At 31.4% G+C, this 144,179-nt stretch overlaps 4 protein-coding genes and 1 long non-coding RNA gene across 13 annotated transcripts; 2 read left to right on the forward strand and 3 right to left on the reverse strand.

The window, feature by feature from the left end:
• The first annotated feature begins 8,141 nt into the window (after window positions 1-8,141).
• LOC139515973 (uncharacterized) lies at window positions 8,142-15,985 on the forward strand. 2 transcript variants are annotated; one of them, XM_071305770.1, is made up of 2 exons: window positions 8,142-8,257; window positions 14,604-15,985. In XM_071305770.1, exons 1-2 carry the CDS (start codon window positions 8,250-8,252, stop codon window positions 15,310-15,312), a joined length of 717 nt encoding a protein of 238 aa, XP_071161871.1. In that variant the 5' UTR covers window positions 8,142-8,249; the 3' UTR covers window positions 15,313-15,985. The 2 variants fall into 2 exon arrangements, with proteins under 2 accessions (XP_071161871.1, XP_071161870.1); XM_071305769.1 differs by lacking the exon at window positions 8,142-8,257 and adding an exon at window positions 13,104-13,313.
• Window positions 15,986-17,484: 1,499 nt separating this feature from the next.
• On the reverse strand, window positions 17,485-19,063 carry LOC139515086 (uncharacterized). The gene is made up of 2 exons (XM_071304647.1): window positions 19,002-19,063; window positions 17,485-18,388 (listed from the first exon to the last, which is right to left on the reverse strand). The coding sequence occupies exons 1-2, from the start codon at window positions 19,061-19,063 to the stop codon at window positions 17,485-17,487; spliced, it is 966 nt and encodes a 321-aa protein (XP_071160748.1).
• Window positions 19,064-19,851: 788 nt separating this feature from the next.
• Window positions 19,852-57,745, forward strand: LOC139515971 (mirror-image polydactyly gene 1 protein-like). Of its 8 annotated transcripts, XR_011662881.1 has the most exons (15): window positions 19,862-20,060; window positions 27,039-27,281; window positions 37,221-37,282; window positions 38,497-39,083; window positions 39,603-39,711; window positions 42,371-42,500; window positions 42,807-42,867; window positions 45,663-45,827; window positions 46,695-46,775; window positions 50,119-50,171; window positions 52,836-52,930; window positions 53,409-53,600; window positions 55,303-56,228; window positions 56,506-56,872; window positions 57,330-57,745. XR_011662881.1 is itself a non-coding variant. In XM_071305766.1 (12 exons), exons 2-12 carry the CDS (start codon window positions 27,250-27,252, stop codon window positions 55,373-55,375), a joined length of 1,587 nt encoding a protein of 528 aa, XP_071161867.1. In that variant the 5' UTR covers window positions 19,857-20,060; window positions 27,039-27,249; the 3' UTR covers window positions 55,376-57,745. The 8 variants fall into 8 exon arrangements, 2 of the variants coding, with proteins under 2 accessions (XP_071161867.1, XP_071161866.1); XR_011662879.1 differs by lacking the exon at window positions 50,119-50,171 and having other exon boundaries at window positions 19,852-20,060; XR_011662877.1 differs by lacking the exons at window positions 19,862-20,060; window positions 50,119-50,171 and adding an exon at window positions 21,817-22,043.
• A 25,991-nt stretch (window positions 57,746-83,736) lies between these two features.
• Window positions 83,737-98,656, reverse strand: LOC139514806 (uncharacterized). Its single transcript, XR_011662712.1, has 4 exons — window positions 98,315-98,656; window positions 89,473-89,542; window positions 89,006-89,083; window positions 83,737-84,144 (listed from the first exon to the last, which is right to left on the reverse strand). It is a non-coding gene; the product is annotated as an uncharacterized lncRNA (long non-coding RNA).
• A 7,438-nt stretch (window positions 98,657-106,094) lies between these two features.
• On the reverse strand, window positions 106,095-107,739 carry LOC139515967 (hepatocyte nuclear factor 3-beta-like). Its single transcript, XM_071305757.1, has one exon. The coding sequence runs from the start codon at window positions 107,688-107,690 to the stop codon at window positions 106,461-106,463; it is 1,230 nt and encodes a 409-aa protein (XP_071161858.1). The 5' UTR covers window positions 107,691-107,739; the 3' UTR covers window positions 106,095-106,460.
• Between the last annotated feature and the right edge of the window lie 36,440 nt (window positions 107,740-144,179).

The following is a 144,179-nucleotide window of genomic DNA, read 5'->3' on the forward strand; positions in this document are numbered from 1 at the left end:
AGGTGCCTAGTTATGCTGTCAGTGATCATTATCCTGTTTGCGTAACAAGAAAACTTTACCCCAAAATATAAAAAAATGGAGCATTTGTCCATAGAATATAGATCATTTAAACAATTTGATAAAAATAAATTTATTGAAAATTTAACAAATACTCCTTTTTATCTCATTGAATCGATTGGAGATGTTGATGAAGCAGCTAATTATTGGTATAATGGTATAATTCATTTCTGAGCACCCTAGACAAACATGCTCCTAAGAAAATTAAAAGGGTGAAAAATACCCAACAACCAGAGTGGTGGACTTCTGATATAAATAGCGCTAGACACCAAAGAGATTATTTTCAAAGAATTGGTGATATATATAATTATAAAATTTGGCGGAATAAGGTTACATTTTTAGTAGAACAGGCAAAGAAAAAATATTTCCAAAATGCTATTTCAAATTGTAAAGATAGTAAAACTATTTGGAAGTTTGTCAAAAGTCTAAATCCTAAAAAAGTACATAATAATATCACGCATTTAGAATATAAAAATAGTGTAATTCAAAATGATGTTGAAGCATCAAAAGTGGTAAATTTCCAAGTATTTTTAAAACTGCAAGAATTTGCCCAATTTTTAAAAGTGGCGATGCCTGTAATCCTGATAATTATAAACCAATAGCAGTTTTGCCTTGTCTCTCAAAAATCATAGAACGACATATAGCTAATAGTTTGTATATATTTTTAAATAGTAATGACCTTCTTAATACTACACAGTCAGGTTTCAGACCTAAACATTCGTGTACTACTGCACTTACTAAATTAGTAGATGAATGGTTACACAGTGTGGGAACGGAACTGTACGGTTTTCTAGTATTTTGGTCATTCGGGAGACTGTCAAGCGGGGCTCCGACATTCGAAAAATAACAAGTCGCTTGATGGAAACTTTGATGAACGCTAATGTTACTGTATAACGTTTCTGCTGCAAGTTGTGATAATCAAAACTTTCTGTATGTAAATATAAACCAATACAACAATAAAAACGACATATGCATCCAAACGTTTTCTTTAGAATAGTTGTGCTCCGAGTAAATCGATTAAAACTGTCACGGAGCAGCGATCAAAAATGTTAAATAAACATCGAAAACCCCATCGTTACTACCAGAATTTTCACATGTACCTTTTCTGATTTATAGTCTTACCTGTCTGAAAGTTTAAAAGTCATTGTCCCAGTAGAAACCAAATTATATTCATTCTCTCAATGTCGTATATTTTAATTGACTGTACAATCGCTTGCAAGTTTACTGTACAATCGCTCGGAGCTGTCCTGTACAATCACTTGGAGCTTTCCTAAGCCCAATTCATTAAATATATTACAAATGCGTTTCATTGGTTGTTCCTTGTCTGTTCTCATGATTGTATTTGAAATGAAAATAACACGGATTCAGTCATTTTGCCGATTAATAAAGATGGTTAACAATCTATCCCGGACACATATATCAGAGAGAAAATCAACATTCGAATAATAAGCATACAAGACAAATTAAAAGGACAGTACAAATGTCAAGAAATCAATAAAAAAAAATAGTGCTCGTAAAAAATGAATAATCAAAAAGATGATTGGGTGCTCCGTAAGGGTAATAATATTTTGAAGTTTACTTTATTTATCCCAATAGTTTAAATATATATATGTATATTAATAATACAACAAAGGATGTTTCAGCAGAGCTTTCCTGGTCAACTTAAATGCAAAATAATAATCTATATAAAAATTTGCTAAGCACTGATTTTTTTCGGATGCAGTTTAAATTAATGACACAAATGTCATTAAAATTATTTTGTATCATCATATTTTCGTTATATATAGCTTGTAGTTAAAACATATTGTATTTGAAATATATGGAACAGAAATTACGATTGCAGTAACACAGTGTAGATACTATTCTGTACGCTATCCGGAAGTCGCGATTTTCGAAGCGATGATTTCCAACCGGCTAACAGGACAGTTTTGCCTACGGTAACTTTTCTCATCATTTGTTTACTCCTATATCTACAAAGTGCTTTGAACATCTTCAAGGTATATATAGCATCATAAATATGAATTACTGTAACAAAAACATGCATTAGAATATAAAATATACGTGTGCATCACATCAACTTGGTAGAAAAAAGTGAAATCGATGGACAATTTTGCTCTCGTAGTACAAAGCAAATAATCTTTTATTGCAAATATTTGCATCAGTTTACAGTTAAATATATACTGTTTCAATATTCTTTTCGTATTTAAGTAGAATATTCGTATTTCCCATAAAAAAATATGTTTTCCTTGAGGATCCCAAAATAAATTACTGTACGATCAGTCTAGAACTGACTGTATTCTAGAAGCGATTTCAGATTTTTTGACTGTATGACCAGTCGTGATTTTGAAGAAAAAACAACAGCAATTTGAAGGTATATACATTATGAACTATCCAGGGAACTATAACGTGTAATTACCTTCATCAGACAATACAAATATATTTCTGATGAATTTTTTAGATGGCAAAATAATTGTATTTTTGTTCCATCAGTCTTATTTAAAATCAAATGCCTAAAATGTAATACATGATTCGCTTGTGGACTTTGTAATAGTGTATCGTTACAGTTATCTGTTTATAGCTATTACATTTTTAAAGATTATTTACACCGTCCTCCGTTGACCAATTGATGATAACATAAATCAAGCTTGTCGCTTTTAAAATAACAAAAAATGGATAAAGACAGCTTTGCATAGGGGGTTAATTCATGTGATATAATTTTGGTAAGTTTACAGAAATAGAAGGTCCATAATGCATTAATAGAGTACAAATGGAGCAATTTCAGAAAACTTTAATGATTGGTTTAGGAGGTGTTGGAAATACCTGATGGGTGCCCCCATATAATGCAATGTTCAAGTCCGTATCTTATATAAAGTAACCCCATAAAAGATTTTTACTAAAATTCGAAATAGACGGTGTACAATACAGTCATTATCATTTATGATAAGGAATCCGAATGAGATTAATTAATAGTTATCTCAGTGACGAAATAAAAAAAGGGGATCCGGCAGTTTGAAACTCTTTTTTAACTATCAATGCATTTGTATGGGAACATATATTTGAAATCCCCTTTTCTCCTGGATTGGACCCCCTCTCCATTTAAAAATGGCAGGAACCCCCAATGTATATAAAGTGGTTTATGAGGAGATGCGCTTACAAAACCGGCGAAACATATTGTACCGGTCGAACGGACGAACGGAAAGACGGACTTCTTCATCACTTTAACCCTTCGCTTGACAAAGTGGTGTACAATTGATTGTCAAAGAGACAGCTCTACATCTTAAACAAAGTGAAGGAACTGAACATTATCAATTATAGGCTACAGTACGGCCTCGAATGTGTGTAAATACATGCATTTTTATATAACAACTTAATCTGTGTGTTTGTACAATTTTAAGTATAACGGAGGGCATTTCTGAAACTTATATACTAGTATACATCAAACCTTCCTCTTATTTTAGCAACATTTAAACATCCTTATACTTAATGTAGTAAGTCGAGTACACCCTATTAATCTAAAATATGTTTCAGGATGTGAATGTATTGAAAAATATTTGTGTTATTTAGAAAAAGGCCACCTTCTAATGTATCGTAAATAACTTTGAAATCACCACTAGAATACAGTGACATAAAGACTGATCATACAGTTTTAAAATATACAAGCGAGACTGATCGTACAGTGAGAAATTCAAACAAGTGTAATTTTCTTATTTCTGGCTTCAAAGATCTGGTTGAAACTTTTACCACCACTTGAAATATACTTCATTTAGTTAATTAAGTCTGGATTTTACGTTAATTTGAACACTGAGAGGGTAAAAAGATTGTTTTTAGCTTCGCCGACTGATTTTTCTTAGTGATGCACTTGAAAATCTCTTGATTAAGGCAAATATACAAAAATGAATGTGCGGAATTTAATTCTAAACCATTTGAGAATATCGATGTCGGCTGAATAAATCATTAAGCAATGTACAGATGATCAACTTACCGTTTAATTCAGTATACCCATCAAATTTAAAATGTGATCCAAAAAGTTCTCGCTTCGAAAATCGCGACTTCCGGATAGCGTACAGAATAGTATCTACACTGTGAGTAATACACAAAGGGATTCAGAATAATGTTGTTGTCATATCAATGTCATTTGTTAAAAGAGAAAAAGAAATGACTGTTTTTAAATGGTTAAACCATGTCATTATGATATGTGTTCCAATGGTGTTCCAAATCGGAGATAAAGATGCATTATTGGCCAGAAAGCGAATTGATATTTTAATGGAACATAAAAATTTCTAGTTTGATTTTAAACACGAGTCCCAGTTTTTCGGAGGACTGAGCGCTCACAAACATATTTAACCCCGCCACTATCTTTATGTGTCTATCCCAAGTCAGGAGCCTGTTGTTCAGTGGTTGCCGTTTGTGTTCATATCTGTCATATATGTTTTTCCGCAAGTATTTTGTTATGAATAAGGCCGTCAGTTTTTGAAATTTAATTATTTAATATTTTTAATGTCGGTACCTTTTATACCCGACTATAACTGCTTACATCCACTTCATTTAAACTTTGTGGATAATTGTCTCATTGGTAATTATACCACATCTCCTTATTTTCATATTGAAATAGAAATATTTTTATTTTTATCCATCTGATGAGATAAGCCTTTTTCAACTGATTTGTATAGTTCGTTCTTATATTGTACTGATACACCACTGTCCCAGGTTAGGGGGGATCCCGCTAACATGTTTAAACCCGCCACATTATGTATGTATGTGCTTGTCCAAAGTCAGGAGCCTATAATTCAGTGGTTGTCGTTTGTTTATGTGTTACATATTTGTTTTTCTTTCATTTTTGTACATAAATTAGGTAGTTAGTTTTCTTGTTTGAATTGTTTTACATTGTCATTTCGGGGCCTTGTATAGCTGAATGTGCGGTATGGACTTTCCTCGTTGTTGAAGGCCGTACGGTGACCTTTAGTTGTTAATATCTGTGTCATTTGGTCTCTTGTGGACAGTTGTGTCATTGGCAACCATACCACATCTCCTTTTTTTATATTTGATAAAATGTTGTTCGAACTCAAATTAACTGTGTGATACTGCTTTTTATTATGAGGAAATTCATAAAATATAAGGATTTTGTGTTTTCTTTGTCATTTAAATAAAAACTCACACCCTTATCATTGATACATCATGTGGAGCAGGATCTGCTAACCCTTCCTTTTCATTTTTAGCCATGGCGTTGTCAGTTTATTTTCGATTTACGAGTTTGACTGTCCCTCTGGTATTTTCGTCCCTCTTTTATAATTAAGAGAGCTTTGTACCTCCAGTAGAAAAGCTAGGTTTAATTCACTTTTTTCTACATAGAAAAATTCCTGTATCAAGTCGGGAACATGACAGGTGTTGTCAGGCAATTATACCACATCTTCTTATTCTAATATCATGTTTATTGACTTGTACGTGTACACTGTATTTTTTTTGTTTGGCGAATAGCACCATTTCACATCAGAATTCCTTTATCGAGTTAGAATATCCCGATCCTCTGTTGAAACATTCTTTGTTGCATTGTTAATATACGTATTTATCATTTTTTAAAACTGTTGGGATACATAAATTAAGTAAACTTCAAAATATTATTACCCTTCCGGAGCACCTAGTCATCTTTTTGATTATTAATTTTTCTACGAGCACTCTTTTTTTAAGTGATTTTATTATTTGTTTTGTCCTTTTATTTTGTCTTGTATGCTTATTATTCGAATGTTGATTTTCTCTCTGATATACACACCTTCAGAAATGTGTCCGTGATAGATTGTTAACTATCTTTATTAATCGGCAAAATGACTGAATCCGTGTTATTTTCATTTCAAATACAATAGAACAGACAAGGAACAACCAATGAAACGCATATGTAATGTATTTAATGAATTGGGCTTAGGAAAGCTCCAAGTGATTGTACAGGACAGCTCCGAGCGATTGTACAGTAAACTTGCAAGCGATTGTACAGTCAATTAAAATATACGACATTGAGAGAATGAATATATTTTGGTTTCTACTGGGACAATGACTTTTAAACTTTCAGACAGGTAAGACTATAAATCAGAAAAGGTACATGTGAAAATTCTGGTAGTAACGATGGGGTTTTCGATGTTTATTTAACATTTTTGATCGCTGCTCCGTGACAGTTTTGATCGATTTACTCGGAGCCCCACTATTCCAAAGAAAACGTTTGGATGCATATGTTGTTTTTATTGTTGTATTGGTTTATATTTACATATAGAAAGTTTTGATTACCACAACTTGCAGCAGAAACGTTATAAAGTAACATTAGAATTCATCAAAGTTTCCATCGAGCGACTTGTTATTTTTCGAATGTCGGAGCCCCGCTTGACAGTCTCCCGAATGACCAAAATACTAGAAAACCGTACAGTTCCGTTCCCACACTGTGGGTTAGCAAATATAGATAATGGAGAGATAAACGGAGTTATATTTTTAGATTTAAAGAAAGCTTTTGATCTGGTTAATCATATAATTTTATTGAAAAACTTCAATATTATAATGTTTCAAATTGTACACTAGACTGGTTTAAGTCATACTTGTTCGAACGAAGCCAACAAGTTAAGGTCAATAACGTCATGTCTAATACTAAATGCATAAAAACTGGTGTACCACAAGGTTCTATCTTGGGCCCTCTGTTATTTATTTTATATACCAATGATTTACCACTTAATATAGAACATTAATTAATAGATTTATATGCAGATGATTCTACATTACATTGTTAAGGTAATAATTTACATCAGTTAACTTCTAACCTTCAAAATGATATTCATGTAATTGAAAACTGGTGTTCGCAAAATTGTATGAAATTAAATGCCAAAAAGTGTAAATCAATGATTATTGGTTCAAAACAAAGGCTTTGTTCAACTGGAAACAGTTTAGATATCAATATTTCAAATGAACAAATAGAAAATGTAGATTGTGAAAAACTTCTTGGTTTATATATTGACAAAAACCTAAATTGGAATCAGCAGATAGATAAAATGTCATGTACTATATCAAACAGAATCAATTTATTACAAAAGATAAGAAAATATTTACCTATGCATATACGTATTATCTATTTTAATGCTTATATTCTGCCATTATTTGATTATTGTTGCAATATATGGGGAAGCTGTTGTGAAAGTGGAATAAATAAACTTAATAAGTTATTAAAGAAATCTGCTAGGGTTATAGTAGAAGCTGACATAATGACATCATCCAGTTTATTGTTTAATAGTTTACACTGGTTAAATGTGGAAAAACGCATTCAATACCAAAAGGCAATACTTGTATTTAAATCATTTTAACAATGGTATGGTTCCTAACTATTTACAAGAAAATTTTCATTTTACTGATAATCAAAATTATAACTTACGTTCAGCTGATGAAAAACTATTAAATCTTCCAAAACCAAAAACAATTTTTTTAAAGAAAACATTTACATATTCAGGTTTCAAATATGGAACAGTTTACCAAATGAAATAAAAATGAGTAATACACTTGTATCTTTTAAAACAAAATGTTACAAATTTTTCATCAATTGTGCAAATTAATATGCTTTTTCATTATTATTTAAATACAATTGTATATTGTGTATAATATTTATAACTTTATAATACTCTATGTACTTATAAATATGTTATTATTATTTTGAGGACTCTCAGGAAGATTAGTTTTAACTAATGGGATCATCCTCTTGAAATAAAGATTATTTATTTATTTATTTATTTATTTTTAACAAATAATAAGGTATAATTAATAAGAAAATAACTGTAATTGGAATTAGCCACCAAAACAATAGTTTAAGTACAATTAAGACTTAAGCCTTAATATTTACGCTTATTCCATTGTATTTCAAACACACGTTCTTATCTTGTTTCAATTTATAAAACTGAAGAAAACAAATTTTACTTTTTTATCCGAATTTGTGCGTTTTTGCATGGCGTCAATTACTACATTTACCAAAACGTCAAAAAAATCTATTGTCCTTCCAAAATTTAAACTTGATGTGAACGTATAAAATTTATCAGAGCACTATTGCATTTCATTCAGTCAAATAAATTCATCTAGCTTAAAACTCTACAGTGACGTAACATGTAAGAACTTGACAACGAACAACGTTCCAACACAGCCCGTGAACGAGATACGATGTCATACTCTCCACCACGATGTCAAGGTAAGAATTCACGTTCTCCTCTTCTCATTTACAAGCAGTTTAAATACACCATTGGAATTATTCTAAAAACAATACAAAAAGATGTTATAAGAAGCACAAGTTGGAAGTAAACAGTTGTGTTTTTAATTAGTTTGCAGCTTTTAGTTTTGTAACATGTTTGAGGAGGGGTGTTAAGATTTTTAAAGTTTTGTATTTTATTTTTCATATCCAATTCTCTAACTCTGGCTACCACCGATAATTTGGAAACAGGGCCCGAATATCTGATCCTACATATTTTACTTTGTAGGAACTAAAACTAGCCAATGTATTCATATAATAGTTTTCAATCATTTATAAAAGTGATATTATACTTTGCGCTAAGCAGCCAGTTTGTTTACATTTTGTCAAAATACGCTTAAAAAACATCGCTGATAAATTATTAATTTGCAAACAAATGATTCGACCTCATCGAATCCGTATGCGTGTGACCTTTTATTTAACACTTAATACACCTAATCGCTATTTATTCCATTCCGAATAAGTTCAAAAATTACACAACCTTTTCATCCAGTTGAAGCTATCTGGGAACAGTCACCATGCATGATACTTTTTTAAAGAGACATGTTTAAACTACCGTAAATTCTTCAAACAAAATATTTTTTGAATTCAATTTTAATTTCGAAAAAGTGGATCATACTCTATTAAAGTTTCTTGATGATCGCTTTCTAAAGTTTTTCCTCCCTCAGCTCACTACTGATGACCTCTATTTTCGGCGTCCTGACCCAAACGGGAAGTTGTATAAATAACTGTTTTTCCTGATTGTACTAAATCGCGATAAGGTGTATAACGAGGGGTTACGCATACACTTGTCGTGTTCGGCAATTAAAAGGAAAGTTATATAAACGTTTGGTTATATTCATTAAATTTCATTCTTATACAGTTAAAAACGATGGTTAACATATTTGTTTAACCTTTTATATTAAATCAAACAGACCTAGAAAAATCTAATTGCACGTGTTCTCTATCTATTTGTATCTACATTTGTGTTTATATCCGGCTATTTGACCTTCGACAATCTTCAGAGGTCAACTCGATAACCGATAAGATGATGTCTAAACAGTAATACACATGAAATGCTGATACATATTATCGAGTGTATGCATCGTAAATTATTTATTTCATAACCTTATAGAATTTGGATATACGTTGATATATTATAAATAAAACATGAGAATTTGAGTAAAATCCGGGTGAAAATAAATATGACAGCTAATAAAAATGTCCTTTTAACAAAAGATGAAAGCATGTAAAGCTGGTACAATTTCAAATACATAACAAGGTTTAATATAATGTCATACTTACTTTAGAAATTAAACAAAAGGTTTAGATGCATCAATATGTAAGACAAAATAATGTCATTTATTCTCTATGTTAAGTATACAGTGGCGGATCCAGCCATTTTAAAAGGGGGGGGGGGTCCCAACACAGAGTAAAGGAGGAGTTCCAACTATATGCTCCCATTCAAATGCATTGATCGGCCAACCCCCGGACCCCCCCCCCCCCCTGGATCCGCCACTGAGTATAAAATAAAAGTATATAAAACCAAGGATCATGCTTACTATACATATCCTTGGTAGAACCACAGAGCTCTTCAGAAAAAAACTATAATAATACATCTACAAATAAACAAAGAAAAAAAACTTTAGTATGGATCATAAATAAAAGTATAGGAGAAACGAAATAGATGCAATTTGGGTACCCTCAAGTTACAAAATTATAAGTCTGTTACCTTTGTTACTATTAAAATCAGAGAGTCAGGCCCCTTTAGGATATCATTCTCTAAGCTGCATGAAAGACTACAAGGCAACCACAATATAGAACACGGGTTAAATTCATTATGAACGATGCAAGCCAGCATTCATAAATCTATAATTTATTTTCTAATTTAATAACGGTGAAGCGGTACAAAATAGTTTAATACGACATTACACTATGGCTTACTTTCTTTAAATTAATTATAGTGAAAGTAAAAAGTCAAACGGATATGGGAAGTTAATACTCCGTGGTATAGCGTAGTTATACAACACACGCAGACACTATAGAAATTAATAAATGAAGTCCCTATGCAGTATATAAAGACATTTTACATACTGACGACTTCAAATGAAATAATAAATTACTTGACATGGTGATCCCCAAGATGATGATTATTTTTCTACCAATAGGTCTTTATTATTTTTCAACCGATTTTGTAAGAAACTTATTATAATACCTTATTATTTAAGAGTATGTGTATTTAACTGAAATAACAAAAACATCGTTAAATAGATGATAAATTCTTGATAAAACATCTATAATAGAGTCCATTTATACAGGTGAGTTTATAAAAGAAAACTTAACGTTTGAAGTGGTAAGTTTCAATCATATATTTTTCTCTCTCTTCTCTTCTGCGTTTCCTGTTACTTTCACGCCATGATTTGCATTTTTATGTTTCTGAAAAAGTTCATTGAACTTTTAATTCAATTTTGTATCTGAAAATCACGAAACTAATGTTTCATCCTAGGGTTCATTCCAATGGTCTCTTTTACGTACGTCTTTTCATTATTTTATTTTGTAAATTTATTTTTTACTAGAATATTTTAATAATTGAACCAATTTTAATCGATTCTTGTATATTCAGTACAGAACTAAGCTAAAATCGAATAGGATCCTGTATCTTATAATTTAGATAGACTTTTGTCGGTGTTTCTCCTTGTGTGATTTTAGATGGATCCGTTTTAAGAGTCTGGGGATGGCGATACATTTTTAACTGACTAATATCAAGGATTTGCCTTACCGTAAACAAATGCTTGCTAATATCAATTTCATCCTGTTTACGTTCAGTATGGACAGTGGAAGATTTATAAAATGAAAGTAACGATCACCAAATAAGTAGAATTCGAAAGTAATAATAACTGGAGATAAAACTTCATTGAACTTTATATTCGGTCGTCAGTTTTTCCAAAAGCTTCAACAGAAATATGGGTATTATCTAAGTTTTTTCCAGTGTAATTTTAGGATGTAATTTGGTTGTGCAGAATATTACGTCATGTCCTTTTGTGAACGTTAAATCCGATAAGTTGTAGTATAAAAAGTGACTGCAATGCTCTTTGTACGTGAAAGAATCTTTGCAACAACTCATTTGTGGGGTCCGTAAATGTGGTCTATCGGCCAACATTCTTAGTATCCTATCTTTACCAACGACCATCATTTCGAGTCAAGTCAGTTTGCCGAACTTGCTTATTAGATCTATCATTGATTAGTTCTCGCCCTTAATATACATGAAATATTTCACACTGAACGTTATGCCCAAATCGATTTAATCAAACTGAAAATAGAATGAGAATAGTACGACTTATTTGTCATCTTCGTTAATTCGAGTCATTTACTCTAATAGAAAAACAAAGATATCCTTCAATGTTACAAAATATAAGCACAGCAGAATCTTATAAGCTAGTTATATTTGTGGTGTTCCGGGGGTTGGAACCTCTCGTTTTCTACAGTAGATGAACCTACACGTGCTGTATAAGGTTACCCATGCATGTATTCTGTTGATTTCTGATTTTTAATTGTTGTAAACCTTTTCCACCAAACTGGCCTCTTTTAATCAAAATATTAAATCTGATATTTTGCTATGCCAGATTTTAAAAAATCTATTGACAATCTCTGATTATGAATGATCATGAATAAATGAAAGATTAAATAGGCCTATAGGAACAAAGGTCATCGTTTTTAATTGAAACTTGAAGACTTAAAAAGTACTCTTTCCGTCATAACTGACCTATCAAACATTCAAATCTGAAATAATACTCTTATAGATTTTACGGACGCCAGATCACACGGTTTGTTTGGCCGTTATGGAATATCTGATTCAAAGATGATATCGGATATATAATCCTAATGTCATAACTAAAATCCTGTCCCCCTTTCACGAATGTGACCGGCGACCGAATTGGACTATTTACCGGGTTTGTAATCACATTATCAACACGAAGGGTGCAACATGTGGAGCAGAATCTGCTTACCCATCCGGGGCACTTGCTAACCCCCCCCCCCCCCCCCCGGATTTTGGTGGGTTTCGTGTTGCTTAGTCTTATTTTTTTCTGTGTTGTGTTTTGTGTACTATTGTTTCTTTTTCTTTTTAAACCATGGCGTTGTCAGTTTATTTTTGATCTATGAATTTGAATGTCCCTCTGGTATTTTTCGCCCCTCTTTTATAAGTCACGAACATTTCAATATAATAACTTTCGACTAATTAGATCTACTTTTGTTTCACTTTGTAAATTTTGTAAATAAAGACAGGCAGCTTAAGTTTTAAAATTATGTTTTTGTTCTTTAAGGAAAATGTGAGTTCACAGAACATTCAACGCATATCAATTATAAATAAGCATTTAGTATACATCAATTTAAGGTTTGACAAGTGCATTCTATATACAGTGTGTAACGGTCTGGACTCAGCATTACAAGTAATCTATGTAACTTAAGATCACAGATCTATAAAGCAAAGATCAAATAAATATATATATGTTGACGACCATGCAGAAGCAAACTTATTCAAACCTTTAGACTATCAGGGTATGGGTATGATTAAATGAAAGATTACATAATGCGTAGGAATGACAAACCCCAGTCACCATTAATCAACAACAAAGCACATCGGTTGTTGTTTTGTAAACAGATCTTTATCTTGATTTTGCTGCAAACATATTAGATAAGATTATTTTTGGAATGGTTGCCTTTACATAATAAGATCAAAGTCCGTCACGTGGGGTTGTAAACAATACAAACAAAATAATATTATATCTTTTCTTTCACAGTCCAATACACATCTTTAACGTCAGGGTTTTACACTATGTAAACATTCATAATAACTAATTATTTTATGTAAACAAAGTGACAATCAATCTAATTTTTTAATTGTTGTTAATGTATGTAACTGTCACACTCGAACAAAAACATATATATTATATATACATACATTCATTACTCGATCAACTATACGAACTGAAATGAATTCCAGGGGTAAACTGCAATATGAGTAAGTCATTTTGATATTATATTTTATCCTGTTTTACAATCCATACATGTTAACGATATACTTCCATTCAACCTTATTCTTGTCGCAAGTTATATTACTCATTTAATTTATACAGCCTCTTAACTTTTATACCATTATGAAAATGTAATGAAAATAACAATTTTTAAATTTGTCGCATCCCAAATGCTTTTTTGGATAAGCCTTCATTGTGTTCACTCAAACCAAACGCTTGAAAGCTAAGGATATATGAGTTATTGAAAGCGTGAGAATTTTTTTTTTGGACCAATAGGCCCTTAATGGAATAGGCAAATTCATCTATGATCAACTTTACCTGATGGAGTTTAAAAAAAAAAACAGCTCCTCAAGAAGATACAATATTGACCATTTAGCAAATTTAAATGTGTTTGAAAGTACACATGTAGTTTATTCTTGTTCAAATAGCAAAGAGGAAGTCACAGTCTGATCACAAAAAGATACGGGGCATATGTTGACAAGACAGGAACACAAAGTCTAAAATTAAAAAAAAACACAAAAAAAAAAAAAAAACCAACATAAAAACGACACGCCGGGTTTTTATCAATTGACCATGTCTATATGCAATATATCTGAATCAACGTCCGAAATTTTTGACAGATAAAAATGAATATGGAAATGGGGAATGTGTCAAAGAGACAACATCCCGACCATAGAACAGACAACAGCAGAAGGTCACCAACAGGTCTTCAATGCAGCGAGAAATTCCCGCACCCGGAGACTATTAAAAAGTCTGCAATCTACACTAATAACTCAAAGATTTTTTTTAAAACAGCCCCCTTTTAAAATATTGAAAAACAAAACTGTTAAAATATAGTAGAACGTGCAAGTTAGAAATAAACCACTTACTTCTGACATACCTGTAAAAGAACATACTATGTATATGGAAATTAACATTCATTGATAGTGTATACAACCAAAAATCTATACAATGTCAATGTTTATTCCCAAAAAATACAAGACACTATGATTGCTAAATGCAGTATATAAATTAAAACCTTTTCAACAAGTCCATAGATTTAAATGACAACTTCTGCACCTGCATGTTTGCTTTATAAACATTTTTGTCGTACAAAGCTGGTCGTTTAAATTTTACATCATGACCGTTTAATAAAAGAATGCTTCTTCGTCACGTCGTCTTTGTTTAATCAGGGATATATTTTTTTTATTTCCCCTTATAGTTCAACACAAACTTTTTTCAATTTTCGACAACAATCTTAGTTCCTTCATTATTTTCACTTGTCTTATTTTTTTCAGCTCCCCACCTAGTACAGCTGTTTCCTCTGTCTCCATTGCCTCTGGGGACATGGAAATATCTAAACAGAGACGGAGGCATGAGGCCATCATGAAAGCCAGGAAAAGAAACATGGTAGCAAAAAGTTTACTGCAAGATAAAATTCATCGTATTCATCAAAACCAAAAACTACAATTCAAACAGTTAACAAAAGAGAAGAGGTTACTCGAAGAAGAGCTGGATAAAACTGAAGCCAAAAATACAGCGGTGTCCTATTTACCGTCTATTTTTCCTGGTTCATCTTTAGCGTCGACTGTTTCTACAGCATCAATCAACACCGTGGAACCATGCTCAAGTTGTATGTTCGGAACAACTAAAACAATGAGATGCCAAAACTTTCCATGTTGTCTTCCACACACATATCACACCATTGGAGGACAAAATCTGACAAGATCTTACTCTAAACTAAGCAACTACCGAGAATTACAGAGAAGGAGCAGTGATATTCGGCCTCCGACGTCACATCGGCGTAGGGTTCATACAACGGAAAATAACGAAGATATCCGATCTCCAAGAAAATCTGTTGACGATAAAATACGTGGTTTGAACTATCTTATCCGTGAGTTGAGGGAACAACATGAGAAAAATAAACCTATAAACTGGTCTACAAATTATGGTGAACCCTTTCCAAAACGACTTTTGTTAAGACCGTCTATTCCATTATCTTTGTAACAATCAATCAATTATTGACTATTGACACCGTATTAAGGTGGCATGGGAGTCTAAAATAAAAATGATAGACTTTGTAATGTTCATACTTTGCCAAAACGTAGTATCTATTGATACATGTTCAAAAATATAATAAAAATAATAGGTCAAAGCGCATTTTCTCAATCTACAGGTTGTGACAAAATGACACATGTTGTATGGATTATACAGGAAAAAATTTTGTGATTAAAACCTAAACAAAATGATAGAATTGTAAAATAAATTAGGAAAAAATAGCTTTCAGACAATGCTTTGAGAATACCAAAAGAAAAGATAGGGTCACAGTACATTTTTTCCAGCTAAAATACAAAATAGGAAAATTTCATGTAGAATCCTTAGAAAATGCACTGTATAAGAGTTACCTCCCCTTAAAATGCAAATTCAAAAACATTTAAAAACAACCAAAAAAAATCAACACTTGTAAAAATATTAATATATTTATAAGTTATGTTCTTATAGATTGGATCTTTCAAATGAAAATTTACCTTAAATAACTGCATTCCTGCATCAAATTTTGCTAACTTCATAGAAAATATGGACCTTAGATTCTCTGTTTTTTTACAATCCAAGATGGAGGAAGACACCCATACCACCTTAAAGAAATATAACAGCATTTAATAAAAAAAAATAACTGTTATTTACTAGTGTGAATTTTTAATTTTGTCTTCTGTTTCTTGTCAATTATGATGTTGGTCTACTAAATTCTCTTGTTATCTCCGTACATAGCAGTTTTTACCGTGCATGCCTAGTGTCCTTTGAAAGGATAAAAAATCACTTCAGCAAACACCAAACATAATTTGTTTTTATGTCATGTTACGTTAGAGATGTTACACAAAGGGAAAAACACCTACATATATCTTTATATAAAGGCATACCGATATAGGTCACAGTAAAACAAAACTATGATAGACTGCTGCCTGTGACTTTTCTACGACAATATACATGACCACAAGAGACCATGTTATTTTACCTGAAAGGCTAAGATTATTTTTTCATTCCCTGCCCGCCATATTCATTGGAACTTACATCGATAGATTAAATTTACTATTCTTAACGTCTAGTGGCAAATATAAAATCAATATTCCGGCTTCATCGAATTATGACTAATGTAGCGGTCCACAGGAAGACATGTTCTCCTACTCGTACATATCAAGTTATTCTGACATGGAGCCAATGATTTTCTTTTATTTCGTAATGCAAGAGAAGTAGCAAAAGCAATTTTCAAGTCTCTGATTTCTCCCAGCTTTGGATCGAACCCATGACCTCCAGATGAGCACTCTATAACGACTCCTTAGAGGTTGTGCTTCATTTATATATATACATTGCGCGGTAATTTGTCATAACATTTTCGTGTACTTTTTCTCAAAGACGATACCACTGAAGCGTTGCTTCTTTCAAGTACACATTTAATTTCGACGTTTTTCAACGTTACTCTTCTTACTTTGTCATTTTTCTGTAAATGGAGAGAAATACGTATAATCATAGTAATATAGCTACATAGAACATATAACTTTACTATTAGTCTATGGTACCTATGAAAATAAATTGTGAGTGCAACTTTTCAGTATCTAAGGTCTTGTTTTAGTTACAAGTCAATCTCTTTGAGGCTAGGATTTCGCATAAACCGGCGAATTTGGAGTGAACGAAATTTGAGCTTTTGTTTCATTGTGATTTGGCAATTGGGAAAAGTAATGAATATAAAAAAGAAGATGTGGTATGATTGCCAATGAGAAAACTGTCCACAAGTGACCAAAAATGACACAGATATTAACAACTATATGTCACCGTACGGCCTTCAACAATGAGCAAAGTCCATACCGCATAGTCAGCTATAAAAGGCCGAAATATGACAATGGAAAACAATTCAAACGAGAAAACTAACGGCATTATTTATATAAAAAAATGAACGAAAAACAAATATGTAACACATAAACAAACCACAACCACTGAATTACAGGCTCAATCAAATAATTCGTTTCTCCTAAATTTAACACTTTTTAGATACTCACAATATTTTTTCTCTTCATTCGAACTTTGTTTTAAGGAAAAACCCATATCCCACATCTCCCCTCTTTGAAGTTTGAAATTATCTTTCCCTTAGTGGTATCATTCACTACTTGTACTCCATCAGTGGTATCATTCACTACTTGTACTCCTGTCTCCATCAGCGGTATCATTCACTACTTGTACTCCATCAGCGGTATCATTCACTACTTGTACTCCATCAGCGGTATCATTCACTACTTGTACTCCATCAGCGGTATCATTCACTACTTGTACTCCATCAGTGGTATCATTCACTACTTGTACTCCATCAGCGGTATCATTCACTACTTGTACTCCATCAGCGGTATCATTCACTACTTGTACTCCATCAGCGGTATCATTCACTACTTGTACTCCATCAGCGGTATCATTCACTACTTGTACTCCATCAGCGGTATCATTCACTACTTGTACTCCATCAGCGGTATCATTCACTACTTGTACTCCATCAGCGGTATCATTCACTACTTGTACTCCATCAGCGGTATCATTCACTTCCTGTACTCCATCAGTGGTATCATTCACTACTTGTACTCCATCAGCGGTATCATTCACTACTTGTACTCCATCAGCGGTATCATTCACTTCCTGTACTCCATCAGCGGTATCATTCACTACTTGTACTCCATCAGTGGTATCATTCACTACTTGTACTCCATCAGCGGTATCATTCACTACTTGTACTCCATCAGCGGTATCATTCACTACTTGTACTCCATCAGCGGTATCATTCACTACTTGTACTCCATCAGCGGTATCATTCACTACTTGTACTCCATCAGCGGTATCATTCACTACTTGTACTCCATCAGTGGTATCATTCACTACTTGTACTCCATCAGCGGTATCATTCACTACTTGTACTCCATCAGCGGTATCATTCACTACTTGTACTCCATCAGCGGTATCATTCACTACTTGTACTCCATCAGTGGTATCATTCACTACTTGTACTCCATCAGCGGTATCATTCACTACTTGTACTCCATCAGGTCTAATACATTATCTACAATGTATATATCTGTTATGATAAAATTGCAGGTGCTTGATATTTTTATTTATAGATGATGCTATATAGTATATGTTAAGACGTGAAGGTAAGTTAAGATAATGATACAAATGTATTTGTTAAAATAATGTGCTATTGTTTCAAAAATAGATGATATTATAAATATTTTTTTCTACTCATTCGCTGCTTAATGTTGTCGTATTTTTCATGATACCCACAGACGGTATTCCGGAACATATACCCCATGAAGTACTATATAACTTACAATATTACGAAACAATTGAAGGATTGAACAAAGCAGTGTGATTTTACATCAGTCTATCAAGCGACTCTCCCACTATCCCGTGATCGCAAACTAAGATAATAAGCAGCAAAAGCAAAAAAAAACAGCAAAAGAAAAGAAGAAAAAATAAATATATCATCCTAAAATTTGTCAACAAAAGTGTTCTGTAGAATATCTAGAAAAACAAAAGTTTGCAACATGAACATGAAATGGATATCAAAAAGTTCTGATAAGATTGTACTTATTCTTATGTGAACATGTGACTTACGAGGAGAATACGTGAATATATGGGCCCATGAAAAACTCATATATTACGGCTTAGGAGGGTCCTCGCGTACTACTTTTATAAAGAACGCAATATATCTCTGAACACCCATGTTAGTTACGATTATTACTAATATTAAACACAAAGGACAGTGGAATGTCCTTTTCGGTATTATAGGTTCATGAACTATTTCTAAAGTAAAATATATTCCCATTCAAATTCTGTGTTAATTGGACTGTTAAATATCCAAATCTGTTGCATGTGCCACTACTTGTGTATACTAGAACAAAAAAGCATAAGACTAACAGCAATGCACAAAACGCACCATAGACAACTAAAGACTGAGTAACACAAACCCCATAAAAAAGTGCTCCGGAAGGATACACGGATCCTGCTCCACACATGGCACACGGATATGTAACACAAAGGACAAATCGATCCAGATATCTTATATAGGTAAAACACAAGTCAGAGACATATTTCCTAATTTTTTAATGATAGCAGCTTAGAAAGAAAAGTACACAAGATACTCAGTTTGGAAAGTACACCGGATAGCATGTCTGAAAAAAAGTATTAAAATTTTTTAACTAGTCAGTGAAAAAGTAAACGCAATAGCTATTTTAAAAAAGTACATATGATAGCCATTTGGAAAGAGTTGCCATCATGACCGAAATAGCTTTAAAGTTAATAAAAATAATCCCTTTCATTTCGTAAAATGCACAGGTGCATATCGCTTTCAATCATCGAGCTAATAACATGCATTCTTAACAAACAAGGGTGTAATATATCATTAAAAAATGAATTAAAACATTTAAATGTCTTTTTAAACTCTTAAGAAACTTAAACAAAACGGCGTTAAAAAGGCAGCGGTAAACCTATTGTACAAATCCTATATACTTTTCTTTAGACGTTTGTTTAGCACAATAATGGTTGCCAAAATCGGCGGAAAACAATCACTTTATTCCAGATGATTAAGCATGAATTAGAAAGTAAAAAAGTGAGACATAAGCTTGTGTTGGTCATGCATGTACACTGTTTACCAATAATAGAAACAATATAGCATATAAAGACACGTTCGAAGTTTGAAAGGAATGAAGTGACTTGTCAAGGTAGGGTATATTTTATATAACTACATGTAAATTGAAGCTGTCAGCATTTGTAATATAAAATGGTAAAAATTTAAAGGACAGTTGGCGGAACTATATAATAAGAAATAAGTAAAGTTGAATTTAAAAGACGGGTTCTTTTATATATTTACTTTCTTTTGATTTTTTATTAGTTTGCAACTCCTTCAATTTACATCCTAACTCAGGCTTGGTTTCGATATATATATGACGGAAATTGTATCACAATGACGAAACGACTATGGGCCCCGGCATCAATACTATACAACCAATAAGGTAATAGTTTATGTCCATTGTGATTTGTATTTACTGACAATTGGCACTAACATACAGCCTTGTCAATGAAAACATAAGAGTAAAAGTAGTAAATAGAGACTTAATTGGATATACAGAAGGTTTAGAAAAATGAGTCACGTGTCTAAAGAGCGAGACTTCCAAATATGATTTCTTTAGCTTGCAATCTATCATTTTCTCAATACAATTATATATAACCAACGCTATTATTTCAGTCTTTCTACGCCAATCAACTTCCATTTTTAGTACTTAGTAACAAAACATCTTGAGACATTCATGTATAGTCTGTCATTGATATATGTCCAGAGTTATATAATTTTGTCGTGTTACCGGTCTCAAATGATATGTTGGGTCCAATGAGCTAACGAACTACATACATTAGTCTCACGTACTAGTATAATCTCGGTCTAAAAACATTGAATAATGGATATACTTATAGACACTTAATTAAAGCATCTAAGTGACACGGATAAAAAAAGCTTTGTATTTAAGCTACTAATTTAATTTCAAAGTTAAATCCCAGGCCATTAATTCTCCATTTAAACATTTGCTGTATTCAAATATACTAATATAGTTGCACAGGTCAGACCACGCAGTCAATCTTTTAGATATTATTTGCATACTAATTTTGCTGTATACTAGTAGTGCAGATATATGTCCAATAGCAAATAGTTAGCTCCGGCTCACTGTAAATATAACTGAGTTAATAAAATGATCATATCAACTTTAGCTCACATATCACATGAGCTGGTTCTCATCTGACTTTGTGAAAGTCCTTGCTACGCCGGATATTATAGTATTCAACGGGGATTTAATATAACCCTTTATACACAGCGGCACTTGTCTTTAAAAAGTCTCACAGACATGTACCTCATTATTAATTTGTAAAAGACATGTTTTGTCAGTTCTTATATATAATGTCGTAATATATCTATTAGAATTCTTGTCCACAGACATTAACTATCTATCAGTAGTCGGTAATAAACTAAATAAAACTGGTTTGATCACAGTCACATTTTATGTCAAGTTATCTGCATAAGGTAGTGTTCGGTGGTATTTGCCTTCGTACGTACGTCTGTTCTTTCCCTGGGACTATTATAAAAGTAGTAAGTATAATAGTCCAAGTCTTTTCTTAGAAGTCGACAGTGATGTGCTCTGAGGATGTGCTCTGTCTAAGTAGTATAGACATCCCTGTATAAGTAATGTTCCGTATCTTTTGGTGATTCCTTATGTATTACACATAAATAGACTTATTGACATTTTTTAATATGTAATGAATAGTCATTACCATTTTTTTCATTGTATTTTTAAAACGATCATGTAATTCTTAAAATCTCCCCGACCCAGTCTTGTAAAGATTTTAATGCAGTTTGAGTTACCTTTCTTTGATAAGGTTTCTTAAAAATAAAAATTCCGGAAACTAATTTCAGTGTTTGGTTCAAAATTTAGTTTATGAGTTTCCTGTACCCAAAATGCACCATTAGTTTACATGTAGGCAAGTATGACTGAAAATGAGTGTACCGTTATCCAATATCACAGGAGAAACGATAGAACGCCAGAGAAAGATTTCGATAGGAGAGAAGAGACAAATAAAAAATTGACTAGTGAAGTGCGGCGAGCGGTAGAGCGCGCTCGAAGCAAAATCACAGACTTGCAGGATGATGTTGATGAAAGGTGCAGACTCTTTTTTGGTTTATTTACTTTATTTAGATCAGTATCTCACACACCATTTTACTGTTCCTAATATTCACGGTTTACTTAAACGTTCAATTAAAAAAAGGTATATTGCGGTAAAGTATTGCCCCAACTGTGTTTTGGTACATGCTTATGCAATGCTACATTTTGTAGTCCAAAAAATAATGATATCTTGAAACTCAATGAAATGCTACTTTATTTTTTCCTTTGACGACTTACAGCGATGTGTCTCATCGAAGCAAAATAAAGTAGCTTCTCAAGATGTCATAATTATTTAAAACAGTGCATGGACATGATCATATACTATGTTAGGAGTTGAGCTTAGGAGGTGTCACAAAATGGTTCCATAGATTTGAGACCTGGTACATATATAGCTTTAGACTAGTCCGAGATAACTCTGACGTCCAACAGCTGTTTTGTAAGACAAGCTGGGGCCATGGGAGGTCAGAGCTGGTCCCATATCAAAAAGTGGATATTTGCCTGTCCAAAATAGATGCTCTGCTTCCTTGCATCTGCTGCCAACTAAAGGCCTTGGAATTATGTAAATCGTGTATCAATTTTGTTCATTTTTCATTTATCTCTTCATTTATGTAAGCTTCATTTACCTGCCACCTTTTGTTTGTCCATATTTAAACAGTTTTCACAGCTACCCATCGATTTCTGCATTTTGACTTTCATTATCAAAGATTATCATGTGACCACGAAAAAAAAAGTGATGATTGACCATAATCTAACACCTCTTTCATTTACGATGCAAGTAATATAAATGTCTGAAATCTTCCGACTGTTATCGTGGTTGGCTCTAAATGCTTAATACCTATCTCCTTTAAAGGAGGTAAAAAATAGTGGTTGGCTACTAAATACTGAGCTCCTATCAAGGAGGTAAAAAAAGCATAAATATTTGCATATTTGCGTCTCAAGATCGTGAAGTCTCTCGCAACATGACCTCCATTTGAAAATAATATGAGGCAGGCATTACCTGTAAATGGGGACGAAGTCTGTATTATTATTTTTTTAATTCAAACATGTTGATAAAAGAAACGGTAATATCGTAACGTTTCCGATATTGGTTCTGTTGTTAGGGATTTAGTTGTGACGTTATTTAAGTTATGACGTCATATTCAATGTAAACAAAGCAACGCTATTATCAGGTAACGTTTTTTTTCATATAAAACAATTATTAAAAAATATTGGGTGTTGAATTCCTTCCTATAGGCTATATTTGTTGATATGTTGATAAATATACATTTCATTCAAAGTCTCATGCAAACAAGACCTGAACAGGAAGTAGATCTGAAAAAAAAAGTTAACGAAGTAGAATGTAAAAATTCAGGAATTTTTCCCGAAATTTTTGATTTTTTTTTTATTGATTTTTCTACTGTAATTGGGGACTTCATCCCCATAAAAGTAAAAATGTCTGAAACGATGGGTCACTGTGAAAACTGTCTGAATATAAGCAAATGAAGGGTGGCAGGTAGGTGAAACTTACATAAATTAACAGATAAATGAAAAATGAACAAATTGATACCCGATTTACAAAATTCCAAGGCCTTAGTAAACATCTATTTTGGACGGGCAAATGTCTAATTTTTGTGGGACAGCTCTGACGTCCCACGACCCCAGCTTGTCTGGCAAAACAGCCTTTGGACGTAAGAGTAATCTCGGACTAATATAGTTTGATTTTCATTGTAAATGCCATATAGGCGATAGGAAGAAAGTGTTTATTCAATACAGTTTGATCATGGTCTTTGGGTTATATAAATACAATTCTCAGATATAAGTAAAAAAGCTGATCTCCATGCTATCTTCTTGCCACTGTAATGTGTTACAATCCTAAATAAAGCAGATGAGTAAAGGAATTGTTAAACTAAAAAAGATGTTTTTATATGAGGGTCAGATATCATCAAAATATTCTTTTTTTTGGTAATCGTTAGCATCAAATGAGCCTTACTTTTTATTGTCATTCTTGTACCTCCTGTATGCTTCAAAATCAAATAGAGTAAAATGTTTATCGTAAAGGTTATTTTAACAAATATTTTACTGTCATTTGTCATGTTACATGTAGGTACGTACCCTATTCCAATCCTTTTATATAGCCTAGCTGATCAAGGGGGCTAGGGGGCTACAGGGTTCTCGCTAAGGAATTTTGAAGGCGAGTCCAGGGACTCGTCATTTTTAGCCATGATGAGTCCAACAGCAAAGAGAAAATATTTTATAGGCTGTATAGCATTATGTCAAAAAAGAAAGGGTTCCAATCCTGCTGAGGGAAGAAACATTTTTGCAAATGAAAATCTGCATACATCTAACATTGTTTAGCTTTAATAGAGCTGATGTGCATGTACACATGATGTATATACATCTATTATATATTCATTGACATTGACTCATCTGTTATATATTAAAGAGTTACATGTAATATTAAGAATCTCAACAAAAACTGGAGATAAGCTCATGCATAGGCCTGTGTGGCAGAGTTGTCAAAGTAGTCCTACTGTATCACTAGCCAATCAACACATTTCAAACCTTGCACATGGCAAGTGTCAGAGCCTTGCACCAATCAAAGTAGTCCTACTGTATCACTAGCCAGTCAACACATTTCAAACCTTGCACATGGCAAGTGTCAGAGCCTTGCACCAATCAAAGTAGTCCTACTGTATCACTAGCCAGTCAACACATTTCAACCTTGCACATGGCAAGTGTCAGAGCCTTGCACCAATCAAAGTAGTCCTAGTGTATCACTAGCCAGTCAACACATTTCAAACCTTGCACATGGCAAGTGTCAGAGCCTTGCACCAATCTTAGAGCGCATTTGTTTCTAACCTAAACGATGTAAACGATACGCGCGTAGTCGTTTAATCCGTTTGTTTCTTACATTTTTTGGTCAACGTTGACATCGTTCACATAAACGATGTACGAGCAAAATAGTCGCGTAGTCGTTGATCGTTTATCGTTGGGACGTGTAAACGATAAATTTGTTTCTGCATCTGTCGTTTAAATAATTACCAGCACGTGTTGTTTTCGCAAAGTCCTGGTTATTTATTTCCCGCACTTTTACCTGTTTGTTTACAGTGCGTGAGTGTAATCTATTTCTGTCTGACTACGTGGGGTCGATAAAGTTTATTAAACGATGCATTTGTTTCTAGCAGCTTAACGTTTACTAAACGATAGTCATCGATGACAAAATTTCGGGTTTGAAACAAATGCACTCTTAATTAGCTTAGATTGGCTGTTTTCTGGTCAAAGGTTTCTGGTTTGTGGTTTTCTCTGGCTTACTTCACACTGAAAAATGACTGCCATGAAATAGTCATTTACTGTCAATAATGCTGAAGTTGGCGTTAAACTCCAATCAATCAATGTAAATGAAAGCAACCTGTTGCATGAATGCTGTTAAAATTTATACTTAATATGTATTTTGTACTACATGTACAAACGTGTATGCATAACATGTTCTACTTTATTTTAAAATATGCAGTTTATATTAGAAACCTGAAACTTTTTCACAGCATTTACTATTAATTACTGTATAACATAAATATTCTTTTCATTATGCAGTAAGAGATATAAACTGCATTTAATAATTAGGCCTTCTTATCTTGACAGTAAAAACCAAATCTACAATAGCAAGAGAATAATAACAATATAAATGGAAAATGATGTCATTTTGTGTAATAAATAAATGTATTGATTATTGAAATGTATATCGATGACTCAGGATGATGAGCCAAGCTGTTTCGCCCTTCACATAATCTTTTTTAAATAATATTGATTAATCTTACTTTATCATTGGTAATTAAATCTTTGATAACTTATAACGAACAAAAATCAATTATCTTAATTTATTATTCTTTCTTTTATCCATTTGTCTTTTTAGGGGTATGTACAATGTATGATATGGTTAAAATGGTCTTAGTTATTAATTGTCGTAGATATTAATTATAAGAAGGGTTGAGGTGATAAAACGCTCTTGGAAGTGGTATTGTTATTTTATATGAGTTACGAAAAATATTTAGTTTTGGTATTGTCTAATTGAAAATAAATGAATAAAATTTAATGTTGAAAAAAACCTGTTGGTGACCTTCTGCTGTTGTCTGCTCTATGGTTGGGTTGTTGTCTCTTTGACACATTCCCCATTTCCATTCTCAATTTTATTTCAAACTGTTATGGAGATATACAAAAGAAATTGTGCAGATGCCAGTTAAACTATAAATTTGTATTTGTATGAGGGTTGGAATTAACATCTTTTGTAAACTGGAATAGGTGCTAAGGTGTTGATCTTTGGTTTAGGGATTGACTAACCTTCTTTTTCTTGGATTGGTTGACTTTATCATGTTTATAACAAATTGAGAAGCAAGAATTATTCAAAATAATTTGATAGGTTCATTGAATTTTCTTCTTGTATTGCCTATCACAGTGGCAATCTGAATTATTATTATTATTATAATACTATGACAGATAAAAAATAAACAGCATACAGTTTACTTGTCAAATATAATTTGTGTTTTACCAATAAATGGGAAGGTTGAAGACTGAAAGCAGACAAGAATATTTAGTGATGTGGGATGAACGGTTTGAACAAAAATGTTTCTGTATAAATGATGAAATTATTGGACAATATCTGTGAAGTTTTATTTTAATTTTATTCCATAGTCTATGAAACAGGCTCTACTTTGTTGAAAATGTCAAACTGCATACACTTAATACTTATAATTCACAAAGCTAAACTTTTGAATTCCTTAGCTTTTATTTTTTTGGGGGGGTTTGAGAATGCTTGATGAAAGTAAATCCAGGAAAGGTCTTTGAACCCAGAAAATTTAAAAAAAGGGGCCTTTTCATTTTCAGTTCCTGTTTATACTCAGGTACATTTATAGACATATAAATGAATTAAAATTTAAATTATATAAACATGATAAATGTCGTTGCAAAAAAAATCTGATCCATACAGAAACTTAAATAATATAGAATTGTGTATTGCAGGGATGTTGTTGTAGAAACTGAAAGAACTCTGAGAATAGCTGCTGAAAACAGACTTCAGGAACATTTAGTGGATCCATATAAAAGTCCAGAGGTAAACCATGAACTGAGACAGAGGCTTCCAAGATCTAAAAAAGATGATCCAAAACTGTCAAGATCAGATCAAGATCAAGAAGATGATTTAATAGAAAATCCAGGGGAGATAATCGAAGATATGGAATCACAGCAAGTTACCAAAACAGACAGGTAAATTTGCATGTTAACGTGATCAGTTTCTGATAACTATGATCATTCTGACTCTAACTTGTCACTGTGGTAACTGGTTGCACTATTCTTAGCAGATTTCACTAGTTTCTCTCAAGCTACAAATTTAAAGCTGATTGAAAAGAGACCCCTATGTGAATTTTATAGCACATGCAGTTAGTAATAAACACTAAAATTAAGTAAAATATGCACTTTATGTCTTGTGGTTTATAGATCAGAAGTCATTTTGTTATGAACTGTTATTTTATGAACTTTAATGCTCCTAAATGATCGAAAAGGGAGGATGTGTAAAAGATAAAAATCATTGTTTAATTTACAAATATGACAAAAAATTCTCAAAGAATACAAGCACAAGTGAAAAAAGCATATATATATATATTTGTTGTCGATCCTTTTTATCACTCAATATTTATACATGTATATATATATTTCACAGAGTGATATTAAGGCTTGAAAAAACCCAAGTATGTACTTTTGTATCAAATAGCAAAAGTTTGGTATACCTTTACAAAGCGAGAGTACTATAAGACCGCTTGACCTCATATGAGATACTTTTACATATTTATACTAAAATACTGCAACTTCTGAAATTGTCAATTATGATAGCAGTAACAAATTAAAGAAGATATTTTACATTGTCAGTGATATTGTTTACCTCAAATTACACCCGAAATTCGGCCTTTTCCCCTAGAGAAAATTCCCAATTACTAAAAAAAATGGCTTAAAATTCCTCCCAAAAAGTTTTACATTTTCCCAAAACAGTGATGGTATTGGTAGTAATGTTTGTAAATTTAGTATTCATGTTATGATTTTGATATTAGAAAGCACTTTTGAGATCCAGTTTTCTGATCAGAATCATCATGGTGTTTGTAACACATGTGGTTTTCAATGCATTAAGTACCATCATTGTTTTGATTTCTTTCCCCCTCTGAAAAGTACCTTTCAGGTTGAAAATGTCTGACAACCAAAATATACATGAAAAACAGTGCAAAAAAGACAGCAAAGGTCAGCAAAAAATCGGCGATGTGTTAAGAATAAAAAATACAAAGGAGTAGGTCCGGTAAGGACCGATTTTGGCCTCAAATATCAGGTTCATCTGACGAAAGATTTTGACCACTTTTTAAACACTTAAGTGTCTATTTTATCTGAATTAATTAGTTTATGTGAAAGATTTTAACAGATTTAGTCATTAAAAACGATCCGATTCAATCTCAAATTTGAAAAATCTACCAAATATGCCGAAAAATGTCACTTTTCAGATGGTTTTTGGTAAAAATGAAAGTGGCCGCATCCGTGTTCATCCTCAACCTTTATATATATTTTGTATTATCATCAAATACAACTTACATTTCAATATTAAGGATGAACACGAATGCGGCCACTTTCGTTTTACATGAAAACCGTCTAAAATTTAACTAAAATGCTAGAATTATGAATTTTTCAGTAATTTAGCATGACTTAATGGTGCAAGTACCGGATATATGTGCATTGTATTGTCAAAAACAGCCCATATATATGTAGCAGAGGCATTCTACTGTCCAATAAATAACTAAAAGTTCACATTTTAACAATTTTGTAAAACTGCTATATTTTGGGGCCAAAAAGGGGTCTTACTGAACCTACTCCTTTCCCAATTTCAATAAAAAATATGCATTTTTCCCAATAAAAAACGGTAGAGGTAGTTTTGAAAAAAGACAAGAATATCACTGATTGTTTCTTATCTATTCTATACGGTGACCTATAGTTGTTAATGTCTGTGTCATTTTGGTCTTTTGTGGATAGTTGTCTCATTGGCAATCATACCACATCTTCTTTTTTATATTATAATATTTATTTGAGACATTAACATGTAAATTATTTATATGGTCCTTTTTTAGTTATCATTGCTCTAAAAACTTTGTCAATTCACTAATGAGAAAAATAACAGTCATCAAAATATTAAAACAAGCCTGATTTACATGTAGTTCACTTTGTTGCTTTTAATTGCATTAAAATATTATTTTATTATATATATCTGGCATTGTCAAGAATACTTTTGTTTAGGATCCATATTATTAAAATTATAAACATTCGATATAAGTTTTTCTGATTTTATGTACATTTATATATTGGACCCTATGTGGGTTCTTCTGCACCACTTAACTAGTCTTCACGCTGAGTGGCAGCCTAGGCTTGTAAAATTGCTCTCGGGCCTGTAAAAATCTACAGGCCAACAGAATCTAACAAAAAATTTCAAAAATTGAGCTCCAGGCCTGTTGATTTAAAAGTTCACTTAACACAATAAAAAACTCTAAAAGAAAGACCATTGATGAATACATGATCTCTTTTTTTTTTTTACTGCTTTCCATTAAATTAAAGTAAGAGTTAGGATATTATCAATTAATTTCCAATAGTTTCACAGAAGTTACTTCCCTTTTGTCAGGTTCAAGCTGAAAACATTGGCAGATATTTTTAAATTAACAACTCTATTTCAGTTTCAAATCATTATTTTTAATATGATATTAAAAGGTTCTTTTTAATAGAATGTATAAAAAATTGTTCTGATATTAAGTAGTTTTATAATTTGTACTTATAGCCCTCAGTTAAAATTTAAATTGTATCATTTCGATTTTTTGGTTATAATAATAACAATATTTTATAATGTCCTGTTTTATTCTTGAAGAATTTAAAGAAACGTATTTCAGCAGAGATAACGAGTTTGCAGAAAAAAGAACTATCACTCTTAAGGAAGTGACTGTAAAAATATTATGTTTGGGGTGTCGATCAAAACAACAATTGTTGTCTAGGTTTAAATAGGGTCAGACAAGAAGATCGAGTAATTATTAGAAATAATCATTAAGAAAAGTGCATTTTGAATGCTTAAATTTTTTGCAATTCCAACGGGATGAATAGCACACTGACTTACAATCAATACCCCTTCTGTGTAAACAAATAGTTTTAAAGGTTTTATTATTTAGTTTTATATTGTAGAGAGCAGTGGCGTTATAAAAAATTGTTGAAAAAACTTACGTACAATGAGGTGATATCGCGTTTTCATTTTAAATACTTAACAGGACTTTGGTATTAAATACTGTTCAATATTGATGATTGGGAGGTTTTGTGCCTAATATAATAGTTTGCAGCGTGATATTGTCGGTATAACATTCTATAAGTACCGTGGGACATAATCGTTTGCTTCGCAGAAGGTGGAGATTTTCGTTCATTATATTCTCAAAATGCATTTAATTTTACATGTGTAATTTGAAGTCTTATGTCAAAAACATCAAAGTCTTAAATAAAAATATAGAGTTTTAAAACTTCAAAGATCATGAAGCAGTTATTGGATTTAATAGAAACATAAAATATTTCACACTTTATGTCAGATGATCGTAGTTTGATGTATAGAAGAGTGTGAAGCGTACTGAATTTTTAATCATTTCTATCAGTCAGAAACCTAAATCAATGATTTGACCAAAGTCTTTTCAAAACTTTTTTCTATTAACATTCAGTCCTTTTGATTTTCTTCTGTATTAAACAGTAAGAAGAAAAAATATTTTAGAAATGAAATTAAAAGTGCCGAAACTAGACCTGATAAAAATAAATCTGATGCTTAAAATTTTCATGTTCACAATATTTTTTTTTCTGGAATAAACTTTACCAGGTATGTCTGCCTGCAAATATTAAAGCCTAAATAGGATACCTGATAAATTATTGAAGCAAATGAATTGTTTATTAGGTTAATTTAAAAAAAAAAATTATTTCTATTTTTCTATTTTTCAACTTTGTTTTTTTATATTTATTTTTTTCTGAGCAACAGAAAACTCACAGTATCACTCTATTTAGCTATAAATCATGTATATGCAAAAAAAAAAAAGATTTATAATTGAATGAACTGTTTGGAATAACATATACAGCATCAGCTTTTATAAACGAATGGTAGAAAACCATGATGATTTCCTTGAAATTAACATCATATATGACATCGTTTCAGCGTTTTTAATTCATAGACAATAGGTAAACAGATGTGTTTGTGTATTTTGTCAACACATTAACTTATTTTCATTAAATTCTTTAGTAATCCTTCAGAAACGAATGCAGTGTTTATAGCCGAATAATTGTAATTAAACTCTGTTTAAACATAATAAACTGAAGTAATACTTTTGTTGCTGGGTGATTGCGAGGTTTGTAATTTGTTGTGTGGTGTGATGATGTATTTTGCTGATATAATAAAATTGTTTTTTCCCCGTCAGCGCTGTTGGGAGAGGTACCATTATAATTTATATTATGTCACATTTTATTTCTTCACGGCAGTAAATTGTGGCCACACTTTATATTGTTTAGACCATAATTTATACACGTCTAATTTTATTTCCTCACGACAATAAATTGTGACCACATATTGAATGTTATCGGTAATAATTCAACGATAATTATTTAGGATTCGGTGTTTGTTGCTGTATGACAAAGTTCAAAATTTAATTTTCAATTTTCACATCTTTGAAAATGAACATTGAACATGGCAATCATACCACATCTTCTTTTTTTATATATTGTATGTGTTTGCTGTTTTGCTTATTTGATGAGTTGAAAATCAATCTAATATGGTCAGAAGACTTTCATGATCGAAGTCTTAGCGTACCCGTTTCTCTTGGATTTTTTGTGATATACAAATATAAGATATAAATATAAACATGTGTTTATTATAGTTAAAAGGTTGCTGATGTTATTAAAATTGTGTTACCTTTGATAAATCAATAAATTGTAATATTTGTTTTTGAAGAATATGGCGAAGCCAATTTTAATTCCTAAGTCTTCTTTTCAAACCCTATAAATTCTGCTGTGATTATTTTTAATCTTAAATACTGCTTCATTGCTGATCTTTAATTCAAAATGTTTTTTATTTTTTTTTCTACCAAATTAAGTAATTTAAATGAATACCTTATTGCTTTCTCTAAATAAATTCCTTTAAATGATTTAAATTATCATCTTTCGAAAATTTATCACTTTTTCTGCAACTCTCTCGAACACAAAATAAAAGGAAAATGGGAAATAATATGATTGTTGTTTGTTTATAAATTGAAAAAAGGATATGGTTTGTTTTCTCCCTTATTTTTGAATAGAAAATATAATCTGAATATAATGTTGCCTGTTTTATATGCTCCTGGGTATGTTTTCAATAGTCCAATATAACTCATTATGAAAGAGTTTAAAAAAAAAAAATGAAATATAAAAAGGGATGCCTAATATTTCCATGTGAAAAAAAAATAAATAGACATTTGTGGAAATAATTACAGTAATGCACCATCTGAATAAACATATTAAATAAAACTCGTTATTTTCAAATTTTAATTAAAATGTTTCTACCATTTACTGTTTACTTTTGTTTAATTAATTGGTTTTGTGCCGATTTTGCATATTTCTCTTAAAGAAAAATCATGGCAAGTCGAATAGAAAAAAAGCAGATGAACAAATTGTTATTTTTCTGATAAAAGCATTGTAATTATATTTTACATTAGAGTAATAATTCTATCTTACAAGTTTTAATTGATGTCGTCCAATCTATACTCTTATGATATTCCCGTCGGTTTTTGATTAATAGTGAAATATTTGATGGAAGTAATTGTCGAGAAATTTTTTAATAGAGTACAGTACTACAGAGACCTGACAATGAATATATGCTCGCTGATGATCCTCTTTTTGAGTCTGATTGTATATTGATCTCTTTATTTCATCCTGAAAGGTAAACGATGGACAGAAATGGAAAATACAACAGTTTAAAAAATCTTTTCATGCATAGATTATTGAACAAGTCACGACGGAATAATAGGAGCTAGGACCCGGAGAATTACCCATAGTGCACAATGAATGGATTGTTAAACATTTGAATGATGCTGAATGCGATTTGTTTACACATCTTCTTCAGACCTAGAGATGTGATCATATTTCTTCGATTCTTCTCCTTCAATCAGCTGATCACAGCATTTCAAAGCGATTATTATTGAGGGTAAAAAAATTTGACAATTTGAGATCTTTTTTATACGTTAGTGATTGATTTACTCATTAACTCGATTCTCTCGGGACAATAGATTATTTTAATTGCAAACTGAAAAAAAGAAGTTTTTTTCTCGGTAGATTGTAATTTATGCTGCCGAGCTAGTAAGTAAACATTGAGAGAAGTGCTATGGAAGCATGAAGCGATTAGAATTGATTGTCTGGTTGGCTGTAATTCCCTCTAGGTTTAGATCGGTAGGGTAGCAATGAAACCAGGGGAAATGATCTAGTAGCGTTTGTTTGATCTGTCAGGGGTGTCGGAGAAAACAAACACAAACTTATTCAATTATGTTTGATGAAATTTGTGCAATTTTTACAATGTAAATACACTCTAATTCAGTTTTGTTTGAAGAGGTAAATTTGGTCCCATACTTTAATTAACCTCCACATAGAAGATTTCTTTGACTTTAGACAAAATAATTCATTGACAGGGGTCAAATGTGATGGGATATTAGCCGTGTATTCTATCAGTGCTGTCTAAATGTTTATGATCAAGGATTGATAGGTTGTTTATTAAGATTTGAATATTAGCGGCACAATTACGGATTCATAGTCTCCAAATTGTTTAATGAATATTTTAAGAGGAAGTTTTTAAGCTAAAAATCTTTGCTATTAAAATAGATAACTATTAGTTTCTTGTTAGATTTTAAAACATGTGCAATTCCTTGTGTAATAAATATGGTTTTAGTCAAATTAAATTATGATAATTTTATAATATGGTTCATCCAAAAGGGCACATATTATTTACACTTATCTTGAAGAAAACTCAGTAATAATTTCAACTTATACAAAATTTGAAAACCAAATCCACCCCAAAATATAATCAACAAAATTTATCACAGAAAAAAACTTTCTCAAATAAAGACCATCAGTGGAATTTTTAACATCTTTTAAAACATGTTCATTTCATTCATATTTATTACATATTTAATAAATATATACATTTTAGTGTAATGGTATTTTTCTTTTCATTAAATCATTAAATGGAAACATCGGTTTCAATGAATGGTCTCAACAAATTATTCGAAGAATTCAGATTCATATGACATTACTGGCAGAGAGAAAAAAAAAAGGATGATATACTCCAAAAATGAAGGGCTCTACTGACACGTTCTGAGGATCTTGATGGGATTTTAAATTAAAGAATAATATACAAAATGTGAATAAAATAAAGAAAAACAAATTGTGGAGAATACTGAGGTGCTTAAATATAAATATAAAGAAAAAGAAAATAATCGAAAAAAATGATTGCTTTGATAGCCCTGAAATATTTAAAAAAAAAAAAAAAAAAAAAAAAACCCCACCTTTATAACCCTCGCTGTAATACATTTAAGTTTTTGTACTGTCTTTCAGTCAATGTACCAACATCTTTGGAGTGATTGTATGGTAAAGAATATAATGACTTAATAAGTATGAGAATGTATGGTAAACTATGAGATGTTTAGTTTATGTTCTATTTTTTTGGAAGGAGAGGGGGTGGGGGAGAATAGTAAGTTTATTTTGCCTCTTTTGGTTAATAGTATGAATGTGTATTGCCATGTTATATGAACATGTAGTATGAATGACTTTTCTTATGCAAATTTTATAGAATAAATAATAATAACAACAACTTATGCATCTTTATTGACAATATATACAGTATAAAAAAATATGTGAACTTGTGATACACGCAGGGACGTAGACAAAAGAAATGAGCAGAGCCTTCTATCATAAAAAAGTGCCCTGCCCTCCACTGGCACCCTGCCCCTTTTGAATTCTAGCTGGAGCACTGCTTATGATGGTTAAAATATATGGTTATGTGCAACAATATATGTGTAAAGATACAAGGCCATAATAATGATTTCAAATAATCCAAGATATTATATTTTATTTTTTCCATAATGTGCAAAAACCTCATAGATAATAAAGTAGAGGAAATGAAAGGTTTTTTTTTTGCTTAAAAAACTTCTCAGATGAGAATCTAGGAATTTTTGTACAATTTCATGTTGTACTATGAATCTATCACAACATGAAATAGATTTACACAAATACATATCTTCTTTTATTAGATGTCCTCAGTAAACACTATCTGTTTGTGATTTGACCAAAGTTAATCCTGGATGTTGCAACACTTACATGTACAGTCACCTTTGCATAGTGTCATCAAACACTGTTTTTATGTGACATGATGGTCACATCAGATTTTGATTATTTGTGATGGCATGTAAAATATGATATTGTAGAAAAATTATTTTTGAAAATTATTGTTTTTCCTTTATTTTTGAACTTGCAATTTAAAAACAAATTCAGTGAAGAAAAATATTCTTGCAATATTTTCACTGAGATTACTTGTTAGTCATCACAGATTATTAAAATCACTGAATGTTTTTATTTTATTTACTCTTTTCCAAATTATTATCCCCATGTTCATTTTTGAATGGTTCAGCACCAGACACAAAACACATTCTAATATTTGGATTCCATCCATGCATGAAAAATCTCAAATTGATTTGTAAGTGATTATATTCAAGATATTTATCTCTTATACATTTAATATCTTGTTTTGAATACAAATGGGTTAGCTCCCCTTAGTATTTACACAAAAACAATATTGTAATGATTATAAGCACTTCAGAGTGTTTGTTATGTAAGCAATAGAAAGATCATCTCACTGATTATTTTCCCCAAACAAATATTTCTACTAATACAATTTTTATATGTGCAAATGTTGTTATATAAACATTGACAAAATCTCGTCCAAATAGACACAGTGGTAACAAGATGACAAAATGATTGTTTAATCCCGTCACTTTACACTATATTATCATCATTGACTTTAGGTTTTATGCATACAGAGAATTGTTGAAATTTCTAATCAAGCAGTAGTTGATAGATAAACGATTTTAAACACTGATAACCCTAAATACACAATTTGATAGTTTGCTGTGCAAATGATTTCTGTTTATTTTCCGATAGTAATGTATGACTTCTCATCTTCTCTTGTAAATATGCATTTCATTTTCAAACATTCTTAGCCCCGTCGCAAGTAAACATGTCCGTCATTAATAAATCTTACGTGTAAATATGCACTTCATTTATAAAACATATAAATTCTATTTACAAATCTGTTATTTTGTATTAAATAGATAAATATTATATTTGGTAACTGTTATACAGACGCGTGTTATTCTGCTTACGAGTAAATAGTCAAATATTGAAACAGTAACCATCTTGTTGTCTCGTCAGCTTGTATATGAATTTATTACAAATGTAAATAGAATTCGATTAAAATAAATAAATTAATGTTATTTATATAGAAATTAAAATAAACACTTGTAATTTCATGTACATAATGTATATTAATTAGCTTTAGCATGTTTAGTTTTTTTTTTTTAATTTTCAGATACGAAAGTGGGATACAAATATACTATATTATAGCACAAGGAAAATATTTTATGTGCTAATTAAAATTTGTAATAAATAATTATTGATTTTGTTTTGTTCTTTTTAAATTTTAACCAAGAATTTGTAATTTTTTTAGAGTAATTTTTGAATGGATTTCAGTACATGTAATTACGATGAAATAAATATTTTTAAGAATTGACAACCATATAATCTTAGTACATGTTGTAAGGCTGTATTTTTATTAACGATTTCCACGGAACATTTGAACATTTGTACCATAAGGTGTATTCAAACAAATTTTTAAATAAAGAACCAAATTTTAATACTTGTACAAATAAATTCGATATAATGAATGTAATTTTGAAAGAATCGTAAATTATGTTTTCTGTGCTAAGGACTTTGATATTATTATATGGTTATTTAGCTTGACCACATTTTAAAAATCTTTAACAATCCATTTTATTTGAATTGATTGTGATTTAAATAAATATTGATTTACACTTTCAGACCACCCAGTCCTGACCAAGTAGGACACACCAAATCAGCAAGCCAAGTAAAAAGAGCTTTGGGTAGGTTGCATTTCACACCATAAACAAGATAAGAAAATACGGAAATGTGGTATGATTGCCAATAAGACAAATATCAAACAAGTGGATGTAATAAGCATTTATAGGCAACCAGACAGCCTTCAACAATGAGAAAAATCCTTACAGTTGTAGTTGGCTATAAAAGGCCCAGACATGAAAAATATAAAACAATTCAATTGAGAAACTAACAGCCTCATTTATAATAGAACAGTTTATAAAAAAAAAAAAAAAAAACATGAACCAACAACAACCACTGAATTACAGGCTCCTGACTTGGGACAAGCGCACAAAGAATGGCAGGGTAATGTTTGTGAGCTCTTAACCCTCAAAGATAGCTTATTTATACATGGTATAGAAGAAAACATGGTAAAGGACAAGGTACATTAAGGCCCATTTTATCAATTTTGTTTTTGAAAGCTACTTATCACATTAAAATATTCCCTTAGGTTTGAAGTTTGTTTGAATGAACTTCAAAACCATTAATTTCAGAAAATGGGTGAAGTTAGGGGCTTAAAAGGGCATCAAAATTGTCAAAAGAGGAAAAATAACGATATTTGGCTATTTTTCTTAATATTAAATAGCGTGCGCCTACGTGACCCAGAAAAAAAATATGGTGGTTTAGACAGCAAAAACAGTTCTCAAAACATTGGAATAAAAATTCCTGGGTCACGTTGGCACAGGAACTTAAAAAAAATAACAATATGTGGAAAAATTAATTGCAAAATGAATAATAATTACAATATTTGAATAAAAACAGAAAGTTAACCCCCCTCACTTCACCCAGTTTCGAAAATTAGTGGTTTTGAAGTTCATCCAAACACACTTCAACCCTTAGGGAAGTTTTAACATAAAAGTAGCTTTCCAAAACAGAATTTGAAAATGATAAAAATGGGGGGCCAAAACAGGCCTTATCGTACCTTGTTCTTCATTGAAATTGGCTTTAATGAAATTTTCAAAACCATTTAAAATCGGGGAATGTATTTGTGTCATTGAATGATCCCTATATGGATTTGGTTATTCCTCCTCCTGGTTCTATCAACGTTTTATACAATATTCCAGTAGATTTGGATTAGACAATTTACACATTTGTTCCTCTATACACATTTGTATCGAAAAATACACTCAATGATTTGTGGATTTTCAGAATATCTTGCAGAAAAATAAGTTATATTCATTTATTTTGTCTTTATTTGCAGATTTTAAGGGCGCTGAAAGGCCAAGAAATGATAACAGTGACTCTAGCAAATCGTTTATCAATAAAAACATCATTCCTCTTACTCATTCTAATATAGTGGGATTTCCACAATATGTCAGCATGCCACAGACCCCTGTGTTATACAGACCTGGTCTGACCTCGTCCTTTAGTCCCGCTGGTGCTTACTCTTACAATCTGACCTCTCCACGGAATCCATTACGTACCCCTACTGGTGCACCGAAGGTACAAAATAACGACCAACAGGATGATCAGTCAGAAAAAATGGACACGTCATTAAGTGTTAGTGAATTACACACTGAAGAACTACCTCCTCAAGAAACAACACGATCACAACAACCTCAGCCTCAGCAATCGTTCTTTAGACTGCCTTCACATACAATGAATGGTTACCCATCGCCCATCAGGTCCTCGTCATTCTTACCAAACCATTCGCCTATGTATCAACCAACATCAATTACAGAATCAGTGCTTCCATCATATTCCAGTCATCTTAGTCCGTCTGACCAAAATAGACAGGTGGCGCTACTGTTGTCAGAATTAGATGCTGCAAAATCTCAAAACAAAAAGGTAATATTGCATTCATTATTTTGTTGGTAATCTCTGAAGAAAAAGTACTTTTATGAGTAAAATTGGATTTAAATTATCAAATGTACCTGTATTCGAATATGCATAATACGTACATATCACTCCTTCGTTGCTTAGGTTTAATCTTTGTTTAATAATATTGTTATCAACAGTTTGCATAGAACAATTTGGGAAAAAAATGAACTGCATGCATAAAAGCCTAATGTTTATTTGTATTGTTTAAGCAAATGTCATAAATAATAATGTATGGATTTCATAAATTTTTCATATTAAAAAATATCTGATTTATTTTTATACTCACAGGCATTTTTAGATTGAGTAGACTGAAAATCTTTCCAATAAGGAACTAAATTATAATGTAGTTATGGTGATGTCATGTTTGAGTCTTGCAGATTTATAATTACCAATTATTGAAAACAACTGTTAATTATTTATGGCTGCAAGTCAGTAGAAATTTATAAAAAGCATTGATACATATTTGAATATCATCTTTTTTTTTAGTTAATGGAGAAAATGATAAATATAGAACTAGATTTGGAGACAGAGAGGTTGAAGGCCAAAGTTCGAGAGGCAGATGAAAAAGGTCATACAGATGCTTCTGTGGCAGCAGGTATAATTAGAAACAATCAGTACTTTAATTGTAAGAATTGAAGAGTTGAAGAATGTCAGATATTTGAATATATATTTGTTCATTACATGTTACTAGTAATTCTTTTGGAAAATAAAGGAATTTTACAGAAGTTCTGAGATCAGATACATTGTGTCAGAGATGAGGAAAAACTTTCAGGTCAGAAACATTGTGTTTAAGATTAGGAGATCTTTGAAATCAGATACCTTGTGAAAGATGAAGAAACTCTCTCTGATAGATACCAATGGTTAAAGATGAGTAAAGTCTCTGAGATCAGATAACTTGGGCAAAAGATGAGGAAACTCTTTCAGATCAGATACCTTGGTTCATAGATTAGGAACTATCTTAGATCAGATACCTTGGATTAAAGATTTATCTAAAAAATTCTCTGAAATGAGAATCATGGGTTAAAAATAAGTAAAACTCTTTGATCAGTAATCTTGGGTTAAAGATAAGAAAATTCTCTGAAATCAGAATCTTGGGTTAAAGGGTAGGAACAGTCTGAAATCAGAATCTTGGGTTAAAGGGTAGAAACAGTCTGAAATCAGAATCTTGGGTTAAAGGGTAGGAACAGTCTGAAATCAGAATCTTGGGTTAAAGGGTAGAAACAGTCTGAAATCAGAATCTTGGGTTAAAGGGTAGGAACAGTCTGAAATCAGAATCTTGGGTTAAAGGGTAGAAACAGTCTGAAATCAGAATCTTGGGTTAAAGGGTAGGAACAGTCTGAAATCAATGTCTAAAGGTTAAAGATCAGTACACTTTCAGAGTTCAGAATCATGGTTTAAAAAATGAAGAAACTCAATCAGGTGAAATTAAAACTTTTGTTAAAGATAAAGAAATTCACTGAGATCAGTGGTACTTTTCTCAAAAAATCTTACAACTAAAATTGATTTTAAGCTATACTGAAATATTCAAGACTCTTACAGTTTTTTTTCTCATAAGATATTTTGTGAAATGAGTGCAGAATCTTGGATTAAAGGTTAAGAAATTCTCTGAGATTTGATTATTGGGTTAAAGATGAAGTTTTGAAATAGACTAGTTTTCTGAGTTTTATGCAAATTATAGCAAAAACTTCAATTTGATTTCAGACAATTAATTAGAATTTCTGACATTTCATGAGAATTATTGTTTTAGTGCCTAATGCATGTTTTAGTCAACTGTAAAGAATAATTTTGTAAAAGGATATTTCAGATGAATTTATTTCTAATTATGTTCAATTTAAATAAAATAACTTTTCTAATTTTATTTCCCCTGACCAGGTAACATTACAATACAATTCAGGTAATCTATCAACGATCTAATGTTCCCATTAAGGCTACTGTAGGTAGGGAATTCGGATATCGATCATACAATCACGATTTATTCCGTTTCATTTTTCCTTTTAGTTATTTTGATTGATCTGTGAGAATTAATTGCCTTGCAACAGTTCCTATTAAAGGAGACTGTAATTTACGGAGATGCGACTCAATCGTGATCAACTCGTCGTAATGAGTTTGGCACATCGCTCAAATAAAACACGGTATCTCATTTCCTTTTTATCTTTTTATTTTAATCTTTATTACAACAAATTGATAATAATATAGAATGTTTACACCATATTAATGGTAAAATAGGAAAGCCCAAATGAATTAACACGGAGCGACAGTAATGGTTTGGGTCATATATAATTGGACAATTATTAGTGTCAAACGGAAGATCAAATTATTCGGTAAAATAATCCATCCCATTCTCTGCAGGTATTTGGAATAATGAAATTTTTGCATCAAAAAGAGATGTAAATGTATAAATGGGATCCTTTCATTAGTTGGTAGAAAATGTAGAAATGCATTTGTCAAATTTTGTTAAATTATTATCAATTTTTATACTACTACTAAACGAAACTTGAGAAAAAAACTTATGATTTTGTAATACGTACATGTATTTCTTTCACATTTAAAAGATTTTTGATGTCTTCTTTTCACAGTTGAAATTATGTATGTGTAAACCATCTTTTTGGCAAGTGATAAGTTTTGGTCTTATTTTTATGAAGAGTTCTTTAAACTAAATATCAGATTGTAATCATACAGCTCTGGTGAAAATCACAGAAAATCTAAGGTGCAGTCACCTGACTTAAAAAGTTTCACCTAGGTGGCATGGATTTCAATGCTTAACATATGGTTAAATTGCTTCAGGTAAATTTCAAATTCACAACGTACCAATTGCATGAAAATAAATTACCACTTGCATGCGTTTGGATTTAAACAGATAAATAGAAAAAACATGTAGGAACATTTCTGTGCTATTTCAAAAAATGAAAATAATTGAATAATTTATCATGGAGCTTTAATAAATGCAATTCTGTTGATAAATTAAGATTTCTGATTCAATAAGAAGTATCGTTTGGTTCCTCTTTTTACTGGTCCACTTATTCTAACATGTAGGGGAATTTTCTGGTCTTAAGTTGTTTCAATATCTAAGATTATGATTTTTTACAAGACGCCTTACGTCATAACTTTAATATATCAGTTAATTAGTACAAAATGTGTGCACCTGTTTAGGATTCATCTAATAATCCTGCCATTGAATGATTTCAGTTAATTGGTGCAAACCGTGTAAACCTGTATAGGATTCATCTAAATACCATGCCATTGAATGATTTTAGGTATGGTTCAAGAAGTCCATAAATCACAGAGGAGAAAAGAGGAGGCCATGATGGGTAGAATTAAAGTAGCCAATCAGGAGAGAGATGAGTCCATGTTCCGTCTGTCTGAAATGGAAAGACGATATGAAGAGTGTGTTTCCTTACTTGAAAATTTATTAAACAAAACTTACTAAAGTCTGTTAGTCAACAACAAATTTTTACAATTACTGAAAAAAGAAAAGAATCAAGTAAACTGTTTTTAAAAAATGCGATAATTTTAAATTAAAAAAAGATTAGTAAACAACCTCTTTGCAGGAAAGTTTTTAGAAAATGTGACATTTTTGTGATCCCAAATCCTCCTCACTACATTCCATTAAAATGAAAAAAAGTCTTCATGATGAGCTAAAGGCTATTGGTTATTATTTTTTGGTTTAAACAGATTTTTTTTTCATTTCAGAAGTTTCAGCAGAGACAGATCTGATAGTGGGGACATGGAGGATGAATTAGATTTGGAGGAGGTGAGTAATCACCCCAACTTCCTCTTAACCTCAATAATATTCACACTTGCCACTCTATTCAAGATTAACATTCCACCACCTCAACAATATGTGGTGCCTCAGTGGCCAAGTGGTCTAAGTAGTTACTAATGTTATCACTAGCCAATCAACACAGAGATTGGGAGTTTGAATCCCAGTCGTGTGGGTGCACTTGACTCCAATCTTAGTTGAAAAAGGTTGTCAGTTTCCCTATCAAAGGTCTGTGGTTTTCTCCATGCACTCTGGCTTCCTCCTCCAAAAGTGGAGCTTAAAAGTGGCGCTAAAACACCAACAATTAATCAATCAATCAATCAATATTCACACTTGCTGCTCCAACCCCAGGAGTTTTTTATTAGAGTTATTTACCTTTGCCAAAGAAATGGTCTTTTTGCTAATTTGCATCACTCAGACTGGAGAAGTCCACCCCAAAAATATGCAAATTCCCAATAGCTTATATCAAACAGTTTAGTGGTAGGATTACTAAGTTGCTATATTATCGTCTTGGTATAAATATTACTTATTTTAATCAAGAAGTCTTTCCAATTTGTGGTTCATAGTAATTTTGTTATCTTTTTCTAATATTAGATAGAATTTTTAATGAAGTTAAAAAACATTTCTATCATCCTCTCTAAGTAAAAATGTGAACTATGAGATAGCTTAAGGGCATACGATACAGTTTTGATCCTGTATTTACAGTTTGATGAAAATTTCCATATAGGCTATTTTTTGCCTGATTAAATCAAATATGTAATAAAAAATATACCTCCATGTGCTACTTTTTTAGTTAAATGAGGTCGAAATTTGGTATATTAGCTCAAAATTCGGATTTGTGGCCGTATTTTTCTTTTCGAAAGAAAGACATAACTTTTTTGTTTTAAAAGATAAACACAAATTGTTTTTTGTTAAATAATTTGTAATTTCTGTATTTTATAAGTATCATAAAAATTTATGCATTTTTTATTAAAAAATAATTCATATTTATCAAATGGTCATGAATTGAGAGAAAAACGTCTTTTTTTGCTGTAAGTTTATCAAAATTAAAAAAATTGCACTATTTACAGTTTTATAAAATTTGGTCCACATAATCTCCCTGGAAAATAAAACAAAATGTCGTTTTAAAAAATAAGGGTCCATGCACTCGTTTTAAAATTAAATCAGTTTGAATGATAAAAATCAGTCGAAAAATGCATCTTTTCCCGATATGTCATAGTTTGACGTCGCGAAAATAACATTTTACGTTAGCAACGTCATTACCTCCCCTGTAACTGTATCGTATGCCCTTAAGACATTTTTATAGAAGTAGATTTTTACCTTATCTGGACTACTCCATGTAGATGTAACAATTTTTTCTGTTAAAGTCAAAATTGACCTCCCTCCTAGCAAACAATTTAGTAACTGACTTATGTTCTAATATTTACAGATAATTTATCTATTGTTTGAAAAATATGGTTTAAAATATTAAATTTTTAAGATACTTATATCATGATCTACCAGAAAACGTAATCAGTCTGTTATTTTTAAGGATATTATATTGATCTTCAAAATTCCAACTGATTTAAGCAGGATCGGAGAAATATGATGTTCCTTGACCGTGGATTGTATGTGATTAAGACGAAGTTCTGCCGATGTAATTTGCTGAGTTCCCACTCGACCCCACAGTAAAATAATGATTGATCTTTATTATTTCACCTTATATCTTCATTCCGACGATTGCTTGTCAGATCCACTGACTTATTTCATGTTATTTAAAGTTGAGGAGAAATTTCATCCTTTGCAGAACTAATTACTCTTGCTTGGAATGTCTTTAAACTGCTCAATATCCATGACAAAGATTTATAAGGTACATCCCTGTTATAGATTAAAATCGGCAAAATATGAGCGCTACTCAAGAACAATTTATGAAATGTATTGATTTGCCGTTGCTTTTTAATTCAAGATGAGAATGAAATATGGCGTTGAAATGAGAAAATTGAAGACAAAGATCACAGACCAATGATATTTACGATTTATCCCAGATGCCTTTGATATGGAAGATTGTTACGTTTTTATTTGTCAGTCGTATTTCACATAAAAGGAAATTGTGACAATTCGCAGTGTAATAAGCTCTTCAGAAATCTATAAACAAATGTTTTATCTTCAGCCAAGCTGTTAAATTCTCCCAAGGTTTTTTAATCTCTGTTATAGAAATCTACCTCATACAAGCTCGTCTCGGGAGAAAGTCGACTTTAAAGCATTCATATGTTCTAGATCTTACTTGCTTTCTTGCAAAACATTTTTTGAATTTTTAGTTGCTGTGGTTAATTGTGTCAGATTTTTTAGTCCCTAATTTTGTTTGGGCGAAAGGAGAAATTTATTATTTTTAAAGTTGTCAGTTCTTTTAAAACATTCCTCTTAATCTAGCGTGTACCAAGGTCATGAAGAGCTTTTGACCTGCATTATTTATGAGGCCAAAATAAATGTCTCCTAATAATGTAAATTCATAAACATGATGACTTTTAGATAAATTGCTATGTTTGGTAAAACAAAATTAGAATTATATAATAGGCTCTGACATCATATTTGTGTATATTTTATACATCATATTTGATTTATACTTTTTCCTAAAGTTTGTTTATTTCTTCATCAAATTGTGGTCTCGGCTCTTATTTTTCTTTGCCTTTTACTGGTTTGGTCATATTGATGGATTTACTTCTCATTTCTTTTAACATCATTTCGCAGACCTTTGGTTAAAGCAGTAAAACATTTTCTGTTATAAAAAAATCGTGTACTTTTTTCAGAATTTTGACCATTTAATGTCCAGAGTTGGTCAGTATGATTTCCCAAATGTACATGAATACAACTCCTTAGCACAGAAATTAGAACAGATGAAACAGAGACAGAGAGAGATTGCTTCAGATGAGATGCAGGCCATATTAGAGCAAAGAGATCTGGCACTGGCTAAGGTATCAAACATTTATATATGAAAAATTAAAAAAAAAAAATGTTGGAATCAAAAGTGCTCAAGGGGGTAGACCTTGGTTCATGGAGATAACTCTTTAAATCAGTTAAGCGTTTGTAAAAGTCAAGTTCATCAATGTATTATAAGCATTTACCTGAAACAGATTGAAAATAATCTATGTAACCTAGAAGCTTGGAATATATTTTTGAAAATGGTTGACACAAACGTACTGATGAATTTAAGAGTTATTTCCCTTAACCTAGATCTACCTCCTTAAATCTTTTTGAGATTCAATAACCAGTTTCACAAAACATCTTAAGACTAAAGTGGATCATTTGTTGTGGACAATTCAGTACACTAACTATCAACTTATAGACCTTAGATTTTTTGTAAATCTGACCATAGCTGTTTAAAAGTATCAAAATTTTTCACTTGAGTCATTATTAAGGTACAAAAGAAGGGGATTATTCTTTTAAATTTATTTTAAAAGCAAGGTTTTATGAAAATCTTACAAACAGCCCTTTAAACAAAACATGTTTGAAACATTTTTTTTTACCCAACAGAGGTGTTTCTGTCTATAGGAAGCTGATACAATGAAGACAAAAAAAGTGAACAATTGAATGTCTTCTGTTGTAAGATTCAGGTGTCAGTTTAAAAAAAAAAACTTAAGACTTAGATTAATCGTAAGTCATGAACAATTCAGTGTATTTACGACCAATCTTAGTGGTAAGTTTTTTTGTGAAACTGACTCCAGCTCTTTGGTTAACATTCTGTCTGAAAATTTATTAATCAAAAAGAAAAGGTAATCCTAAAACTTTTTTACTTTCTTAAAAGAAAATGTCATGCTTATCATTTCAATTTCATGTTTTAGGCTAGAAAGTTAGAAGAAGAATTAATAAAAAGACAAAGAGAAGATACATTTAACAATTCAAACTCAGAACAAAATCTTTTGGTAAGTATAAATTCAACAAGAATTTTACAAAAAGAAACCCACATTTTATCAGGAAGAAACTAAAAGTTTAACTTGAGGAAGAAAATATTGGAAGGTCTCTAAAATGGAGGAAGATTTTTCAGGGTTCAATGTGAATTTGTCAAAACATTTAGAATTTGATGGATTAGTGAAAGTGATCTATCACTGAATCCGATGAAAATAAATCTGGTTAAACCAGAAAAGTCTTACGTGTATTAAATATAGAAACTCACACGTGTTTTCAAGTGTTAAATTAAAAATTTAATAAAATAAAAGATTTGCACACCTTTCTTTCATTTCCTTAACTGATCTTGTAAATTTGTCATAGAAATCCGCCAAAACACATGTTTCCATTATTTAGACAATCATAAAAAATCTTAGATTGAAATAGATTTGTATTCCGTAGAGAAGTTAAATCCTCTGTAAATCATTAGCTTATTTACTCCAAATAAATTTGTTTTATGAACAATTCTTTAACAATGCAGAAAATGTCAGCCGTTTACTACCTAATCCTTTGCAAATATCGGAGATTTGGGGAAGATTATGTTATTGGATCGCTCGCTGTTTTCGTATTCACATTAAATTGAATTTGGATATTTAATGCCCGGTGAAATGGATTTGATATAAGCTAAAACAAATAATTTTTTCTTCTGTACAATGTGTAAATAAAAAAACTTGTCAAAATTTCTCCATTTAAAACCAATCCAAAGTATGAATATAAGTATTTGACAATCAATCTCGTACCGTTTAGGGTTTCCATGCAAAAATGAAGGAAACTGTCTTTTTTTCCAGAAAGGGTTGCTTCCTTCTTCCTAAATTGTTATTAATTGCTATACTTGAAATTTCATTTGACAGAATATTTATGATCAGTGCTATTTTCCATTTTTTTCTGCACTATCCCTTCCTTAGTTTTGAAATTTTTCCCTGTTTCGGCTAATCATTCTTCCATTGTTTATAAAATAAATGAATTTGGCGTTGTTGCGATGACAAATTAATTGATTATTGATTGTTTACTGCCATATCGTCACATTATAGCTAGTTAGAGACGATAAATTGTGGATTTACTCATCAAAATCTTTATCAGTAAAAATCAGGAAATTTTAAACAAAACAAGAAATATCTAATTGAAGTTTACAAAGAAGTCACAAGTTAGCAGTATTTTTTGCAATTCATGATTTTGGTCCAAAATTTAATCTAACATGAAATTATGAACCATACCAGTTTCATATACATATATTTCTTAGACACTTCTCCAAGGCTCAAGTTCAAGTTTACCACTAAATTTAGTGTTTTGTAACACTTTTTTTGAGTTTTGAATTTCTTCTTATGCAAAATTTATAATTGAGCCAGGGTCCTCTGTCATAAAACTTTTCTCAGTTCTCTGAGTAAAAAAAATTGTGCTCAAAATACTAAATCAGCTATTTTTACGAAAATCGTGCTGGAAATTTTTTGACCACAAGTCCTAATCAGGCCTTGATCCACCCTTTTTATAAATTCTGGGTCTGTCACTGTCACTTAACTCGAATCATCTGTTACACAACACAATATGTTATCCTCTATAATAAACAAAACAAACCTATATGATGTAACGCAATAATTAAAGTATCATGCAAAGCAAACATCTTATCTTAAACCCAGCTTAGTCCTAATACCAAAAAAAGACCTGTGTTCAAGTCTGATGTCAAAATTTATGTTTGCACCCTAAAGTACAGTTTCTAGAAAGTTTTGTTTTTAGAATATAAATGAGTTGCATTCTTTTAAGGTGGTACCTAACACTACAGGAAGATAACTCTGTAAAATCAGCTAAACGTTTTAATTACGTTGTGTTGTAAAGGGAATATTAAGCTTCTCAATGAACAATAAGGTGTGTGTCAAGCTGCTATATAACCAGTGTAATTTTTCTGACAAAACGGTTGGTTCAAAATTTTTGGATTTTTTATATTTTTGTTAAAGGGTTAAAGTAAATACTTTGACAAAATTTTATGAAAATTAAACGAGCCAAATTAATTTTAGTGAAAGTGTTGGGTACCACCTTAAATTCTTATATTTTGTTTTCTAAATTATCTTTCTCAAATAAGACAGATGTTAGTAACTATATCTCTGTCATATTACCAAAAATTGGACGTTCTTTGAAAGCCATTTGGTTGGTATTTTGAAATTATTATAGAAAATTTGGATCCAAGGAATAATAATAAATCAGCAGTAATTTGTATGTGTTATAGTTTACTGATTCAAGGTATATGTTGAAATTTCAGCATAAAATACAATCATAAATCTGAAGAAAATATCTATTAAAGATATAAGAATAAACACTCAATCTTTTTTTCGTTTGAAGTGTTTGCCACAACCCTTTCAAAGTGTTATAAATAAATCTGTTCTTTTACTTTTATACGAGATATTATAAAGATAAAAGCAGATAATTTGTAAAATTGAAAATATTGAAAATTGGATAAAAGGAGAATTTTGTGGAGAAATCTTTGAAAAGATAGATAAAGAAAGACATTGATTATGTGATACTAGTGGTTTTACCTGAAGATTTACCTGAGATAATAAACGGTCATCTATCAAATGACAGCTTTATTAACTCAATAAATATTGATAGATTTAGGTATTTATGACGGGGTTTTGTTTTATCAAACTATTTAACGTGTCATCTGGACCAAGCTTTTATTTTTATATGATTCCTTATCAGTAATTATCGAGGGATACAATCATCAATGAGAAATTTAAAGCCTCAATATGTTGCTGAAATTCATTATGAGGTTGAGATGAATTATGAAGAAATTTATTATAATACTAGTAGAACATGAGAATTTCCAGCTATGAATTCGAATCTGTGCAGATTTTTGTAAGGGTTAAAAATTGAAATTTGAGAAAAAAAATTGCAACCAGTATATTAAAAAAATAAAAATTATGTATGAACAAAATGATGAAATTAGGGAAATACCAGGTTATTTGTAAGCTCAGAATTCTATCACATCACTGATGTTATATTAGATTTGGTAGTACATGTAGTATCAAAGAGGAAAATTTCTTGCAAATAAAATCTAGTACACAATGTGGAAAAATAGAACTCTTAGTCAAATCCACCAAAAAATGTGAAATACTTAAAGTTTGCAGAGCACTAAATACTTGATCAAATTACATTCTTGTTCAAAACTATGCATCAAACTGAAGTAGAATGAAAGATGGAGAGAGAAAGAAAAATAAAAAAAAACTCAAAATTTAAAATCAATATTTCAGTGTAATATCAAAATATTTTAGCCAGTTATTGTGTTCTGCAGTATTACTAAGAGATGATTAAAATGTTTTATTTCTAACATAGTCTTCTGCCTCTGACCAGCCAGTGCGACTTCCCACACCCCCACCTTCCCCACGGTAAGTTAGTTTGGGTCGGGCTTCTGTGTGATTGATTTTCATAGATTTGTGTGGATCAGGTTTTTAGAAGTAATAAATCACAGGTTGATAGGTATTTTGTATTTTGAAGGTCATGGTGTCTTGATTATATTTCGGTAGATAATTGTAGAATTTACTAACATTAAAGATGGATGGATGCACTTTTTCCCAAAACAGATTGGAATAGATTGTTAATTGATATGGGTGTGCTGAGTAAAGAAGTTCAGGACCAAGTGATGCATTTTTCTGTTTAAATTTGACTCTGGTTTTATTCAAAAGTTCTTTCATTTGAATTTTATTTCATTTAATTTTAAAAAAGGACAATTTTAATTCTCAGGATTCGTTTAATTTTAACTTTTTATACAAATTAATGAGATGAGAAACATTTAATTAAAGAAAAAAAAAGAAGGGAAAAAAAGAAGCCTAAAGGTAGTTTCTTGTCAGAGGGATTATATCAAATTTAAATGTAGAATTAACAAACAACATGTTATATCATTAAAATGACAGAAGATCATAATATGTAAATTATATGAGAATTAATGACAACTTTGTTTAACGGTATTTCACGACACAATTGAAAAGTAAATAAAACTTTTAGAGGCCATTATCATGTTGTCTATACTCGAGGAGCAATGAATGAAGTTTGTTTGCCGAATGTTTAAGGCAGTGTTTGCCAATAGATCGTAGTACAAGCTAACGAGTGTTGACACAAATTGGCCTTCCATACACGTTAGGTAAATATGTTTTGTATATAACTTGTGAACACATCTCGCTAGCAAACAGAACAAGTAAATAACATTGATGACTTAAATAATCATCGGAGATAAAGTAAAAGTATCATGTTAACGAACTTCTCTAATGTTGGTGGTCCGATTGTTTACATATCATCACTTTTACTTTTCATTTCGTCCCGTCATATGATTTTTAATGAAGTTTAAAATTCCTGGGAAAACTTGTTATGAAGGTGGTGATCGCTCTCGTTTGTCATTGCCGAGTGTTTGTTAAATCTACCTTATGTAAATTTGTTTTACCGAGCTTTTTATCAAATTCATCATGTTCGAATTGTTGTATTTTTGTTTGCGTAAACTAACAGGGCTTGACCCAAACCACTTGTTTAGGTCTGACAATCTGCTCGATACCGATTGGACGAGAGACAGGTGATTTATAATGGTAGACAAATGATTTGTTAATAGACAGACACATATATTGTTAAAACCATTGCACAATAGGTTTCCAAGTTTTAATACTTAACCAAATGCAGATAGACCCAATATTATCAGATGTAAATAAAAGTTGTAAATTCTTTATTATGCCATTTAATCTATAGAAACCATTTAATTTGAGGCATGGATTAGTAGCCATTGATTGGCCTTTTTACGATCGGTAATGTAGGGATCTACCTGCCATAATTATCATGGCCGTCTTACATAATAGAATGAAATGGACATTGGGTGGGATTTTCGGCTGTATACCTCGTTGTTATGGTGGTCACCTGACACTAGTATTAATAGATTAGCTAAATTATATCACAAGATAGTTAATAACACTCGGTTATTATCTATAAACTTCATTATTATTCATCATAAAAATTCCATTTTACAAAACATTGGTGGCAGTGAGTCATATATGTTACTTTATTAATGTAGAAAATGTTAAGAAAGTGGTTAATTAAATGTGCATTTCCCATCAAACTTGGTATGCTGATTTCCACCCAAAAAATCTTCGTTATGACATTAACGCTCACATTTTAAAAGTATGGTATACATTTGTAGTTGAATGTTTATTGTTTAAAGTGTGCTAAATTCATATGTACTTCAAAAAGCTTTTATAAAGTCATTGAGATATTAATTCCAATATATGTAGTTAAATTATAGCTTACATTCAGCAACATTGATTTTGTGTTGGATAAGAAATTTATAAGAACTTTAAGTGACCTGACCTCTAAACAAAACTAACAATATAGGATCTTTGTTTTCTTTTTTTTTTTTATATAAATCCTTTCTTTACAATTTCATAGCTAACATCTGGACTATTATAAGAGTTATAACATTGAACTTATTTTACATTGAGTGCCAACAGTGGTTTAAAACCAAGAAAGGATAAAAAATGAAAGAGACCTAGTTCATCCGCCCACATATTTCTTTTTTTTGCGTCTAGAACAAGAACAAAAATTTTCTTTTAAAGTACATTGCATGTTATATTATATATAAATATTGTATGGTTTATAGATCTACCTTTTTACTACTCCAAAAACCTTTTGAGAATCAATAAGACATAGGTGATAATTAGACATTTAATTGATTTTTTCTTTCTCCTGTTGAAAAATTGAAATCGTTAAAATAATTCTCTTTCTTTCTCTTTTTTGAGTACAGAAGAGATATTTTTTCAGGACATGAAGTTTTTATTAAATTTTTGAAAGAATCATTCTGTTGTGGTATAAATGATACTTAGAAAGGAGTTTCACTTTTAAAAATATTTTTTTTAAACTTTCATATTACTTCAAATGGGACAACAAAAATCTTAAAAAAATCCTTGTAGTACAACTTACCAAAATCAACAGCCAACACCCGTCTCCCTTGAAACTAAATCTAAACAAAATAACTAAATGTTTGCCATCTTTTATTTACATTTTTTTTTGGTTTACAGGCAGAATTGGACATTGTTAAAAAAGAGCGCGAACTGGCACTTGCGAAAGTTAGACAGCTCAAGGATGAAAATGAGACAATACGCATTTACTACAGGTAAGAGCATTTATCTATAAGAATCACTCCTTCTTTTTGAATATTTCTATTTTTGCAGGTATCCAGTCCACTTATAAGGGACTATTGAGGAGGAAAAGATGTATTTGGAGGGTATTGGATGCTAATTTTACAGTTGTCCCTTTATTTTATGGAAAGATTTTAAATGATTTCTAAAATCAAATTGTGCACTGATATCATCTCTATACTGGTATTTATTTATTCAACGGTAATTTTTCTTCAAGTCGTTCAATTCAAGAGTGAACATTGAACCTTTGATTTTGATAAAAAAAAAATATATTTCTCAGAATTAGAAGATGGGTTCTTTATGCATGGTTGAAAATATTGAAATAAAAATTTTAGGGACTTAAAAGTCATGCTATTAAGTTCTGGAAACCACTTTGACAGAAATTAATAGGAAAAAAATCCCATCAATTGATGAAGCCAGTCAGTCATATTTCCTATTTGATATTTTTTGTAGCCTCCACAAGTCCCTCTCCCAGGAATCCATTCATCAGGTCAACAACACACTCCATGTCAACCAATCAAAACTAAAGGAAAATAACACGTTAGTGGCAGAGTTACAGGATGCCACTGTACATCGGGACCAACTTCAGGCAGATCTTGATAAACGGGACAGAAAACTGGAAGAGACAGCAGCACAAATAAAAAAGTAAGCAGCGTTTTGTAGCTGTATGGTATAACCTTATCGTAACTTTAATATTTCGACTGTTTGGTTTGATAAACAATTTTATTTTGATCAAAACTTGAGAAAGGTATATCTATAAATTAAAGGACATGTAGTTTCTTACATGTAACGAAACTGTTTCATTTTGTCTTTTTTTACCCTTTGAAGTGCAATGTTTCCCAACTCAAGCACCTCTTTGAACCTGATGCAAGATCAATGATATGATTTATTAGTGCAAAAATTATTCCAAATAGTTAAGATTTATGATGAACCTTAAAACTCAAGATCTTGAAAAACTGTGTCTTGAAACTTGCATAGATTAAAAACCATTGTATAAAAAATGCGTAGCCGTACACTTAGCCTCTACTCAAGAAAACCAAGTAATAATGTCACGGTCCTCTGTTATGTTATTTTTTTTTTATAAATGACCATTTATAATCATTTTATTGAATGGTAGCTTGATCTTTAAATGGCAATATTTTACGATTGTTTGGTGGCTAATGGTATCGGTAATGGGAGGCTTTAAACAACAATAGGTGATTTATTCGGCAAGAGTTATATTGTTATCTCCCTTTAAAACTATAATTACCCTCAACAATTGTCCAGCTGTGAATGAAGTTCGTAAGTCATCACGGAGACACGATAGAGGTGTAACCTTAAACACTCGATGATATCCTCATTTCAATCCAATTGTATGCCGAAACATCCTCTTCAAAAACTAAATAGATGTCAATTAACTTTTAAAATGTTACCTTTCTTTAAGACCGAATAATAAGTATTTTTCTTAAGCAGGCTATTAACCTTTCTAATTGACCAAATTTATTATGTTCTAAAAAATTAAATGTAATTGTCGAAATTACAATCAAAATTTTTCCTACTCAGATATTGATGATTTTCAATATTGTAAATGTTACAATTTTTTTACTATTTACTTAAAATATTTGTGGTTTAGTTTCTTTTTCTCTTCAAAAGTATAAAACCATAGATGACAAACAACTTATTTTAATCAAATTTTTGTCTCATATGTTTAACATTTGTCATTTGTTGAAAAACTGCATTTTGCAAAGTTTTATCTGTAAGAACCAAAACAAGCTTAAGCACAGTTAAAAAATAATAACCTCACTATGAGCACTGAAGCCTACCTTTCATTCTTTTAGATTGAAATTTTCATTTTTTATACTGGTTGTATGACAATGAACATAAACTAGGTATGGTTACCAGTGATGTTTTTATTGCTATATTCTAAAACATATCATTAGAGGATACTTCCATCTGACATTTAAGAGTGGTCTCTCAAGCCAATACATTCAGTGGACTTTTGTCCGATATTCCATTAACACAAAATGTATAGTGCTTATTGTGAAAAAGTATGACATTGTGAGTTTGACACCAAAAGATGGCAGTGTTTAAAGAGATTCTACTGTATATTATGAAGAGTTATTTCTTTGTGAGCTGGTTTTCTGATTCTACTCTACACAATGAAGAGTTAGACTTTGTCAAAGGGTTTTGAGGCCAAACCATGATTAGAGCCCTAAGTGGGATTATCAATATCACCATAGCTTTTATTTTTTGAATGATATATTTTTCTTACCATGAAATTGAGATTAATTGTTGCTTCATGATTGTGAGAAATACTGGTACTTTTATGCAATAACTAATGTCAAGTACTATATCCTTTGTATTTCAGACTTGAAAGATTGGTAACAGTGTTAAGGAAGAAACTCAGACATACAGACTCATCAGAAGATATTACTTCATAAAGAAAAGGAGGGACACATTTTTTTTTAATAAATGAGGGCCAAAAATTATGCATCAGGAAGGTGGAACTACATTACATGTATTTCATAATAAGGGTGAAACAAAGCAGGAGAACAAAAATTGATGAACAATTACAGTAAAAATAATCCATGAAGAAGCAGACGGGGATAGTGCTTGATAAATTCTGACTTCACTAGGGCACTCCATAATGCAACATTTATGAATGCGAGCACAAAGAGTGGCACCAACATGATTGAATAAGACCTGCTATGTTGATAGATTTGGTGTGCAACCTTGCGACCTGAAGAACAGTAATGATCATATATATGTGTACATGGTTGTGTATGATTTGTACTGTTTACTATTTTTATATCATTGAACTTTTGTGTTCTAAGTTTCATATATTTCTTGAAAATAGATGCAATATAATTAATTGCAATATGTGATTTATCTTTTCATAACATTTTGGAAGATGGGTATATTTTTATACATGTAATTGCAGTATTTTTTTTATGCTGTTAACTTTAATTTAATTTTTTTTTCTTATGCATGTTTGTGTCTAATTGTGAACTTCAGTTTTCACCTTTTAGAACAGAAACTGTTAGTATTTTTCCAATATTTGTATTTACATCTCCGTGTTTTTACAATAATCTAGTTTATATATTTATCTTACAAGATAAATTGTTAATTCTTTGGACAAGTGCTGGCAATGCTAAGAAATGCCAGTTTTAAAATTTATCATAGAATAAATCTTTTCTCTCTTTTATAATTTTCATAAATGTCTACAAGGTGCTATTGTCTCCAATCTGTTTTTGTCCCATTTTATTTATATTATGCTATATTATTTTGATTAAGGTGGTACCTAACACTACAGGGAGATAACTCTGTAAAATCAGCAGAACGTTTTAATGACATTGTGTTCTTAAGGATATATTAAGCTTCTCAATGATCAAATTGAGTGTTTGTCAAACTGCTATATAACCAGTGTAATTTTGCTGATTAAACGGTTGGTTCAATTTTTTTGATTTTTTTATATTTTTGTCAAAGGGTCAAAGTAAATACTTTGTCAAAATTTTAAGAAAATTAAACGAGCCAAATTAATTTTAGTTCAGGTGTTAGGTACCACCTTAAGGAACTAAGAATATTTTTCTTTAATTTCTTTGCTATATGTGCTGATTCCAAATGTTTACTGCCTTATATATTTTTGGTTGTGAATTATTTTTTTTGTTAATTTGTTGTAGTAATATTTACTTGCCTTTTGTGATATTATCTTATTGCTATTTTATTGTTAATTGTCTTTATTTTTTTTTAAATATTTAAAGAGAATTTATACATATATGTAAGTTGCAATCCATGTATATATTATATATATATATATTTATTTATATCTTTGTATTCAACTACAGTCCAATTCCTATTTTTGTTGAATATATTATCTCTAAGTTTCTCATATTACTTGATCTGTTTTTATTATATATTTTTATGCTCCACCTACGATAGTAGAGGGGCATTATGTTTTCTGGTCTGTGCCTCCGTTCGTTTGTTCGTCCGTCTGTGCGTCCGTTCGCTTCGGGTTAAAGTTTTTGGTCAAGGTAGTTTTTGAAGAAGTTGGAAGTCCAATCAACTTGAAACTTGGTATACATGTTCCCCATGATATGATCTTTCTAATTTTAATGCCAAATTATAGTTTTGACCCAAATTTCGTGGTCCACTGAACATAGAAAATGATAGTGCGAAGTTCAGGTTAAAGTTTTTGGTCAAGGTAGTTTTTGATGAAGTTAAAGTTACATCAACTTGAAACTTAGTACACATGTTCCCTATGATATGATTTTTCTAATTTTAATTCCAAATTAAAGGTTTGACCCCAATTTTCACTGTCCACTGAACATAGAAAATGATAGTGCGAGTGGGGCATCCGTGTACTATGGACACATTTTTGTTTGACAATTATTATAGATTACAATTTTTATCAAATTATTTTGAAATACAATATTCCCTTTTCACTGAAAATAAATTCTTTGTAAATTGCAGATATTTAATCCAACAATTTATGTTATTTACATTATCATAAATTGAGTTTAGAATACTAAGCAATCTGTAAGCATATTCATTTAATTATATTATTCAGTAAACTAAACTTTAATAAATAGCCTCCCTTTAGCAACCTGAATGAAAGGGAAATAATTCAAATTGTCTCCCATATCTAACTTTACAAAGGGAAATAACTATTATTTGTTAGTTTTACTATGTAGAAAAAATATATTTACTTCAGAAATCCTTAATTTATATTTTATCCTAACATTCCGTCCCCATATAAAACCCAAAGATATATCAGTGTGTAATATGAATCAGAAATAAAATATTACATATTATTGTTGTTGCTTTATGAATTGCAGAGTTCAGTACCTATCAATTTAAGGCATATGGTACTACATGATTTGTAGAATAACTAATGGAAGAATTCAAATAGAGAAAAATATTTAACGAGTTACCGAACAACACATTAATTCACTATTGCGCGTAGTAAATGAGTTAATTATCAGTGTTGTTCGGTCACGAGTTAAATATTTTTTGATAGAATGAAATTCAAAACAGTGTGGCTGTGGCCATTGATTGACACATTAAATTCATTCATTGACTGGGACAATTTAGGTTAACGTTTGTATGTAACGACCACTGCTCACTATGTACTTTTTAAAGACACTAAAACTATGGGGTCACCAAAGGTTCTCAACACCTTAATAAAGTAATTCGAAAAATTAATCAGAAATAACACGATGTTTTGATTTATATCAATTATATAAATCAAAACATAAAGGTTATTCCTGATTAATTTTTCGAATTATTCTATAATTAAAGGCGTTAAGAAACCTTTGGTGACCCCACAGTTTAAATGTCTATCGTAGGTACGTCGTGAACAGTGGTCTTTACAGACAAACGTTCACGTAAATTGTCTCAGTCAATGGATGAATTTAATGTGTCAATCAATGGCCACAGCCACACTGTTTTGAATTTCATTCTATTTGAATTCTTTAATTAGTTATTCTTTTTATTACATTGGCAAATGGCTTTTTTTAAAAGAAATTAATGTAAAACATGTAAGGAACTATATCTTTTTTTTCCAACGCATTCACAATTTGTTTTGGTCCGCCGTTATCGACGTCTTGACAACGCCTATTGTTGTATGACGTCAGAGAGTGAAATACCACGTTTATTTCACATGTGAAATTATTGGTTTTTGTTTAACTGGGAAATCAATGTAATTTATTGCAACCATTGTAATAATTAAGTTTATTATTCTGAGAAATATTGAAAAAGGAGGCAGAAGTTTCCAAATGGAAATTCAAAAGTCTTTTAAACACTGACAGCTCCATGGCAGTACAAAGACAATGAAAAGAAAAAAACAAGTGATAAAATTAAAAAAAAACCCATAGCAACATGAATCCCACCATATTTGTGTCATCTCAGGTGCTACAGTAGGGTGAACAAATCCTGCTCCAAAGTCTTAAATCATGTTGCTCATGATAATTAGAATTCTCATTCATCAGTGATGTCACAATCACAGGACTGGATTGTAATTGCAACAAAAAGAACATATTCATGCAAACGCAGATATTATATAACAGTCAACCAACACAAAAAAGGATCTGAAAACTTTTAATGGAATTATTTCAACCTTACCACTTAAAACCTCTTTGGAAATCCAAATTATCATGACCAGAACTGCAAGCTCTGAAATAAGTAGCTGCTGGACTATTGCTACATAGAAATGGAAATTTCACAATTAAGAAACTGAAATCATCCCTTTTTGTGTAAAGTTAGTTCTTTATAGACTGAGAGGATATCCTTCATAGTGGAATGGAAAGTTAAAAGATAATGATTGCTTCTTTTATTTGTCCTCAGAAGCTCCTCTTATGAAAATATTTATAGGAATAAGTTGGCAAGAAGAGGAGCACAGTTGGATCCCATAGTGATGCTGATTGTTTGTTGAAAAATATGTCATTCAAATGTACAAAATGTATATCTTTATAAAGTCCTTTTCAGAGATTTTTTTTTGTCCGACTCAATTTTTTAAAAAAAATTTTAATTTTTTTTTTTTTATAAATATGTCATTTTTTTGGCAATGTACGCAACTTGTAATTGATTTTTTGTCCCTATTTCCCTTGGCATATGCTAAATATTTTTTAGAGAGGAAAAGGTGATATAACGTGATGCTTTCTTAAAAATTTAAATTTAGCTTTAATAGTCCCTCTATCATTATTTGCAACTATGTTTATAGACAATTTAGATAAAAAAAAAAAAAGAAGAAGAGCTGAAAACTTTCTCAGCTTCACTTTTAAAGCTTTCCTGGCCATAGACAGTTTGAAAAAATAATAATAATACCTGTGCTTTTGTTGTCTGTCGGTGGTCTGACATTGGAAACTATTCAAAAACCCTTCTTTGAAGCCACTGGATATTTTGAAAATAACTTGGATTCAGTCAATCACAGATTAGAAGTTTCTCAATTTTAAATTTTACAGAAAACTTGAGGGAAGATAGTCGGAGATTGCTTTAATATATAACTGTCATAGATCAAGGATCCATCTATCAGAATACTTACTTACTAAGCACTAGTTTCCAGTCACTGTATCAATTATATAGATGTGATCAACATAGTCAACAAGCTTTAGTGACTATAACTGTGGAATCCTTTATTTGAGATAGATTCGATCAACATTATCATAGTCATGGAACTTTAAAATCGTAATCATAAATGATAAACACTGTTAAAGACGAAAAAGGGAAATGGGATATGTGTCAAAGCTTGGAAATGCTACCAGTAAATATACATGTGTATATTGTTTACATTGAAACCTGTGGTAACCTTTTATTCGAGGTAGGGGTAGTTAAGAAAATTAGTGTTAGTTTAAACTATGAGCAGTTCAGGTCATATAAACGTTGAAAATATGCCGCACAGCCCTATAGCCCTACAGACCTTTGAAAAAAATTGTGGTGCATATGAACATTCAATTCTAGGATAAGATTTTTTTCAAAACTTCATAGTAAAAGTGGTACAGTTTTAGTCGTAAAAGGAGTTCCTATGGGAAAATGCATTGTCAATATTTACAGAAATGCAACCTAGAGTAGGAGTTTTTATCCTCTCGGCTTGATAACACTCATAGGCTAACGATTGTTAGTTCAAGAAAAGACAGGTATTGCAGAGCGATAATCCATAAAGCACTGACCATTTATCTTTTTTAAAGGGGAAGGAGTTTTTTAGGAGATTTCTTTCTTTTGTAAAATAGATCTATATTTTAATGCAATGTTTAAATTATAACTTATTTTCTTTTCAAAGAATAAGTTACAAAAGAGGGGCGAAGTATACCAGATGAACATTCATACTCAAAGATCAAAAATAAAATTACAACGTCATGGTTAAAAATGAAAAAAGACAAACAGACAAATAATAGTACATGAGACACAACATAGAAAGCTAAAACCTTAGCAACACGAACCCAACCAAAAACTGTGGGTAATCTCACGTGCTCTGGAAGGGATCCTGCGCCACATGGTGGCACCCGTCGTGTTGCTAATGTTATTACAAACCCGGTAAATAGTCTTAATTCGGCAGAACAAATTCGTGAAAAGGGAACGGGATAATGAACATATCCGATATCATCTGTGAAAAGGATATTCCATAACGGTCAACCAACTCGTGAGAGCGTACGTAAAAAAACACGAAGGGATGATTTCAACTACACCATTTTGAACCCTTGTGAGCAGTTACCCTCTATCAAGAAAATCGTGATAGGAAATAAAAGCCCGGAACTATTGCATCAATTAGGAGATATATACCCAGTATGCAAGCGCTTCTGGAATGTTGCTACATAGAAATGGAAAGTTCACAATCGGGAAGCTGAAGTCATCTCTTTTGTCGTTTTTTTTTTTATATTTCTATATATTTGTCAAAATAAGACAGAATAAACTGTATATGTCATATCCTTTTTTTAATTAAGATGGGATAGATGCGTTCAACATAGTTACCAAATTTTGTATGTAGTCAAGACTCATAAGAATTAAAGAACAAGTCGTCAAGAAGAGGGGCACAATTGGTTCCCATAGAAATCCCGATAATTTGTTAACGTAACAAATATGTTCTTATTTAAGAAATCAAGCATCTTGATAATGTCGGTTTCAGAGATTTTTTTTGTTTGAATAAGAGATTCAAAGATTATAAAGATTATCTTTAAAAAAAAAAAGGTTTTCTTTATACTTTCCATCAAAAGCAAATTGGTTTTTTTTTCTTCTTCAAGAAATAAAGAATCAAACAGTGCTTACGGAAAAACTTGACTCCCTCACAAATAAAGAATAGAAGTGATTATACCACCAAAAAGGCACATTACAATTTGACAAAACTGAAAAGTTTAGCCTTAGAGAGGTATATCTCACGTGGTAAAAGGATATATAGTTGATCCATTCTACTGCTCTGCAAATTTGATATTCAATGCGAAAGTACATTCTAAACGTGACAACTCTTCGTGGTCCTTAACTTGCACCGGTCGTCTTGAGAGACAAGCACGTAAATGCATATTTTAGATACATATCTAAATTCAATGACTTCTTTCTTCAATGATGAGTTTCAAACCATTGGAGAATATTTATGTAGAATTTCTGTACTTTTAATGCGTTGTACCTTAATTACAAAAATTACTGTTGATCACAGAATATTCATCAGTCACCTGTGCGAAAAAAATCATTCAATTACAATTAAAACAAAATCATCAATCACCAATTTCAATGTATTTTTCATATTATTTCAGGTTTCATTGACACTTATTTTAATCAAATTAAAAGTATGAAATGAAAATGAAACCACAAGTGATTTTTACCGATCTCGGATGCGATTTGGTCAAACTATTTCTTTTTCTCAATAACAAATTTAATTTTCATATTACAGATAATATTCTCAAGGGAAGAATTAGTACCAATATTTATTACTGGTAAAACGTAATATAGAAAAGGTAAAAAGTAATATAAATGACGATTCCGAAAGCAGCTGATGAGCGCAGACGACAAACGTTTACCATTCGGTGTCCCTCTGGGTAACAATGTTTGTCGATCTGATTGGAAAAAGTGTTGCAGTTATTGTACAAAATGAAAATTCGTGAGGATTAATTAATATAGTTTCGCCTTTCAGCAATATTTGACAATGATGAAGTTCAAATTGTGAGTGCAAGCAATGCAATAAACTGAACTAAACTTCGATTGTATGATTTAGCTACATTGAATAAGCCGGCGGCGGACATTGAAGACTTTATTAGCAGACGTATCAATAAACAAGTTTGTGACAAGCTTCATTGGAAGCAAAATGACAGCGGATATTATTATTTTTGGATGACGTTTTATTGCTGTTTTTAATTTGATCGAATGTTTTATCTTCTATTATGAATTTTGTCAATTCATTTTAATGGTTCATTTGCGGTTTTAAAGAAGCTAATTTAACACATTTGCATTGTTAATTTTTGCCCTTTAAGTTGACAACTTTATTGTAAAAATATTTTAATAAAGTAACAGAATTGCTTCAAGATATATTTCTTTCATCAAAAGAAATTTGAGATGTTATATTCTTTTATTGTTAAAAGAAACAGATAATTTTGAACGGTTGCAATCCCGAGAAGACTTACTAGAATGAGTGATTGTTGATCACTTTACGTCCAGTGGCAAATATTATGGAAGGAAATACGAGAAATATAATATTGAGACAGAAATCCAATGGCGAAATGTTTGGACTGATGTAAACGTCTCCTTTCTCTAATTGTTTCACAAAGTCAAGTAATAATAGACGAAAAAAGATAACAGGCCGTATCATCACCGGACTCTCATACAAAATAAGCCTAAAAACTGAGACAACAACAAATAAGACTTTGTATAGTTAAATAGCATGTCTTAGAAAAAGCATAACAAGTGGGATTTGTGAGCCAAGGCCCCGTTTTGAAGACTGTACCTTGACATATAATGGTTTTCTTTTATAAGTTATGACTTTGATGGAGAGTTGTCTCATTGGCACTCATACCGCATTTTTCTATATCTAATCAATCTCGATTTATGTGCTCAAAATACCATCGGTAGCATACTAATTTATTTCATCATAGTTACGAAGCTTAAAATTTTGAAGCCACAAACGCGTTTAATCTTCAATAGACTCGGTAGTGTCGCTCGAATAAAACTGTTATGTAAAAGGACCAAATAAAGTACGAATTTGAAGATTGAAGAGCATTTGGGGCACGGAATTACGAAAGTTTTCCGCGGTCTTAAAAAAAACCAGATTAAATTAAAAAAAATCTCAAAAGTAAATTTTAAGATGGGAAATCTATAAGAACTTAAAAAATTAAACGTTTTTAAACAGCGAGACGAAGTAAAAAATATATCATATTCCTGACTTGGAACAGAAATTTTCCAAAGAAGTAAAAGTGAAGAAAACAATATCTACTATGAATTTTATTTTGAAACGTATAGATTCGTGCAAAAATCTACTTTTTTAAAAGTGTTTTATGGTAATTAAAGCCAGCAGATCACCGTAATAATCTGTTGTAACATTTTATTTTTGTTTTCTTAAAAATCAGAACACACAAAATAAGCTTTTATTGTCATCATACGAACCGTTCTGAATTGTTGTTTTAGGAGTTTAGAGACAGTTTTTCCTTTAAGTGGATAATATTTTCATTTAGTTAAAATGTTGACTTTGTCAAGACAATGTTTACAAAACGATGTTTTCACAGTCAAATAATTATTTAGAAGGTTCTTCTTTTTATTACAGAATGGCTCTCTATTCAGAAATTTTAAAGTGTTAACGAAACACTTATTTCTTTATTAGAGTTTTCTTAAGCCCAACTATAGGTAACGCCTTTTTTGAATGCTTTCAAAACAAAACATGCTCTAATTGATATACTTAAACCGTCCTATAAAATTAGCGATCTTAACGAAAATTTTTGACCCATTTTAGGTTTTTTGTATAACAATTTTGCCAGCAAGCAGAAAAGCTTTTTTGAAAATTTCTAAATAATTCTTTGAATTAACTTCATAAAGGGTTGGATCTTTATAGGTACTAAAATTGATTTTCTTTTAATAAATTAAAACATAACTAAAAATTTGTCATCTATACAGTAATAAACAATTTTGGGTCTTACATCCCTTCAATACTTATATTCAGGCATTGGACAAGACCATTCTTTTCAGACTGTTCATAGCTACATTACACTTTTTACAATTGATGTAGAATGAAATTCAAAACAGTGTGGCTGTGGCCATTGATTGACACATTAAATTCATCCATTGACTGGGACAATTTACGTGAACGTTTGTCTGTAACGACCACTGTTCACGACGTACTGGTCTACGATAGACATTTAAACTGTGGGGTCACCAAAGGTTTCTTAACGCCTTTAATTATAAAATAATTCGAAAAATTAATCAGGAATAACCTTTATGTTTTGATTTATATAATTCATTTAAATCAAAACATCGTGTTATTTCTGATTAATTTTTCGAATAACTTTATTAAGGTGTTGAGAACCTTTGGTGACCCCATAGTTTAAGTGTCTTTAAAAAGTACATAGTGAGCAGTGGTCGTTACATACAAACGTTCACCTAAATTGTCCCAGTCAATGGATGAATTTAATATGTCAATCAATGGCCACAGCCACACTGTTTTGAATTTCATTCTATACTGACTGAAATGTTAGTCTGAAAAAAATATGGTTTATTCGTTTTTTGAAATTTGGCTTAAACTAAATTTCAGAAATTCCGAATTTTCTTGGATTAGTACTTTGTGATTTAAAAAAAATAATTTGATATGTTTTCTTGTATGCTTGTTCTATATGATTTTTCGTGTGCATTTCCAAATCAGAAATCTGTATTTCAGTGGTTGTCATTGGTTGTTTGTCTTAAGTTTTGTTTTAGCATAAACCAGTTGGGGTTTTCCCTTTTGAAAATTGTTTTACATTTAGTCATGACAGTATCTTTTAGAGTTTACTGTACAGTATGAATTTTGTTATCTATTTAATACCGTTCAGTGCTTTATATTGCCTCGCCCTTTTAGTTTATCATCGACAACATACCACATCATTTTATTTTCATATAAATCAAGGATGTTACTTCACTGAAATTAACAAAATATAAACATAAATCGACATAATTATGGTTGATTCATGTCCAGCGGTATTTATATTACAAACACATTCAGGGAGATAGATATGCATACGTATTACTAGGTTTCCAAACGACCAAGCGCACAAGGTTATAGTCCAAATATTTACTTTCTCCAAACTACAAATTATATATTTGTCACTGGACGTAAAACAAGCAATTACAATCCAATGAATTGTGTCTAAAAAGTATAAAGACGCAGTGTCATTCCAGGAATGTTGATTTAGTAGTAAACGGTTGTTTTTCTCCTTGGCTTTCGGTCTTCAGTGGATTGTCGAAGGCAACCATTTAATATCTCTAATAACCGAAGTGAATATCCGGGTTTTGTTTTCTTAAGTCAATTTAACCACATATCTAGGGGACGACCATTTGATATTCGGGGGGGGGGGGGGGGGGGGGGTGCAGGAGGATTTGTTTTGGATCGGTTATTTATTTTTGTAAACTAAGAGGACAGAATATTTATTTAGTTTTACTGCACCATTGAAGCAAGATTTTTCATTTTCATTAAAGCAAGGGACTGATTATTTATTTTCACAACTATATTTATAATATTCGAAAACATACAATTTTAAAATTATTTGTTTATAAATTATAAATAATACATGTATAGTTAAGTCATCATGTACCATTTAATCAGAATTAATCATCATCCTCTGACGAAATGAATCTTCTATATTTCCAACTGCATATACATGTATTGCTTCCAGACACTATATTAAAGATTGATTGTATCTAGCCTATTTTAATAGTATTGGCAAAACATGGTACGCCGAGCGGAGCGAGGCAAATTTTTTTTTAAGGGTTTTGGAGCCACTGAAGGCACAAGAAGCTTTAGAAGAAAATGATGCAAAATCATGCTTTCTGGGTGTTCCCCAGACCCTTTCGTATTTTTGGTCTCAAAGGAAAATGTATACATTCAGTGTAAGACTAAAGTTTTTAGGGAAAACATCAACAGACTAATATGCATGATAAAGCAAAAATGTAATTCACATAGTTTAAGTCTGGGGCTTCTGTTTTTAAACTCATGATCAAGTTTAAAACATAACTACTAAATTCCAAAAGGAATGCAACATTAACAGAATTCAGAAGGGCAATCAATAAACAAAAGACAAATAAATAAGAAACATTGATCCCGAAAAATCAGGCCTACGTCTGAGGGAAAACAGAACTTGCTTCTTGCAAGGCACTCGACGTGAAAACAATTTAATATGGAGACAAGCGTTTGGTTTTGAAATTTTCTACGTGAGGCATTTGCCTCAATGTAGTTACGGCCCTCTTAAATGAAAGTGAGTGAAGTGTTGCTGAGAAAACATACCTCAAGTTAATTGAAGCCAATTTACAGACATTTCAATTATATTTAAATAATATTTATACTTTTATTATTAAACAATTTAGGCAGTGTTTGCCGAAGGCGATTTAAAAAAAAAAAAAGAAAGATATGAATTTATAAAGAAACTGGTACCATCTCATACTTTCGATTAGACCTGCTGAGTTATTATTTTCAATACATTGCAAGTCAGGTAATTTATTTTCAAACTACCACAGAACAAACCATTTATTTTTGTGATTATCAAGGCTGTGTTATTTATTTTCAAAATCCTCCTGGCCCCTTATTTAATGTCAACTTTTTTACAAAACCAATCAGCATCAAACATTTTACCATAAATATACATGTAAAAGCGCGTGATGTTAAGTGCGATGAATATCAATTTTCTATAGGTGGATATACATGCTGCTTTCAAATCCAATTCACACTGAAAAACCTACTTAAATATTCAAAATACCTTTATGCATGATAGTTTTTAGGTATACGTTTAAAACGGTATCTGACGGTTTTTTCTATTAGGGGAGTAACTTAAAACTGTAAGCGCACCATGTTGGTCTTGTTGCTTGGTAGTTTCCTTATCAATGGAAACTTATAATCATTTGAACAACATTTATCATCGACTATATATAGGGAACTTTTATTCTATACATGTATGTCCAATATCTTTGCATGTAATTTTAGCATAATTGTTGACATTTTCACACTAACATAACACAAATTTCACATCGAAGACAACGAATGTGATTTTCGACGTGCTTTGATTGGATACGAAGGGGGGAAAAGTTTGACTACCAGATGCAGAATCTTAACGGTATATGAATAGTTTAGGAGGGTATTACAACTTAGCATGAGAATCGGCTCAAAAATGATCTTACTATAGTAAAGATTGATGCTAAATGGGCCTTATTGTGTTTGGAGCATGGCACTGTCCCAAAACAGATCTGATTCTTCCCGCACAACAACAGACGCTACTTGGAGTTGGAGGGGATTCGTGAAACCTCAGTCTGCGAATCTTGGTCAAATTCTATATAGCCCTGTGTCCCTCGGGGTTCGTGTAATTAATAAGGCCTACGACTCATGAAAAAAATCTAAAGATGAAGTTATTCAAGTTTGAATATGACGATGAAAAATTGGTACAACAGTTCTTACTGTTTTTTTATAGGTACATTTAATATACCATTCTTTTAACTGAATAAAGTAATACTTCAAGTAGATAAATATTGTAATAACATTTATCAAAGCAGTGTCCTACTTTCTACCTCCAACACCAATCTGTATGACTGGAGATTTAAAAGTCTACCAGGTGCAGAGAAATAACCCTAGGCATATTATTGTTCTTTAAACACCTCCATGACCTCTTGACAATATAAGGAAACCACAGTTGACGTCAAGGACTATAGCCTACTTGTGGTATACCATTTCCGGATAGCCCACCCAATTTGGAACGACCGAATTCTACGTAACTTTGCCTTTGATCAAATCAAACATGATTTGGAGTTAAGTTTTACATATGTTTGCCCATTTTTATAATTAGACCAAACCCATAGCTTCTGCAAGTCTATTCCCACATTTCGGAGTTCACATTCTATTTATGTATGTGTAACCACTTTTTGAACGCAACTTATCCAAATATACAAAAGCAGCATGCATTTCATCTAATTACCGTACCCTAAAAGGGAGAGATGTGTTTGCGCCAAAAATGCGTCCTTTTGCGCAACATTTTTTATCTCCACTGCTTTTGCGCCATCTTTTTAAAAATTACATGGTATCATTTGCGCCAAAATTAAAACATAAGATTGCGCCAATTAGAAGAAAATGACTTCCCTTCTTTTTTATTCAGACTTGGAACCGGCAGTTTACACGGCAAATTGTTTCCTTTTCTGAAACATATCTTCTTCTTACTGCTGTTGCATGGGTACTTCCAAATTTAATGTATGAAGTACCTGATAACTTCACTTTATTGTTCAAAAACACCATTATTGAAGGATCATGCATGAAACAGTTCATAATAATTCCTGTTGAATGCATCTGCTCCATTACTGGTACGTCTTACGATAGATAGTTTCAGCCCATACGCATGGCGGAAAAAAACCGACTGTGTCATCAACATATGTGGCTAAAACATAATCAGCAAAAGCTTCTATTTTCTTCACGTTTGGCATATCTTGTATTCACTATTCTGCAAAGCAATACGTTTTATTCTCAGGCTCTCTGTAAATTGACTGTCTAATGTATTTTAAGTTATATCTCACTAGATGCTCATCTTCATGGTTAAATATCTCCGAACATATGATACTTTTTAAGCCAAAAATAAGAACAACTATATATTAATCATTAATATTTATGATATATATGTGTACGGATAAATTGGCTCAAAAGAATTCCGAATATTGGCGCAATTGATTCATTAAGAAAACAAAATTTGGCTCAAATAATACCCCTGAAAAAAAGAAAATGGCGTAAAAGGACTGCTGTCTCCTAAAAATAGCAACTGTAATTAACAATTTGGGATACTTATCCGCGTCTTTCAAGCTCTGTTTGATTGGTTGTCTCAGTATTTTTTTTTAATTTATCATTATCAATATTAAAAAATATCGATGCCCTCACTTACATAATTTATGAAATATGTACTAGGAAGAAAAGAAATTGTAAGGAAGTTAAATATATTTTAGCAGAATTGTTTCCTTATCTAGTTGAATATTTCTATTCCATCTATCAGAATAAAATGTTGGACATTTTACTTTATTAGGGTTCTAAAACGTGTATAATCACCATTCAATCAATAGAGCATTTGTTCTACACATATTCTGGAGTCCAAGAGAATCAACGAACCTTTCTTTTCAGATTGTACCATAAACATTGATTACGCACAAGTACCAAAACAACTTTATCGTATGTTAAACTGTAGAAAGCAGAGGAGGCTGAAGTGAACAACAATATGCAACATCGTTTTACAATATAAGGAATCACTGGACATGAACACTATGACGTTGTAAGCCTCTTTGGTGTTTCCACAACATATTGATTGACTGACTGATGTGTTTTTTTTTTAACTTAAATCCGGAGAATAACTATACATTATATAGAAAGAAGGAGATGTGGCATGATTGACAACTATTGATATAACTGTTCCGTACCATATGAGTATTTGGACCATACGCGTATGGTCATGACCATATGCGTATACTCATACGGTCCGACCATACGCGTACGCGTCCAATATAATAATAAAATTACCTATACGATAGCGGCTTTTTAATGAACGGTCATACCATATGAAAAGTTTAGAAGTATTAAAAGTAAACTGTAACAGAGTGTTAATTATCCCGACCATACCTATATACCTATATGGTCATGACCATACGCGTATGGTCCAAATACTCATATGGTCCGGAACATATATATATAAAAATCAATTGAGAAAACTAACGGCCTTATGATCTATAATAAAACAATTTACAGAAAACAAATATGGTAGCCATAAACCATCGACAACCACTGAATAACAAGCTCCTCACTTGGGACATCCACAAACCAACTGCGTGCATTTTTAAAAGAACGATAACAGTAATTGTCGTGAAATTGAACATAGTCTGTTTTGAACTTGAACCAACGAGCTGAGTCGGATTTATTCTTGTAAGCTCACGTCCAAAGTATAAGTCCGTAGGAAGACATTTTGACAACTCTGTCATACAATTCTAACTAGAAGCTGACCAGTCTGTTCCCTATAACTACTATATTGTGAGCTAGTGTCCACAAAAAAAAATTAAACAGCAACTTTTGATTTCTAAAAGTTATAATCGCTCGGGGATCGAACTTAAGACCTCACACAAAAAAAGACGAACAGGCTAACACAAGAACACAAGACCACCGTGAGGCGGCGGTCTTAGTTACGATATAAATATATTGCTAGTCGTATAGTAATCTGGATCAACCATATCAATCTATGTTCTAACAATGTAAATAGAAGGGGGGAAAAAATATTTATCAAACAAAGTGTTACCCTTTTATTTTTCTACAATAAAAAGAGGGATTAACAACACTTTTAGATGTAGTGTTGTCCATTTCTGTTTAGATAAATCATAGAAATATTAAATCTTTGATAAAGAAAGGTTGACGCGCGTGTCAAATTAGTCTTTTAATCTTCGGATAGATTTTCAGTGAAGCCCTCATACAAAAGTTTAGTAAATGAAGTAGTTAAATCTACTATGACGTGTTTGCGTAAGGATTAAACAGCAAAAGTGAAATGGCGACAGCGCCACAAGGTCTAATAGAAGACCTACCAAGTAGAATTAAAGGGTGGCACTAATTCCTACTGGAACTTACACGTAATAAAAGTGCATATTGTATCAAATATCCACTTCACATCTGTACTCTGGACTATAGAGGAAATTCGGTAGTGTTCTTCAGTGTTAAAGATTCCACCCCTAACACCTGTTTTAAAACGTCGATAATCCTTAAAAAAGTGTCAAATTCATTCCAACAAATTTATCTAAAATAACATTTATAAGAGTTCATTCAAGGAGATTGTTTAGCCTTCATTTTTTAAATCATATCTTTGTTTGGATCAAACCTAATTAAAAATGATAAAAGTTTTCCGTACGTGTATTTTGAAGGTTAGAGTGGCCATTGTAAATTTCTCTCGCTGACGTTGGTTTGTGACAAGATTTGGACACTTGAGCAGCGGGATTGTACCGTGTTTGACAGTTTAACGGTCATCTTATATATCAAACTTAAATACAACGGATAGGCGAAACTTGAAAATAAGTTGTTTTTACTTGAATTTATTTGATATACTAAGTATACCATATATCATCGATATTATTCAAACTGTTTGTACTTTGTTCTCTTCTGTGTAGTTTTTCCTAAACCGACCATGCGAGTACTGTATAGCCAGTCAAGGTCGTTAAAAACTCCCATCATCATGTTGTTTTTAAATAGTTTTTGTTTGTTTGTTCGTTCTGTTGTTGTAGGTTTTTTTTATCGGATAAAGATATTGTTCTATGCTAATTATAGCCTATTGGGTTGAAAAATAAACATATTTGGTACTTTTTAGTTTACTTTTAACTTAAAATTTCACCCCTCTATGCCAAGCGTGTTAAATCTATATGTACCGGTCACTACTGAAGATTTCAGTAAGAAAGAATAACGAATTCCAACCAATCTAAGAAGGTATACACGCCAATTCTTTTCTCTCTAGTGTACGAGAATCTCGCGCCTCTCAACAAAGACAAATAGTCTTTGTAGCTCGACATGCGTAATCCGCAAATCTCTTTCATCGAGGAAGACAAACTCCAAACAAAGGAAGACTTTTACTAGGCTTGTCTTACCCATAAATTTATACGTCATTCAAAATTAACAGGCTGTTGACAAGCTCTAGATTAGTGCATGATGATATGCGGAAAATATATTTTAGATCAGCGAACATTCCTTCGTTAGACATTTTTTAAGTTTAATATTTTAGGTTCAAAGTGGAATCGAGTATCGATCACTTCAATGTTTTATCAAGAGTACTACTTTTGTGTTTTATACAGATATGTTTAAAGTTGAATTGTTTAAGTGTTAACCTGTATAATTTGCTTAAAAACTATTCTTTATTTGCAAAAAAATAAATAAATCAAAAATTGCAATCCTTTATAGATTTTTGATTTTTGAATTCACCATTTCATTTGAAGATGTGCAATTTTATGCTTGAACCCTCTTTTTTGGCTTGTTTTTGTTTGTTGGTGTTGGTTGTTTGCCGGTTTTTTTTATTGTTTAGTCTTGTCGTGCAGATCTTTATATTGGCAGTGTCTTTAATTAGCCCCATCTTATCTAAAGAATTGATTTTCTTTGAAAAATATTCCAGAAAGTAAATACTTACATATCTTATAAGTATTTATAGTAAGACGCAATGTAGCATCTAAAAAATTCCAAAAAACAACCCGTCTATTTGATCTCGATTTCCCCTATATATACAACTACATTCTTTTTATGTGGGAAAAAGCTCGTCGTTCAAGCATTTCTTAATTGCGCTGTCCATCTCAAATTCTTCTTCGAGACCAAAAAACGTTGAGTTGTAATTTTAAATCTATTTTTTATCCACGAAAACATGTCTTAATTACGTACCAGCTATCTCTGTGTTAATAGCTTTGTAAATATTGTCAGTTTCCTGCACTATGTCCGCCATAATTTTTACCTAAATATAGAATATTTTAATTGAGATTTGACAGAGATAATTAATCTTCGTTGAGTTTTTGTCATCTATAACCACGTATTGTAACATGATACATTGTTGGTACAAAGTCGGAACTTGGAAACGCATAAGATGTTCACCGGGATGAACACATCATGAATATTCATGAGGACGGGACCCTCAAGTAGTGCCAAGAAACGTGAACCTTTGTAACTGTATGTCATTAGGGTTTTTGATGATGTAAACATATACTGAAATTGATATACAAAGTGCTTAGGAAGACTGACAGCTACCGTTGAATTTGCTGTTTAGTATGCATGGTTTTGTTACACACCTCGCAAGTATCAAGAAGCTGGATAAACCGTAAATTCCCGTATTTGTCCTTAATTGAAAATAATACACATACAAGAAAATACTAAAGCAGCAAATTTACTCAAAATTTATTTAATTCACACGTTCAATATGCGATGTTAAAAACTTACTAAAACTTGAAGATTCGAATAACTAAATAAAACATAGTAAAGATTGTACAACAAATTTACACCGATTCGTAAAATCTAAAGAAAGTTATTCAGTGCTTTGAATTTATATTATAACAATAAATCATTATCATACGATGTACATGTATTACTAGTATATAATGATTGAAATTTGAGAAATATTTTACGAGCTATCTCGACAACTTTATTATGCCAATTTCAGCTATATGACGTACTATAATTGATTTGACGTAGAAATTGAATGATTATGCCTTCTCACAGACAATGAAATTATGCGTTCACATTCAAAATGTGAATAACATATAATTTTTTGTTTCGAAAAACTGTAAATAGTCAGAACAAAATGCTGTGTTTTGGAAATTTTATACGGAATGAAAGCAAGTTACCGCCCCTTTTCTGTTCAAACACAATATTCTTGTTTAGGGATGCAACACTTGCTCTACTGGATATCAATTTTTCAAAATTTTAAGCGAAGATTCAGGAAAATGCCGAAAACGTTTTACACAAATGTATTGCAAAGGTACGTGTTCGAAGCATGAATTATATATAACATGTTGAATGTCCACTCCTTGGCTGAGGACGTTGTAATCTCAGTTTTTTATAAAATATACAAAAAGTCTGTTGTTTACAAATTTTTCAGTGCAACATGCATCAACTTCTCCATGCAAGATAGTATAATTAGATAAACCTAGTTGATATCCGCCTTGATTGTTGACTTGGGGTTTGGTTTTCATAAAATTCATCAGAAGTTAGGCCTATTCCTAAAAAGTCCTTTGCGTGTCCGGGGTTCTTTATTAGATTATTCGGATGTTTGCCTATAAAACGATGTATTTGCTTTTTTTTCATTTTGTATCAAAGCATGTAGAACATAAGGACATAAGTTAATAGGAATATTTTGTATTAATTGCAGAAACAATATCAACTTGAAAATCATATAAAACTGGAAACACGAATTTGATTCAAAAGTGAAATATAATATTTCATTATTTATCGAACAAATAAAAGCGATTTAGATCATCTTTCATGTCGATGTAATTGTTTGAATGACAAGTATTTTGTTCAATATTGATATTGTATTTTATCACAGTTTCCATCTGTAATTGACAAGAACCATCCAAAGACCACGCAGGTGATTTGTTTGCGATGTGCAATAATTCCATAAAATCAGGATACCATATCGCTTTGATCAATGCTAAAAGTGTCATAAAGATCCGGTATTTGACAATTAAAATAGGCGTGGCTTAAACAGGTGCGAGATCGTCGCAGAAACATCACTTCCACTAGGATGGCGATTTGTAATGGCTTGAAACCTTGAATGGAATCACTATTCAATATCACTTTAAAAATCATAATGTCTCCTATTATGTGTTTTTTTTAGGTTAATGATGCGAGAAAAATTCTCTTATTATTAAGTATGCACATGAACAAAGCTGTAATTTTGTTTTGTGATTAAATAGAAAAATTAATAAAGAAGAGAAATATCAAACTAAAAAAAAGGAATTACAAAATCTGTATCAAAATCGTGATATGGAACGTATAACAACATAGACAGAAAGACAAGCAGACACTAACAAAAAAAAACGAAACAGACAAACACGGAAAAAGATAAAGACACTAATGATTGAAAGACATAACATTGAATAGACTTTACTTTGAACTCAGTATAAAAACGAAATTTTGCATATCGTCTTGTAGCTATATACTTCGGTCTTTTGAAATTTGGCTTCATCGTGACGTCGAGCTGACAACCTTTGTAAAAAAAATGCGTTCTAATGATCTTCATTTATCTGTGTATGTGCTTTGATTTATTTTCATGATTTTTCCTGACACTTTCGTTTGATAACAAAATCATCCTATAGTTACAATCTTTGATGAAAAAATTGTCAGTTACTGCAAGTACACTACTTTAAGATCTTAACTATAATTGTCTTTGTTTTATTGTGGGGATGTATAAATACCCTGTCACGTCCGGCCTGATTTTTTTTGTTAGTTGGTTTTCTGCTTCAATCTGATGAATTAAGCTCTTTGAAATTGTTTTTTTATAGTTTGTTTTTATGTAGTTCTGTTACCTTGCTGTAACAGGTTATTGGAGGGTTTGGCGCTAGCCTGTTAAACCCCGCCACTTTCTGTATGTGGGATAATTTTGGCTGTTCCTGATTACCCATTTTAACATAAAAAAAACACTTTTGACGACTAAATTGATAAAGATTTATTTTCATTTACGACCAATATTATCACAAAATAAATTGATGGATTGTTGCTTGATTATGTTCAGTGGCAATTATTTCATGCTTATTCTAGACTTTTTATCAACAGTTTTAGGTTATACAACAGCTCAATGTTCTTTGATTGTTTTGGTTTTGACCATGATTGGTGTCTATTTTCTTTGACATATAACAGTGTCTTCCTTTTATATTTTTATATATATCTTACACATCTATTAATTTGATTTTTTTTGTTCTCGAAGTGATTAATTAAACACTATTACTAATTGCTTCTATTTACAGTTTTTAAAGCAGTTTATGCATGACATACATTGTGTTACCACCAAGTAGCTATGGAGAGATCTCGAGTTGCTAAAATAAAGATCAAACCGCTTTCCTGGATAATAAAACCGAATAGTGGTAACCATGCATACATTTCGAAAGAAACCTTGGATGCATTTAAAAATACACACGATGAAAACTTGAAAGGACCTAAACAAGTTTGCATAAAGCCTCCAAGGTCAACTTGGTCGAAGAGTTATGTTCAATCTATGTTTTGATTAATCAAAATATTTGTTTTGAACTTGTATCTTAGATATATTCAACAATTGAAACGAAACAGAAGAAAGTAAAAGTATCATTAACTGCTGTCGTATTCTGATTATTATATAGAATATAAACGTATATAATTAAAATAAATTAAATAAACTCAGCAGGCTTCTCCTCCTCCTCTTGTTAATTACCATTTGATGCTGAGTTTGTTTAGAATATAATTCTGAGGTTAATAACTTGACACATATTGATTGCAAGCAAATGACGCAAGTCTGTTTCTATGGTCTAAGTATATGGTCACTCAGTAAATATTTTGTAACATATTGCATTTTACCTGAGTAAGTGATTATATTATATATTTGAATATGATATGCTGTAAAAAAAAATAATATTTAAAAATTAAAAAAAAAAAGACAGAAAATAAATCCCTTTATTTTAACAAGTGCAGACGTTATGTTCAAACTGATCTACCTCTTTGTCGTTCGGTCATTGATGGGTAGTTGTCTCATTGGCAACAATACCACAACTCTTTATTTGTACCAAACCAACAGAAAATGCTGACACATTATTTTGTCATAAGGTAAAAAAAAGAGTCAAATAAAAATCAAGAGTCAAAGAATGGCCGAAATCATTCCGAACCAACATTACGCCAAATGAAAGAAAAAACAATGCTTCGTTGTCGTTTGTTGATGTGTTACATGTTTGTTTTTCGTTCATTTTTGTACATAAATAAGCCGTTAGTTTTCTCGTTTGAATTGTTTTACATTTGTCATTTCAGAGCCTTTTATAGCTGACTATGCGGTATGGGTTTTGCTCATTTCTGAAGGCCGTACGGTGACATATAGTTGTTAATTTCTGTGTCAATTGGTCTCTTGTGGAGAGCTGTTTCATTGGCACTTATAGTAAACCACATCTTCTTTTTTATATTCATGATAAAAAAAAAACCAAGAAAGCGACGATTAAAGTAACACGAACCCAAGTCAAAGCATATCGCCAGTTTCTACCCCAAACTCGTAATTAGATTGAATTTGATCTGATATGTTCCATAAGGGCCAAACAAGCAACGATAATGACTAAAATTGAGAATGGAAATGGGGAATGTGTCAAAGAGACAACAACCCGACCAAATAAAAAACAACAGCAGAGGGTCACCAACAGGTCTTCAATGTAGCGAGAAATTCCCGCACACTTGAGTTAACCCGACCACATAAGGCCTAGTAGTTTCCTATAGTAAGCTATCACTTCCGCGCAAGAAATAATGTAAGAAGCACAAGCCGTTAAGACATGTTGTCGTTTGTTGTATATCCCATTTATGTTTAGTTCATTGTTTTGTGTGTAAGTATGAGAACTGTTTTTTTTGTTAAAGGTCGTCGGTATACGGTTACCTAAAGTACTAGTAGCTTATTTCTACGTCATTTTGTATTTAAAGGGTTGTTTTTTCATTGCATACATATGACCATCATACCACAATTGTTTCTTTTTTTTTTTTAAATATATATATACTCCAAATACTGCTTAAAACAATTTTAGCCTCAAATATAAACCTTAATACCAGGGTTGGATAAAAACGCCTTGTAACTCTGAGTTTTGTACAGGTCTGGAACCAATTTGCGTCCTACTTATTTTTGGCAATTTCAGAAAAGTGGACTGTACTTTGGTCCTCGAACTTTTTGGTCGTAATTTTTTTTTCATTATAATTCTCTTATTTGTTGTAAATGTTTTTTTTTTTTTAGAAAAGCGAATTCATGATTAACTAAAGAAGTAAATAATGATTGTGAATCAATTTCATCATAAGAAAAAAATAGACGGCTGATTCAGATGGGAAAAAAGGATGTGTTGATGTTTTAGCTTCACAAGATCTCTCGTATATAAACGAGAGACCATTCTTTGATTTTTTTAATGATTTTTGATGGTTTCAATACAGTTTTTATAATTATCTTTTCGAATTTCCTCTGACAAGAACAAAAAACAAAATTAAAACAACAAATTCAAAACCGAAACCAAATTCAACCAATAAATGAACTCGAATTTAAGAGAGGTCACCTCGTTTTACTCGGAGATATATATGTAATAGAGTACATATATAGTCTTATTTCTTGAATATATAACAGGCGGTAAATAGAATTCGAAACCAAATACAGACTATTTCGACAAAATAAAATAAAAATGGATGTTAGATACGAGATGCACACTTTATACGTTTATAAATATTCCTTCGAATTTTCGTATCATCTTCTTGGCCTATTTTTACTGATTGACCGTGAAAAAAAAAACAATAAAAAAAACTAAAATAAAATCTTTTTCTTGCAAGGATTATATATTCAAAATTAATTTTTCAAAATATTTCTGTGATTTTTCCTCTCCTTTTGTCAAGTCAACGTCTTTTATTTCTTGCTTTTGCTTGGTTTTGAATTTTTGAATTTTGGTTTGTAAAACTCTGAACAGAATATAGTTTCCATTATTGTTGGTAGCAATACATAAACATAGATTTTTTTTATTTTATAGTTGATATCGATGAAAAAATAATAATATTTTGGTAGACTATATCGAAGGCAAACAGCTAAAACGATAAATAAATCTAACTCAGAAAAAAAAACATACCCCCTCCCCCCCTGGCCAACCCTGAAGTTAAATTGTTGCTTTCTTTTTAAAAAAAATGGTGCCAAGAATATGTAGGCTATACATGCTTATGATGCTTGTTATTCTTTTCATTATCGAAAAGAAACTAAACTTTTCTTTAGCGGAATTTTTGAAACTATCAGCAGCTTAATTTATGAATTCATTCTCGATGTTATGTATTTAATTTGGCCAAATAGACCAACGATGTCTTTTTCTATGTACAATAAAACAATTAATATAATATAAGTTTACCTTAAGATGTAAATATGAATAAAATTTCAGTGAAACAATTAATAATTATTCATGTAACTTTCGATAAATAAAAATATATTTTGTATTTACCATTTTTAATTGGCAGTGTTTTTTACAAAACAGTGTGTGAGAACTGATAAGCAGGAATACTTTGCATAAATAAGTACTTGTGAAATTTTGTCAAGTACTCGTCGAGGCTCTGTGGCTTACCCAGGGCTTTCCGATTTCTGAAACTATATATATATTTGTAATAAAGGTCCAACAAAAAAAACCAACAACTCTCAAAAAACAATAACAAGAAAAATATCAAACTTGGTACTACAGTGTAACCTGTTTTATCCGACACCTGAGTATTCCAACATCCTGCTTTATCAAACACCTGAGTATTCCAACACCCTGCTTTAACCGACACATTTTCATGGTCCCAAAATATACCTATCCTTGCAGAAAAAAACTTGAGTATTCCAACACCCTGCTTAATTCGAAATTTTTTTCCCTGGTCCTCCAGTGTGTCGGATTACACAGGTTTCACTGTGGTATTGTTTTATTCATTTTATTTTATATATGATCGTTTGATAGTGCTTGCAGTGATTATTTTGCAGATACTTTTTTCTACATTAAAAACTGATTGGGGATGGTGCCAATCAAATGCATTCTTAAAATTTCCAAAAAAAGAAAAGAAATTGTAAAATTTCGTGCGATGATCAACAATGTTCTTTTCCTGGTACTTGCGGGGTCCCTGTTTCATTATTCCCAACATATATACAGTAACTAATGGTCCATTAGAGACCTAATGAGCGTTACGCCATCAACAAAAAAACGGAACCAGTGTCGTAAATTAAGCTTTTGAAAGCACCAGAATGCAAAAATTGCAATTAATTTAAACAAGAAAAACCAACAGCATGATTTATATCAAAACAATTAAATGCGCCAAAATTTTGACTAAAACAACAAACGACAAGCACTGAATTTAAAATTTCTAACTTGGCGTAACAACACAACTAAATATATTTATATAAAAGAACTCGCTGTAAAAATCAGTGGGAAAGGGCTTGACTCGTCAAATCGACAAGAAAAGCAAAAAAAAAGACAAAAGACAAAAAGACTCAGGTTACCGATTCAAGAGTATTTGTAACTTTAAGTTTTCGTCTGAATAAAGGAATAGGGAGGACATTTATTTGAAACCAGAGATTCGAAACAAAATCCACCGTGCAAGCTAAAGAAAATGGAGATGCGCATGGTCTTGATTTCAACGTTTTTCATTGAAAAAGTGTTTAGAGGTGTTACTAATTTTAAAACTTGTGTCTGATTTTACTGAACAAAACATATTTTTGTACAAAAAATTTGTAAAACTAGATTAATTTTGTTATATTTCAGTACAATGTCAAAACTCAAATAAAGCTAATAGCATTTCGATTTCATTTTTTTTTTGTAAAAAGAAATCCTAAATGTGAATACAAATTTTTGAGTTCTGGATGCATCATGTTTCCGAAAACAATAGATATAAAACGATGTGGTATAAGTTCAAATGAGACAACTCTCCATCTTAGTTCCAATTTGTAAAAGTAAACCATTATAGGTCAAAGTGCGGTCTTTAACACGGAGTCTTGGCGGCAGCAGTCCTTTTGCGCCAATTACTGTTTTTCATGGGCATCATTTGCCCCAATTTTTTTTTCCAAATGTATCAATTGCGCCAATATTCGGAGCTCATTTGCGCCAATTTACCTGTACACATATTTATTATAAATATTAATGATTGATAAATATTTATTATTATTTTTTACTTTAAAATTATCATATGTTCGGAGATATTTCACCATGAAGACGATCATCTGGAGAGAAATTACTTTAGACTCATTAGACAGTCAATGTGCAGAGAGAGAATAGAACTTATTGCTTTGCTGAATATTTAATAAAGATATGCCAAAATAAAAGAAAATAGAAGCTTAAGTTTTGCTGATTATGATTTAGCTACATATGTTGATGACACAGTGCTGTGTTCCCACCATGCGTATGGGCTTTATTATTATTAGGTATTATTATGAACTGTTTTATGCATTTCAACCTCCAATGTTTGTGTTTTTGGACAATAAAGTGAAGTTACAAGCTACTATACATTAAATTGGGCAGTACCCATGCAGCAGCTAAGAAGATATATTTCAGAAAAGGAAACATTTGCCGTGTAACTTGCCGGTTCCAAGTCCAAATAAAGTAGTAGGGAAGTCATTTTACTTCTAATTGGCGCAATCGTATGTTTTATTTTTGGCGCAAACGATACCATGCAATTTTAAAACATGTGGCGCAAACGTAGCATTAGAGAAAAAAAAGTTGTGGCGCAAAAGGATGCATTTTTGGCGCAAACGGATCTCTCCCGTCTTGGCTCACACCTAGTTTGCATGTGAGTTTTCTTCAATGTCAAAATTGTTCGTCGATACATGTTTACTCTATCTGACAATTGTTTTAGTTTTTATTATACAGTTTTGAAATTAATGAACATCCAGTTAAAACAAATGTTGATGAAATTTAAAACGTAATAGCATCATTAAATGTCTTTGAATTTGAACTAAACGTGTTGAAAGACTTTCTTTGTGAAATGAAATTCCATTTTCCATTTTTATAATTTACAAAAATGCAGCACTGTTGTTAATTTGATCAAATTGGGTTGTATATTCTGAAACTTTATAATTATGTTGGTAAACACGATCGTTATTTTTGTAGTTTGCAATTTTTGCATTTATAGCCATTTCTGGCTTGTGAATTTGTAATTTAAGAATGACTGTCTGGTTATTTTGGGATTTAGGAATTACTATCAAGCGTTATTTTTGTGTTTAGACAAGACTATAAGTCTGTCTTGTAATTTTTTGTTTTTACTTCTAGCAAGACCGAGACTGTCTTGTAATTTTTGTTTTATAGACAAGGAATGTCTAGAATTTTTGTATTCAGACTTGGCCATCTATTAATTTTGATAGATCTATTTTGACTTGACTGTCTTGTAATTTTTGTATCTAGATATTACTGTTTATAATGTTTGTAATCATATGATAGCTGTCTTGTATTTCAACATGACTCTTGTTATTTTTGTATTTATTTAGATGATTATTTTTCTGAGATAATGTATGGAAATTGTTTTACTTATAAATATACGGACGGATCTCTTTGTTGTGCCACTGCGGACGGCATTTTTAGAAAAAATGATTTTTTTTCAATTCTGTATAAAATATCAAAATACACAGTATATTATAACATGTGAACTAAAGATCATACGTACATTCATGTCATTTATAAAATAAATGTTTTTTCAAATGATGTATATGCCATTGACAAAAAATCGGTCAAGAAAATGAAGAAAAAAAATGCATATCAAATTAATACTAAGAAAAAATCAACAGCTTATTTAAATAAAGATAAATCACAAAAAACAGCTTTATCTCTATTTTTGCAATCACATACGTCATCGGCCTTGTATTAAGGGAATACTAATAAATTAAATCTGTTTTGCCACGTTTGCTTAACAAACGTGCACAATAAAGCAAAAAGTGCACAACAATTTGGCAAAAGTGCACAATTATTATATGCGAAATCCGTTGCATGCAATGTCAAAAACAGTTCTACTCTTGGCTTTGTTAAAATATATATATATTTTTTTTCTTACATATTAATAGATATAATAAGATGTGGTATGAATGCCAATGAGACAACCCTCCATCCAAGTCATAATAAGCTCATTGAATAATTTGGTTCAGCCATATCGTTTCAAATATACATATAAAGAGCTGTCCGAATGTTTACACATAGATTTTTTTTCTGAATATATACCATTTTTGATGTAGCTGAATAATGCATGTAACCCAAGTTTTTAATTAATACTGGCATATTTGTTGGTAGCTTTAACTTCCAATTTATCTAAAATCTTAAATTGCTTGTATGTGACAAAAATAAAATGATAAAAATAACGAACTCAAAAGTAAAATTCAAAAAGGAAAGTCCCTTATCAAATGACAAAATCAAAATCTCAGTTAAACACATCAAATAAATGGGAAACAACTGTCATATTCATGACTTAGTACACTATATCAATAATAAAATTAACGGTACCAATTTTCTTGCACCAGATGCGCATTTCGACAATACATGTCTCTTCAGTGATGCTCGTGGCCAAAATATTTGAAATCCAAAGCTTATATAAAAGATGAAGAGCTATAATCCAAAAGGTCCAAAAAGTATAGCCAAATCCGTGAAAGGAATCAGAGCTTCAAACGAACTAAATACTTGCTATACTCTTAAGTAATCTAAACGGGAGATAAGTGTATAGTATAACAAAGAAACAGCAACCCAACAGCACACACATAAAAATAACACATCTAAAGGTTAACATTTTGTCATCAAACTTTTGTCTTCACAATAGGTCAAGATTTCAAACTGGGATATATTAATCAGGGACTCTGTGTGATATATTTCAAATATTTTTTTATTTATTCACAAAGATGCTTGTTGTAATGTCTTCTGGATAAAGATTGTTTGGTATTTTGATCAGTTGATCACCTATGGAGGTGAATACGCATGAACTATTTGTCACTGGACAATTAGCAGAAATCAATTATTGATGGTACTTTAAAAAGAGAATTATAATCGATATAAAATAAATAAGAAGATTGATGACATTATTTTTACAATTTTTCATGAAAAAAAGACAGAATTGCATATTAATGTTCATCATTTTTTATTTCATTATTCGAAACGGTCTTACCTACTTCTAACACGATACAAACCATTTTAATTGAAAAGTATGTAATCCACACATATGATAAATCCTTAACTTGGTAAATATTTTTTCCATTCGCAAACGATAATTAATATTCTTTCATCACAGTTGCATGTAGAAAGCCAAACAGAACCAAGTACGTTTAGGCGGTATTATACGTTGTAAGAGCCTTCTCCTCACTCAAAAACAAAAACTCTGAAAAAAAAGATTTGTTTTTACATTAAGCCCTTATGCAGTTTGTTCTCGTATCCTCATTTAGACAAATTATGATAAAAAGAACATAAAATGGACATTTATATCTGTACACTTCAGCTAAAGTCTATAGGAATAAGTTTTTATTAAACAAAAATAATGAAATAAGCAAATCATTGGATTGTTTACAATTTAATCTGGTGTATTTACAACGGACAAATATTTTATGTGTATATGATAACTTCAATAAAAGCACAGTCTGTAGACACAGCCGGCTTTCGGTTTATTTTTTATAATCTGTTAATGAAATAAAACATAAAACTCAGAGTCAATAACGGTTGTATGAATAATTTATGTTTTATAACCTCTAATTATCTAAGCTTTATATAATTCATTCGTAATAGGTTATTGTTAAAAAATTTGAAGCATTGGAAAAGTAGAATAACAATTAATCAAAATCATATTTTGTCTAGAATTCTTTAATGATATATATTGTTTTAAAACGGAATTTTCTTTACACAATATATTGATTTCAATGAAAGCAATTAAACGCCGCGTCAGTACCTCCGCTATTGGCTATGTCACGACGAGACTTGAACTTGAGAAAGTAAAAGTTTAATGCTTACTTGACATATTGTAAAGATTATTTCGTAGTGTATTTCTTTTAGAACATAAATGGAAATAAAAAAAATCCCACCTGCGCTTTCTCAAAGAAACTTTTACAGTGTGTTGTACTACTTTTGGGACAAATTATATCAAAATTATAGAAAACTTCATCGTCTCTAACTCAAAATATGGACAATTTTATGTTTAGGGCGTCTTGAAATCTTTTGACAGCTTCCGAAGTGCTAATTTTAAACCTTTTCCAGCTGGACCAAATCACTACTTCTGGACCCAAATTTTTTTTACAGTGTAATTTCAACCCCCTTCTTGCAATTTGAGGCATTAAACATGGAGAAATAAATTTGGAAGGGGTATAAAAATTAATGGCAAGTAACCCACTGTCAACACTAGGGACTTTATGAACAACGAAAATCAAGGGACGACAATGTTGGTCTCGGATCAGATACGCGTCTAGTGAAGACATATACATGTCTTTTGGTTAGTTTTGTCTATTCAGTCCTCAGATATCTAATTCTTGTCATCTTTCTTTTTATCTTTTATCGGGTTTTTGTTTTAATTTTTAACAAAAAAATTGTGATTCGCATCCCTGGAGCAAACAGGTTTACCGTCATTGATATATTAATTTTCTGTAAATTAACTGATTTGTGTAAAATGTTGAATTATTTGAAAAACTAAGAATTTTCTAATTTCATGCATAGATTGCCTTTCCTGTATATTTAGTGCTTTTCTAAATTTTGCGCATATATTGCCTTTCCTGTATATTTAGTACTTTTCTAAATTTGCAGGGGTGTTTAATAGTCTTCAACTACGTTTTTGAAATAGACTTCCAACAGTTTTGATACGAGCTTCACGGGTTAGTCTTATGTATAGACGACAGCCATGATACGTCTTTCGCACGAAATTACAAGTTTGCTATTTTTTACGAGTTTTTACTTGTTTGTTTGTCTGCAGTATATCGGTTGTATTGCTTTTGATTTTCACAATACTTTGGTTTTCTGGAAAATATACACGGACTATTACTAATAAAGTTAAGCATCGATCATTAATTTTTTTGTCGCCTTGTAATTATCAACTCTAATAAAAAAAAAATGATAACATATGGGAGCAAACATTTTTAAAATCTATGTTATTCTTAATTTTAAAAAAAATATACCACAAATAAGGAATTCTTCGCTTCTTTTCTAAAACAAATATTTTTTTCTAAATTTTGTGTGTGTCAAAATCTAGTTTAAAACTGAATGGTCGGTACCTTAGCGGTGTCGGTTTATATAGTTTTGCCTTTCTGAAAAGTTTGATATATATATACATTTCTGGGGAAGGATTATGAAGTCTTAAATGTTATTGTTAGAATGTTTTTAAATGTTATTGCCCTTTATGTTAATATTTCGTTGTCTTCCTGACATTTGTATACTCGGAACAATTTTATCCAAATTCTAATTTATTTTTTCTTATAGGGCACTGCATTGCATGTTGTCTAAATTCTTTTAGTCTAGCTGCAACTAACTGTATACAATAAAGGATGCCATATATTCATTGAGAAGTATATACATTCGAAAGAACGGCTTCCAAGTTGCTTATAAGTACCTTTAAGTGAGATAAAAGTAATTTATGTACAAGATAAAGGCATCAAGCAAACATGAGGTTTCAATTTAAGTTAGCATAGATCATAAATAGAGACCAATTTGTTCAGAAGAAAGAGGGCAGTATCTAATAATTATCCAAAGCTTTATTTCCTCCAAGTGCGCATGAAAATACTTCTTTTTCTATATATATTTTTTTTTCTTCAAATTTTGAGAAATTCATGAGAAAAAAGCTACAACTTTGTTTTGACTATTTAATTTGTATTAATCTGCAATATTTGTGGAATTTTATCACTTTTGTGTAATTTTAACACCTTTTTGTATGAAAACATTTATAGGTGACAGACTTAATTTAGTAAATTCTTCCAAAAGTTCGAAGTTTATTCAGCATTTAGCACATGTTTATTTTGTAGTGTTTGTTGTAAAGATGTTTTTGTTTGTATATCCCTAACGTCTTAATAAACCTTCAATCAATTCACTAACACCGCGCTAATAAGCAAACATACATTATAAAAGTCCATGTAAACTAATGCGGTCCTAATTGGTTTTCAAAAAAGTCCCAAGATGAAAGATATGAACTTGGACCGTCCATTGATTTCGTGTAATAAGTAAACATGGTCGTTTTCCGGGTAAATATTTGTCAACATGGACAAACTCTTTATGGAGACACAGGCACCAATTACTTATATATTTACTTAAGACTGGCATTTGTTCTCGTGGCAAAAATTTCTCATGTACTTTTGATTAAAACTTTCATTTTTGAAACTTTCACTTGCTAATATATAAATTTGTTTTATAATGGAATTGAATAGGTATGTTTGCTGTCCATTTATTAATTGCAAACAAAAGTATTCATTTGCTTAATGAAAAAAAACAGGTACATTAAAAAAGACAAAATGAAATGTACCCATTGTGTAATCTTGTAAACGCATTTTAATTGTTGTATCATTTTTAAATTGGTAGAACAATTTCATACAATTTACTTTTTATATTAGGGGACATTTTCTACTTTGGTAATTGTCAAAGGAATAAACCCTATTAAGAATTTCCAAAATAAAAAGAATTGCAAACAAGCGAATATTTTCTTTTTGTTTCCTAAACTGAATAAAAGGAAAATTTTCGTAACTCCACACAAAGATATTCTTTCGATTTTCTGCAAAATTACAATAATAAATCTTCTTGAACGGATATTTCAAAAAACCTATAAGTACACATATAAAAGATTGAAAAAGAATAATAATAATAATAGTCACCGAATAATAATAAAAATAGTAATAATACAATTAAGGCTTTGATAAAGGAATAATAATTTGATTAAATTATGGTAAAATAGAAACCGCAAATTGGACCGGCTTCCGTATAAGACTGACAAGATAATCCGAAAATCATTTTGAGAACAAAATTAATTTGTAAGTATTCGACATTAAAATCCGAAACAAAAGTTAACTATATAATTTCAAAAGCAATTAAAATTTTAAAACATACAGAAGAAATCAGTCAATCCTTAGAGTAAATTGATAAATGTTTTATATGATACGGCTAAAAAAGTTGAATTTACGAGTTGTACGTCTTCAGATTTTTTTGTAAATTAACACATTTTGACAAACTCTTGACGAAAAAAAATACAATTATTCTTTTGCTGGGTATAGTTACTTTGCGTACTTGAGATCCGATATTTATTGTGGTGTTGTTTTGGAATCGGAAGACTAATAATGTAGAATGACACCCATTGAGTGCAGGGTTTCGAAGAAGAAAATATATTTAGTTGTTTTCAGACACCAATGGGCAATTATTTTGAAAATAAGATAAAGTCACATTAAGTCAAGATAAAGTCATAGTATGGTTCAATAAAATTATATTCGTTTTCGTTTTGTTAAAAATGAATTATTCATTAAAACAATGAAATTAATTTAAACAAAATACGGGCATTGCTAACTTGTTTTTCCACTTATGTGTTTGGTGTTTAGATGTCTTGGCAATAATTATTTTGGACAGAAACAACTTTAGTTTTTAAATGAAATCAGGGAACAGTATATCTATGTTCCTGATAAAATAAAACGCAAAATTAATATTAAGAAAATTAAATCGTAAATTATATGCACTTTGATGAAAAGTCATAAGGCATTATGTTTAAGAATCCTCACTTATAAACTTGTTTCCGCAGGACTTAAAATTACGGAATATAAGTGTTTTGAGGATCAAAATCTGAGCCACTTTTTAAGGGAAAATAGTTCAATTTGAAAACTGTGACTACGACACTATGACAAACAAAAGTATAGTCGGGTGGTATTGTGTTAGAGTCTAGATCATTCTGATGTAAAAACGCCTCCTTTTCACACATAGATTAGATATTAGACACAGTTAAAACATGTTTTGTCAATTCTAATTAGAGTCTAAAATCATAGGTTGCACCTATTAAAAAAAGTCACAAAATACCTCATATCTATGACAAATATGATAATCCCTGAATACCATGCAGGAATTTAGTTACCTTGCCATTTTCCTCAGTGTATTTGCGAATTGCATAAAAATAGATTTATCTTTAAAATGGAAATAGAAGCCCATTTCCCCTACCCCCAAAAATAACAATTCCCAAACAAATTATTAAAATGTTAGCAGCCAAATTAAAGAGGACATTCAATGAACACAGTCATACTTACGAAATGAGGAATGCCGAAATCCCAAAATCCAACGAGCTCAAAATTACTAATAGAAGTTTTAAAAGTTTCCGACAAAATCTAAAAAACAGATCATAAAAAACAACATAAAAACTCCGTATTTTTGCCTACTTTTAGACAATCTTAAGCCTATGGTTTTTCATTAAACATGTGTTCTGTGCCAATCTGTACAGAGTACAAATAGAAATTCATATTTACCCAAGACAAACAGCTATAAACAGTTTAAACAATATGATTTAAAATTGTTGTAAAATTCATCTTATACAAATTTGTTTGAAATTAACTCTCTGAAAGCAATATTCATTTTTTTCTCATGTAAGTGCATAAAAAAACCTGTTAAGTTTGAGACATTGAGCAAATATGAATTATATTACATATTATATATTCATATTTACAGTACACAAGAGAGTTGAAATGGTTAAACATATTTATTTTTAATAAGTTTTTACCTCTATTTGCAGTCTTTCTGAGGCCAACCACGTTCATGCAAGAAAACAAAGGAACACCAAAAATCCTGACCTAAAATAATAACAATAAACAGGGGTAAAGCATAGGTTATAAAAAATAACACCCTCAAAATATATAAATACATTATTTTCGTTATTGATATTTTGAAAAAAATACTTTTACTTTCAAACTACGTCACAGTTTAAAGAACATAAAAAAAATGTAAACCAACAATCTAAACATTCTTGATTCTACCGGTTTTTGACACAAGCTTTTCTTAAATGTCCATATGACAAAACGTTAATTAGTTTATTCCGTCCAAATTGCAAAAAGAATTCTGTATAAATATTTCCAAAATAAAAGATAGAAAAAGCCTATGACATTTATGAAAAATATGCCAAGACTATCTCGAGACCACACTGAACTTATAACATTTGGTAAACCGGAATACGCTTATATTTACGATACGCTTTATATATGAACAAAGTGTAGCACTCAGCCGAAGACCAAATTAAACTTCTGGATGTAAAAAGTTATCTTTTCATACGATATGATGCATCCTGTTAATATTCTAAAAGTAACCTTTATTTACTTGTAAAATAAATGCGCAAATGAAATGTTTATCTGTGCGACCCCGTATTATATACAGTCAGTGCGCAAATTATAAGATAATGTAATGCGCAAATGCGATAGTAGTTCGCTTAAATGTAATGATAATGAGCACAAATGCATGTTGTGGTAATACGTGCAACTATAAGTGCACATTTACAACCGTTACATCTATGTTTATATGGTGACATGGCAGTGGCGAATCCAGCCATTTTCAAAAGGGGGATTCTTCCAAACCAAAGATAAATGGGGTGGGGTGGGGTGGGGGTTACAACCGTATGTTCCCATTCAAATGTGCATTGATCGTCCAAAAAATGGGGGTTCCAATCCCCGGAACACCCCTCTGAAACAAGCACTTGGATGTTATATCGTTTGAATATGAAGATTAAACAGGATGGCTAGACAGACAAAAAATGGTGCAAGGAGATTGGACAGGATGGCTAAACTGACAATGAATGGTGTCAATAGTGGACGAACGCCCCTAGAACTGTCCCAAATTTCTTTCGATGCTGTAAAAGATTACGAGAATATATTAAGTTTCGAGGTTAAAATAAAAAATGTGCAACTTGGTATCAACAAAAAACAACAGGCAATTCTAACAGTGTTCATATTCCTTTTTAAAATGAAAAGTCAATCAATTCCCAAAACATCAAAGCAGTTTTACATGTAAGCGACAAGGACCATTTTCTGTCTTTCCTTTAAATCGTCTACGAGTGCTCAAGTGGTAATCCTTATGATCACGAAAACAACCAGAACGCAGACGACATTACGTATTTAATAATTCTTTCAATTGTGCATTTTCTCTTTATACATATAATTGTCCTGTTATATTGATAATATTTACAGTTGTAAGTGTATATGAAGAACAAATAGCTAAAATCATTTTACTTTTTGTTTTCTTTTATTTTGACTGTATTGTACCGAAGTGGCGAGATATACTATTCTTGTGAAAGTCCTTAGAAAAACATTTAACTGATCTATTATACAAATAATTATTTTCTTCTATTTATTAATGCGTTATTTGGATAATAAAAAGGCAGATTTAATACTTTTGAATGAATAAAGGTCATCGACCAAAGGAACCGCCATGTTGAATGGGACATGGATAAATCACTGTTTATATATCAGAACCGTTATTTTCAAAATAAGATAAAGATCAAATCAAAGGTGATAATAGGTCTTTATGGGTTAATAACAAAATCTTATTACCCTGTATCATGTAACTTTAACGTGTTTGCTATCATAAGTATAATCTCGTTTTGAACGAGATGTAACAAGAAATGTTGATTTCAAATAAGCTTATAAGTTGATTGATAATTTCAGACGACGATTCTGTAAATATTAACAAATCTATATATATAGTGTGAGAAATATTTTGTTCTATAGTATATGTTGCGTTGTTGTTTGATTTGTTCATTGTCCATAATTGGTAATGTCCAACTTAATCATAATCAGCAGGACTGGAAAACCATAAAATCTTGTCTATCAGGCGGCAATTGGCATACTTTGGGGTAATTTATTTCAAATAGTGAAGTTACCTACACGGAGAATTTATTCTGACTTCGAGTCGTACAGACTTTGCTGTCAATGCTATAAATGCAACGTATTTGTTGTAGACAGGAGGAAGAACATACTAATTTTATGACTTTCGATGCTGTTTGGGTCGACCATGCAAGGATAGGATTCCTCCTAGACTCGTGACGAGCAAACTTTCACTACAGACACCCGACACGTTTGTCCTGGTTGCTAAAAGTGGAATGAGTTAAAATTTCACAACCATTTTCTTTGTGTGGGGGGGGGGGGGGGATGGGGAGCTATTACCCGTTCGTTACTATTATATATATTGATGTACAATGACTCAATGAACTAATATTAATGGAATGGCGTCTGACCTTTATCTTTTGACCCTTATCATTTTTTTTCAGGGCAAAATTTAATGAAATGTTTAAATTGAATAACTTTATATTTTAATGTTTAATCCAATGATTTAGAATAAAACTTTAACGAGATAGATTTAACTCCGAATTCGTCCTGTCAAACATGAGCATCTGGAAGGTGCTAACATCCTTAAAGTAAAACAATTGCCATGGTATTTGAAAGCTGACGATTCGTGACTTGCAATGACCGTTGAGGTTTAAATCCGAAGATGCCCCATAATTCGCCTGTTCACATATGTTGTTAACGAAAAATATTACAATGCAGTTGACAATGCTTAATAGTTATTTTTATGCAGGTCTTTCATGTTGACCATCTCTACTTAAAATATATTATTGAAAATCTGACATTTTCTACGTGAATAAAATTCATTTCTTCTTTGTGCTTATATGGTCATCAATTTCTATTATTATCTTCTCTGTTCTTTTATCTTTTTCAGTTACAAACATAGTAATACTACTGAGGCATAACTTTAACGTCTCATATATGATTAAGTTTCGGTAACATTTTTTTTCAAAAGTATTTCGACAGTCTTTTTTTTTAGCGTTCAAATAACAATAATATATTAAACTGTAAGACTTATTTTTTTTCTATTTTTTTTATTATTCAAATAAAGTTAATTTCCTGATAATTGATTCATTAATAAACGTCAGTTGCGAAATATAGACAAATTCTGAACGTGTGTTTATATAATAGACTTTTGCTTTCCGAACTGTTGGTGATGAGCGTATGAGAAACATGCAATTACTATGTGTGCGATGGTTACAAAATAGTCAAAAATCATTCACGTCTGGTGAACACTTCGGCCCCTGCACATGAAAAATCTTACAATTTACATTGGGTTTTATACTCACAATGTTGTAAGTAAGCGCAGGTCGCATAGGTTGAATGGATGGCGCAAGTTTAAACAGGAGGGACAACTATATTTTGAAAAAAATTGTCCTACACTTGGGAAAGATATTTTTAACATTGCCCGCATAACATCACTCGTATATGTTATAGAAAAAAAAAAGCAATTAAAGCAAACGTACGTTTGAGCTTGAATGAAGAAAAAAACCTCAATCAACATAAAATCACCAACTATAAAACGGCTGGTGCCTTTTAGTCTTTAATGGATAAAAGAATGGAATTAGATTAAACATTAGTTTTACTTCGTTCACCTTCACCCCATGTCGTGTTATAAAGTATATTAATTCATCCTTTCTATTTTGTAATTACTAATTTTAGCCACATTATAAATATGAAAGATCATTTCTTTGAGATTTATCGGTTAACTCTCTCCATACACGTGCATGGGAATCGGCGTTCCATGAAATTAAACGATCGCACGTGCGCTCAACATCGGCAGTCAATTCAAATCGATGATACATTGACCTGGTTCCTGTTTCACATCATCGAACAATAACGTTAATCAAACGATCAGAAACCAGATAAATAATGACAAGTCATCACTTCCGGTTCCTGTCATAATTTTGATATGGTTCCAAGTTAAGTAAGCAGAGGAACCAGATTATCTGTACATGAGACCTCACTTCCGATCGCTGTCATCGGTTTGATTGAACGCCCAGGTAAAGCGAGTCCGATTGATAAACTTGTTATTTAAAATGATATATACCGAACACTTGAAACAAGACAACACAAATACGTCTTCATATCTTTACAAAATAGGGTCAAACTTAGATTTACAACGATCAGGTGTTTCTAATTTCCCTAGATAAATACTTCTTCTACCTGGAAAACAGAGATTCTTTTATGAATTTATTGTTTCAAGTTTTAAATAGCTTGGATGTCGGACATAAACGACTCCGAAAAGAAGAAAACTATCACTGACTGACTAGATGTAAAGCTTCGCGAATAAAAATGTCTACTTAAACACACCAAATAGCAGTAAATCGATTAAAATGGCGAGTTCTATATGGTCATTTTACTTTTAAGTTCACTATGTTTTGTTGCTTACATATTGTTAAGGCGAAAGACGTCAAATTAAAAAACAAAGACGAAAAGACAAACAACGTGACTAATCTTAAAACCCTAAATAATGAACAAACCAAAACTCAGGAATAAATGCAAATGCTTCAAGTCTTAATGGTTTATATTTCTCTAGTTCTAAAATGTATCTCTGACTTTCGACATCCTATGTTGTTCTCGTGGTTTATTGGAGTTCGTTCTGTTTAAAACTTATTCTCAGTATTGTATGTTATTTGTCGGGTAGCGATCTCATGTTCACGTTTATCCCAATATTCTTGTTTTTATTTATAATTCATATTAGGGTATCTGTTTTAAAGGGTATCTCATATTTTTTTATTTTCTTGCAACATAGCCGCTTCGGTAACCCTCTAGATTTACCCAGTACACGATGTTTGGAGCGATAACATTGCCATGCCGCATTGTCATATCTCAGATGGCAAATTTGATTAAAAACGCTTTAATGGGGTTTCAGTCTGTGTTAAGACTTATTAGTTTCTGCATAATTTATCACATTTAGATAAATGTTTTGAGTGACTTTACATTTCCGACATAACAAAGATGGCGATGTTAAGCTTCCTACGATCTAATCACTGACAACGAATTATCCGTATTTCCCGTCACGAACCCGAGAAAACTTCGTGTTTAGTCTAAAGCTATTTAATTATCGTTGAGTGTTATTGTGATTGTGCGATGATATTAGCTTGATTGAAGAACAGACTTTTAATGGCGTTCCTCATTTGTAAACTTGGTAATTTTAACATTATCACGAGGATTATCACGGTATCTTTGTTGATCGATAATATTTTAAAACATTTTTGTTTTATTTTTCTTCTCGTGAAATAGTTGTATAGTTTTGTTTTGCTCTCGTTAAAGTCTGTTTTGATGATTGTTTGACGATTGAGTGATGATACATGCTTCTAAACATGGAGAAATAATCATGGTACGCTAGATTTTACTAATTTTGACCGAATTGCTTTTGTTGACCACAGCAAATCATAAACTGGTTTTCTTTTGTCGGTGACATGTGCTATTCAAATATATTAAAAAAAAGTAGAGGAAATATATGCACAAATCAGATTCCCTACAATTGCCGACTGCCAATCAAAATTGAACATAGTCTATGTTTCATTTCTTCATCCAATTAGATACTCTCATTTCAAGGTATGTGTCACGTGCAAAAATTGCTAGCATCCACATGCTTCACTTTCTTATAAGTTTTATCATTATTCTAGTTTTTTTCTTCCAATTTTCCACTTGAATCTTTTGAAAGTAATACAGTAATGAATAATTAAGAAATATCAGAATTGCTTTTTTCATATTTAATGAATTTGAAACCTTAAAAATTGCGAATAAAGAAATTAATGAAAAAGTAATATTATGAATATTTAAAGATAGCCATATATTTCTTTGGATAAAAACTTGACGACCTTATACCTCATCTTTTATTGAAAACCCATGTAATTGTAATGCATGATGTAAAACTGGATAGTCAGATGTCGTGTTCCATTGATTGAAAAGTGTTCGTTTTCTAAAAATAATCACCCGTATATCAATGCAAATGCAGTGGCTTATACTTTTAATTCACTAAAAAAAACTTTGAAAATCTTATCGACTATGCAGTAAAAGAATTTGAAAGTTGGACATCATATCGAAAACGCAACAATTATAGTTAACTAAAAAACAAGTGGGTCAAGGTCGAAGCATATCGAAAAACCTTGTAACCGTTTCAGTTCGATACCGGATCTGGATAACTTACATTTTTTTCCTCATTCCCATAAAAGAGATAGAAACCCTGTTCTTATATTAAAAAAAAGTTGATCTACTGAATTTTTTTCATGGTTTAAATCTCAAAATTGGAGTTTACATTCATTGTGGGATGTTGAAGAAAGAACATGCTTGTCAACTGATCGCAATGTCCGAGGGCACTTGAACTTAAAGTAGAACGAAATGTCATTATTAAAATGCATCTGACAAGTTTTAATGGTAACCATGTAAACTGTTATTGTTAAAATGAAAACAAACTTATTGAGTCCAATCATCCTATCGTGTAGATTCATCCGTTAATGGCGGTTAAGTGGAGTACTTAGGTTTGACAGATGAATATAGCGTAGGTTTCTCTCACCTGGCTAAAGGTCATTGTACTTTTTACTTTTATCGCCCGTCTGCTTTGGTTTTTCACCGTTTCATATCACTGTTTTCTTTGGTGAGAGAAAAGGGAAGACCGTTCTGTTAGACAGACCGTGCATTGGCAAGTGCAAAAGACCACCACGAATTCTTTGTAAAGAAACTAGACTGTAACGTCTAAATGGAAACATTTACAAAGGAGAAAACTGACGGCTTGGTTTATGATAAAAATCAAAAACAGAAGATGAAAGACAGCGACCAACACAAACCACCAAAATGAACCATTTACAAAGTAGAAAACAGGCGTTTTAGTTTATGATAAAAAAAAACAACGAAAGACAATATATGGTAGACAGCAACCGACACCAACCTCTGAACTACAGACTCCTGGCTTAAGTCAGGCACATAAAGGATGTGGCATGATCTAACACTCGTTCGAGAGCTCAATCCTCTCCCGAACCTGGGACAAATGTATGAGAAACAACGCAAAAGCAAAAAGCCTCTACTCTATTTTTACAAAAAAATAAAAGACACTATTTCTAACATTGTATAAAAAAATCAAGTAATTCCGAAGTACAAAAAAACGAAAACGCATCCGTGTAAGACAAATAAGAATTTAAAGCAGTGTAACAAACGCACTTTAACAGTTTTTAAGCATGGTATTTATCTTTTTAGTAATACACTACTGATAAGTACTAGTTACAGAATTAAAAAATGTATGCATGGCATTGCAGTTAACTGATTGCAGGCGGTTTTGTATAAAGGCAACTATAAGCACTAAATAGTTCTAAAAGTACACAAATCAATACCACACAAGGGATGTACAAGTTCTAAATAGTTCTGAAATACACAAATCAAAACCACATAAAGGGATGTACAAGTTCCGTGTTTGTACAAAAGTGCATGATGTTTACAAACATAGGTATTTAAGGTAAATCAAAAATAATAAATTACATCTTGTTTAAAAATAAATTGTTTCATACAAAACACGGATGGGAGTTGGACGAGCAACTACAGCAGCATACGAAAAAAAGAAGAAGGGTGGAATTTATTCATTTATTGTTGTTTACACCATAACTGGTATCGTGATAAAACAGAATGACGCATAACATTTAGCATTCCATTAAACGTTTCCATTAAACATAAAAGGATAGTTCTTTATACAATTTTACTTGTACTTTTATGCATGCTTAAAGCCGAGAAACACATTGATACAACAGGAATTTTAGGGATGAGTGGCTTGATTTACCATAGTGAGCTTGCATTTTCTTATACTATTGCACTTCAGTTTAAAAGAATTGTTCTCAAATTCTTATGCATTACACTCCTAAATAAAAGTTACATATTGTAAGTTTTGCATATAACAAATATTTCTGTACAAATTGGTTCATTTCAGCGTGTCGAGACTGTTCTTCGAAAAATACATAACAGGGCTCCATCACATTTACCCTGTCGAATTGCTACTAGACGAAGCCCGAAATTAGAAGTCCCATTTTTTTTTAATAATTTTTAGATTTCGTTATAGGTTATTCCATAATTTACTCTATTTGACCTTCTCTCACTTTTTTAATATTAATTGAGCTCTCTGCATTGCCATATCTTAATCTTAAGACCATGTGTTCAGTTCTAGTCTTTTTTCAACTCCTTTTTTTTGCGATAATCGTACGAACGTTTCCCCCACAACTAATTATTATTTTGTTCCCGAAAAATTGAAAACAAATTAATATTTGAACATGGATTTCCTTAAGATAACGTGCATATAATTTCTATGTACAACAGAAAAAGCTACCAGTTTTTTCAGATGTGGTTTCTAGTTTTGAGCAGACAAAGCCATAAAAGAAACGACAAAGCAATTTTGATTGGATAATAATAAAAAAAAACTTCCGCTTGTAATTTCCAGTGCAATTGTTTCTAGAAAACATCCCATTGGGTATTATTATCAAATTATTCCAGAGAAAAAGCAATACACATAATATAATAAAAATAAAATGTCAAAATTTCTATAATCTGACTTAAGCCAATTTGTCACATGTTAAACACGGAATTGTTTGTGGGCTATTTAATTAGAGCGACAGCAATATTATTGAGGATCGTGGTTCGTCTCACCAATTTAATAATCTTGTAAAAAATCGCATAAAAGGTCAAATGAATTCATTAATTTAAACAGCAATTTTCCCTCTTCTCGAGCAATTTTATTAGACTTCTAACCTTGTTTATTCAATAACAACTCTGAAAACTTTGCATTCACTTCCCGCTTGGAGGTGTCACTAAGCACCACTGTTTGGTCTGGTCGCTGTTTGTTCTTCACGATGCACCCTTTTTAATGCCATATATATTGAAATATTCCTTCGAATATTGTAGTAAACGTTGCTGACTGTCAAACTTTATAACGGACAGAGGCATAATATAATATATATTCCCACAATCTTAAATCTAAAATCCAAGGAAACATTTTAAGAAAATGAAGAATAAAAGACAGATCTCAGTATAATTCCCCAAAGAGTCAAACTTAAACAACTGAATGAGTTAAACAGACAACATAAGGATAGAATAGGAGAGGGGCGATAAAATTATATACAAAACAAACTAAGACAAAAATCACAGCCAGTCAAATGTACAGGTTTTATTTGTAAAACAATGTTTATATACACACAAAATATTGACTAACTATATTGATCTGACAATAAATTTATTATAGACGCACCTCGGCGAAGATAGAGAAGTTAGAGAATGTGGTATGTTGAGTACAGAGATAACGACATAGTCCTATAACTAACCTTACTACCCCTTCACAAAGGATTACCCATGTCCGACCAACCCAGGGACACCGGATGGAGACTTAGATATGACCGATATAAAAATTCTAAATTACTCTGAAACCATGAGCTGCCTGCTTTTTATAAGTTTTTGAGATTTCCTGTCACGGATATAGAGCCCATATGTCATTTGACAAGTTATATATCCCTTCCAATAAAGGCAGTACTTGAGATCTTGTAAAACCCACCATAAAACCACGGTGTAAATATTGTCCGTTCTTGTTTATTGTTTGTTTATTGCCGTCTTTGGTTTACAACATCTTATCATCTGACGCTTAGGTAATAAATATTAGAATATTAAAAAGACTTTAAAAATCTTTGTTTCTTGTTAAGAATTCGTGTTTTACAATATTGTTTCAGATAAGGAGATCTTCAACCATTATTTAATGCGCGTCATTTTCAAACTTTTTACGGCAAATATTACAAAAAATAAAGAAATATTTCAAGTTTCGCATTTCTGTTAGTCAGATGGGTGTGGAAACCTCAACTCGTCAATCATGATATTGCAGAAAGAAAACTTTAACTTGAATTCAGTCGTCTAAATTTCTTGGTTGTGCTTTTCAAAAAGTTGATAATCCTTAGTAATTAATATATTTCTGATTGTCTATTTAAAATCTAGTAACTCTGTTATCATATAACCAAGACGTGAACTTTGTATAAAGGTGCAGATTAGAAACCTGCCAAATAGATATGGCATATCAACTCTGTTCTCAATGCATTTTATATACCCTTAGATAGCGTGGTTTTGTGAACGGAAATTAAGTCTATGTAGATATAGTTTATAACAGCCATATTGTAATAATATCACTGACACGTTGCTTGGCAGTATAACGTACGTAGTTATGATCGCGCGGGTAATATAAGTCAAGGGTATAGCAATGAATTTATTACCCAGGGAAGGGCCAGTATAACGTTCAAACGGATTTAAATGGAGAAAATTGGGACAAAATCTAAACAGCGGTATTATAGGAGGAAGACATTATCAGTAAAGATTTATCACGAGAGCAAAGTTTTACTGCTATCTTAACGTAGAACGAGATTACAGAACCACCCGGCTGAAGTCCATGTTGTAAATTAGTTAATACTCTGTCTAAAGTACACAGATATAAACGAGTTCAAACTTCACAAAAATAGAAATTTTAAAATTTTCTCAGGCTTGGTATATAACGTGATTTTTATCCCTTTTCCGTGATTAAAGAAATCCTTCCCAAATGAATCACAACAGTCTTAAATGAAAACAAAATGGCTGACGGTAAAATACATTTTAAGAACATAACAGAAAAACACTCAAAAAGATTTTACGACTATTCTGTTCGTTCTATCCGCCGCAGATTTATTATGTAAAAATAGAATAGCTTCATCCGATTATAAAATGATTCCAATATCATGCACAATGTTAGCGTAAAACGGAACTCGTGCCATCGTCGTTCCTGAAACGTTTTGTCTATTCAATATGACGTTGTTAGAGCCACTCTGCTAACCTTAAAATATTAATTGATGAAGTTCGAGATTACACGATTGACACAAGCGTACTTCTAGTAATGTGCTTCTCTGATTGTTTGTCTATTGTAAATACTGAAAATCTTCACGTTGTTATGTACATAGGGTTTCAAGGGCTGTTTACACCAAGCTGTTTCATCATATCGCAAATTATTAATTTGTCTATTTTTTATCGAAACAACAAATTTATTTAAGATTGCTTCAATATGACCTTTGACGGTTATTCTGTTGTAAAATGTTTGCTCCTATTCCCTAAATCCACAGAATTATCGCCGTTTTTGTGTATTCTAGTTAACAAATACTCGTCACGCGAAATTATTGACTTTTTGCTATTAATCCAAGTTAAATTATACATATAAACAGTGAGATGTGTGCTCTGAACAGATAAGATAGAATAAATACAAAAACAGTTTGTGCAAAGTTTTCTCATTTGATTTACAATGTTTAGCTGTCTTAAACAGGTGAAAATCAAAACGTCAACAGAATAGATATTTTAAACTAAATACAAATACAACGATATCTTGTTCACACAATCATATTAAACATGCAAACACAATTTATATATACACAGATCATTCTAATGTATACATAAATGTTTGAATATTATATGGAATGCTTCCGTGAAAAAACTATATTTACATAATGAAAACTCAGTTTAATTGCACATTCTAAACACCTAAATATGTGCCATATACGGGTATGCGACAAGCTATACTTCCTAACGACAGTCTGCTTTATCCGGGTTTATGCTGACGATAAAAAATGGTTTTAAGTAACATAGAACCAACAGAACAGAATAGGGAAATCCTGCAACTTTTGGCCGAAAGTGTGAAATAAGGACGTCCCTTTCTTTTGACGGTTCCGGTCTTTTTCTTCTATAGTCACGGTGCTTCCCGTCTTTGTTTATAAACTTCTTGTTTTTGATTGCCGCTTGGTATCTTCTTTCATGTTCAATCTTATTTTGGCAAATTGATATCAAGGACATATAAGAAAAAATAATCACAATCCAAAAAGCATTTTCAAAAACATCCTAACCTCATCTAAAATACATCACTTCCGGCTACATATGAAAAACACATACATATGTAACCGGAACTGATATCAACTCTATCGGCAGCACGTGAAGGTCAAAACAATGTCTTTGAAACAAAGTACGTTACTCCCTTAGAATAGAAGAAGTTAGGATAATTTGACTCTTTATGTATTGCCTCTGATGAATGTAACAAATTGCAGAGAATGTTCCAGATCTGATGAATGTAACAAATTGCAGAGAATGTTCCAGAAATTATTTTTTATTTTTATAAATAACCGTTCTTTAACTCCTTTCAGTTTTCCCATTTTTGAAGTATTACACGCCTTTTATATTAATCATTATGAATCTGTTCCCACGCAGTGTAAAATATGGGACATATTGTAGTTAATCATGCAGTTTAAAAAAAAAAGAAGGAGAAATCGTCAAGATACATGTACCAACACCTATATAATTATCATGTCTTAATTTTCGGATCTGAAAAATCCTTTTCGATTTTTAAACTACAAAGTTTTTGAATGAAATTTGTATTTTCTAATTTGTCAATAGCGGTATAGATTACTGTTCTGAACTTGGAATAAAACCTGTTCAGAAACACGTCCATTGATTTTCAATTTAATGTTCCATATTTTGAACCCTTCACAAATTAAAAGTAATGCGACAGCATTTCATATGAATTTCGCAATCAGTTAGTATGATGAAGAGTATAGGAAACAATTCAGTATGAAAATATAATAACAGGAGAAGTAAGAATGACCTTTTCCCGCATGTATATCTTTTCCCTCTTTTTAACTTTTAATATAAGGGAACACCTGACCAAAATTTCAACAACAAAAACGTGACTGATGCAACCAAACTGTCAAAGTGTTTTATCATATACCTTTATATGGCTAATGTATAAAAGAGAAATGGAAGGCCGGAAGTTTTGATAGTTGATTCTGATATTGGTACTACTTTTCTTTTACTTTTGAAAATTTTGTAAAGACATTTTGCAAATTATATGCAGTATAGAATTTTTCAACCACCCCCACTGAAACTTCTTTTTGTGCTCCTTCATTTTCTCATGAACGTATTTCGTTTTGTGTTTTTCTGTATACAGCCCAATTTTTTATTATATGACGAGAAAAAAGCAAGATACAATTGTAATTTGATTTCATTCTATAAAATTGAAACAATTTAGATCTTGAAACTTGCAAACTTCGGCATCATGAATAAAAACAATAATTTAGTATCAGACTATTTTGATCATACATGTTGTCTGTCCTTTGGATGGTTTGTTGTCTCTTTGACATATTCCCCATTTCAATTCTCAATTTAAGATTTTATATTTTTATTTTTTGGCTAGCATTATGTCCTTTTGAACGTTGTCATGATTTGGACCCCGTGAGATTATCTTGCATTTATTTATCAGATACAATGACCATTAGTTGTAAAATGTCAATAAATTTTATGTTATCTTATTAGTGACGGGCACAACTATAAATAACAGAAATTGTAGTAATCTGTGAAAAGGATTGGGTCCAGATTTGTCCCTATCTAAAACATGTACGAGACCGGAATGGTCCTGGTAAACATGCTGTATCTACATACGCGACGATAAGAAAGACACGATGAAATAGAATCAAAATAAGACTTAATGTGGCATAAACATCAATGAGTCGGCAACCCAACGACAAAAATCCATATCACATCAAGTCTTGTGTTATATATTTTTCTTCCATTACTTTTTAAAAATTAGTCTTGTTAAATGATCATGCATTTCAGCACATGCCATTTTCTGCGGTATATTTAGTAAGTGTGTAATGTTTTATTTTTATTCTTACGTCTTTGACTTATTTTTGTCGTTGGTTATGACGTGTTAAATTATTGTATGTCATTTCTTAGTTCATTTTCTTTGATGTACACGTATGTGTGTCTCTTTTTTTTTATGATTCGTGTTAATTTAGAATATTGCTCTCAGTTGTAACTAAATTTCATATGTACCCGGTCAAGTTCAGACAACTCTTTTACTAAAGCAGCATTCAATACACAGCAGCCAGCGACGTCCAATTTTGCATTTCACTTTTAAAATAATATAATAAATCTTCAGACATATTAAACAATAAAAAACTATGTTGCATTGTTCTTGAATGTGTCAAAAGCTTGTTTATTGTAGGGACATTTTGTCATGATTCAATTCACCTTAGTCCTTTTTTTCAAGTAAAACAGGTCTCATAAGATGTTGTACAACCAGCCTATGATGTTAATGGCAAGGTAAAACATATCTGCTGCTACGCAGGCATTGCCAAATCATAACCAGGTAAATATACCATGACCAAAAACAAGACAGAATTGGTAATACTGTCAGCTGATATTGAAATTTCATGTAAACCAGAGATAGGACGAATGAAGACCCGAAATCCTTGTTTATTTTACCAATATTCTCCCTGAATCATGAAACAGAGGCTCACGATACAAGCGGACCATTACCTCAGCATTGAAGACATTTTTGTAAGATCGAGAACAGTCACAACTTTTTTCTTAGAGAACGTTTTATTTCAATATTTACATGTGTTTTTTTTTTTTTTTTTTTTTTTTTTTTTTTTTTAAATGTGAATGATAATGGTAGTATTGAGAATACGTATATGAGAGGAAGAAAATAATCGACAATACCACCAACAAAAACCTCCAGATTAAAAAAAAAAAAAAAAAAGAAATACACATTGCAAATCTATACCAAATACAATGTAGGACGAAAACCTTAACAACGTGCTAACTTCAAATTATAGAAAATCAAAAGACAGAAAAAAAATGAGTTAGTCTCATGAAGCCGTAATAGTTTTTCTGACTTGTTGAAGACCGCCTGTTGACATGTAGATCTCTTGTTTTATGGGTTGTTGGGTTGCTACATCATCTGTGTATACCTAGCGTACGTCAAATCATGTTGGAAGATTTATTTTTGTAAGTGTATACTGTTACAATTCAATTATGAACTGTCATACAAGGAGGGAAATACCAATGACAACCTATCTATCAAATTACTTATGAATATATATAGAAAATTTTAATTTACGTTTAATATGGTAAATAATCGTTTATAAAATTGATATTTTTAAAATACAAAAGTTTTGTGAATTAAGCCTTATAAATCCATATTTTGAAATTTGAGAGAATAAATTTTCAGTTTAAATAATATCTTAATTTTTGAAAAATGCATGAAACTGAAATTGTTTTCATTTATGTAATCACTTCGAGATTTTTGTTTTTATTTGCTGTTGAAAAAGTAGTGATGATTATAAACTCATTTTCTTGCTAGTAGACCTAGTTTAAAATTAAATTATTATATGAAATAAAATATAAATTATTATATACAGTAAAAATTAAAAAATATATTAGAATATTTACAAAATTCATTTTATACAAAATTGATTTTTATCACTGGTCCATAATTGAATTAATAATCGAACTTCCTAATAAAATAAATTTGTCAAAGAATTTTGTTTCTATAAAAATAAAAAGTCCCTTCTCACTAAAGCAGGATAGGAGCTAAAATTTCCTGTAACATTATATCAAAATAAAACATGTTTAGATTTTTATAAATATTTCTTTAAGAAATTTTATGTCACAGAAAAAAATCGGTTTATCATCGTGGTTAAAGTTTAAATTTTAATATAAACATCGTGAAATTAGAGAATTATTTTATTGTCAAATAAATGATTAAATTTCCAATGTCATTTAAAAGAAGAATGATAGTTTTGACAACATTAAAGTATAACACATACAAAAACTTTCACCTGATCACACCTCATTTAATACTTTCAACACCTGTAAAAATCTAAGTAAAGACCGAAAATCCGCCCATAGTGCCCTGAAGTTAGTTTTTTCTATGTATACCTCTACAGTTTGACCAGGTGTACGGCAACTTAAGTAATTTTAAAGTAAACAGTACATTAAAACAGCTTTAAACTAATGGTAAAGGCCCTATGTTCCGATGCAGATGTGAGAAAATATTTATCTAATTGGAAAGAAATTTCTTGTATTGTCGAAAATTCAAAACATATCAAATACCTTTTTCCGAATGGAAACAGAAGTATGACAGAGTTTGCTTTTTCTTAAGTGGAAGATGTTGAATAAGACGAAAATATTTTCCCGTTTTTTAACAACAAAATGATTAAATTTAAAACTTGTGGCAGGTACGTGAATTAATGACGAAACTCCTATCTCCTTCTAACGGAGATAAAATATCAAACGTCTTAGTGTGCGTAGCAACGATATCCCGCTAGTCGCCAGTAACTGATATTACGGACGGGTACATGACAAATCGTAGCGTGGATAGATAGGCCTTGGACATAGCTTGGATTCACGCAAAGTGGCGCCATTCTGTGAAGTTTTTCGTTGGAAAGAAATTGAAATATTTCTAAAGTTGTAAAATTTGAAATAATTTGTAAACAGGAAGTTAACAGATAAATTCCCAATGATAATTTCCTTTCTATTCAATCTTTTTATCAATAAGCTACGAAATATAATTTCGAATAAAGTTATTATTTATTTTCTTTATCAAAACGTTTTAATTTCTCTGTAGTCTTCAAGAAATTTTTCCATATCTTCCCAACTTGATATATATAATATATATAAGAGTGTGTTTCAAATAAATAAATAGCAATCAAGTTTCAATAATATATTTCAACATCTACATGAACATATCTTTTTCTACATTTAATAATTTTACAAAATAACTTACGAAACGATATTCTGTGTCACTGTTCAATAAATAATATCATTTTCTACATTAATAAAAATATCACTTTTCCATCAAATAGTTATTTATAGTTAAGAGAAAAAGCACTCTATCTCTTTTGTCTCTGAATAGTTCCTCTACTTCTTAAAGGACAAAAAGCAAAAATATACAAACTTTTGTTCACCGGCGGCTCGCTATGTTCAAGAAAAAACACGAAGCACACATCGCTAACGCAGAACACAAATTATTGATAAATCTTTGGTTTACAGCTATAAAATTGAATGTTATTCTCTATAAACTACCAACACTATGAGGTGCATATGTTTTGTAATAGCCATTATTGTCCGGTCCTGGCATATGTGATAAGTCTTTAGACATTGGCGGTAGCGCCATAGCATGGGGATTGTAACCTCCGTATCCCTGCATTTCGTACATTTTCATGTCCATTTTGGCACTGTCTGTGATTAAACTATTTATAGAGAACGGATGATTAAATGAGTGAGGATGATTTAAGTGTCCGGCGGGATGACCAGCGGGATGATTGTACCCCTGCGAAACTATATCATGCTGCATATGTCGAATGTTCGGGGTCATATCGTGGCGTTCATGTTGCTGGATTGGTGTTGGCGCACTGTGTTCATTACTTAATGGTTCCGATTTAGTTTCGGGAATCTCATGTCCTGACGGCACGTGATTTTGTGGTGGTGGTGGTGGCGGTGATGGGGAACATCCATCTCTACTGTCGGGTGACTTACAACTATCATCGTCATCTCCGGAACATGACTGCCTCATCATTTCTTTCTTTACACATTTGAAGCGTTTCTGTCGTCGTAGGTAACATCCATTTTCGAACATATTACCTGAGTCGGGATGAAGAGCCCAGTAGCTGCCTTTTCCAGGACGGTCGGGTGTTCTCGGAACTTTAACAAAACAGTCATTAAAAGATAAACTATGTCTGATAGAATTCTGCCATCTCTGTTGATTCTGACGGTAAAACGGAAATAAGTCCATAATAAACTGGTATATTTCACTAAGCGTACACATTTTGTTCGGTGACTGTTGAATAGCCATAGTGATAAGTGATATGTAAGAATATGGCGGCTTTGCATGTGTATAACTTCTACGATACGTTTTGTCCCGTGCCCTGTTAATAGCCTGGGCCCTGTTAAACGATTCCATTCTCATAGGGCTCGACATGCCATTCATTGGTGGTAGACTTCCCATTCCGTTAACTGAAGCTATTGAATTCATAGAATTCATACCGGGTGGCATGGATGCTGCATGCATACCCATACCCATGCTGGACATTGCTTGTGGCGGCATACCTCCCATGTTCGGAGGAGAATAGTTCATATTGCTCATAGCCATAGATCCCATAGACATTGTCCCATAACTGTTCATATTCGGCATTGATGTCATAGTATATCCACTGCTGCAACTGGGGTCGTATGGAGACTTAGTTGACAACATTGTCAAATAGTCTCCCGACTGCGGGCAATCCAAACTTTGTTTCTCGTACATAATTACCAACAAATAGTTGTAAAACACTCTTGGTTATATCTGTAAACTGAATTGACCCTGGGTAAATATACCTGGTTCTAGTCAAATTTCTACAACGCCCACTTATGCAAATTAGTTGATAAGTGTCAACTGTTATAGAGGAACGTTATAAGCCCCGCCCACTTATTGAACTCAATATTGGTTCTTATCACTCGAAAATGTCCATCATCTATTTTAGTGGAAAAATATTAACAATGTCTCGCGACCAATCTTTGTTCAGGTAAAGTATTTTTTTGTTTAACCGATGCTAAAAAATAAAATTCAAAAAGTACTAAAATCGCTTCAAATTTTTTGAATTGTATATTTTCTATGGACAAAAAATTTTAATTAAATATTTGGATTGAGTAAGGTGAATTTACTTATTCTTTAATGAATTATTTTTATAAGTAGAATTATAGATTTTAATTGTTACAAAGTTTATTTTAATTGTTGTAAATAGTTTTTTTTTAATATCATGTTAATCTATCAGTTTACTCATCGTTTATCAATAAATTGAATGTGATTGTTAAACATTTCAAGTGCTGCACCTGGGATTATGAAGAATTTACCTTTTATGGTTCGGACACAAGGGTTTTACAACTTTAACACCTTGATAAAATATTGTATTCATCAATAAAAAAAATCAAATTTGATCATCAGTAAATAATTCAACGATAAGAAAAATATAAAAAGTGAATTTTCCCTGACGTTTTCAATAAAACAATGATAAAAATATGATAAGCACAGGTAGGTTTCTTTTGGGCAATTTACGGAAAAAGTATTAGTTACCGCGCGGGACATAGTTAATGATTTAATTAATTCATTAGTCAATTAACATGTAAAATTTCATCTGTAGGATTTTAATACAGTGTAAAAGAGTAATTTAATACACTTTTTTACTCAGTGCAAACGATTTCCGATTAAAAATATAAATGAAGGCCGAGAGCATTATGGTACGGAAAAGGCTTTTATTCTAATCTGATCATTTATGAAATATTGTAATCAATTAGAACTTGATGAAACGGTTTCTAGGTAGCCTTGTAGATTGTCCAGGTGCTACGCTCTTATCTTGTCAGTTAAATTCATTTACATTCCAAATTAAGCAAAAATTATAGGTCTTCCATCATTTTTGATTGTCATAGTTTTCCCAGAAATATTGGTAAATTGTCCTGGAACTAAACTGATTTTGTTTAGAGGATTTCATTGCTGAGATTTTCAGAACGAATAAATATGTAAATTGCCAAAGAATGATATAATAAAAAAATACACCGGGTAGTTTAAAAGGGGGGCAATATATTAATAAGTATATATCTAATATTCCAATCTCCTTAAAGATTATTTCACAATTTAGAAGAAGTTATTTTTTTCTAATATATTCGTAAATTTGTCTATTCTTTTTTTTTAAATACGTATTCTTTTTTTTCTTTCTTTTTTCTTAACAGAAATTCAAAAATAACCGGCATTTTTGACCGAAGAAGTATTATATTGAAAAAAGTACTAGTACTTCAATGGTTTGGGCTGAGACTACTACAACACATGTGTTATAGTAGTCTCAGGTTTGGGGAAACTATATGAAGTCACCAAGACATATATCTACACACTAGACACAGTCATTTTAATTATTAAAGTTGCTTTGAATTCATTTTCTGAATTTTTTTGCATAAGAATTGCATTCCTTTATATAAATTCTATAACTTTAAACAAACAATAAATAAGAACTTGATTTGTCAACAAAGGGGCACAACAAAGTTCCCAGAACCAGTAAAGGTGCCAAATATAAACACACACCTGTGTTACAGGTATACACATACCAGTCCTACTTATCTTCACAGTGTTAATTAGTCGGCATCTATAAACTAGTCAATTTCTTTATGAGGGTTGTTATAAACCTCCCTTCTTTTATCTTTATTAATCACCACTTATGTGGTAAATTTTCTTTATTTTACAGCAGAAATTAACACACAATGCAATATTCTAAACGATGTCCAAACACCGTAAAAATAAACAAAAGCAGACAGCATTTGGGCAATTAGTGCAAAGCAGTATTTATTTATCCTGATAATATAACGTGCTTTTTTAACAATTATTATGCATTATTGCTTTTGCATCACTTTTATTATAACTTTTAATCAACAAAAGTACGATCTGATGATTGTGACAAATGCAATTAAGAACTTCAAAGAGAGATGCCGAAATAGGAGGAATATAGACAGGTAGATTATTGCAACTTCTTCTAGGTACCTCTCTAGAGAGTTTTAATAAATGAAATTTACTTAATATAAAATTGTCATGAAGCATATTTCTACAAGTGCCGATAAACCCTTGGGATGGAACAAATGAAACGTATGCCATCGAGCAGACGATAATGAAAAATCACGCCGTTTACCTGCGGTCCCTGACGTACAGGTAATCTGATTGTAGGACGATGTGATTTTTACACGTCAATGAAGATTCACTGAAATGAATAAATTTCAGAATATGAATTCCAGTTATATGTTTTTTTTATTGGTCCCAATCATTAATTTAGTTTGAAAAGGTTTCGTAGGCAAACAAATAAAAATCAACTTCTCTTGAAAAAAACATGCATGGAACATCTAAGAGAGAGAAAGAAAGAAAGAAAGAGAGAAAGAGAGAAAGTTGTTAACACCACTATAATCATAGTCAAACAGTAAGGTAAACAGTCATTCAAACTTGGTAAACATACAGGAAAACAGTTTTCTGAGGCCATCTTGTTTGTATACCTAATATTCGAAACCCTGAGTAAACAAAATGTTAAAAGAGACATTTGTTGACAGCTTGTTTGTTTGTGTTGTTTTACTCGTAGATATAAAGGGGTTGGCTCTCAACATACATATAAGCTAATATCTTTTTTCTCTGTTTCCATTTAAATTCCATTTTCGATATAGAAGATTGCCATCAGAAACAATCCCAGGAACCCTAAAGAATTTACTTTACTTTATCAAAACTTTGGTAGACATGCATCTCTAGCTGAAAAAGAATACAAAATATACAATCTAACCCAAAGGAATTCTTATTATATACAAAGCAAATGGGACAGTGCCATACGTCATCCTATATTGGCACGCATATAGAATTGTTTCCAAAGCCCGGTCCACAGCTCTCCAGTAAAGAGATGTTCAAGTTGTCATTCCACGTGCCATAACTAACATAAAAAGAAACAAATGAGTCCCATATTCATTATTTATAAATAAAATTGTTAATTTGAACCTCAACCACGAGTCCCATGTCATCAACTGTTTACTTAGTTTTATATCATCCTTCTGTGCTGGTGTCAGACACTGGTCCCCTATCCTCAGACACTCAGTTCTGAGATAGAAAAATCTAATTTACTGTTTACCCAAGACTTATGAAGATAGAATGGTATTTTGTTCGAATTTTTATACATTCAAATTGCTAATGGGATTCTTGTCAATCTCGTTAACATTATAAAAAAAAGTCTCCGATACATATGTTTGTTGGTGGAGTATGAATGACACTTTACATCACGTCATGTGATTATGGCATACAAATTGATGTGTCCAAATACCACCCAAATATAACAATAGCAAAGCACACCTGGCCAAGGACTTTTAACAATGCCCAAAACTTTCAGGTATTCCTTCGTTTCTACAATTCTTGTTATTTTCCATTCCTTTTTTAAATTAAGACGTATCCATGCCAACAAATTTGGGTGAAATTACAAAACATAAGCACCTGGGATTGAGCAATAGAGGTCCATAGAACGTTTTAAAGGATAGGTTATGAAGACATGCTTTTCAGTTTGTGTCGAAATACAAGTTTTATTGTCAAACAGTTTAGATTGCCTAACATGGATTGAAATTTATTGCATGCATTTATTTTTTAAGAAGTCTGTTAAAACATTATAGATAGGAAACCGTTATGAAGCTTTGGGCTTGATTTAACACCAAGGACAAAGTGTCAACACTTCACCTTACTTGTGTAACTGTTACATTTTCTGTTATAACGGAAGAAAGTAACAATAACGGCTAAGTGTTGTAACACGATTTGTATTGATATATGCAACTGGAAAACAAATGTATGATAAAATAATAAGTTCATAGAATTATAACATTCAAACGAGTGTCAGTTTTAATTTGTTATGTCAACTTGCTTTTTAAAAAGGAAGAAAATAAAAGCGATGAAAAGCTAGAAGTTTTTGATATTCTTACTATGTATAAAAAAGGTTCCACACTTTATAGCATCTTAGTGGCTAGTACTTGTTCTGTTTGCAAGGAGAACCAAAAAAAAAAAAAAAAAAAAAAAAAAAAACAATGCACCAGAAGGGACAGGAAACAAGATCCTTTTGTAGTTAAAAATACCCAAATATGAGATATGCTATAAAAACACAGCCCTACATTCTTTCTGTATTTTCACAAAATGATCGAGACATTAAATTACCCCACAGAATTATTCAATATTTTCATATTTATGACCATGCAAGAGTATAAAATTCTGCCAATATCACTATAGATATTGACCAGTAGATTTCAACAAGATAAAATTTAATAAAAATCTCAATATGTGTTATAAAATGATAAACAATAATTAAAAGATAAAAACCTTCTTAAACGATTAGAGCGAGATACGACATCTGTTACTTAGAATTTAATGGTTGTTAAGTTTTAATTTTATTTTAGTAATTCATAAACATTCACTCAACATATTGCAATGGATTATGATGTTCTTAAATCACATTTCGACAGTTATTGAGTATATGATTTGATTAAGTAAACAATGTCTTGGAAAATAAAATAGTATGCTAATTTTGCACGAATGTGGGCGCCCCTTTGTTTTGTTTTTTGCATCACCATCATCATTAACATCAATGCAGAAAGGAAAATTATATATATATCTTTATTCTCATAAACCAAAGTACAATGGTACAGAGACATATACAAATAAATTAACATAGTATAAATTTTAAATACAAATGTAAAAACATCAATGCAGAAAGGAAAATTTTTGTAACAGTTATATCTGATCTAAATATTAAAAAAGAGTAATAAATAAAAAATAAATAAATAAATAAATAAATAAATAAATAAATAAAATAAATAAATAAATAAATAAATAAATAAATAAAAATAAATATGTAGATTTTATGAATCAAAATTGATGATAATGATTATGATATTCTTAAGCTACAAAATTGAAGAATTTATATGTGTTATCAAGTCTCTTTCCGTTATCCGAATAAATAGAATTGAACTTGATCAAATACTAAACAGTGAAGAGTTGTAAAAAATCAGATTTCGAACATTCTTATTTACATTGCTCCCACTATTTCAACATCGTCTGCGTTCGAATGTTTGCTGTGTATTTCATATGATTTGTAACTGCGTTCGAATGTTTGCAGTGTATTTCATATGGTTTGTTTATGTTGATATTTCATTGTTCTTTTCATATGTTGCATCTCCAGAAACGAGCAAAGCCACGATTCAGGCCTAACCAGGGAGCAGTTATTGTTATTATAGTTTAATACTTAAACATTATGCTTGTTTAAACTTAATTGATCACAACAAAAGACAGAAAGAGAACAAAATAAACAACTATATGCTGACTGTCAATGTAAACATCCTCACTGATTTAGTTATAGAAATGTCTAAAATGTTAAACAATAAAATCAATTTGAGGTTACAGTGTCAGCTTAACTGTACCGTGTGTACCCAATAAAGGGAACAATGGGGCTATTACAAGCCACTTTACTCGTCCATTTATACCGTGTTAAAATATTATAGGTACTGACACTACAGGACAATAGATTTAATACCTTAGGGTCTCAAAGTTTATCTTAGGTGGTATGAAGTAACGGATTATATATAAAAAATAAAATTGGAGAAGTTTTAGAGCACCATTGACGAATTTTGACATCTTGATCGCAAGCTGACACGTGCTAAGTGTGGACAAATCCCTTCCGCGTAGCCTTTCCATTTTATATTTTATTTTCAAAACAGGAAATCTTTTCAAAATTTCAATTAACAAGCACCAAAGATATATATTACCATTTTGTTATTGTACTTTTCTGCAGGCACCTAAACGTTTTTATTTTAATAACCATATATGCTTTTGATAAATGTATTGCATATTTCTGTAACAAAATATATTAAATTTAATTAAAAATACACGTGAAATTAATCGGCTCCAATTAGAACTGGGGACAGAAACAGCTGAATTTGCGATTGTTTTTTTCTCTTCATTTCTATGTATTTATACAATAATTCATGTTTGTTTTGTGTTGAATTAATAATTTGTTTCGAACATTCAACGTGTTTAAATGACAATAAAGATATTTAATATTGATTTGTTATAAATGACATACACAAATTAAAAAATGAAAGTGTAACTATATACCCTTGTCCGACAAACATTAGATCATATTGTACAATTTATATCTAAAAAAAACTTGATAAATGATGAATAACAGTTGAACGCGAAAAACAGAAAGAATTTAACAAAATGCCATGCATCTCTTACAATAAGCGCAATGCTTAAGTTATTAAAAATGTATATATGTAAAAATTGGATTGAAACATGATTTATTGGTTATATATATATATAGAGCAAATCAATTGTTTCTGGTTATGGACTTAATCAAGCACCCATTTTTTTAAAAGAAGACCATAACTTGACATGGGCCAAAAAAGCATGCACCAATACACAGCAGTTACTTTACTACTACAACATTTTTTAGCACGGCGTCACCAACGAGTTTTTACATCGAAATTACCAACACGAAGGGTACCACAAGTTGGACAAGATAGCTTACTCTTCAAGCGTACATGAAGTTCTTGACGATTATTGATTAGAGAGAGGTTAAAGAATTCAAAATAACATTTTATAAGTGCTATCCGTCCGAAGCACTTTTGATCTTCAACCTATATTGAAACGCTTAAAGCAAAACAAAGAACGAAAGCCAAGGATTTATAAGTACCGAAACTTGTGCAGACCTTTAAGGAAGCTAAAAATACAACCCAAATTCATTTTAGGTCAACTTTACAAGATTGATATGGATCCTGTTTCTTAATTATTTCATTTTCTTAAACAGACAATTTAAAAAAGGGTTATTTATAAATGTCACGGCAGTACCGAAGCACTTACTACATAATGCTGATGATACAGTTCGCCATACTTATTTATTTTTGTGTGTTCTACCTGCACTGCATGTTTTTTTGGTATGTTTTGTTTGTACTGGTTTTTTTGTGTGTTTTGTTTGCACTGTTTTTTGTGTGTGTTCTGTTTGCACTGTCTTTCTTTTCATTGGCACTGATATTGTCCATCTTTCTTGCATTACAGTTTTTTTTTTTTATCATAAGTATCTGTGAACTTTTTGTAAGTACATTATTATAGATGAGCGTTCCATATTGTTTATTGTATGTATTCTGAAAGGATGTACAAGTAAATACGTCCTTAACAAGTGAAACTGCGAGCTACTGCTCACTGATGATACCCCGCCCACATATTTCAGTAAACAGGAAGTTGTTAAGTGATGAATCTGAAAACTAATCACACGGCACAACTGACTTATATAAACCCTGAAACCAAATTTCAAATGAACTCTGAAACCAAATTTCAGAAATCCTTGTATTGTAATTCCTGAGAAAAACGTGACGAAATTTTCAACTTGGCTATCATGTGTAAAATGAACAAGTGTTCTGTAAACAGAAAGTTGTTGAGTGATGAATCTAAAAACGCATCACACGGTATAGCTGACTTATATTAACCATGCATGAAACCAAATTTCAGAAATCCTTGTAATGCAGTTGCTGAGAAAGATGCGACGGAAATATTCATGGGACGGACGGACGGTCCAACAGACCGACTGACGGATGGACTGACGGATAGACTGAGGTCAAACAGTATATCCCCACTTTTTTAAGCGGGGGTATATATTTAAAAAAAAAAAAAACGTCTGGAGTGTGAGCATAAACACAATCATTTTTTCATGAACAGATGAACCAGTTATTTAAAAAAAAAACAACAAAAAAACAACGTAGCAAAGCATAAAATTCCCAAAACAGAAGCTTCGGACTGACACATCAGACTTCCTGACAACAATACAACTCAATGCTGTCACAGCTTAAATTCAATAGATATAAACGCATATAAAGAATAACAGAAATAACAAACACATAATTGAATATTTAAACTGACAAAACTTACTATACTTCTTCCAACTAAAATCTGCGAAAAAAAGACATATTAACAAAAGGTACAGTGGCAAATATACCACATCTTCTTATTTTCATAAAGACAAAATAGAACGAACAATACTGATCCAGAAAGCCTAAATGTGTATAACGTAGTTGGGGTAAACCAGTTTAAAGTGTGCGCAAAATGCCTACGTTAACTATATAAAAATGTATCCAGAATGATGATATATTTGACCTAAGAACAACCATATTATCATTCTGAGAATGTGAAATATTTGATCTGCTGTTAGCCGCATCAGCATAAACGGCAAATGTTGGCGGTTTGAACATTTGGACACGATACAAGAATTTTGTTTTTGGCCCAATGAGTTATCGTGGAAAGCAGTTAATGAAACGTTCTTAATTCACATTTTTGTACCTTTATATAAACTCTTATGGTCAAGAGGCAAGATGGTACTAATCTGATGTTTTACATGGCACCAATTTGGTAAGCTTTCCTGGTTTTCTTCTCATGATAGTTTTTGCTTGTATCTTTTTTTTTCTTCAAAATAAATCATTAAAATAGAGACTTGAAGTATAATTTCCTCTTCACAGCAAATGAGCATTCCTCTTTCGTAATGAATTAGCAATGTAAAGAAATCTTAAGCTTTCAATTTGGGGATAAACTAGTAATTTCTCACGGTTAGTCTGACCGTAGCGCTCAAGCTGGTGATTTGAAGTGCCGCGTTCGTTAAAACATCTTTATAATTCAAGCAGGTTTTTTCATTAGCATGGATCACATTTATAACACTTCTTAAGACATCTATTGTAAGGATATTCATCATGGTCTGTCGACAGTTGCTCGCTTTCTCTTCTCGGGTCAGACACGTTCAGGTGCAGCGTGTAAACCACTCCATCTTTTGGCAGATTTAAAACCTATTTTAAAACGCAAATTCTCAATGAAAGAATGGTTTCGATTTAATATTCCCTTTTTTCCCGTTTTAACAGATGGGTTGTTGAACTTAAGTTTTCATTTAACGTTGTAAAACAAGAGCCATCAGTTCTCTAATTATTGCCGTATTTTGTTTTCTGGTCAGAAATCATTAAATAATCAGGAAAGAACATGCTAAAATAACGTTCAAATTAAATCACTCCTTCATTGTTACAACACTCTAAATAGGATTAAGATTAAATTGAGCAGAAATGATTGCTTTATTTAGCATGAAATCAAATCTGTGCGCCTCAGCGCACCAAGTGAAAACACTACCATCTTGTGGACGTATAGCGGCTTGTTCTCGCTGTGAAATAGACGAAAACTCTTGTTAAATTAATCGGAGGGAAACATGGGCGAGTTTTATTAAGTTTTTATTGAATATCATTTCATAAAACATGATCTTATAAGTGACTTTATACCTCAATCACATATCCCGTTATATTATAAGTTACAGTTACAAAAGTGATCAGTAAAGGGAAAGACATTCACCTCCCTAAATTGAATAGTGTGTTTTTCCCTCAAATTTTCTGTGGTAATTTTATATAGACAAAACATAATTTGACTTTTAAGAGGCAAAGTTTCATGAATAAAAAAAATTGAAACAAAATGTGCTTTATAGTATTTTCCAATCCACAAAAAAAAAACACACAACATTTCGTCGTGTGAATATTACAATGGTGTATGTCCATTTTTTTCATAAATTGACTTATTGGTACTACTTGCATCCTCGTGTAATGATCTATCTCCCTATACTTCTATATCTCTGAATCTTGCCCCATTTAGGCCTTAAAAAATACTCTTAGAATGATGTATCTCCACATCTTTAATATTTGAAAAAGTTATACTGATCTATGTTTTATCCAATGAAAATGTTTGAATTCTGGTCATATGACACAAGCTAGCAAATGGAAAAAGTTTGAAGCATGACAGAAAAGTAAGTTATATTTTAGCTTTGTAATTCAATTATTTTTCTTAAAATCATTCTAATAATGAATTTATATTGTTTAAATGTGTATTAACTTTGTGATATAAACATATTTCTGAAGAAGGAAAAAGAGATTAAAGTATAAAGCATGATATATGGAGATACAACATTTTAAAACTTTCTTTTTTCAAGTTAATTTGGAGATACAACATTTTAAGACTTCCTTTTTTCAAGTTAATTTGGAGATACATCATTATAATCTTTTTTCTTGCACAAAAACACCAATTAAGAAATGATTATACATTTTGATCATTTACAGGGATGACTGTCATTTGCTGCCAATCTTGAACCTACCCGACGTTCCTCTGATAAGGATATTTTTCTTCTTAGATCTAGAAGATCTCGTGCTTGTAGTAAATAGGGTTTGTAAAAGATTTTACCACCTAATTAAATCAACACCTGTCTTGTGGAGAGTATTTGAATTTTATTGGCCTCAAGTTATAAAAGAAGAAGACTTACCCTACATATTTAGACACTCAAAGAGCTTCAGAGTTTTCAATATTGGATATTGTACCTACTCAGGCCGTCTGTCTGTGTTTGATTATAGTTTCATTTCAAGTTTGAGCTGTGCAAGAAAACTCACATGGTTGAATTTAACTAGAACTTCAATATCAAGCACATGCTTTTTACAGTACCTTCCAAATCTTGAAATTCTTGATCTTTCAGAGTGTGAAAATCTGATTGACTGTGATTTTCATGTAGTATCTCAGTGTCATAAACTTCAAAACTTATATCTTTCGTTTGATAAAGTAAACCCAAAGACAATCAAAGATATTGTTTCCTGTATACCTCAATTAGAAATTCTAGATATAAGTGGTATATTTTTGAAATTTTTTGAAGTGACATCAATTCTTGATCAGTGTTACTGGACACTTATGTCTATATACCTTAGTGTTGATTCATCTGTGAATGAAGAGGACTTACACAGGGAGATACACTTTAATTACACAGACCTTTCCTATCACATATATACACCAATATTTAATAATTAACAATGGATCCTAATAACTATAATATTGAGGAGATTTGTACAGTATCCAATGATCAAGAATTAGCTTCTATAATTCAAAACACTGATGACAATTGTACTATTATAATAGTCGATGAAAATAACAATTTTCAGTTTACAGATTCAACTGTAAACAATATATTTGAAACCAATTTAAATGAAAGTTTTGATTTAAATGAGGAACATAGCACGGAACATATTTATGCAAATGTACAGATTCTAAATCCTACAACCAGTTCTACATGTTCTAATGAATTGCAAAATGATTCAACTGATAATTTTATATATACTGGAGTAGCATTACCTAATGAAAACAAAACCATAGCTTCAAGAAATGCGGAAGAAATTGATGAAGACCCAAGTCATCAAGGTGAAGGTAATGGCAATAATACAACAAGGAAACAAAATGTAAAAAATACAGAAGAGCAAAATGAAGACACAATAGAAGAACAAAACGTAGAGACAAATGAAAATGATGAAACGATGAGGGGTAGAAAAAGGAAAAGACAATCGGAATTATGGAAACAAAATCTAAGGAAAAGAAGACGGCAGTCGGGTATGGAATATGTAAATACTAGAGGTAAAACACAGCGAAAGAGAGAAGTTAAACAAGGAACAAAGGACTGTAAAGGTGGATGCAGGTTTAAATGCAGTAAAAATATATCAGAAACAGAAAGGAACGCGATTTTTAAAACTTTTTGGTCATATAGCGATTCTGAAAAAAATGCATTTTATGGAAATAATATTGAAAAGTTAAAGAAAGAAAGGAAGCGAACAAACAAAGAAATTTCAAGAAAACAATTTACATATAAATATCATTTACCTAAGGAGTGTAGTAAACTCCGTATTTGTAAAGAGTTTTTTCTTTCAACCTTAGATATAAGTGGCCGTAGGATTCAATGGTTTTTTGATAAAAAGTCTCCACAGTTTGAGGACAAAAGGGGAAGACATGTTAAGAGGAAAATATCAGATGAGTCTAAAGATAGAATCAGAAACCATATCAATTCATTTCCTCGAATGGACTCCCACTATTGTAGGTCTTCTGTAAAAAGACAATATCTTGATCCTTGTTTGTCGATAGCAAAAATGTATGAGCTTTATGTTTTAACATGTAATACAACAGATGTTACTCCAGAAAAATATCATACATACAAAAACATATTTAATTTTGAATTTAATTTGGGTTTCCACACTCCCAAGAAAGACAGATGTGACCATTGTGAGGAGTACAAATCCAATAAATTGATCAATCAAGTTGGTGAAGATTTGAAAATGAAGTATGAACTACACATAGCTGGAAAATCTAATACCAAAGTGGAAAGAGATAACGACAGAAGTTCCGACAAGGCAGTTCTTTGCTTTGACATGGAAAATGTTATAACCTGTCCAAGGGCAAATATTTCAATTTTTTTTTACAAAAGAAAATTGAATGTGTTCAACTTAACTGGACATTTCTCGTTAAATAAATGTGCTTATAATGCAATTTGGCCAGAACATATAGCAGGCAGAGGTGCCAATGAAATTTCGAGTGCCTTATTAAAAATTTTAGAAAAAGTGCTAGAAGATTTTCCTTCTTTAGAAACCATAACGTTATGGTCGGACTCTTGCATACCCCAGAATCGTAACTCTATAGTTATTAGTGCACTGCAGCATTTTATGAGAAGTGACAGATCATATTCACTTAAGTCTGTAGAACAAAAATTTTCTGAGCCAGGCCACTCGTCTATTCAAGAGGTTGACTGTGTACACAGTCACATTGAGAAAGCATTGAATCTCAGCGAGATTTTTAGTCCTGTCAGTTTTTTGCGAATTCTGACAAAAGTTCGTAAAAGATCAATGAAAGTGATTCAATTACAGCCTGAACACTTCTTTGATTTTCAGACAGCTAGTCGGACATTTAAATATAACTCTGTGCCCTTTACTAAGATTAAGTATTTAAAGTTAGAAGTTGAGAAGCCGTTACACGTTTTGTATAAGGTATCATTTTCTGATGAGAGTTTCAAAGAGGTTTCCATTGTTGTACAGAATACAAGAAAAAAACAGAAAACTGTTGTCATGCCAAAAGTTAATATGTTGACCAAATCAAACTTGTTGTCAAAAGAAAAAGTCAAAGATTTGAAAGATATGTTAAAGTATATGCCCCTTGATGACAGAAAGTATTATGAGACAGTTTTCAAGAGTTACAAGTAAGCTTCAAGACGTTGACTCATTATTGATCACTATTGCATTGTCAGACAGTGTAGGATGTTATCAGAATTATGGTCTGAAGGGACTTAAAGGATGCTGGACCTTTACATCTTAAATGTTATTTGTGTTTCATTTTTTGTTAAAAAAAAGTTTTGAAAAGAATTCAAAATTCTCATTCACTGGGTTGACTGTTAAATACTTTTTAGTTTTGAGAACTTATATTGAGTTGTTACATTGAATAAACCAACTGTTTGTGGTTATTGTTTTTTATATACCATTTGTTATTTGTTTATGCTAAATATACAAGAAGTATTTCTTTTATTTATTTTTGCCAATATCTTTCACAATTATGCTTTGTATCTTGTATTGAAACAATTTTGTTTTGCGTTCAAATAACAGATTCTATCTTTATGACTTAACGTTTTCCAAAAGAATTCAAAATGCTCATTCACTGGGTTGACGGTTAAATGAGTTTTAGTTCTGAGAACTTATTGAGATGCTACATTGAATAAACCAAATGTTTGTGATTATTGTTTTTTATATATCACAAATTTTGTCATTTGCTTTGCTAAATATACAAGAAGTATTTCTTTAATTTATTTTTGCCAATAATATCTTTCACGATTATGCTTTGTATTTCGTATTGAAACAATTTTGTTGTGCGTTCAAATTAAAGATTACTTAATGTTTTCCAGTTAATCATCATTATTGACAAATAATAGTGTCAGGAATAAACGATGATAAAACATATACATTAAAAATTATATTTTGTAATCCTTTAAAATCTTTTTCCTAATGCATTCATAGTTTATTGGTTTAATGTTATACTGTTTCAAGTCCAGTACCATTTTAATTGTTGTAAAATATGTGACCAAAAAGATAAAATTGTTCTATCTCCAAATAATTTTTTGTCTTTTTTATTTAAACGGAGTGTGTTTGTTATTATCGGTAACAATAAAACATCAACATTCATCAATTTGAAATACAAAAAGAATGTATCATCGTTCTTTCATTGCTCCTTGGTAGAAAAACAAGTTATCACTTTTTCAGATGGAGTTATCTCCATTTTCAAAAATATGGACATAGACCACTATTAGATTCACACGACGATTTGTTCATTCCGTTCTAATGTCCTTGCAATCAGGAGTACAACATATAGAGATCAAAACCAAAGAAACATGGCCCAATAAAGCGGGTTTTATTCTCATTATGATATCTTTCAATATTCAATTTTATCTTGTCTTCTTATATATATTTTGTATTGTGAAATAAATATTGGCATTGAAATTCACTCCAATTTCAAGTTATTTAATATTGTTGACTATTACCACAATAAACAAGCTGTATGTTGACAATGTAATACCTTTTCATGTGCGGTCCTTTTGTCCGCCATGTTTGCTTACAAGTGGAGCAGAAAAGAACGGTAAACACATTCTACATCAAGTCGATATACTCTCACAATTAAAGTTACCAGACTTGTCATGTAATGAGAAGACTATGTAAATATTCGTCATTATACAGAGAAAAAAAAACATGTTCTACATCCCGTAAGCGTTCTTCTTCAAGTCGACATGAAATAAACATTTGCATATCAATTTTTTCCTAACTCAGTTCAAATACACTCAATTCTATTTGCTTGAATAGGTCAATAAGAAAAAGGAAAATAATATTTAATTTTGTGTACATATTAAAAATTACATTAAATATCATGATACGAAACAAGTAACTACAATTACATTCATATCCGTCAGTCATATTATAATAATGCACAACACACTTGAGTGTATAAGTAGTTAAAAATATGTGTTAGAATTATAAAAAAAAATATTGATGTATATTTTTGTATATATTTACTTAAAATTTGACAAATTCTTAACGAGGGAAGATACTTAAGGTAGAATTCCAAGTTCTTTTTGTATCAAACAAAAATGATATTTGAAGATTGCGCCTTCGGTTGGCTTTAATCTTGTTGACAGCTTTAATTACTTTATTGCTGAAATAAACGAATAATAAACAATCTGCGACGGTGTGGAGTTTTTTCTTTGCATCACGAAATGGTTTGTGGAAAGTTTGTCAACACGAATAAATCTTGCTGAGGAGTATCTCTATTCCTTTATGGCGGCGACGAGAATTCTTTAGATCTCATTATCTGGTGTTGTTAACAGTGTGATTGATGCTCAACTAAACTGTTTAATTAAATTTAAATATTTCTGCAGATTAAACGCCAACCAAAACAGAAATTAAAGCCAAAGCGTTATTGTCTCATTATTGGAATTAATCAGGATTTTATTAAAATATAAATATCTACAAGAGTTTTTATCCTCCGCCGGCCATTCTGTTCTATATAAAACCATTTCAGCCATTTGATTAATATGGTGTCTGCATTATAAAAATCCCCAATGTAAATATGTGAAAACTGTCCGATAAGCACTGCAATATGCATTACAGATCGAGGAATAATTTTTATGTTTGTTTTCTGATGAAATACTACGAGCTTTAGGAAAACAATTATGATATAAATTCGTGACACGTGCTATGCAAAATCATGGACGTTGTGTTGTAACAGTAAATTTGTCCAATAACAAAAACAGTTGCTTTAGGACCATGTGGCAAAATTAGGTCCAGATTGTCTAATCTTGATTTAGACTATTGATATGCATTTGCCTCTAATTTTCGAAATCTATATAAAAAAAAAGATCAGGCCTTGCGGTCATAAAACTTTCGAGCACGATTTTTGTACTCAGACTCGAGAATCAACCAATCAAAATGCTAGATTTCATGTTTCGAGCATGATTTTTGTGCTCCGAGCACTGAGCAAAGTTTTATGACTTCAACCCATGGTATGATTGCCAATTAGACAAGTGTCAACTAAAGTTCAAATGATGTAGATTGAGTCTAGATTCATATAGCAAAATGTACATCTCAGTAACAACACAATCGGTTTTAAATAGAATAATTGTCATAAAGGACTAAACAGATTTTTTTTATTCAAATAATGAAGTATACATCTTCCTATTATAATATCAAATGATATAATTGTCCTCTGTTCTGTATGTCTTTGTATTAGTCTGGTTAACTGGACTTTTGTAAGAACCGTGTAATAAAAGTGGTTTGTTTTCCATGCCTATGCGGGAGAGATCCGTTTGCGCCAAAAATGCGTCCTTTTGCGCCACAACTTTTTTCTCCACGTTTGCGCCACCTTTTTTAAAATTACATGGTATAATTTGCGCCAAAAATAAAACATACGATTGCGTCAATTAGAAGAAAAATGACTTCCCTATTCCTTTATTCGGACTTGAAACCTGCTGTTGCATTGGCATTTCCCAATTCAATGTATGTAGTAGCTTGTAACTTCACTTTATGGTCCAAAAAGACAAACATTGAAGGATGAAATGCACAAACCAGTTCATAATAATTCCCGTGGAATGCTACTGCTCCATTACTGGTACGTCTTGCAGAAGATAGAGTTTCAGCCTACACGGATGGCGGGAACAATGCACTGTGTCATCAACATATGAGACTAAAACATAATCAGCAAAAACTTCTTTTTTCTTCTCTTCTGGTATATCTTGCAATAAATATTCAGCAAAGCAATAAGTTTTCTCCTCTCTCTCTGTACATGGACTGTCTAATGCATTTCAAGTCATTTCTCTCCAGATGCTCATCTTCATGGGGAAGTATCTCCGAACATATGATACATTTTAAGACAAAAATAAGAATAAATATTAATCATTAATATTTATGATATATGTGTGTATACAGGTAACTTGGCGCAAATGATACATTTGGAAAACAGAATTTGGCGCAAATGATACCCCTGAAAAACAGTTAATGCCGCAAAAGGACTGCTGCCTTAGTTATATGCGACGTCTTCCTAATGTTTTAGACCTTGAACATTCAGAGCGTGTCTATAGTGGAAAATTGGTTTTTTTGACCAACCAGCACTGGTTCTTTATTACATATTAGGTATTTAGACCAAACATCCGACGTCATAACAAACTAAATGTTTAGACATAGCAGCACTTGTCCATAATCATGATGTTTAAATACAGATTTTTACACCAATCAGCTCTTGTCCATATATGAACAAACAAGGTTTTAAGACCAAGCATCACTACGACGCCAGAACTAAAGAGTCATAGACCAATCAGCACTTGTCTATAACGACAACCAAGAGTTTTAAGACTAAACCATACTTGTCCATAATAAGAAATAAGTTTTTTTAGACCAAGCATTGAAAACAAATTGGTACTTTGAGAATAAACAGTGTTTTCCCTGGTGACTTGTACAGCCTAATAAAGATGGCTTTTGACGATCTTCACTCCAGATTGTATACATGTATTTACACTATGTTCACGATTTTATTTGAACAATTCTCTTAATAGTATGACTTATTGTATAGAAAATTTATATTATATTTAAATAGACAGTTGTGAATAAAAAGGATTTAAGTTTTTTTTCTCGGGTTTCTCGTTTTTCTATTCAATACGAGCCGCCGTTTACTTGAATGGAGAACATCGTTTTACAATTATTATTTGTGTTCACGTACAAGAAAATTTTGTAAAGATCATATGGAATACTTCAAACTCAATAATTACTTTTCTTAAATCATAAATGTATACCTATTTTAAAACGAGGCGTGGTGGTAAAAATTAAAGGTATAGCCTGCCTACAGTTTTGAGCTATTGAAGTTGACAAATTGAGCCTTACAATATAATTCTATCGGGCTTTTGATCTCCTGCCACCGAAAAAAACTCAATGTAAAAAAAATTATGAAAAATAAGGTCAAAATCAATACAGGGCTGATATCTGTGATATAATGCACCCGAGAGGGCGGACCGCATTAAACACCTGCACGTAGAAGTACCTCGGATATTGAATATATCGGTTCTCTTTTCTCTGACGTTTCAATTAACCACTTCAACTGTATTTTGCTCAAATTGCAAAATTCATAATTCATTTGATCTTGTCAACTGGATTGAAAATGATTTTTTATTCAGGGTCTAAGCGGTATTGATAATAATTGTCCTTTAGTGACATATTAACTGTTATTTTTAATTAAGCTTTCGTTTTACCGATGTAATATTCAAAGGGTTTATTTTAGGATGGTTGAAATTGAACTGAATATCTAGAAATGTTTTTTTTTGTATTGATAGTAAGAGAAAAGGTGGAGTAATTGAATATGTCTTAAATCGAAATGCGACTATTGAAAAACTATGAAATTATTAAAAAAAATTAGGAAGATACCCTTGAACTTAAAAAAACATTGTCGAAGAAAGACAACAAAATAATGACATTGAAAAATAAATCGTGAACACCATGAACCCCACCTAAAACCGTCGGACTCGGGTTCTCCTGAAGGGTTTTCGATTCCAAATTCATAAGTGACACTAAAAACAACCTGAGCCTTATCTATCGCAATAATCTTGAAACAGTAGACACTTTTAGACCCGTTAATTATTTAAGAATTGAATGCTTCTTTTTGTAAATTTATTGGGGTGTAAAAGCGTTGACCGAAGTACATTTTGTATGAAGCGCGGAAGCGCTTCATTCTAAAAATGTACGCACGGTCAACGCTTTTACAACCCTATAAAGTTACAAAAAGAAGCATTCAATACTTATAATTACATTTTTTAGCTATGATCACGAAAACACGAATTTTATATATTTTATTATTTAATTCACCTGTGCACTTTATTGTTGGAGCACGTGTTATCATGAATGAAAAGTTGTATTGAGCATTTCAAATGCTTACGGAATAACACGTGATGTGCAGTTAGCCAATCAGAATAAAATATTATAATGAAACATACATCTAATGTAATTATTTAAGGACAACACAGAATCAGAGATTTTTACACAATATACAAAATTAAAAAAATATAAATAAGCGTCATAAGCTATAGTAGGTCACAATATACGATACTACATGTATACTTACCTAGTTCATTAGTTTTCAGTTCCCAATATTTTTAATAATATGCATACACATTAATAAAAATAAACCACACCAAATCAACTGCTGCAGCTATACATATATATAAAACAACTATTTTTGATACAGATATATGGTGCGCACTAAAAAGTAGGTATTTACTTAAAACAGTAAATGAAAAAAATCAGTACATAAACAGTTCAAATAAAATTGATACACTAACAGTACTGACAAAATCTGTACTGAACCATTACTGGTGAAATCAGTACTGAAACAGTACTGAAACCGTGAGCCGTGGTGTAGTGGTTAGTGCATCGGACTACTAACACAAAGGTTTCTGGTTCAATTCCTGTACCAGGATTAAAAATTTCAGGGACTGAATTTTCGGATCTCTCTTGGCACCATTTGCGGGTATGGTCTTGAGGAAACGATGATAGTCCGTCGGAAGGGTACGATATATAAATGGCTGACCCGTGTTAAAGGAGAGCCATATCTCTTGCACGATAAAGACACCCTTATAGATTTCGAAAAAAAAAGCAGGCTAATGCCGCTACAAAGCAGCACTCGGACCCACAAAGTGGAAAGGGATTAATATAAGTTGCAAAACTTGTTTCCTAATCCACTATAAATAAATATGTTTAAATTAAATGTTCAGTACCGAGACAGTACCTATGCAATCCATACTAAAACAATTCTGCCGAAATCACTACGGAACTGAAAAAAATCAGAACTGAATTGATAAAATTAGTAGCTATACAGGTATTGAATAATGATAAACAGTACCACAAAAATACAGAACTCCGAGGAAAATTCAAAACGGAAAGTCCCAACTCAAATAGCAAAATCAAAAGCTCAAACACATCAAACGAATGGATAACAACTGTCATATTCCTGACTTGGTACATACATTTTCTTATAAAGCTTGAACCTGGTTTTATAGCGCCAAACCTCTCACTAGTACGACAGTTCCATCAATTTCCATTATATTGACAATGATGCGTGAACAAAACAAACAGAAATAATGGGTTAAAAAGTCAAAATTAGGATATTGTTTTATAATCTTAAAAACAATAAAAACAAACAAATTTTAAACAAAGAAGTACAAAAAGGCATATTTCAAATTTAACAACCTAATTCATTGCTTTCTATTTTTGTATTTCATTTATGTATGTTAAATCCTCCCATAAAGTATTGAAAGATTTTAAATACTGGAACCGAATGGTTAGATTACCATTAACACTGAGGTAGTTAAACATCATTGTCGTGTGTCTGCTTAGTACTGAAAGTGACCTATTCCCGAATATGACTGTTATACCGAGTTTTAAATAGACTGATACCCAGTCGTTATTGAAATTCTTCTCAACCTTTCAATACCACCATTGTCATATTCCCGAATATGACTGGTCAGTGGCGGATCCAGAAATTTTCATAAGTGGGGGCCCACTGACTGACCTAAGAGGGGGCCCGCTCCAGTCACGCTTCAGTGATTCCCTATATAAGCAATCAAAATTTTTCCCAAAAAGGGGGGACCAGGGCCCCCTGGGCCCCCCCTAAATCCGCCTATGCTGGTATACCGAGTTTGAATTTGCATTGCTATACGACGTGTTTCGGTATTTTGTACATCCAACACTTACGTATTCATTTTTGATGTTTCTGTTATGATTTGTTATGGTTTCGGTTGGATAATCTGTTATGTTTTATCGTTTGTAGTCCAAATTATTATAAAGTTTCCCTTTCATAACAATATTGTCATGTGTGGACGAGCATTGTGAAAATAATTGTATAATTTTCGAGATTGCATGTAAGTTACGTAAGCGCGTCACTGTTTTTGATATCATGAGGTTTTTGTCGTTGGCCAGAGTGTGTTCGTTGTTGTTCTGCGGTTTGCATGTTGTGTCGACTATTATAAGTTATATGGTTCGCTACTGATCCCATACGGATCCATAGAGGGTTAGTAAAATCCATAGGGGGTGAGGCCGGAGGCCAAGTCCCCTATGAATTTTATTCACCCTCTATGGATCCGTAGGGGGTCAACAGTTAACAGTATAACGAATTTATGGGATGCTGGACTTTTTCTGCGGCGTTTTGTTGAAAAATAAACAATGAAACACAACAACATTAATAGATGAAGTCGCCATTAACGCGTCATGAACCCCATATGAAACTTACTAACCCCATACGGTCTCATAGGGGGTCACCACGTGACGGCGTTTAACCAATCACAAAGTGATAATTCATCTGTGGTCCGATAAATTATATTATTTGTTTGTGCGTTCTCTGAGATGAATGTTCTTGAGTGTGTTTTTGGTGTATTTCTGTCACGTAGTGTGCCATTTTAGCGACATTTCTTAACAATATCATCAAGCAGGAGGTTTGGTTAGCGATTAAACCTGGTCCAACCCATCATTTTGTTCTTAAAATGACCTGTACCAAGTCAGAAATATGGCAGTTGTTATCTAATAGGTTGTTTCTATATATATATATATATATATGCTGGTTTTTGTTTTTGTTGCACTCCAGTGTTCCTGTTGTTCTTTGTTTTCCTCTTACAGTTGATGAGTTTCCCTCGGTTTTAGTTTGTAATCGGATTTGTTTTCTATTAATCGATTTATGACTTTTGAGCACCGGTATGCAGCTGTAGCCTTGGCTGTAGAGAGATATAAGAACCCCTTGAAACATATCATTTTCTAATGTTTCAGTTTTATTTACATCATTTCAATAAAAGGTAGATTAAGAAATTTCGTATGATATTATTTTAAAATGTATACAGAAACGTTTCTGCATAATAAAGAATTTAATATATTTTTTTTTATATCAGGTCAGGGTATTTGTAAGCAAGATACAAGTTATAAAATGTACATTCCATTAAAAAAAATATACATGGTATGCTCAACAATGGAAGTTTGTTATGAGAAAGTAGAAATCGTTTCCTTTGTCGTATGTTTCAATTTCCCCATTCTGTAACAATACAGTTTCATGTGCAAAACAGACATTTGACGATTTTTATAAGCCTTATACAGCCTTTTATATATAGCTGACTATGTGGTATGGGCTTTGCTAATTGCTGACCAATAGCTGTTAGAATGAAATTCAAAACAGTGTGGCTGTGGCCATTGATTGACACATTAAATTCATCCATTGACTGGGACAATTTAGGTGAACGTTTGTATGTAACGACCACTGCTCACTATGTACTTTTAAAGACACTTAAACTATGGGGTCACCAAAGGTTCTCAACACCTTAATAAAGTAATTCGAAAAATTAATCAGAAATAACACGATGTTTTGATTTATATGAATTATAAATCAAAACATAAAGGTTATTCCTGATTAATTTTTCGAATTATTTTATAATTAAAGGCGTTAAGAAACCTTTGGTGACCCCACAGTTTAAATGTCTATCGTAGGTACGTCGTGAACAATGGTCGTTACAGACAAACGTTCACGTAAACTGTCCCAGTCAATGGATGAATTTAATGTGTCAATCAATGGCCACAGCCATACTGTTTTGAATTTCATTCTATTTCTGTGTCATTTTGTCTCATGTGGAGAGTTGTCCCATTGGCAACGATATCCCTTTCTTTTTACATTTCAATATGTTCAATAAAGTGAAAATCAAACGCACATGGTGTGCTTGGAGCAAGTCAGGTTATTTGAACCGTGTGTTGTTTGTTGTTGTCTACCTTTGCTTCTGTGTAAAATTAAGAAGATGTGATACGATATGAAAAAACATATTTACATGCACCAGAGACCAAATGAGGCAGTAGTTAAGTAATTGTAGGTACCGTAAGACCTTCAACAATGATCAATACCCGTACCGATTATAATAATTCAGCGGTTGTTGCTACATATTTTTTTATTGTTGTTTTGTACATAAATCAAGCCGTTAGGTTTCTTGTTTGAATTGTATTACCGTGATTTGTCATTTTTGCATTTTATGGCTTGCTATGTTGTATTAGTTTTGCTCACAATTGAGGACCATACGGTGACATTCAAAAGTTTAGGAAAACCTGGCATTCTACGTTGATTGTTCTCTGAGGGAGAGGTGTATCATTGGCAATCATACCACATCTTATTTTCATAGTGGCATATTAGAATGTTAGTGTCAAGCTATCTTGGCAGTGTTTGTAGTTTTGCATTAAATGTTTTAAGATATTTGAAGCCCTAATTGAAAATCGTAACACAAAATTCCCTAAAAATATACGAAGACTAAATGCATCACGAAAATGTATATAAAGAATATTATAAGGTAGATTTATAATACCATTAGATTATCGAATTCAAGTGGCCGAACTGAATAATTCTATTTAAGTAACTGTGAACACATATTATTCCATATTGGTATTATTTTAGTAGGTTTCTCTATATGAATTGGATTTTGAATAAAAAAGTATATTCACCTGAGAAAGTGTTATTCACCGCGCTAAACGTCACGCGCTTTTACATGCAACGTTATGGTAAAATGTTTCATCTAAAAAAAAAAATGGTATATGTTTGTCATTAGATACATTTTCTTCTCTCGGACTATGGAATACAACAATTACTGTCTTTTGTTTCGGTAAATATGGGGTTTTATTGACTTTTGAATAACTGATATTCACTTCGGCCGTCGGCCTCAGTGAATATCATTTTTTCAAAAGTCAATAAAGCCGCATATTTACCTCATCAAAAGACAGTAATTGTATAATATTATGCTAATTTTCCATCCTCCGAAATAACATTATTTGTTAAAAGTACTAGTGATAAAACTTTGAAACTAGTCAAAAAATAAAATTAGATTTACATTATTTATTTATAATGTCTATTTAGTCACTCACAATTATTTATGTATACCATAAACCTGCACTTACACATATCTTAACACTCCTTCTAAAACCTATACTTAGTGGACTAAGATAAGTACATGTACAAGGACATATATTTTTATCTTATAGTCTATAGCGGTAATATTCACAAATACATTTATCAGCAGACCATCATCTCAAAATCATTATGCAAACAAGAATGTGTACATAGTTCACATATGCCCTCTGTCCAGTAGACCGTAAAATTGGAGTCAAAACTATAATTTGGCATTACAATTAGATAAAAAATATCATAGGGAACAATTGGACTCCAACTTCACCGAAAACTACCTTGACCAAAATCTTTAACCTGAAGCGGAACAGACAGACGAACGAACGGACGGAGAAATCTAATGCCCCACCTAAGTACATAAAAAAATGTAACAAAATAGAGTTCACATTTGTTTTAGAATAACTATATTAGATGTCAGTTTCAGATCGAAGGAAGAGAATTATTGAGATCTGGTAATATACTCGTCCATAATCAGTAACACCGTCAGATGGATCTTCTGGCATTTCTTATTACTTATTTTTTTTAAATTTAGGAATTTGGCTGTGATGGCTTACTTTTGATAGTATTTGTTGAATGTATCTACAAATCTTTTTTCAATGCAATTTAAAGCTTGATATATTGTATATCGGGCTGTAAATTGTTAGAAATCTAAATGTCTTTGTTTAATTCTCATTGCCATTTACCGCACACCCGCTTTTGCTCGTAACATTCAATTTTTGCTTTTCGTTACAAATATAGGTAACGGTCCTTTTTCTTCTTTTCAGCACAACCATATATATCATCATATACAACATCATATACCCCAAAATAAAAAAAAAAAACGTTTTGAAAAAAAACCATGTTTTGGACAGAAAAATAACCATAACATTATTTCCTTATAACTCAACACTAATAAAAGAGATTGTAATTTTTCGTTATCAGATCATTAATCCAAAGCAAATAATTTATTCTATCTAAATGCATATAAATGCTTTTAACACCTATGAATTTCCAAAATATTTGGTGCAAAATCATCAAAGTGACATTTTTGTGTGTCGTAAAATTTTAATTTATGAGGAGATACGGAACCTTAAGGTAAAGTACCCGTTATTGGTTTTTATACTTACCGCAACCAATAGCATGCTTTAAATTTTACTTTCACGTAAGAAGAACCAAAGGTGTGTACAATAGAAACAAAGAGCATGTAAAGGTCCAATCGATGGAGACATTACTTCACAGTCAAAACCCATGTTGAACTTTCTTTCCTTGATCAAATACAGAAATTTAAGAAGTGCTTTTGATTTAAATAATCGCTCTTCACGGAGAAGGCTATTTACGTCAACAATTAAAATCGCCATTGTGCAAGATTACCAATATTTACTCTTGGTGGAATATAGCCGCCGTACTGTCTACGCTGACCAGTAGTGGACAAAAGATGACCACTTGATGAAGAAACTGGACTAATTAATCAGATCTTAGTTCCCACTCTTGTGTGGAAGTCATTTACTTTGTTATAACATGTTCTTTTATCTCAAAGCCTTAGGAACATAATATTTATTCATATTATTTCTAAGTTTAACGATGAATCAATAAGAAAAGCAATATTTCTTTTTATTTTCTTTGAACATATGCTTTTTGTGTGTGAAGTATCTTACATTCACAAAGAATCAAAAAGGAAAAACAACATTTTTCTGTAGGCATATTCTTATGAGGGTCCGAATGATGCCAATTTATGTATTCTTTAATTTTTAGACCATTTTTCTCTTTACATCATGAATTTTGCTAATTATTCCATATTATTTATAGTCTAGTACCCATCATTTCCATTCTTTATTTTGTGGGCCTGTTTATTCTCTATTCTTCATTTTTGCCTGATTTCTGTAGTTTTTGTCCACCCATCATTCTCTTATATGTACAAACCTCATCCAAATTCCACATATGGATATTTATAGATATATACTTTTTTGAGAAAAAATAACTCAATATAGGTATAGAAATGCATTTTCATAAAACTAATTTGATAAACAACAAAATATTAGACAGGAGGAGCAGAACTCCATTTATTTCATTATGCAAGTAACTTTGTTCTAAGCATCATAAATTAAAATTCAGACAAATGATAAGTCTAAATGAAATCGGAATACTGATTGGCACGCAGTTGTTAATTAATTAATTGTTGATTTAAAAAAAACTGTACTATGTATATAATGTAAATGTACTATGTAAAAACTGTATATGATAATGTTATTTAAATATCGAAGTGATTTATATAGATTAGACCGTTGGTTTTCCCGTTTGAATGGTTTTACAATAGTATTTTTTTAGGTCCTTTATATAGCTTATAATTATTGTTCGGTGTGAGCCTAAACTCTGTGTTGAAGACCGTACCTTGACCTATAATGGTTTACTTTAATAAAGTATGACTTGGACGGAAAGTTGTCTTATTGGCACTCGTATCACATCTTCCTATATCTATTAACACTTGAATTTTAACTGTACCAATAGATTTAAGTAAAAGTCATGTATGCATTTTACGTTTGTCTTATTTAGAATAACGTCATCATTGATGACATAATTATCGCTATAATTCTAACTGATACACAACATCATTTCGATTGATACGAACCGCTTACTTTCCCATAATAGCTGCTTAACTTTTAACAGACATTCGCATTTAAGCTTTCAGATAATTTTGCTTCAATGACCTTTTTAAGATTGGCATTTTCAAAAAGTACATAACGGAAAATGCTGAAAATATGGGATCAGATAGGTTTTCTAAATATTGAAGAAAAAAGACTTAAAGAATTTCCAAAATATATCGAAGGGATAACTAATACTTTCATTATTTTGCTTTCTCATACGCAGTCATTCAACACATATAACACAATAACACAATACCACAAAGATAGCGATTAGACAACATTGTTTTACAATATTTTCTCGGTCAGGGTATGATACCAAGAGGACAATCAAAACTAAAGTCAAACTCAAAGAAAAAACACACATGCAATACCATTACCATAAAACAAAGCAAAATGACGAAAAAACTAATAAATTAGGTGACTACGTATACTCTTTTGTCTTTATGTAAGTAGGTTGTTGTGCCTCGTGCCATTCTGTGGCACGCTCATAAACATGTTTAAAGCCGCTACATTCTATAATAAGTTATAAAAAGATGTGGTATGAGTGCCAATGAAACAACTCTCCACCCAAGTCACAATTTATAAACGTAAACAATTACAGGTCACAATATGCATGTCCCATGTCTGGAGCCTGTAAATGAGTTTTTGCCGTTCGTTTCTCTCTGGTTTACTTGTATTTGTAGTTCATTGTTTCGTCATGAATCAAGCTGTTGATTTTTCAGTTTGAATTTTTTCACATTTTATCATGTTGATGCTTTTTATAGCTGACTCTACAGTATGGTTTTTCTCGTTTTTAAAGTCCCGCGCGGTCACATGGCGTAAATCCACTTCATTTTGGCTCTGTTGGGAATTTTTCTTTGAGGCAAATTATATTTGGTAAATGTTTTATTTCATTTTTTTTAATTAACCCATGGTATTTTTGTAAGTTTGAATATTTTTGGATTCAAGTAGAAAAAAGAAAATAGATTTGCAATGACTTTATTTTTTACCATGTTTGTCATACTTTGGCATCATTTTTTTTTAACTAGCCCATAATTATATTTAGAATCGATAATTCTGACTATCTATTATTTCAATGAATATGTAAAAAAAAAATTGGACATACATGTGCCAGTCCCAAGTCAGGAGCATGCAATACAGTCCTTGCATGTCGTTTGTTGCTGTATGTATCATATCTGCTTTTCGTTTATTGTTTTAAACTTAAGTCAGGCGGTTAGTTTTTTTGTTTTATGTGTTTTACATTTACCATTTCTGGGCCTTGTAATGCTTGTCATATGGGTGTTGCTCCGAAGGTCGCACGGTGACTTTTAATAGTAGCTTACCTTCTACGTCATTTGGTCCCTTGTGGAGTGATGTATCACGAGAGGTTACACTTTTATATAAACACAGGAACAAAACTACTGCATCATTCTTCCCTTTTATACAAATAGATTATTTAAATTAATAGGCAGTATGTTTCCAATACATAAAGAGTTGCACACATGGACTATGTTATGTTTTCGTAGAATTGCTATCTTTTGCATTTCGCAGTGCTCCTTTATTTTACTCTTATCATATATAGTTGATGTATGTGCTTCAGTTATGGTTTGTAACCCGGATTTGTTTTTTTTTCTCAATCGATTTATAACTTTTCAACACTGCTATACTACTGTTTCCATTATTTTCCCTTCTAATATTATTTTTTTTGTAGTTTAAAGTATTATTTCACAAAAATTATATAATATTTGCGATTTTGATAACCATTTTGGAAACTTTTCAAAAGAATTATGGTAAAAGCAATTTAGAACTGGACTTAGCATTGGAAAACAAAGACTATGGATAATTTCACTTACTGTTCACCAGAATGGACCCATTGTTTGATTTTTTTTGTAGTTTTGGACGCTTAACGGGGTGCATGTTTCCAAAAATGTGTATTCGTGAGTTCCTTCAACCAATATATTTTTATTAACTTTTAGTAGTATTAAGCATGACAAGTCTTTAAAATTTCTTCGAGCAGGTCTCCATTTTTTTGTATCCTGTGCTGGTTTTTTTTCGTGAGGAGTTTTCTGCGGTATGGTCAAATAAACAGTCTTAGCAGTTTTCTTATTTGACCTATGAAAGATAACTCTTGTTTCATTTTATAACTTTTAAAGTTTTGAATTTTAAACCTGATGCCTTTTGTTATCTATTAATCATGTGTTTCCTTGTCTAATACGTTCTCCTATTTATTTGTATTGTAGTCCTGTAATATTATGTTGTCATTTCAATGTTATATTTAACATTGCCATTAAAGTGCGAGGTTTGGCATGCCACAAAACCAGGTTCAACCCACCATTTTTATCTTTAAAAATGTCCTGTACCAAGTCAGGAAAATGGCCATTGTTATATTATAATCGTTTCTGTGTGTGTAACATTTTAATGTTGTGTTTCCGTTGTGTCGTTTGTTTTCTCTTATATTTGAGTGTGAATTCACATTACTATAAGACGTGTCACGGTACTTTTCTATCCCAAATTCATGTATTTGGTTTTGATGTTATTAGTATATTTGTTATTCTCATCGGATGCTGTCTAATGCTTAGTCCGTTTCTGTGTATGTTTCATTTTAATGTTGTGTCGTTGTTCTCCTCTTATATTTAATGCGTTTCCCTCAGTTTTAGTTTGTTACCCCAATTTTGTTTTTTGTCCATAGATTTACGAGTTTTGAACAGCGGGTTTACTACTGTTGCCTTTATTAATGACAAAAGTAACCGGAGTCAACATTTTGTTTTTCATTGTAAAATATGCAAATAACTCTCAGCTTGGAAAACGATATAATGCACAAACAAAAACAATACTTATTGTATAACTGTATAATTGTAACCTTCAATTCAATTCAGAAAATAAGGTTCAATGAATGAAACTAACAAACGTGACAATAAAGATGAGTTTTTCCCCTTTGAACACCAAAGAAAATGACTTAAGTTTTATTTCAAACGGTTACAATAAGATATTAGTTCGCTTAATAACAAACGAATTTTTATTAGAAGACAGAGAAGCAATGAAGTTATCTTAGAACAAATATTTATGCTGCATATAATCTTTTATCTATTTTTACGTCATCGAGTGGCATAGTGCCTTATTCAAAGAATATTACAACTAAAAATGATAATATTATTAAATTATCTAACCTTAGTCATCGACAATATCGTCCAATTGTTTTGCAAAAAAGTCATTACAACTGGCGACAGAAATAGCTGGATTTTTCATTTTTTCTATATATATATTTCTTAAATCATCAGTCATTACGATTCATTGGTATATATCTGTGTATTAAACAACATTTCATTGAGGAGAGATAATATTTTGTTTCACTAGTTTTACAAGAAACAACATGATTTACATAAATGCATTAATGCAAATAAATTTGCCCCCTGTTTTTAATAACACGTTATTTTCTCACTTTTAAAATTCTGCCAGAATCTTTTAATCATATGCATTTGTTTTACAAAACTTAATCATTGCATCTGTGATGAGTTTATTTGCAGATGAATGTTTTTCATTGGATTATTTTATAGTTTTTCGTAATCATGAGTTTCCTCAACTTTCTGTGGTTTGAGTGCATAACAGGATCTAAAAAATGTCTTCGAGCAAGTCTAAATTTTTATTGATCCTTTACTGATTTTTTTCGTGACGAGTTCGTTGCAATACAATATAATTATAAGTGGTAAGTGGTCTTCTTATTTGACCAACGAAAGATAACTCTTATTTCCATTTATGAAAAGAGTCACCGGTGCCTTTTTTTACATTGTAAAGTACGCAAATAACACCTGGCTTTAGAAAAGATAAAAGGAATAAAAAATGAATTGATTGTATAACTGTGTTCTAATAATAATTACATTAGATGTATGTTTCATAATTCTGATTGGCTAACTGCACATCACGTGTTATTCCGTAAGCAATTGCAATGCTCAATAAACTTTTCATTCATGATAACACGTGGTCCCACAATAAATTGCACAGGTGAATTAAATAAAACAATAATAAAATTCGTATTTTCATGATCATTGCTAAAAAAATGTAATTATAAGTATTGAATGCTTCTTTTTGTAACTTCATAGGGTTGTAAAAGCGTTGACCGTGCGCACATTTTTAGTATGAAGCGCTTCCACGCTTCATACAAAATGTACTTCGGTCAACGCTTTTACACCACAATGAAGTTACAAAAAGAAGCATTCAATTCTTAAATAAAATCCGATTTAGAAAATAAGGATCAATGAATGAAAATAACTTGCAAAATAACGTTGAGTTAAGGTAGCACAATACAAAGATTTTTTCACTTCCAATCAGACAACTATAAACTGATATAATTCATGTCATCCTTCTTTGAATTTTATTGTTATGTAATTAGTTGCTATATTGTGATGTCCATACTTGAGTGAATTTAGCTTCGTTGTTATTCATAGAATCTCAAAATATTTTATAAACTCTCGTACAACACAGTTTGACCTCCAAAACTGTATCTCAGATTTTTCCTATTGTATTTCATTCTTTCATAAACCTCAAATGAAGTTTGCAACATCAATTCACAAGAGATCACTTAATTTAATTGTGTATAAAATTTGTTCGATTGATGTTTTTGGAAATCTGAGACACTGTTTTGGAGGTCAATCTGTGTTACACAAGAATCTTTAAAATATTTTGAGATGCTATGAAGAACAAAGACGCTAAATTCATTCAAGTGTGGACATCACAATATATCAACTGATTACATAACAATTAATTATGTAATAATTAAATCATAATGAAATTATCACAATTTGAAAGATTAATCTTTCCTCTTTCTTTTGGTATCTCATTTATAAAATTCAAAGAAGGAAGAAATTAATTATATCAGTTTAAAGTTGTCTGATTTGAAGTGAAAAATCTTTGTATTGTGCTACCTTATAAGTATATATTACACATAAAATTCATAAGTTTTGATTTAGATAAACGGTTACAAAAAGATATTGATTCACAGAATTTTTTTTTATTTGATGGAGGAGCAATCTTGATTTTTGATGCAAATCATATCTTTTTCTAATTTCCCGTAATCGAGTGGCACAGTGCCTTCTTCGAAGAATAATACACCTATCACACGATAATAACCCTAGTCACCGGAAAATGTGAAATTAATCTGCTGTTCTTTTTTAAACTGTCATTAGAACAAAGAGCAGAAGCAGCTTAAGATTTTTCATTTTTGTTTTATATATATTTCTTGATTGTATTATTATGATTCATTGATATATCTAAATGGAATGAAATTCAAAACAGTGTGGCTGTGGCCATTGATTGACACATTAAATTCATCCATTGACTGGGACAATTTACGTGAACGTTTGTCTGTAACGACCACTGATCACGACGTACCTACGATAGACATTTAAACTGTGGGGTCACCAAAGGTTTCTTAACGCCTTTAATTATAAAATAATTCGAAAAATTAATCAGGAAGAACCTTTATGTTTTGATTTATATAATTGATATAAATCAAAACATCGTGTTATTTCTGATTAATTTTTCGAATTACTTTATTAAGGTATGGAGAACCTTTGGTGACCCCATAGTTTAAGTGTCTTTAAAAAGTACATAGTGAGCAGTGGTCGTTACATACAAACGTTCACCTAAATTGTCCCAGTCAATGGATGAATTTAATGTGTCAATCAATGGCCACAGCCACACTATTATGAATTTCATTCTAAAGGTAAGTGTAGTATACCGCTGTTCGAAAGTCATAAATATGTATATATAAAACACCATTTCATTGAGGAGGAACAGTACTTTATTTCACTAGTTTTAAAAGAAAAACTAAATTTATAATGCATACATGCATTATAAATAAACATTGCAAATTTTAATATTAATTATGTAAAATTGTAAATGTGTCTTTAAAGACTTTCAGAAATATTTTTACGACTGATGCATATATTACAAATGTTTTCATTGTTTTATTTGCTATTTTCTGTGAATCGTATTATATAGTATATACAACAAACGAATGTTTGTATGTGTTGAACTCAATTTTATTTGATTTTATCATATTATCATATCATAAAATTGAAAACACTTGTTCTCGATCGAGCTTTTTTTCTGTTTTGAAGTAAAAGTGATATTCGCTATTTTTCATACAACCTCTTGGTTAGTCCTAAAGGTAAAGACTTGTCACTTTACTATTATTCATACTCTATACATGACCTGTCAACACTCTTTGCACTTACTTTCAAATACAGAGTATCTTTCAAAGAATTAGGCCTTATTCCTTAATATCACGGGCTGGTCCTCCATGACCTGCTATAGTCTTTTCCTGAACACCAATCAAATATTTCCATTTTCGGTTAAATTGTATTGTTTGGTCTGACTTTCTGAAGTAGACACAGGAGTTTTCATATCCATGTGCCCTCACCGGTAACCACTTCTTGCTGATTTTTTTTCATTTTTTTAAGTATTCAAATTAGAAAAACTTGATCAAAATTATTTGAAATTTTGATTTGTTAAAACCACACCTCCAAGACAAAAAGAAAATACATGTGTAATCAGCGTATTTTATATATATATCTTTATTGTTCATGGCTTATGTGAAATAAAACGGATCATACATTTGTCAAGCTTTGATGTAATACACATATATGCACTCTTGTCTAGACTTTATAATGTTATAAGAAACAATTACATGTAGCACACGACTTCCTGGTAGAGTTGTTAAATATACTTGTAAAAGTCAAATGTCAAAGTGGATACCGTATATTAATTTTATGTAAAAGTATATATCAATATATAGGACCATGCGTATTTGATATCAAGGAAAATATGATTTTGAAGAAGCTTTCATTCATGCTTTGGTATTTGTAACACTTATGTCTACTAGTATATTGTTAAAAATCTTGGAACACAATCGGGAGTTCTGACAATTAACTTTTATATACTTTTAAATGTCAATATTATTGTTATGCAAATAATGTATGCAAAATTCATTCTGTAATATATATTAAAATTTTTTTTTAAAAGCCTTTTATATCTTTTATATTATGTTATAGTATACGTACACGGTAAATAACTATAAATAAACTCATCATATATACCAGGATCGAAATTATGAATTTGCGCCAGACGCGCGTTTCGTCTGAACAAGACTCATCAGTGATGCTCGAATCTAAAAGGTATAGAACCACTAATTCTGGCCCGGTCTGAAAGAACATACAAGAAAGTAGTACATATTTAAAACAAAATAGTTCCTACACTTAGCTGTAACTTTTTAAATTTGTAAAATATTTTGGCAATTTCGGTATCAAATGAAAGGTGAATGACTGTGGATCATTGTAGAACCTTTGTTGAATGATTATATTAAAAAATAAAAAAGTTGTATGAAATTGAAACATGAGGGCCTTTATTGCTCAGATCTGAAGTACCTGTTTTAGTACTTTCGAACTTCGGGGAACCAGTGCATCCTTATATGCAATTAAAGGTATGATGATTTTTCCAGCATGGGTTACCAAAAGGTAATGTTTTGACATGGAATGAGTGTCACTTCCTTTGAACTTAAAACGAAAGAGCTATGAAAGCTTAAAATCAAGGAATTTAACATAGAAAGCAATGGGACAATAAATTAGTGGTTTTATTCCTAAAAAAGTTCAAAAGGCCAAATAAGAAGTTGAATAGCATTGAGGACCAAAATTTTCTTAAATTTTTGCTAAATGCAGCTATGGTTATCTATTCCTGCAGTAGAAAATTCTTAGTATTTGAAAAATTAAATGTTTGTAAACATTTAATATCCATGATAATTCATGTCAACATAGAAGGGCTGACTACTGGGCTGGTGATACCATATAACAGGACTGAAAATCATGTAAATTTGATTATTCGTTCCATAATTTTAACTTTTTGATGAGGATTTTCCTTTGACACCATCTTACTGTGTTATATTTACACAACTCGTTTGCTGTGACCGTGTAAGTTGTGACGTTTCAAATTCTAACGGACGTAATCTATGTTTAGTTTTAGTTTCTTGTGTATAATTCGGAGTTTAGTATGACGTCCATTATCACTGTACTATTATGCATATTTTAGGGGCCAGCTGAAGGACACCTACGGGTGCGGGAATTCTCGCTACATTGAAGACCCATTGGTTGCCTTCGGCTGTTGTTTGCTCTGTGGTCGGGTGGTTGTCGCTTTGACATATTCACCATTTCCTTTCTCAATTTTATTTACTGGTAAATAAGTAAGTCAGGGATTTTGTTATCACAAATGACTCAAAACCTATACTATTCTTCCATAGATATAACGATTTGGTTTTGAAGTTCGGTTATTTATACCTGAAGATAACTTATTTTAAACGGGATAATACATCCTTATGTTTAGGAAGATGTTGTTTACCGAGCACGCAAATTAAGAAAAGATCCTGGTAAAATTATCGATCTTATAAATAAACTTCTTCTAAAAGTCTATCAATTCAACACTGTAATTAGATTTTGAAGATTGTGTTAATTGGTATTAATACTGATTTCGTTATCAGTAAATTTAAAGCAAACTAAATATTAATTTTTATATACATATCCACTTTTATGGATCAACAATGTGTTGATACCTGGATCTTGGCATTGCTTTGACTTTTTATAACGTCTTTCCGCTAAATCCGCTGGATGTTGTACTGATTGAAACTTAAGTCTTAGATGCATGCTTTGTTTTTTGTTGTTTCGGCATTGAAATAGCTGCCTGTAACTGCGAGTACTCTGAGATCTGTACTTAGTGTCTTTTTGAAGTTTAGATGTATAAGTACTCGGTCACATTCACTTTCAGTTTGTTGTTATGTTTTTCCGCTACACCACTGTCTCAGGTTAGGGAAGGGTGGTGAACCCGCTTACATTCTGAATGTATATGACTGCCCTAAGTCATCAGCCTGTAAGCTCATCAACTTCAAACTTCATTTGGCCTTTTTAACTTTTTTGGATTCGAGCGTCACTGATGAGTCTTTTATAGACGAAACGCGCGTCTGGCGTATGTACCAAATTTAGTCCTTGTATGTATGATGAGTTTATTTAGTGGCTTTCGTTTGTTTCTGTGTTTCATATTTGTTTTTTGTTTATTATTTGTACATTAATTTGACCGTTAGTTTTCACGTATGAAATATTTTACATTTGTAATTTGAGGACCTTTTATAGCAAAACATGGGGTATGGGCTGTGTTCATTGTTGAAGGTCTTACGGTGAACTATTGCTGTTAAGTTCTTTGTTATTTAGTCCCGTTTGAAGAGATGTCTCATTGGCAAGAATACCACATCTTCTTTTTTTATATATCTCATTAAGAAATTAAAAAGTGACCGTAACAATAGACATATACCGTAAAGCGGGTTATATTTGCGGGGTGTTTATTTTAGCTTATATTGGCGGGTATATGGGAATCGCGATATTGAATTCCGCGAAAATTTTTGAAATCATGTACACATTCCTGTAATATCCTAGAATTTCTACATATCAATTATAAAATAAAGACGAAAGTAGTTTACAATAGTTATCAAAGGTACCAGGTTTATAATTCAATACACCAGATGCGCGTTTCGTCTACATAAGACTCACCAGTGACGCTCAGATCAAACTAGTTGTAAAGCCAAACAAGTACAAAGTTCAAGAGCATTGAGGACAAAAAATTTCAAAAAAATTCTACCAAATACGGCTAAGGTAATCTTATCCTGGGATAAGAAAATCCTTAGTTTTTCGAAAAATTCAGAGTTTTTTAACAGGAAATT

Source organism: Mytilus edulis, chromosome 3 (genome assembly GCF_963676685.1).
Source record: "Mytilus edulis chromosome 3, xbMytEdul2.2, whole genome shotgun sequence".
NCBI classification, from domain to species: domain Eukaryota; kingdom Metazoa; phylum Mollusca; class Bivalvia; order Mytilida; family Mytilidae; genus Mytilus; species Mytilus edulis.

Bases quoted from the DNA above. Each gene is read 5' to 3' on its own strand.
- LOC139515973 (XM_071305769.1), top strand. From the start codon at position 13,285: ATGAATTCCAGGGGTAAACTGCAATATGA. The intron at 13,314-14,603 runs GTAAGTCATTTT...TATTTTTTTCAG, and splicing joins AGGGGTAAACTGCAATATGA to CTCCCCACCTAGTACAGCTG.
- LOC139515086 (XM_071304647.1), bottom strand. From the start codon at position 19,063: ATGGGTGTTCAGAGATATATTGCGTTCTTTATAAAAGTAGTACGCGAG. The intron at 18,389-19,001 runs GTAATATATGAG...ATAATGTATTAG, and splicing joins CGCGAGGACCCTCCTAAGCC to ACCTGATGGAGTACAAGTAG.
- LOC139515971 (XM_071305765.1), top strand. From the start codon at position 21,871: ATGACTGAAAATGAGTGTACCGTTATCCAATATCACAGGAGAAACGAT. The intron at 37,283-38,496 runs GTAGGTTGCATT...CTTTATTTGCAG, and splicing joins CCAAGTAAAAAGAGCTTTGG to ATTTTAAGGGCGCTGAAAGG. The intron at 45,828-46,694 runs GTATCAAACATT...TTCATGTTTTAG, and splicing joins GAGATCTGGCACTGGCTAAG to GCTAGAAAGTTAGAAGAAGA.
- LOC139515967 (XM_071305757.1), bottom strand. From the start codon at position 107,690: ATGTACGAGAAACAAAGTTTGGATTGCCCGCAGTCGGGAGACTATTTG.